The 122,546-nt window shown below is 40.5% G+C and overlaps 7 protein-coding genes and 1 pseudogene across 9 annotated transcripts; 3 read left to right on the top strand and 5 right to left on the bottom strand.

Moving 5' to 3' along the window:
- Nucleotides 1-2,788: 2,788 nt before the first annotated feature.
- LOC137287339 (organic cation transporter protein-like) lies at nt 2,789-26,559 on the bottom strand. 2 transcript variants are annotated; one of them, XM_067819589.1, is made up of 10 exons: nt 26,153-26,559; nt 13,127-13,352; nt 11,967-12,070; nt 9,106-9,260; nt 8,818-8,986; nt 8,326-8,538; nt 7,619-7,845; nt 7,170-7,351; nt 6,332-6,483; nt 2,789-5,631 (listed from the first exon to the last, which is right to left on the bottom strand). In XM_067819589.1, exons 1-10 carry the CDS (start codon nt 26,296-26,298, stop codon nt 5,541-5,543), a joined length of 1,665 nt encoding a protein of 554 aa, XP_067675690.1. In that variant the 5' UTR covers nt 26,299-26,559; the 3' UTR covers nt 2,789-5,540. The 2 variants fall into 2 exon arrangements, with proteins under 2 accessions (XP_067675690.1, XP_067675691.1); XM_067819590.1 differs by lacking the exon at nt 26,153-26,559 and adding an exon at nt 21,083-21,340.
- Nucleotides 26,560-30,709: 4,150 nt separating this feature from the next.
- Nucleotides 30,710-43,375, bottom strand: LOC137286906 (organic cation transporter protein-like). 2 transcript variants are annotated; one of them, XM_067818928.1, is made up of 10 exons: nt 43,155-43,375; nt 40,866-41,091; nt 37,856-37,959; nt 37,507-37,661; nt 36,651-36,819; nt 36,115-36,327; nt 35,516-35,742; nt 33,557-33,738; nt 32,419-32,570; nt 30,710-31,335 (listed from the first exon to the last, which is right to left on the bottom strand). In XM_067818928.1, exons 1-10 carry the CDS (start codon nt 43,301-43,303, stop codon nt 31,254-31,256), a joined length of 1,659 nt encoding a protein of 552 aa, XP_067675029.1. In that variant the 5' UTR covers nt 43,304-43,375; the 3' UTR covers nt 30,710-31,253. The 2 variants fall into 2 exon arrangements, with proteins under 2 accessions (XP_067675029.1, XP_067675030.1); XM_067818929.1 differs by lacking the exon at nt 32,419-32,570 and having other exon boundaries at nt 31,211-31,335.
- Nucleotides 43,376-46,480: 3,105 nt separating this feature from the next.
- LOC137286780 (serine protease inhibitor dipetalogastin-like) lies at nt 46,481-52,085 on the bottom strand. Its single transcript, XM_067818772.1, has 4 exons — nt 52,049-52,085; nt 50,248-50,359; nt 47,037-47,156; nt 46,481-46,517 (listed from the first exon to the last, which is right to left on the bottom strand). Exons 1-4 carry the CDS (start codon nt 52,083-52,085, stop codon nt 46,481-46,483), a joined length of 306 nt encoding a protein of 101 aa, XP_067674873.1.
- Nucleotides 52,086-57,880: 5,795 nt separating this feature from the next.
- Nucleotides 57,881-65,646, top strand: LOC137286779 (organic cation transporter protein-like). The gene is made up of 10 exons (XM_067818771.1): nt 57,881-58,023; nt 60,173-60,392; nt 60,769-60,872; nt 61,038-61,192; nt 62,277-62,445; nt 62,753-62,968; nt 63,337-63,563; nt 63,951-64,132; nt 65,183-65,334; nt 65,541-65,646. Exons 1-10 carry the CDS (start codon nt 57,881-57,883, stop codon nt 65,644-65,646), a joined length of 1,674 nt encoding a protein of 557 aa, XP_067674872.1.
- A 2,535-nt stretch (nt 65,647-68,181) lies between these two features.
- Nucleotides 68,182-80,714, bottom strand: LOC137286777 (organic cation transporter protein-like). The gene is made up of 10 exons (XM_067818770.1): nt 80,572-80,714; nt 79,918-80,137; nt 75,609-75,712; nt 74,447-74,601; nt 73,967-74,135; nt 73,404-73,619; nt 71,283-71,509; nt 69,033-69,214; nt 68,515-68,666; nt 68,182-68,308 (listed from the first exon to the last, which is right to left on the bottom strand). The coding sequence occupies exons 1-10, from the start codon at nt 80,712-80,714 to the stop codon at nt 68,182-68,184; spliced, it is 1,695 nt and encodes a 564-aa protein (XP_067674871.1).
- A 7,472-nt stretch (nt 80,715-88,186) lies between these two features.
- LOC137286776 (organic cation transporter protein-like) lies at nt 88,187-108,937 on the top strand. Its single transcript, XM_067818769.1, has 10 exons — nt 88,187-88,329; nt 99,992-100,214; nt 100,596-100,699; nt 102,835-102,989; nt 104,001-104,169; nt 104,722-104,934; nt 105,286-105,512; nt 105,865-106,046; nt 107,484-107,635; nt 108,838-108,937. The coding sequence occupies exons 1-10, from the start codon at nt 88,187-88,189 to the stop codon at nt 108,935-108,937; spliced, it is 1,668 nt and encodes a 555-aa protein (XP_067674870.1).
- On the bottom strand, nt 96,266-97,091 carry LOC137286619 (uncharacterized; annotated as a pseudogene).
- Nucleotides 108,938-112,118: 3,181 nt separating the features above from the next.
- LOC137286775 (organic cation transporter protein-like) lies at nt 112,119-119,335 on the top strand. Its single transcript, XM_067818768.1, has 10 exons — nt 112,119-112,261; nt 112,492-112,714; nt 113,365-113,468; nt 114,614-114,768; nt 115,740-115,908; nt 116,367-116,585; nt 117,132-117,358; nt 117,531-117,712; nt 117,931-118,082; nt 119,233-119,335. Exons 1-10 carry the CDS (start codon nt 112,119-112,121, stop codon nt 119,333-119,335), a joined length of 1,677 nt encoding a protein of 558 aa, XP_067674869.1.
- The last annotated feature ends 3,211 nt before the right edge of the window (nt 119,336-122,546 follow it).

The raw sequence follows: 122,546 nt of genomic DNA, 5'->3' as shown, positions 1-122,546 counted from the left end.
AGGGATACTGTAGCCTCAAGTGTAGGCAGGCTGATTCCCTTTCTCTACAAGCCACAGATGTAAGCAAATGTAAGTGAACAAAATATCATGTCACAGAGTTTGCGTACTGAACACAGAAAGTGACCGACAAACGCTGATACCGGAGAGCATCAAGTCTGGCGAGACTTCGCGACCAGACTAGTGTGTGTTGAACAAATTGTAGGGGACCCAGGGAGGACCAGAATCTGAGTCGCAAGATCCCGAAGGTGTTGGTGATGTCTTCAGCCCAGAAACAGCAATGCATGATGTCCGACATAGAGATGTTAGCATGCAAAGCCATGGTCGACGCAACAGCCCGAACTAGATCATGAGGGCTGGACCGGGAGCTTTCGCATGAGACCCTCTTCCCCCACCCCAGTCCCCGCCCACCCCCATCCCTCAAATACATGAAGATCGCTATGCCCCTATATACGAGAACAAGAAATATGCTACGATCTGGGGGATCTGACGACTTTGGATGGGGTAGTACCCAGGCGATACGCCATACTTGATACAACACAATCAAGTTAACTGAAATACGGTGAAACGCGATGATGCTCAATGAGATACGATATTGATGTTGCTTATTCGCACCGTTACTCACGTTACGTTGTTATTACCTACATATGACAATTGTTATCACATTTTTGGGGTTTCTACTCACAGTTTCTACGTCTTCCAAAACGTAGAAATCTTTGATAGACCTTTTGAAAGTGACATCAGAATTCTTATTTACATTTGTGAGTCATAGAGCAACGGAGACAGAATGTCCAGAGGGAAAGGAAAGAACAAACAAACAAAAAGAGAAGAAAACACTCGTCATGAGAGATAGAACAGCAAATTCTTACGGTTACAAAATCAGTAAGACAGTTGATTCGCTAATCAGTGATGTCCGGTATATTTCCGAATACGATACAAATGAGGTCAAGGTCAGACAGTTTTAACGACGGAAAACGCCATATCTGAACTAGACGGGCAGAACGAGCGCTCTGTGAGCTCGTCTGCAGGCCACACGAGAGCACTGAGCTGTGACAACAGTAAATCGGCTTTCCACCTCTACGATGTCCCCATCTGACCCCGCCTTCGCTTGCATGTTTATCGTACAGATCCAAGATGATGTTTATGCGCAACCATGTCCCGGTAATTTCTGGATCATCTCGTGAGTGTCTGGTTTGTTTAGAGGCAACTGTAGCATGGAAACCGGGCAACAATTACTGCATTATTAAACATTACTGTTTCATGCATTGTGTCAGTGTCGGATGGTTTTGATTGTCGTTTTCTGGCCACCAAATGGTTTTCAACTATCCTTATTGTATATTTTTCACAGCTTCTTCCCCTTTTCGTCTAATGGAATTTGTTTCAGGGGAAAGTCGAGACCAGTACATTCGCTGAGATGCTATGCAGTAGAAGTACGCAGATACTATGCATTGATCTATTGACAGATTAGGGCTTAGATTGATCTTTAACCTGAGTGAATACACTTATATTTGTTTGATGTGACAAACTGCACACATTGTTAAATGTAACATAATGTACTTAACGCAGATTTGTTTTAACGCTTACCAGGCTCTATATGCGCCAGACAATATTGATTATAGATTATCTGCCGAAACAGGATGAATAACTGAGAACCAGGTTCCGTTGTATATATAAAACAAGGTTGTATTGAACTATCACTGACAAGCATGTGCCATTGTGCATGTAACGCAAGAATGTATGAGTGGATCATTGAGGAACAGGTGGCATTTTTGCGTGTAAGGCAAGATTGTATGGAAATGGTTGTAAGGCAAGATTGTATGGAAATGGTTGTAAGGCAAGGTTGTATGGAAATGGTTGTAAGGAAAGGTTGTATGGAAATGGTTGTAAAGTAAGGTTGTAAGGCAAGGTTGTATGGAAATGGTTGTAAAGTAAGGTTGTAAGGCAAGGTTGTATGGAAATGGTTGTAAGGAAAGGTTGTATGGAAATGGTTGTAAAGTAAGGTTGTAAGGCAGGGTTGTATGGAAATGGTTGTAAAGTAAGGTTGTAAGGCAAGGTTGTATGGAAATGGTTGTAAGGCAAGGTTGTATGGAAATGGTTGTAAAGTAAGGTTGTAAGGCAAGGTTGTATGGAAATGGTTGTAAAGTAAGGTTGTAAGGCAAGGTTGTATGGAAATGGTTGTAAAGTAAGGTTGTAAGGCAAGGTTGTATGGAAATGGTTGTAAGGCAAGGTTGTATGGAAATGGTTGTAAAGTAAGGTTGTAAGGCAAGGTTGTATGGAAATGGTTGTAAAGTAAGGTTGTAAGGCAAGGTTGTATGGAAATGGTTGTAAAGTAAGGTTGTAAGGCAAGGTTGTATGGAAATGGTTGTAAAGTAAGGTTGTATGGAAATGGTTGTAAAGTAAGGTTGTAAGGCAAGGTTGTATGGAAATGGTTGTAAAGTAAGGTTGTAAGGCAAGGTTGTATGGAAATGGTTGTAAAGTAAGGTTGTAAGGCAAGGTTGTATGGAAATGGTTGTAAAGTAAGGTTGTAAGGCAAGGTTGTATGGAAATGGTTGTAAAGTAAGGTTGTAAGGCAAGGTTGTATGGAAATGGTTGTAAAGTAAGGTTGTAAGGCAAGGTTGTATGGAAATGGTTGTAAAGTAAGGTTGTAAGGCAAGGTTGTATGGAAATGGTTGTAAGGTAAGGTTGTAAGGCAAGGTTGTATGGAAATGGTTGTAAAGTAAGGTTGTAAGGCAAGGTTGTATCACGGAAAGTCAGTGAATGGACAATTATGTAATAATAACACTAATAACAATTGTTTCAGGACTCTTTTATTTATTAGCAGCATCATAACTTGAGTGTAACCTATTTCCTACTGAAATATGAAATCGATAACGTGAAGTGAATACGTTTGCTATTTGTTATTGATTTGTTAATGCTATGTTCACACTATCACGATTCGTGCCAGGACTGAAATAGTGGTCTTAGTCGAGGACTAACCGTGGTGGACTTACCAGATCTTCAGGTCAGTCGTGCTAACCGTGTTGATCATAGAAAAGTTTTGGACGGTTCAAAGGGTTTCTTCGATCAACACGATCACTTGTCAGTCCTAATCGTCGCATCAGATCGTACTGAATCGTAGCAAAGTGCAACATATCGAATCTACTCGTGCTTCCAAATCGTGATGATCGGAATCAGTCGTGGAGAAGACAAACGCCACAGTGGTTGTGTTTGCTCAGTATAAGTTCAGGAAACAATGAAGTGCACGGTCAGTCGGGCTGTGTACGTACCCGTCGGGGTCCAATCGTAGCTCATATCGTGATCACCTCGGTCGTGATCGCGAAAGACATCGCAACCACAATTGTACCCTATCGCAACAGAGCACATCGGTGTGTGATGAACGTATCGGAACGTACCTGCACGTACCACATCGTCTCAAATCGGGGACCCCGATCGCCATGATCATGTCAGATCACGACCAAATCGTGGAGTCGATAGGAACAATCGTGTCACAACGTATGTGATCGTACCTGAACGGGACATCAGATCGTGACATAATCGTGGAGTCGATAGGAACAATCGTGTCACAACGTACGTGATCGTACCTGAACGGGACATCAGATCGTGACATAATCGTGGAGTCGATAGGAACAATCGTGTCACAACGTACGTGATCGTACCTGAACGGGACATCAGATCGTGACATAATCGTGGAGTCGATAGGAACAATCGTGTCACAACGTATGTGATCGTACCTGAACGGGACATCAGATCGTGACATAATCGTGGAGTCGATAGGAACAATCGTGTCACAACGTACGTGATCGTACCTGAACGGGACATCAGATCGTGACATAATCGTGGAGTCGATAGGAACAATCGTGTCACAACGTACGTGATCGTACCTGAACGGGACATCAGATCGTGACATAATCGCATCCAAGCGCAATAAACTGTATCAGAACGTATCGACTCGCATCACCTCCTATCCAAACCTGAAATTTCAGAGAAGTTCCACGATAAGCTGCGGATGGTCAGCCATGGTATTCGTAACGAATCGCACGACAGTGTGAACTTAGCATATAAGACGTGACACGCTGGCTTACTGAATGTATGTATTACATTTAAATAAAGGTTGTATCTAATTCTACAAACTATCAATACTATTTATCACCTTTGAATCTATTAACTCAAAATAAGAAACATTTTATTTACCTGTGTCAGTGTTTCAAAGGTCCTAGTGACGCTATCTAAATATCTATTCATGCGAAACAAAGTATGAAGTGTTAGTAAATGTCTGCCACAGTTCAGTGCCAATCATCCATTTCTTCCGACCCATTAAGGATAACATATATAGGATACAACTTCTTTACTTGGTTGTTTACTATCCGCATATCCTTTCCTTACGTAGTACTCGCCCTTCTGTATGGATCTCAACAAGTAATGTCGTTCAAAGTGCAGTGTATGTTCACCTTCCAACCATCAACATGTACAAGTGCCCCATATGTAGTAGCACTGGCGAATAAACCTGTTATAACATAATTCATGCTTTAGTTGTGCACGGCTATATAAATACATTATTTCTCTGTATGTTTGGTTTGACAATGGGCGCAATATGGGTATTTGGCCGACAATGCAGGCAAAGTACACGCTTTGAATACACAGTGCCATACAAGTTGTACAAGCTGCCATCCCAAATACAACATCTGTTATAAAAGCACATGCCAGTTAATTTAGTTTTCTAGTTAGTATGTATGATGTTGTATTTTTAAACTATAAAGCTTATGTATATTGCCTAACTTAACGTCATGGATTTCAATGAGACGTTGTTTGTTTGTAAACAAACACACCAACAGTAAAATCAGACCAGTCCATACTAGTGAAATAGTTACACTGTCTTGTTCTACAAAGCCAGATAAGTATGAGAACATAGATAGCCGTCATTTGTCGGCTTCCCATAAGAACTGTATGCATGTGGATTTATACAATTACTGTAAATATAAATTGTAGGAAGGACATTTAGGAGTGGAAAGCATAAGAAATGCCCGATTTATGGACATCAACTTCTTTATTGTGGATAAAACGACGGTTCGGAGTGTATGCTTGCTCCTTCATCAGGTGAATAGAGGTGTATACACAGGCGCTACAAAGAAGACATGTTTAACAACGTTGAAGACTGAAAATATTATACAAAAAATGAGACCAGTAATGTACTAAAACAACATGGTAATCGACTTGATGGAATACAACACAAATATGAAGAGGCCAGTGATACACTAAACAACATGTGGAGGCCAGTGATGCACCAAAACAACATGAGGAGGCCTGTGATGCACTAAAACAACATGGTACGTAACGATGGGGTAAAGAATACGATGATAGGCAAGCACACTCTCCAAAACGTCGTGTTATACACAAATAACGAAGTTGACATCCATAAATCTGGCTTGTCCTGCTGTAAATATGGATAAATATGTAAATGGAATTAGTTTTTGCATACGAATCAATGATAATATGACAGGTAACACAAAACAAGCAATACGTCGTCTTGTTGTAGTCTTTTCTCTTCAGTTCTTTTCAAATGCTGGATTGTCATACTTCATTTCAGTGGGGGACTGTTCGACGGTGTGATCAAGCTCATAGGACGATTTACCGCTCCTGAAGAATTATGACGTTTATCGTTACACATGTTGTCATATATTGAGGATATTATGTGAGTGCCAATGTCATACTATGTTTACCACACGAGTGCCTAATGTTGGTATTTCCCGAGCGTGAGCAAGGGATATACTAATATTTAAGCACGAGTATGATATTCTGTTTATTACCGAAGTCGTTACATTGAGGAAAACAAAAACCCTTATCAGCTTTGAAACATTAGTTGGCTACCATCCTCGCCGCATGCAGAACGCAACATCACAGAAGAAACGTGACGTAATAGCATTGATCATGACATCACGTCATTATGGAAAACTAATTTATTTGCCCCAGGACATGGTTAAAAAATTATGAACCCCGGTATTTTTGCCTTCGTAGGTAATAAATCTTAATGTTGAATGCAACTCAAGTGTCGAAATGTACCAAATCAACCCACTACTGACAACTTAACCTAATGAGTATATTAAGGCCTTGCTATAGTTTTTTGTTTGTTTTTAAAATCCATTTACCATTAATGATGTTAATTTATAAAACTGAGCTACTTAAAAGACATATAACGGGTAAAACGTAGCTGGAGAATTTGACGATATGCTCGTGCTTTGGGTCACAACATGAAAACCATTCTATTGCAGAACAAATGAACCAGCATAACTCCTAAATCCTAATCATTATTTAATATCTGATAGGCATCACAACTTACTTTCCGAAAACTTTGGCGTCTTCGATAGTTTCCGGCAATTTTCGATTCAGTGTTTCGGGCAGCCACAGTGCGAGTATCCCCGCCGCCACTGTCACAGCACCAAATACCAGAAGCGGTAGCGCGTTACCGAAGTCACCACCAACTATTGTGCCCTACAACACACAAAGATGGAGGACCTTTACAGACAGAGTGTATATTCAGCTCAGTCCGACACCACGAGTAAAAGTGGAGAATTTACTTATGATAACAAAGGTACAATGAGTGACGGTTATAAATGTGCAAGAAGAGAGAATTGAGAGAATTGTGGATGTAACATGCCAATGAAAATGTTGGTGGAGTCTGATCAAGACTTGATCAGTAATGGGTTCTTCCCAATAACAGGACAAATATTCGTTCTACGGCGAGGTCTAGTCCACATACACCCGCAAATGATATTCTGAGCGAGCAATATTCCGAGCTGCATCCTCTTGCAGCACCCAGCCAAGTTCAGTCAATGTTCCGTGTGATATTCATCACGTTGTGATGTCTGATCCAAGATTGTAGATCACGGAAAAGAGAGCTCTCAACACACTGTTGACAGAAAAGTTCAGCAATACATTTGGTTAGGAGCCACTGCTGCATGAAGCCAACACAAGAATGACCATCTACTCTCGTCTATAGAAATATTGCATGTTCAAATAACATTTCATTTGCTTCAGCGTCTTTGGGTCAGTAATCGTTCTCTCTGGCAATCATTTTTCAAAGCAGAACATTTTCTGACCACCGATGACCCGTAACTTTCTCTTTCGACACAATAGGCCTGACTGCTACTATATTCCCATCTTACTCCCAGACTCACCAGATCAGCAATGTACGGGGACAGGATTCCTCCAATACGGGCCGAGAAGGAGCTGCCGCCCATGCCCGAGTTCCTCACAACAGTAGGGAACAGTTCCGCAGCAAATATGTAAATAATGGCGAAAGCAGCTGATGCTCCAAACTTGCCAATCATCGACAGAGTAATTGTCACCCATTCCAGCTCTGTAAACAATATACATGATGTACCCCGCTTTGTTATATTTATTAATAAATATGTCTGTAATCAGTTGGTGAGTTGGGTTCAACGTGCTAAGCATTACTAAGCATTACTCCAGCTTGATTAGAGCGCGTGTTCACTTAACTAAAAATATCATGCGCTATCGGCTTCACAGGCTTCTAATATACCCAAACAACGATAGCCTGCAAAGCGAACTGCTGTGGCTTAGGGCCGGCTACCTGTTTCAGATGCGAAGATTTTCTTGACCTCACCTTGACCTCCATACAAAACTGGGAAAATGGTCGCAATACACGCAATCCCTCCCACCAACATACTGCCACAGTGTAGGAACTTCCGGCCCAGTCGGTCCAACAGATACAGACACATGAAGTAAGATACTGTCTCCACGATGTTGGCGATGGTGAAGTTCAGGTAGATGTCACCGCCGAGGTTTCCGACATTCAGCCCAAGACCGTAGAAAACCATACTGACAACAAGCCTGGTTTAAAAGTAGGAAGTTCAACATGAAAAACTCAACAACTAGCTAATTAGATGACAAACTAATAACTAACAATGGGAACTGTCTGACTCTGCTGACTAAAGCACAGATGCCAGTGACCCGTGGAGGTCCCGAGGTAGAACAGACCTTCAGCAACCCATGCTTGCCATAAAAGGCGACCATGATTGTCGTAACAGGCTACAAACGGGATCGGGTGGTCAGGCTCGCTGACTTGGTTGACAAATGTCATCGGTTCCTAATTGCGCAGATCGATGATTATGTTGTTGATTATGGGATTGTCTGGTCCAGACTCGATTATTTACAGACTGCTGCCACATAGCTGGAATATTGCTGAGTGCGGCGTAAAACTATTCTTCCCCAGGACATTTATCCATCGTTACATTATAATGACATGATTAGTAAATCATGCATTACTGAATATCTAAGCTGGGTCTTCATGGGTATGGCACTTCTACTGACCAATTGAAGAAGATGATGAGCGTCCTGACGAGGAGCACTGGGGAGGTGAACATCTCTGTGACCTTGGCCTTGGGACCGTCATCCAGAGTGTCCTTGTCAAACAGCTTCTGTGGAAGAGTCACGCCGTTCACGTCTGCCGCCTTCCTGAGGATTGCTTCTGCTTCCTGCTCACGACCACGTGACAGCAGCCATCTTGGCGACTCAGGGACTAACCTACGAGCATACATTTGATATTGCATTCTAACAATGGTACTTGCTGCATGATTAGCATCTTTAATCTGTTCTCGCCACTGACCATTTACCCACAGTGGCGAGGTGACGAGGACAAAGATTAAAATCATTTAAAATGCAAAATTATGACACAATCTATTTTAGTCTTTCCGTAAAGAGAACTCGATGTTCGCTCATAAACAGAACATTGTTTAGAAAATGCTAGTGCTTGCACCAGCATAGACTTATTGAGGTGTTGAGCAATAAAGAAGGTGCACCCACCAGTACAAGCCGAGCAGTAACACGGCTGGGACGGAGATGGCGAGTTGGAGATGATGCCAGTCACGGATGAAGTACGCCAGACCTCCCACAAGGAAGAGTCCTATGCACCAAAACAACTCGATGACCATGCCAGCTAAGGTTCGTTTGGAGGGACCAACGAGTTCCATGACTGAAAATTAGGTCGATGGATTTTACAGAGAGATATACCAGATAAACCTACAGCGATGATGAAAATTAATATTATTGAATAAAACCCAAATAACAATCTGACTTACTAAGTTTACTTACCGATGACAAAGGATGATACGAAGAGACCGATATTAGAAGCACCGTTAAGAAATCTGAGAATGACAAAAGCCACATAGTTCGGAGCAAACGCTGTTCCAACTCCTGTGCCGATGTGTAGGAGGACTGATGCCATCAGTGTTGGTTTCCGCCCGATGCTTGCAGGAAAAGTAGGAAGTCAGACAGTCAGTTAGAGTTAGAAAGTTGTCTTGAACATATCTTTACTGTATGAAACAAATGTCAATTAGGTTGTGAAGTTGAGGTGAGAAGAGTGAAACACTTCGCAACGTTCTCTTACGGATGGGCGATGCTGCTTTTAGGACCGGGCAAAAGATGGTTGACATACATATTATCGGATAGCTTTAATGAAACAACATGGTTATTCAATGGTAACGTGTTAGAAATGGCTGCTATCACATTAGGCGGTATCTCACAACGGGTGATGTAAAACTTCACATCTCGTGGAACTAAGAGGTCGCAATTTCACTATGTTTAGGAAAGAGTGAATCTGGTATTGTCATGATCTGTTTCAGTAGTACCAAGGACAACGAGACTTCTGTCTATATAGTTATATGACCCCTATGATCAAGTGGTAGTGACACTGTGTAGCTTAGCGTTATCACGCTGCACAGGAGAGTTCATTCAGAACAGTCTCCTTGCCAAATGACATTTTTTGTGAGTAAATTCTAGGGTAACGGTCATCCCATGGAACTGCTGTTAGCGACGAATTGTGTGTGTTTTGCACCGTTCTCTGTTCTGTCTATAATGTTTGCCGATGGTGGCAAATATACTATGCAAGTGTCTTGTAAGTGTCATGGTATGGTTGTCACCATTCCGAAGGCCTGTTGCTGTGGTGTGCACTGAAGTATACTGTACCTGTGATATTCCATAAGGGACAGTGGTGTACTATATTTTGATGTTTATTGTTACATTTTGTTGTTTGTTGGTTGCACACAAAGTTCTTATTTGGTTTCTTACATTAGTAGACTAAGGGTTAGTCTCTGAATATGTATATATAATTTTGATAGTAACAAACAAATCCATTTTAATTGAAAAGGAGCCCAGAGAGACCAGAGATTCATAACCTGAGGAATTCTAGACTTGCGTCATTTAAGGCTTTAGTTCTACAGAGAAGGCCTGGCATTAGGCAAAATAACGAGGTTCAGGGACTGTGAAACAGTCAACTACATAAGTTGCAATTGGTAACACGCCAAACAGGAAGCAAACCACCGACGTCAGTGCTCAACTTCCTCTATCCACTAGATCACAGAGATAGTCTTTATTCAGATGGGACAAATATCACCTGAAGTAACACAAAATGTGTTAATATGTAATCATTGTCTGTCTTTCTAAACCTGACCCTTTGATACACCTTGTACACATGAGATACACCTTCTACACATGAGATACACCTTCTACACATGAGATACACCTTCTACACATGAGATACACCTTCTACTCATGAGATACACCTTCTACACATGAGATACACCTTCTACACATGAGATACACCTTCTACACATGAGATACACCTTCTACTCATGAGATACACCTTCTACACATGAGATACACTTTCTACACATGAGATACACCTTCTACACATGAGATACACCTTCTACACATGAGATACAACTTCTACACATGAGATACACCTTCTACACATGAGATACACCTTCTACACATGAGATACACCTTCTACACATGAGATACACCTTCTACTCATGAGATACACCTTCTACACATGAGATACACCTTCTACACATGAGATACACCATCTACACATGAGATACACCTTCTACTCATGAGATACACTTTCTACACATGAGATACACCTTCTACTCATGAGATACACCTTCTACACATGAGATACACCTTCTACTCATGAGATACACCTTCTACACATGAGATACACCTTCTACTCATGAGATACACCTTCTACACATGAGATACACCTTCTACACATGAGATACACCTTCTACACATGAGATACACCTTCTACACATGAGATACACCTTCTACACATGAGATACACCTTCTACTCATGAGATACACCTTCTACACATGAGATACACCTTCTACACATGAGGTACACCTTCTACTCATGAGGTACACCTTCTACACATGAGATACACCTTCTACACATGAGATACACCTTCTACACATGAGATACACCTTCTACTCATGAGATACACCTTCTACACATGAGATACACCTTCTACACATGAGATACACCTTCTACTCATGAGATACACCTTCTACACATGAGATACACCTTCTACACCTTCTACTCATGAGATACACCTTCTACTCATGAGATACACCTTCTACACATGAGATACACCTTCTACACATGAGATACACCTTCTACACATGAGATACACCTTCTACACATGAGATACACCTTCTACACATGAGATAGAGATACACCTTCTACACATGAGATACACCTTCTACACATGAGATACACCTTCTACACATGAGATACACATGAGATACACCTTCTACACATGAGATACACCTTCTACACATGAGATACACCTTCTACTCATGAGATACACCTTCTACACATGAGATACACCTTCTACACATGAGATGCACCTTCTACACATGAGATACACCTTCTACACATGAGATACACCTTCTACACATGAGATACACCTTCTACACATGAGATACACCTTCTACACATGAGATACACCTTCTACTCATGAGATACAACTTCTACACATGAGATACACCTTCTACACATGAGATACACCTTCTACACATGAGATACACCTTCTACACATGAGATACACCTTCTACACATGAGATACACCTTCTACACATGAGATACACCTTCGACACATGAAAGGTTTACTTACATGTCTGAGATAATACCCAGAACAAGAGATCCACAGAGAAGTCCCGCCATTAGAATGCTGTTGGCAACAGACCTTAGGCCCTTATCTGTGCAAACCATGTTCAGCTGCAAATAAGAAAAAAGCCATTTCGTTAACCTTGATATTTGTAATTAATCTAACAAACTTATTTTGTCACCAAGAAAGTACAGCCTTTTTAACCCTTAAGTCTCATTTCATATACACACTACCTCCTTGTAGACACTGAATGTAATGGTAAACAAAGTTTTATTGGTTAGTGATTACGTATGATAGAAAGATTTTTATTTTATAACCATCCTCGTCTTCGGCGTCGCCTTCAGTTTCGCCAGGATCTGTTTTGCAGAGCCTGCAGCTTTAAAGTGCCATTTCTTTGTTTATTTGTTTTCCCATTTGCTCATTTCTCCAGTCAAATGAGACATATAGCACAGTCTGAGATACAAAAGATATCTGTGATAAAACATCTTTGATTTTTCTAAGTAAATCTAGAATTAACATAATGAAGCTAGATAGATATCTGCTTGATGTGTTACTGTGATAACTGAATAAAGAAGAAGTAAGCCAGTCTTGATTCTCTCAGGATTCGACTGGATGAAAAAGGCAAGATATCGACGAAAATAGTGTGAATAACTGTCATGCTGCAAAAAATGATTACATCAATCCTGTCACGATCTGATTACACAACAGCATGCACTGATCATGATCACTGATCACTGATCATGATCACTGATCACTGATCATGATGCACTGATCACTGATGCATTGATCAGTGATGAACAGAACATGATGCACTGATCAATGATGTATTGATCATGATGCATTGATCAGGGATGTATTGATCATATATGCACTTATCATTGCTGCACTGATCATGATGCACTGATCATGATGCACTGATCAATGATTAGCTGGCTCTAGTCTCAGCAAAAAGTTTATATTAGCGTGGAAAGTTATTTGGACACATATTTGAGTTGGTCAGGAAAGGGTTACCATTTCTAGAACTTCTGATATCATTATCGATAGTGGATACTGATACATGCACCTGTACTGACGGTGTTGTCGGGATGAACAATGGGCATAAATTGCTGCGATGTCTTACGATGGGCATTTTTCTCTCTTCTGTTTATATGGCTTCTGTAACGTACCTCTGTAATAACGGTGTTCTTGAAGACGGAATTGTCGTACACCCAGGCGCTGCATTCCTGGGTTGTTCTGTTCTGACCTCCTGAAGCATCGTCCTTGTAGATGAGGCAGGAGTCTCTGACACTGACGCCTTTCTCCGTCTTCCAGGGTATGGTGGCGTTAAGGAGGAGCTCGTGGTTAGGTCCTTGGACAGCGTATGTGTCGTTGCTGACACCGGGGACAGCGCATCTACAACGATTGTGTGAAACTAAAAGCTGAATATTAAAGAATGTATCCTAGAAAAGGCTGAACACACTAGCGTTCAACAAACGGGAACCTTAATGACATGAAGCTAAATTATTACTTTAAACAAAATTAATAATGACGTTGATAATTTTGTTGACTGCATCAACTTCGATCATGTTTCAAGAACAATTTGACGACATACTGAACTTCAAACTTTCACTAAAATCTTCAGTAAAATAACATTTTCTGTCCTTTCATTAATTGGTATGGCCCCATGGTCCCACACCCTAATATGGTGATCCACCTTTAACTGTTGGTGATATACAGCCCATTTTTATACTGTAATGTCCTAAATGGAACATAACTTTATGTCACATACCAGTTTTTAATCTCTAACTGTGATGTAGGAGTTTTTACTGTCTTTGGTGACAGATTTTATGAAATAAAACTGTAAATTATTTACTGTTTCAGTCACGATATGGCTGTAATAGTGCCAACGTGACTGTAAATTTTAACTCACTCACTCATTAATTGTCATTCAATGTATGAAACCTACGATGATGATGAAGTTCACATGGCCATGTGTTGACACTGATGACCATGTCTCTCCGTGAATGAGTGAGTTTAGTTTTAAGCCGCACTCAGCACTATTCCAGCTATAGCTCGGCTGTGTCTCATACACGACAATTTATTTGCTCTGTTGGAAAAAATAGTTTATGTTCCAACATATGCCGCAAAATCACTTGCCATTTCTATTTGCATTTTTCTTCCCCTTGTCTTAATAATTGTTGATGCTAGAATGCATTTTCCTAGAATGCCTGTTGTCTTTTCTTTTAAACTCAGACATCCCGAATCCTTGAGGATCGGGATGTCCAGACTATCAATAATATACATGTGTAATTAAAGCTGTTGCATGAAAAGAAAAATATCTCTTATAACAGGCATGGGTGAATAACAGGATCGGCTGAAACATTAATAGTCCAGCAACATCACTGCCGAGGACAATGTGCCGCACACTTTGCATCTATATGGGACACCGAGACCGGGTTTTCGTTTCGACGTGCAAGACAGGAAATAAAACAATAAAAGCAAAACGAATAAAGAGGAGAACTTAACATATTATACTGTGTTACAAACAGAATGCATTAGCTACCAAGACACATTGTATGTGATCACATGAACTCTGAGACGTACCTCGACTGTCTCAGTTTGATGTGATACGGTCAAACGTGTATCGTCTTTAATGTCATGTGTACATTGGTATTCGAGTAGCATATCTACATAAGCTTTATTGACCTTGAATATATTCTCAGAAATGAACAAACACATGGACATCAAACGTAAATAACACTCAAACCTGAGAGTACCACGGCTACGTATAACAGGAGCCTTGTAAACACAACAATACCCAAGGTCCAACAGACGGCTGTCAATATTGTCTCTGCACAAACATATACTGAAACATTGAAGTCGCATGCGCTACTCGGTGTCCTCATTCTTTTTATCAGCATCAATACGAATACAGTTAAACATACATCGTATGTGATGAATGCAGATAACATACATCGCATGTGATACTGTCAGACCCTGTGACCCGCGACAACAAACACTTATCTTTCATCATGCAAATTGCGTGCGTATTTGATGGCGTTATATGGCACCACCTGGTGTCATCGCTTATTTTCAGTGATTCAGATGTTTCACACTGCGAAATTACAGAATCTGTGTGGTTGGGTAATCGAGTCCTAGTCTTTTCTGGCGTTGACGTGTTATACTTACCTACATCTTTATATTACTTACTTACCTAGGACATTTTTACAAAGTTGTACAGTAATCATTTTAAACAATGTAAATATATCTATTCTTGCGTCATACAAATATATGCATTTAAAATAAACCCTTAAAATCAACGGCAACAATATTATTCAATTTTCAGCTTGGGTGTTTTTAAAATTGCAATTCCAAACGGGTTTGCGGGTGCAGAACGCTAACAATGAGTGCAGCTCTGTGCATGTTAGTGAAAGCGAGGCAAACGTGAGCTCTGACTGGGAAAAAGGCCAGTAAGCCTGTTAAGGACTATCCCATAGCAGTACTATCCTGGTAAGCGCACAGTTGTTGCATAAACAAGTGACCACAGAGAAACGAACGTCAGATCTACACGAGGGCCATCCAGTATGCGCCTGTACTATCCATAACGAGGTTTGGGTTCTGCTTAACATTGTAGTGACACGCAATAAGGTTGTAAGGTGGCAGTGAGAGAACCTTTCCACCGCATGTTAGAGAAGGATTTGAGTCGCACTATCTGTAGCTATGCCTGTTACGTACAATACACAAAGGGTAGACCTCTACTCTGGAATATAATGTATTGAAAATAGGCTATAGGCGCCGTGAGCATGAACTAGTTGCTTGGATGTGTGCGCATATCAATATCCTATCAATCCTATTGACAATGATATTACATTCGACTGTCACCCCTACGAAAGCCCTACCCACCCACCCCTCCCCCCAATCCCAACTCCAACCCCCGCCCCAGCTCCTCATTTTAACATCTGTATGTATACAAAGACTCATTTGTTTCCAGGTATATCACGACAGCTTCATTAAACATGAATTCGACACTACTGATATTTGTTTCCAGAATCCTTCATACAATTGTGCGTACTCACCAAGTAATTCAAATTAATTATATCAAGGCGACAAGAAACATTTCTATAACCATAACAAATTCAAGGGCCACTTCATCGACTCACTCTTAGTATCAAACTGCCCCACCTGTGACAACCTGTTACAAACACATGCAAATACAAGTCAATTATTCACAAAAAAACGAAACGCAGAACAGTAAAATAGGGTCAAAATAAGGACTTGATACAGAACTTAAAATTAATTTTGAGTTTGTTTAGAAAGGAAATTTGAAATAGATACATGAAACATGTAGTATAGCTTTTGATTATGCAAACAATGTCGGGAGGGTCACCATTAAGTAAAGATAATGAACTCTTCACAAAGGAATAATGTCATTCTTGACCTTCAGTGCAACCAAGATATATGCACAGTCACGTACAACCCATGCTGAACACATATCATTGACTGGTTCTACAAACATGATTAAATGCGGGTCAGTATATCACTTGTCTCCGCTGTATTAAACCACATGACAATATAACACACATAAACACACACATACATCCACCCATATATACATATAGAAGGTTTATAGTTACAATCTATAGACTTTCCTGTTTGCAAATAGAATTTGAGTCCCGTGAACATCCCGGATATTTTCAAAGAGGCTCTTGTTGGACCCGGGTTCTGTGTTTGCAATACTTTAATTTGCCAGCTGACCCCCAGGGCCTGCTGCCGCTTATAGGCATTAAAATCTACAGGCCCAGAAAGAAATCTGCAGGCCCATTTTGTTAAAGTCAAACCAATAAAAACAAAATAGACCACACTGTGTACAGTTTCACACTGGTGATACAAAATCAATTAGCGCTGAGAGACTTATTTATTGTAAAGACTGGTGCTGACATTCCTATGCGCACAGCGCTGAATTATCATGAACTATACTATCGTCACATGATGGATCATGTATGATTCCCAGACTTGAAAAGGGAAAAGTATAAGGGAAAGATTCCAGTTGTGAAAAAAGATAATATAATGAAGGACACTAGGGTCTGCACATAAAACTAAACGGCAAAAGAAAGAATAGGTGGAGTTTCATGAGTGGTAAACAAGACACAACAAATCAAATTGGCCAAGCGTGTGTATATCGTGAAAGATGGGTCAATGATCAGTATTAAGCCACAAAATGATTGGAATACTGGCAACACATAACATGTGGGCGTTAGTTGAGCAATGGTGGGGTCCAACAACTCATTTTTCAGCATTGTCTTAAGAGACAATCATTGTCCAAGTTTACACAACAAACAGAATAAGTCTCAGTATCGTATATGACTCCCACGTGCATCAATACATGCCGTGACGCGTCATCTCATTGATGACGTCAGGCGTCTGATGACGTGTGTAGGGATTCTCTGCTACTCTTCTCTCAGTACACATTACATCGCATCTGGTGGCGGTTGAGGAAGTCCTGTGTCAATCTTGCTGTGTGGGAACACTATTCCCTGTGGCTGGTTCCACAGGAATGGAAGCACAGCTGGGCTCAGACCTTGCTCTCTGTACTGAACAGCATTCAGGTTCCCTTGCACAATGACCAGGTCAGTGTTCTCTTCCCCACAGATCCCTCCACAGACCATAACACCTCCCTCTCCGAACTGATCGACCTCTCCCATGCATGGTGGTGCTAAACGTTCACCTCTTCGGCGACAACCTCGTTGTCCGCCGTCGTTCTGGAACAACTGGAAACAACTGTACTCGGCGCCATTCTCGCACTTGCTAGATTCGAACCTGTCTCGCCCATTGTAACCTTCGGTGTCGATGTTGTACTGTCAGGAACATTTCTCTGGAGGGGCGGTAGGCTCTGTTTCGTCGGAGTACTGTGCGTTGGCTGATGCGATGTCCCAGCGCTGTTGCAGCCTTCGCCGTCGCCGTCGCCGTCGCCGTGACGAACCTGTTGCGTAAGTGAATTGTTCGAATTCGGCGATCTTCCTGGGGTGTTGTGACACGTGGTCTTCCCGTTCTGGATCTGTCTGCAGTCCTTCCTGTCTGTCGGTAACGTTGCAGCAGCCTGGATACCGTTAAAGGCATGCACCCGTACCTTCGTGCAAGGTGTGCTGCTTCCATCTGGTGCAATCACCCTCTCTCCCTCCTCTCTTGTCAGTCTAGGCACATCGATTGTGTGGTTTTGTCAGCTGTGTTGTCAACCCATGGTTTCACCTTATTTGTATGCCAATTCGGCACGTGGATCTCCCTCTGCAGCCTTTGCACGTGTTTTACCATTTTCTGGTGCAGCGTGGCACCACCAGTCATGATGTGTTTGGGAGATGCGATTTTGCATCCTTGTGCTTGGGGACAACTGTCTGAATGCATACTTTCAACCAGCTATCCACACTTTCACAGTAAATTGACTTTTTCCGACCTATACTTTCTTTTGCCGCACAGTTTATTTGAAACTGCCGGCCCGATAATTAACAATCTGTGCCGGGCCTCCGGGCCGGCGATTATTTCGAACGTTGCCTGGGTTAAGGGATGCTGATACATGTAATGGGACCGGGATAGGTCAACGAGCTACATGAGCCGAGTTCGCTCGTACAATGATAAAGAGGACTTACCCTTCATGCAATGTGTGATTAGCCGGGTGTCTACTTATACTACAGCCTATAACAACTAAATTTACCTGTCTCTGGATTATACCGGGTGTGGAAAGGTCAACACCTAGTACATATACATGTAACCAGCAAGCAGCGGGCCGCTGGGCAGACGTAATTTCATACACTGGCTGTTGGTCACTGGATTGTCTGTTCCAGACTCGGTTATTTAGAGACAACCGTCACACAGCTGGAAAATTGCTGAGTGCAGCCTTAAACAACCATATAACCAATCAAAATGTCGCAAAACCATGCAGTGTTGCGTCCCTTGGACACAACAGGAACCCATGATTGTGTGTTCGAATCTCAATTCACCCCAGATTGCACCAAAGTGTAAATGTCTGAAACTGTCATCACATGGGGGTTTGACTCCTTACACGCGGTGATGTAACTGGACCAGTGAGTGAGTTTAGTTTTAAGCCGCTCTTAGCAATATTCCAGAATATCACGGCGGGGGACACCACAAACGAGCTTCACACATTGTACCTATGTGGGAAATCGAAACCTTGTCTTCGATCTACGTTTTGCCCACTGGGCTATCCCACCACCCCTAACTGGAACAATATTGAGTGAGTAACCTCAACACAGTCTCTTTGCATTCGCGTATTATTATTCATAATATTTCGCGTTGGGCAGGCTGTGAAAAGGCAGCTAGGCTAGTAATCTAGCGAGCTTAAGGTGCCGGGATCGAGGTCACTTGTGACCGGGTGAAAAACCTATGAGTCAGCTTTGTGCGCAGACTCTTTCATTGCTGTTACAACCACAAGACACGCTGACATTAAATGCCTTGTAATATAGGTTAAGACAACAATCTTAAACATCGAAGTCAAGAAAAATCCATTTAAAACCAATTCTCACCACAACTAGACCAGGCAAACAAGTATATGGTATCATGAGCAGAACGCCATGCAATAACGATGATGACATTCTCGTCATCTGGATACGCATGGTGCCCAGGCCCCGATTTCTCGAAACAAACTTAAACCTGAGATTTGACTTAAGTCTGAGATTTTAATCAAATTTGAGAAAACGCATTTCTCAGAATGAACTGAAATCGGCACAGAACTATAGGAACTATAGGAAACAATTTGAGTTTCGTGAATAGATTACATCATTTGTTTGGGTTTTATATGTCAAAAATGCAACTGAGTTAAAAATTCAGCTGTTTCAAATTGTGAAACGCGGTTTGAGATTTGAGTAAAACTTAAGTTTGTTTCGAGAAATCGGGGCCTGGGAAGTTAGCTGAATGCCGTACACTGAGCGACATCGTGAATACAGAAATTGTACCATCAAAAGAAATTTTTTTAGGTCAAGCATTCGCTTTAACGTAGAAACTTGTGGTTTTTCACGCAAAAAAACACGCAAACAATGTTTCACATGTGTGTTTTCACGCATAGATTTTGTTCTACTGAATTTTAAGAAGTACAAAGACATATAAAAACAATAAATTGTGAAATGATTCAGGATTGCGATGAAAATTTCACGCACAAAAGATTTGGACTACATATTCATAATTTCACTTCTGCTCGTACTGGTACAAAACCTACCCCAACACTTTCAAGTAACCAATGTGTGGCTGCACACAATGTTCTTTGTGTCCAAGCTTTTGTTCACTGAGATGATCAAATTACAGGCGTAACGAAACCTTAGTTACATCACTGTTTAAACCTGCAAACGCCACTTAATAGGTGGTGACTGAATACAATTGTGAATGCACAAATAGTAAGCACTGAAGGTCTGAAGCTCATCTTGGAGGTGTTTGCATATACTTTTTCCCCTGGTTTATTTTTTTATTTGCATCAAGCTGTGTACTTTACGATATGAACTAGGTCTACCACTTCATGCATATACGTACGTCCCTGACAGGTCCATAAGCCTTAACATGCACACATTAATGTAACATTCTAAGGCCCCCTTTGCAGTAAGTCTTAACACTACTCCTACACCATTGGTAGTTTCACAATACCATTAAGAATTAAAAGCGCATAAGGCAATACGTGGAAATGAAATTGCTTGAAAGTGACTTGTGTTACTTATCTCACTGTCATGTTCATGTCATACTCGTCAAAACACCACTTGACAAAGGAGAACACTGTATACCCGCCGGCAATACACATGTAGCGAAATAACGGGGACGTTTAAGGCCGGCGACATTGCTATGTACTTGGAGAATATTCCGTCTTGTTCTTACAGCAGAGGTATACGCTTGCCAAATGACCTTCTACAATGCTTCTACATTTTATAACCAAACCACCGAAATAAATTGTACGGTCGTTAAGCTTGTGATATAAATATTATGACATTTAGGTTGTTGTTGAAAAGCGAACTGTCAGATATTACAACCAGAATTGCAATTCAAAATGATGCTACAGGTAAAACCATTTACAAAATCACTCACGCTGGCCATTATACGCACAAAGCAAATGAGCGCATACGTATGTTTCAAATTCGAGTTTGTAACAATACCTGTGATTTGGAATGTTGAGGGTGAATACAGCGACCAGCATTTGCATTGCAGTGAAGACTCCAGGGCAGCAAAGCAGAAAGTACATCCTTTTCTGGTATGTTCCAAAAGCCCCCAGATACTCAAAAACATCGTCAAACTTCATTTTGGATCTTGATTAAAGACAGTTGCGCACATTTAAACAATGAAGCGTTGATGTATCACCAGGAGAGTATGCCGTCTAGAGTTGGCAGTACTCACAGAACAGGTGCTCCTCTGTAGTGAACGTTATCCAGTCTGAACCTTTGACGGGTGTCAGCCAGTTCAGGTCTGTGGACGTTGTTTGGTTGTTTGCGGTGTTGTGGCTTTAATACCAGGAGAGGTATTGTCGGGCGGGGAGGGCGGGGGACAGTTCAAATATAATCATACCCTACAGTGCATACAGCTGGTTGTGTTAGCTGATGATGAACTCGGATTCGCGTGGACATTTTCCTCTCTTTGAATCTATATGTGTGCACACATGATACAAATGACACGATCCTCTGTCTCGTTTTTGCCAGTTCAGGTGGGTAACTCGGCAGAAGGGATTTGGGCTTTTGATTCTTGTTGTAAACGTTACTTAAATTAGCACCATCATAATCAGATCATGAGATTTGAAAGAAACAAAGAGACTGGTGGAAGTTAAAACTAAACAACAATAATATTTGATAAAGTTGCTTTTTAAGGGTGTGTCATACACTGCGTTTGTACTTAAATCTAGTGTTACTAGCATCGTACCTATTGTAGTATTATAAACTTTTATTGTTTTGTGAACATTGTTAGCAGCTCTTGTTGGCTTCAGTATCGCAACATACGTCAAACAATTTGTAAAACGACTAAAATATAAAAAACAATGTCTTACAATACAGCTCTGTCAAGTGAAAGCTATGCACAAATCATACGTAGCTGAGGAAAGGCCGGAAGGCATGCTTTGAGAGTGTGTCATTACAGTTAGACAGATGATGTTGTCCTAACAACAAACAGGAATACTGAGATCTGATTGGGCTGTAATGCTCCTACCACTTTTATCACGTTCAGTGTCCTTCAGAAACCGTTAACGTACAATGACTGACGGTAATGTCTGGATTTATTACCGTCGTAAACACGCAAGTGTGTAAAACAGAGTTTGTTTGTGTCATGCATGTGCCTTTCGTCGTCTGGTGGGGGATGGGCGAGTGTGAGAACCGTAAAGTTGTGGACGCTTACAGGAGTCTCTAGTGACCTGTCAGTAATATACCATCATAACCACGTAGAATACTCTCCTCACTCCGTACTTTTTATACTGAAAAACAAACCAGTTGGGTGCGTGCTAAGTTATATGTGCTGGTCTCATATACCTTGCAATTGACTTCCCCGGTTCTCATATTTATAGCGGGAGTTTGACCCAGGATAAAGAGAATGTCTGCAAATACTGCAGCACAATCACGACGTTCTGGATGTAGAGAACATCAACGCTAGAGAAGAATCAGACTCCATTATGAGTGGTCTACAAAAGGTCCGCAACAATAGAGGTAATAAGTGAAATGTGTTTGTTGTTTAATGTCACACTCAGCTATATTCCCCTTATATGGAGGTTGTCTGTAAAAATCGAATCTGGACCATTACCATAATTAACTTAGTGAACATTGCGATACAGTGACATGTGTCATGTGTCAGCGAGCCTGACCACCCGGTCCCATGCGTTGTTAAAGCCATGACAACTGGAACTGATCTAGTGATGCATTTAGACACATCACTGGATCAGTTCCAGTTGTCATGTTGACGATTGCAGGATTGCACCAAGCGAGTAAAGACGTCAAAGAATAAGGCAGATATAGAGGAATAATTGAACTCGGTCAGCGCCACTTCATGTTACAAAGACCATTGATGGAAGCAGGACATGGAACTGAAAACCATTCCATTGGATCACCTAAACAATAACAGGCACAGAGGGACGTTTTTCCTGATCGTAGCAAAACCTCATCACTTCGAGACTGTCATCACTCTCAGAAATGGCCTGTGGAATGCCTGTGGCGTTACAATGTCACGGGGGGCATTCATTCGTGTCCCACTGACCCCACAAGGCACATTTAGATTGGCAATATCAGTTGGTTAGGCCATACTGCGGGGATGGGGTATTGTGATACGTGTTGGACTTCACAGATCACCGAGAAGAGTGTGGCGAAGACAAGGCTTTCAACATTCTAAAGTAGAATAACATTTCAAGCTTTCAATCATGATTTTTGTCAGTAGAGCTGCACGAACCGATCTCCATGTCCCAGGTCCCACGATGACAAGAATGTTTTAGGGAATAAATGCTCCTCATAAAGAGAGCGAGTACGATGGTGCCTGGTTTCATTCTCATGAATGGTTAATCACGAAAGCATGGTGTCAGGGTCGTTAATGTCTGCTTAGAGAGGAGACGGTTGGACTGAGTACAACTAGCCACAATTCTTCATACTATGGATACCTCCGCGGGAACTCGGCAATGTTCTTACTGAAGAGTGAAATAATATAAACTAGCCACCAGTCCAGAAACGTTGGGTGGTTGGTTGTTATCGCAGTGACAATTACACTCTCTTTACATGTTTGGTGTTGTTTGACTTTTTCAATTTGGGTCAGAGGTTTTCATAAACTTGAAATTACATGCAAAGATTTACATATAGCAACCTGATGTATAACTCTATGTAATGCATCTCCTCGTTTTCACATACGGGGGCTGACAATTGGATAGTTGCCAGATATGTTCCTCTGTCGCGTACAGGCCTGTACACAATAAAATGAAAAACACAACCTGTGACTAAATAGATGACTGAACTGTGTCTTCACAAACATGATTATGTCTTCGTATAATGAAACACCTGATGCATAGCTAAGCAAAACGATACTCCAACAATACCACTGCGCTTGCAACTGGTTGTGCCTTTTCTGTTCGACATAAACTCCACTCTTGATGAATAGATGCTTTGAACACATTACGACAGTGGGAACGAATACAAATTCAGTTTCGCTACTTTGTATGTGAACGAATAGAACACTGAAGTGAACAATAGTTCAGCTGTACTATTTAAAAGCATCTGTCTGGAGAATTTGAAACTATCCCCTCGAAGTCAATACTCTAATCCTATCGAACTTTAGCCGGTTTTACACGGTGATCATACCTCATGAACACATCCCAGCCAGGAATACCCGCATTAGTCTTGAACTAATAAGTCTTGCATTGTATCTGTAGGAAGCAAAAGTGATGGAATATGCCTCAATATATATATACCCATCTAAGGTTTAGACTCATTCAAAGCACTCACTATTTGTCTTATATAAATGATGAGAGTCCGTAACAAAAGGTTACTACACGACAAATAGTGAGTGCTTTCAGGGTCTTGTCTACTAGCTGTGTGAATTCTGGAGTGTCCATGATAACGGTGGCTTTCCCTTTGTCTGCAGCCGTGATGGTGATCCCCTTGTTCTCTCTGAGTTCTTGTATTGCTTTCCTCTCATCAATTAATACAAACCTGTATATCTTGTTACCCATTGTTATCGGTCTACAGTTATGTGTATATATACTACAACCCTTTAGTTTTATCCTCACCTCACCTGAAGAAGAGACTAGAATCTGTCTCGAAACGTTGTGACCTTGTATAATAAAGAAGTTGAACCATAAGGCACTTTAAGTTTTTTTTATTTCATATTGTGAAGTTAATACTTATTTTTTTCGGAATAAATTATACGACAGCTTTGATGGGTGCTGATAGTATTAATGAGAGAAATGCAATATTGATTTTCAGAGAAAAGTGGCCTGATAGTGTACCTTTAAGTGTTAGGAATGTAATCTATTCCATATGTAAAGATTTATTGACATAAGTAATAATACTAATCGACTTTATGCAGTTTTATTTAGAACATATGGCAATCCAGGTGTTAACAGGTGACAGCAGGAATGTGAGTAGTATAAGAATATGAAATTCATGCCTACTTTATCATAAATTAGGTGAATGATGTTTTTGAACAAAAATGTTGCCTTATTACCTAACCGTATGCCTTCACATACATACAGATGGGATTTGTAAGTGCTCATCAGACAAACAAGAGAAATTACTCAGGTATTTTGCATAGGAGCGAGCAGCTGTTGAACGCGATTGCAGTGATAACATCTAACACAACAATAATCAAGGTTCTTAACCAAATCTAAATCCAGGGATAACGCGTTCCTGTCTTTCATTTGTCAGCTACGACTGGTGACAACCGCAACTTATACTACCCGTCAAAAATTTAGAGTCACCTAAAGCACTCACTATATATGTTAAGTGTAAACAACTGCAAACTTCATGCAGTTGAATTGTGCCAGATTCATGCAACAAACTGCTAAAATACATGTGCAAATATCGTGCATACGAACAGCTACATTTTGGTGTAAATTTTTGTTTAGAATTCGCGAATTTCCACTGATTTTAATCATTATTGAACTCATGGCAATAATCTTTTCAAGGTTACAAATTTGTTTAAAAAAATATTAGTTCACGTGTAAACTGAATGGAATAGTTTGCAAAAACAAGTTTAGAACAGTTGACGGAATTAAGTGGTTATATTTACACTATAGTGAAACTAATATGAGTAGTATATATGATGGCACAAGCACTTCCACTTGAGCGAAACACTTTGGGTAAACAGCTGCAAAAGTCCAAAATGTCTGCTTCTTCAAAGCTGTCACAGCGCACCAAACAGATATTCTTTCTGCATTAATTCGTGACTTTAATACTATACCTACACAATATTGCACACATTCAACAAATAATGTTAAAAATATTTAAATGTTCTGCAGATTGTTAGTCTTTTATGTTTTTGGCCCTTTCGTATTACATAGATGAAAGTACTATCTTCGTAGAATTATCCTCTATGTATAAGGAAATATCTTTAATGTAGACAAATGTATGTTCTGCGAAGGAGAAAATATGGAATATTTAAATAATCAAATAAAATAGAACCCTTGCTGATCCGGTAAATTCAAATCGTCTGCGAAATACGTGATTTCGTCGTATTATTGTAAAGAATATGTCATTTCCAGGTGAAAATCTTACCTGTGATTAGGAATGTTGAGTACAAAGACTGGACTGAGCATCTGCATCCCACAAAAGATACCCGGGAGGCAAAGCAAGAAATACTTTGTCTTCTGGTAACGCTCAAAAGCCCCGAGATAGTTTTCAAGAATGTCGTCGAATTTCATCCTGATAAAACTTCGGTCGATCCAAGGACTAAAACCTATTGAGTCGTTCCTGTAAACACGTCTGTGTCAGGTGCGCTCGATTTACAGATAATTATGTTTGTATGTGTGCTATTGCTGCACAAACTCAGGTGTGTCGGTACCGCCACTTAGACTCAAGTTGTCCCCTACCCCCGATGGGTATCTGTGTCATAATCCGATCCCAACTGTTCCAGTTTGGGGAAGATTTATTACAGATGCTCACTGTGCAAACTGCGTTCAGAAACTGCACGCTTCAATAAATTTGAGTCCGGGTGTGTTTTCTGGAGACATGAAAGTCAATTATTACAGTGCTTAGAGTATATCTAATTACATATTCAAGGGAACCTTGGAAATTCTGTAATATATAAATTGCACCTGTGTATTTGGTTGTCTACAAATGGATGCGCGCGCTCATTCTGGTTAACATTATGATCTACATACGAAGTATTCAACCCAGTGCACACCCTCCATTTTATTTATTCAGAGTTGCATAACGAATATATATACAATGACATGAATTGTATTCTACTGGCACAGGTTCAGCAGAAATAAGCACTTTTAGTCAAAATGGTGTTTGAGGTTATAAGGTAGATATTCTTTTCTTGCCTGACATTACGCATTTGCTGTGATCCATGTCAATAGTTTTCACAGATACTGTTTCTTGCATGGGGTGGGGGCGGGAGGCGCACCTCGGTGCAAGGAGCTGTCAGATTGTTTCAGCATTATAACCCCATCCTCGTGCATGGAACCTAACTCATTCATTTCCAACTGTTGCTACAAACAAATAAACAAACACAATACCTTGGATGTGTAACCTTATTAGGTTATGCATATAAAACAACACAGAACCAGCTTGCAATGCTTGTGGAAAAGTTTTATTCTGTGTCATAAAACATGCGTTGGATGCGACACGATAAACTGGTTATCCAACCTTACCATGTGGCTGCATTGTGGGGGATAATATATAGACTCCGGTGAGACAGTTCAAATTTTAATAGAGACAGCATTTCAAATGGAATATTCTAAAATTTGGGAAAAACAAGTCAGACAATGACCAGCCAGGGCACAAAGCGGCGTAAACAGCATAAAGAGCAAGAGGTTAAAGTTTATGTTGACGTTAAGGTGAACGCTAAAGCCTAAGGGAATAGAATGTTTGATGTTCATGTGACAACATTATGATGTATTAAGTAGGGGGAAGGTAATATAAGGGTAAACATATACTGATATCAAGAGAAAGTGTACATATTGACAACAACACGACAAACAGTAGAGACAAACTTTCTGGATTACAACTTCTTTATTTCGTGGATGCTACGTTTCGATACAGATTGTACCGTTGTACTGAATTTGTATCAAACCGTCGCACCCACGAAATAAAGAAGTTGTTATTTATAAAGTTATCCATTCCCAGTTTCTAAAATGTCACTAAAAGAAGTTAACATTACAAACATTATCGAAACCTTTACTAGTCTGTTGATGTAAACATAGTCGACTAACCATTTGTAAGATCACAAAACGTTTCTGCGAAAAGCCGTTAATAGTTATCAAAATATATGTGTTCGCGAAAGGCGCAGTGTTTCCACCAGTAGTAGTCACAAACAATGTCTTTGTTCAGTGGAGAGGTACGTCTGTATTAATAGCGCAGCTCATTCATTTATTCTTAGTAGCATTGTAGCGAGGTATAAATACATCATGCTTGTAAAGCTCTCATAAAACCAGCGAAAGTGCTTACATGTATTGGTGTTCAGTTAAAACGATGAAGTGATACGATGGCCTGTGTCAGCCAAGATACGTTCTGTTCAGTTAAAGGGATGGACTTTTTTCGGCTCCTTGAACACACCGATGCTTGATACACTTTTGTTTAACGCACACACCATCAACATTCCACCTACATGGCGGCGGTCTGGAAACAGTTGAGGCTGGACAATCCAGTGATCGACATCATGAGCACGTAGGTAGCATGTGTCAACCAAGTCAGCGAGCCTGACCACCCTATGCCGTTAGTCACCCTTGACGACAAAGTGTAATCGGGATCTTACAACGATTGTTGGTACACTCCATTACTGTCCACACCATCGATGATACACAAGCGACACACTCGAGCCACCCGGGCCGTGTTCTGGACCTTACATTAAGTATTGTATCGTGTAAGCGTAATCTGTTCTGCGTTCCGAGGGTGTCATGTTAAAAAAGACGTGTCAAAGAACTGAGTATATTGTCTTGGAACTTGCATATCATACGCCCACATTTGCGCCGCACTTTTTCGGTGGAGATTTGGAGGCGTAGAAAGTCTTGCAGTCGTGCAAACTGTCATGGGTGCACTATCAATCTTACTTTTTTGGCATCAAACTAATCAAACACCCGAGAATGTCTGACGACAATTCATTCGTAACAATCGAGATACGCCAACATATTTGCGAAAATACTGATGAGTATATGAAAGTTTCAATTTCTAGCCAACAGTTTGTCAAACTTCATAAACTTCACCAAACTAGGTCAGGAACTGTTAACGCAGATCTCTCTCTTTCACACACATGAATCAACACCTTTTGTTGTGTAAAGCGGCCTGTATATTTACCAGATGCAAAGAGAAGGATATATTCAAGAAGTGCTACCACCTCGTGCAACTACGACCTTTCAATTCGACATACCGGCTAAGTACACCGCGCCGCTCGTGACTGAAAAACACCCCATATGCATTATGTCTACTCAAGAGCAGTCTGACATTCTTACCTTTTGAATTTTCAAGCCACGGTAAAGAATACATCTACCCAATACATTAAGCACTTTGCACTGAGCAGGTCTATCGGAACATAAACAGTTTCACTTTGCACTGAACAGGCCTATCGGAACATAAACAGTTTCACTTTGCACTGATCAGGCCTATCAGAGCATGAACAGTTTCACTTTGCACTGAACAGGTCTATCGGAACATAAACAGTTTCACTTTGCACTGATCAGGCCTATCGGAACATGAACAGTTTCACTTTGCACTGATCAGGCCTATCGGAACATGAACAGTTTCACTTTGCACTGATCAAGCCTATCGGAACATAAACAGTTTCACTTTGCACTGAACAGGTGTATCGGAACATGGACAGTTTCACATTGCACTGAGTAGGCGTAACGGAACATAAACAGTTTCACTTTGCAGTTGCCACTTTCGCTATATAGATGTTTTTATGCTATTATACTCTGGAATATACTGTTGAATTGTAAGAGTATTCTTTGTACTGCAGTTTTATATTATATGTATTTTAAATTATATATATGCTCTTAAAAAGTAGGGGAACTGTAATTTCAACGTACGATTGTCGAAATTGGAAGATATATGGGATTGAATCAATGCTGATACAATAATGATGGATGTTTTGAGAATGCATCTCCACAAGGATTTCATTCAAAGCAAAGCTGTTCGTTCAGTTATCCCCCTTGTTAGGTGACTGGAGTATGACATGAAATTTCAGGTTTACAATTTTCAGCCCGTAGTGTGTGATTTGACCCTGAAAATCCTGACCATGCACAAATGCAAGAACGTTGTGGGAAAAAAATGGTCTACCGTGAATTATCGACCTGCCTGTAAAATGCCCAGTTTCACAATGACACACCATGCACGTGTAGGAGGCTCCAACGTTGTGCACGTGCTTCCTATGCATTGTGTTTGCATGTGGTGATAACGTGAAATGATGCTGCATACACAAGGTGAATGTCATTGTAACGTTCCTCATTGGTTATTGTTTCTACCAGACTTCAAAGTTCAGATTCCCTTACTTTTCTTAAAGAGTATATGTACTGAGAATACCTTCTCGAAATATAATGAAACTGTAGAAGTGACCTGCTTCAATAAACGTGATTTTGGTTCTGCTTGTAAATATGTGTGGTCTCAGTCACACACACAGAGAACAATCGCTACTGTGTTCTATATTCACATGTGTGAGGGAGTGAAAACACAATACTGTCTGTTACCTGTGTGCGTGACTGACCCAATCCTTCTCCTCATAACACACGGAAGCAGCCATAAAATCGCCGAGTACCGACACGAAAATTCTGATCTGACGTCTGACGCCGTGTCCTCATGATCAAAGATATTAACCCGGTCAGCAAGCTGAAAACCCTCTAATATGACATTTAGATCGTGTGGACGATGCAGGGACACCACGACAATCAGTCAGAACGCTCCAATATGATATTTATGTGTGTGTGGACGATACAAGGGTAAACATGGCAGGCACACACAACGCTACAGGATGTATGTCATGTGTGGACGATGCAGGACCAACATGACAGGCAGTCAGAACGCTCCAGTATGACAGTATTACAGAAACCCTAAGAATATCTCCGCAACATGTGAAACATCCACGCGTCATTTATAGAAAACTTTCGACACAAAGTGCGAAAAAATAATTTTATTATTTTTTCTGAAAATGCGTTCATGTTAAAATCATTATCTGTGAACTGTATGTGGAATCTTGAAGTACCTCTACAAAGACATGAAACGATAACGTGATAACAACCTTTATACGTGTTATTCAACTTCAGATACTCCTTGGTGATGCACATTGAAGAGGTAGCCCCGAGGAGTTGACATATAGGTTGTTATCCATAAGGTGTCACGTCCTTTAAAGGGCGGTTGGGTAGTCCACTGGTTAAATGGTGTTCCATGGTTATACCCATTTGACTGACTCATCTCAAATTCCCCTCCTCGGAGCTACATTGTCGGAAACGGCGGATGCAAAGCAATTTCTTGACTGAGTTATATCATAATGTTTCTTCCATGTGTTTCATATTGATTAAGCATGCCCGTTTAGGAAGATAGATAATTTACAATGGTTTGTAACTCTTACGGAAGTGTTGACGCGCGTGCGCACACACACACACACACAAACACACACAAACATACACACACATAACGATGTGAGCTGCCCTTTTTCTTCACTTCAGTCTCGATGAAAGATTGGATTGTCATGTTGCACCATTGTGTCATAGGAATGGTCCAGGTGATAGAATCTTTCCGTGTTCCTGGAAAGTAGAACATCATTGTTATCATCAATTCTCTTCATAATACAACCTGACCCATTAGAAAGATCTTCAGCAAGCCACGCCAGCAGTAAGGGGCAACATTCGGGACCGAGTGGTCAAATTCGCTGACTTGCTTGACACATATTGCATCCCAGTAGAGATGGATGCTAGTGTTTGATTGTCGATTATTTCCAGAATGTCGCCATATGTCTGGAATATTGCTGAGTGCGGCGGTAAGCAACAAATACACAATACTGTGACAAAAGCAGAGTCGACTGCACAAATGTGACTATATCATGAGCATATGTGTGTTTCCTGCAGCTAGACGGTGTTGTTTGTAGGCAAATTGAATCTAGAAGAGACAATCCAGTAATTGTCACCATGCGATACGAAGATGATGATTTTGTTTGTTGTTCCAGCTGTATATAGCGTTACTGGTGTCAATCACTGGATTGTCTGGTCCGGACTAGTTACTTAGCAGCCCTTCTTCATTTGGTTGAGACACAACGTCGAGCGAAAAAAACCCCAACCAACCAAACAAACAAAAAATCCAGTCTGATGAGTTTAAAAGAGGTAATTACCAACATGGTCAAAACTAGAAGTCGAGACTCTTTCGAAAGCGCTTCAGGCCTGAAATATGCTTAAATGTAGAGCAGATCTGTTAATCTTCGAAGGAAGAGGAACAGCTAACCATGGACAAACAAAACTTATTTTGGATGCATTTGTGCAACGAGTGGAATTATACTCAACACGATAACTTTGCCGATATTTATACTTTAGGGCAGATTTCCGAAATTTAAGTTTTGGAAAACGGACACACGGGAAAGACCCAGACGGGAATAACTGACAAAGTCGTAAACCCAAACACACCTTCGTGCAATGAAGCTAAGGAGACAAAGCGTGGGTTATTATGTATTGCCTGGTCCAGACTCGATTGTTTACAGACTGCGTAGTGCAGCTGTAACACTGCTGTACAATACGTACACTTCATACAGTCATACTTGGACCATCGACTCTAGCAGAGATTTCTTTCGAAACCGGAAAGGGGTTTGTCGTTTCTGTTTCAATGAATTATGTACTCACTTGCTAAAAACTTTAGCATCTTCAACAGTTTCGGGCAATTTGCGATCTCGAGTTTCTGGCAGCCAGAGAGCAAGAATCCCCGCCACCAAAGCCAGAACGCCCAACACGATGAGCGGAAGGGCATTGCTGATGTCTCCGTCAACCAACGCACCCTACACATCAAGATCAGCAAAGGTTGTATCCATTATTTTGAGCACTTCAGAACGTTATCGAAAGAAGATTTATCCCTTGTGATAGCATGACAATATACAGTTCACATATTACAGCTCCATTTCACGACCATTTACGGTAGACTTACCTAGGTTAACAGGCGTCACGTGATATAACGAGCATATGTACAAAATGGCGTTCATGTGATAATGTGACCATTTGAGTAAACTCTCTGAGGTTCTATGTAATGTCGTGAGTGGATACAGTGAGTGAGTGAGTTTAGTTTTACGCCGCACTCAGCAATATTCCAGCTATGTGGCGGCGGCCTGTAAATAATCGAGTCTGGACCAGACAATCCTGCATTCAACAGCATTAACATCGATTTACGCAACTGGGACATCATCAGTCAGCGAGCCTGACCCTCCGATGCCGTAGGTCGCCTCTTACGACAAGCATTGGTTACTGAAGATCAAATCTTCGTAAATACACAATGAACTCCAAATGATATTATGAACATACACAAGCAATTTATATAGGCTCTATGTGATATCATGAGCATATACAGAAAGCGTACTCAGATCCTCTATGATGTCATGAGAAGATACGAGTTATGTAAGCTTCGTCTCAGATGATGAGCAGAATAAAGTGCATCACATTAAATGTGACATGATCATATTTATAACACACGTATTAAGAAATTATATACTGAGGCATCATAGAATATATATCATACATGTCATTCAACTAACACTCCGTGCTACATGAGGATAAACGACATGCTTACTAAGCCTCCAAGGGATATTATGGACATCTACAGAGGAATTACTATGGCTCGATACGGAAAGCTTACCGAGATACCTCGCAATATCATTGGCACATACAGTTCAAAGGCTTCACATGGTATCATGAGCATACACAGATCCAAATGGGAACGAATATGTGCAGATATTTTCATAATGGAAAAAAATGTAAAACCTGTTATCCTCACCAATTCTGCAATATAAGGGGCGATGATCAGACCGATACGCCCTGAAAGGGAGCTCACGCCAATTCCGGAGTTGCGCACAACAGTTGGAAACAGTTCAGCAGCAAAAACATACACTATGGCGAAAGCTCCTGAAATTGCAAATCTTCCAACCATGGAAAGAGTCACTGTGATCCATTCATGCTCTGAAAAGGGACAAAAAGACGAGAGTGTACTCATAGCTCGGGACCCTCGAGACAGCTATACTAGGGGCTATACCATTTTGGTGTGATACTGTCTGGGAACCCATGGGCATTTTATGATTGTACATGGATTTAGAAAATGATTATTTCATTCTACGTGTTATGACTTTTTCGTGCAAACACTCCAGTTTCGTGCAAGCGAACATGGTCAGGTATATTTCAATGATTCATTAACAGCCTGAATATATTGTTTTCGACTCAGTTACTGAGCCATCAGAAGAGGCCCACACTGAATCATTAGTTTCACACAAAGTAGTAGTACAATATCCAGACTATAGTCTGTTTGGGTCACACCGATACCAATGAGTCACAACACCTTAGACTCATTTACTGAGTCTCCAGAAAGGGCCAACTCTCACTGAATAATTAGTTTCACTCAAAGTAACAGGATAATAGTATTATAGGACGGGTCTTCGCGAACCTCGTCCAGATTGTTGCTGGATCCGAGATATAACAAAGATTTACTGAAGGGAATACCCATGATCTCTCTGAAATAACTCCCTTTAGAAATAACAAATGTACAACACATCCTATCTGAACTTTAATACATACAGTACACTGGTCATGCAATTTATTAATGAGAAGCTCCATCAGTAAGCGCGGCTGGTACTCCTACATTGTTAAGCTGACACGTTCACATTGCTATGGCTGGTCAGTCGCATGGTTACACACTAGCCATAATTAGACCTACTTCAAAATATTTTTTTTCAGTGAAAGATTTTCCTCTTGTTTAAAATGTCCATATTATAATATGTTCTCAGCGATTCAGCATGACGATCGTAAACATGAAATATGTTCCTTGTCTGAACATCTTATCTATGGCGTCTATCTGTTTACGAAAACCTTGACTAACTTTCATTGTGTACAACCGGTGCGCAAATTGCATACCATACAAGATGAATTTGATCCATCTAGACCGGCCCGGCGCATATAATGTTGACACATTGCTGTGATGTATTTTCAATACACACACTCTAAACTCATCAAAACAGGTCTCAGGCTCTGTCGAGCACAGGTTATTTGAAATTCGGCTGCATTCAGCGCCATTGGCAATGGAGGGTGACATGACTACCTCGTCCTTGCTTGTACCCTTTTGAATTAGACTATTTGTTGCACTTTCCTTTTGTCTTTCCGTTTCATGAAAGGTAGTCTGCACCCACCCTTCAATGACCTTTCCTGGCATGCGACGTCCTGCCTACAATGACTTGTGCATTCTTGTGTATAAGTTATCATGGATCCAGCGCGAATCCGGATGGGTTCGCGAGGACCAGTCCAATACTACTGATAATATCTAGACTATAGTCTGTTTGGGTTAAAAGAGGTACCAGTGAATCATAGTCAAACATTATAATGAAACATCAGACCAACTCTGGAGAAAAAAAGTTCCATAACATTTGCCTCCAAAATTAACTGAACAAACTAGCAACATTCCGTAAAGTTTTACAACGGTAAAGTAACAGTAGTAGTCTTTGAAGAACAGACTCGCAAGCAGGAACATCCCTCTCAGACATTCCTCTCAGGTTGTGCCAAATCCCAGAACAACTGTGACAACATCCATGCTATTTACGCATGCTATTTGCACGCGCAAATGTACGTCTTATATATGTTCTTTGCTTTGCTTGCTTGCAGCCTTTGCCTACGTGATGTGTCTATATGTCAGCATCTTTAAAATGATCAGACATGATAAGCATTACAGGGCGGGAAAGGATTTGCAACTAACCTTGACCTCCGTAAGTCACAGGGAAAATGACACATATGCAGGCGATCCCTCCCATAAACATACTTCCACAATGGAGAAGTTTCCTGCCCACTCTGTCAAGCAGGAGCAGAACGAACACGTAGGACGCAGTTTCCATGACGTTGCCGATGGTGAAGTTGAGGAAGATGTCACCAACAAGGGTGCCAATGTTATGTACCAAGCCATAGAAGACAACTGCGACCACAAACCTGTTTAATTACATCAATACTCGATATATTTGCCCTTTAAATAGCTATGGTCAGTAGGGCTGTGCGTCACAATGTATTTCTTTACCTAACAGCCTATATACTGTGAAAAGTTTTCCTGCAATATTTTTGCCACAAAGTACAAACATATGCCAAAGGGAATTCGTCTTGAGTGACAGTTTTATAAATTCATATTCAGTTCTGGCTGAATATGTATTAGTCTGAAAACGATCTGCCTACAATATTTCAGTATGCATTCTGGATGTGTTCGCTAATCTTTACCCTAGTGTACTGGAAACTTTACTGTCTTTAAAGATCATCGGCTCGGCATTAAAAACCACCCGCCCTTGCATTTCTCAATCCTGTTAAACTGACCAGTTGAAGAAGATGATGAGACTCCTGAAAAGGAGCACTCGGGAGGTGAACATCTCTGTGACCTTGGCCTTAGGACCGTCATCCAAAGTGTCCTTGTCAAACAGCTTCTGTGGAAGAGTCACTCCGTTCACGTCTGCCGCTATCCTCAGGATTTTTTCTGCCTCCCTCTCACGCCCAACTGACAACAGCCATCTTGGGGACTCGGGAACAGCCCTAAATGGTTTCATAGCTTTATCAATGTAAATATCTAAAAGTAAAGAATGAGTGAGAGACAGAATGGTACGGCCGTAGGCGGGTTTCTGTAAATAAAGATGTGTCAGCTGAGAGAGATTTAGACTCAGATGAGAAAGAATACCAGCAAATATTTCATTATAAAGAAACAAGTCAACGGAATAACTTTGTCATGCATGTTTGGTTAAGTGCATGACACGGCAGGTAAAGCCAACGAAATATACTCACAGGTATCGAGACGATATGAGGGATATGAGAGGGATGATATTGGTGAGTTGCAGGTGAAAAGAAGATGATATACGCACCAGTACAAACCCAAGAGAACTGCTACAGGGACGGTTATGGTGAGCTGCAGGTGATGCCAGTCACGGATGAAGTAAGCAAGACATCCAACCAAAAAGATGCCAAAGCACCAGAAGAACTGGATGATTACACCAGCGTAGGTTCGTTTAGAGGGACCAACGATTTCCATAACTGAAACGATAATATGCCGAGTTTGGGGCTTTGAACCGACATCTTCCATTCAATTTGTTGGTGAAGTCTTTGGTCCAAACAAAAATGTCTTGCCGTAATACTTTGTTCCAATGTACACTTATCATTGCTTGTTAATCATACATCAAACTGACAAAGAAAAATTCATGCATGTTTTGTCTGACACTCCTCACTAGTACTGCGGCTATGAGGGAAAAAAGACAATCAAGTGATCTATGAACCGGAAAATCCAGTTAGATAATTTAGAATGACGACTCCTGTGAAGAAGTACATAGTGTCTTAAGTAAAGGAACATTATTGGGGAAAGGATTTGTATAACAACACACTGAGGGTGAGTTGCAAGTCTACGACCAAACGATTCTTTTGTTCTTCACTCAGCATATTTGAAAACCCTAAAGCTTCTGCTAGACCTCATGGACGTTCAGTTCAGTAGCAGAAACCTGGACCCACTTGTATTAAATGTAGACCGTCAGTGCAAATAATAACCAGCTATGGCTATATTTAGACACAATTTCAGCTTGGTGTAAAGGGTAAATAGCTGTGTAGATGACATGAAAGCATCGCTGTAAACCCGGGGACCGGCAATCACACTGATGGTCTGGAAAAGGGTAGGCATCACCTGTCCAATTGTTACCACCCCTGCAGAAAAGTATTGTCCAATAAACTTACCATAAACAAAGGGGGATATGAAGAGTGTGATACTGGCGGCACCGTTGAAGAACCTGATTATGACAAACACCAGGTAGTTTGGGGCCAAAGCAATCCCTATTCCTGTGCCAAGGTGGAGCACCACAGCAACTAACACTGACGTCTTTCGGCCATACCTAGAATAAGTCACAACAAACGGTTCATGTGTGGACGGGGATTACAATTGAATTCATGTCTTCTAAGTTCATTGTGTTCTCTGTTCAGAAAAGATGTTCGTCTTATAGTTACAAATAGTCACTATAGTCAAATAAAACCCTCAACAGAATATTAAGAAAGGACGCAATGTGACCTCACACTGGACAATACGTACAGATCTGAAATAATACCGAAGACCAATGAACCAAAGAGAAGTCCTGCAAACTGTATGCTCTCCGCCAGAGATAGGAGTCCTCTGGTGCCACAAACCATGTTGAACTGGAAATAAACTACTTACAGTTATTATTGTACAGCATCTATCAGTACAGCACATGCACCGCTCTATTTGGTGAACAATACTAAGACCTCTGCTGGGGCATCGGATCGTGTTACGAACGAGGGAGTAATTCTAAAATCGAAACTAACATTTACAGATATGATTGTGTGATATTTTCAAATGCACAGTGATACGAGAGTGTTTTCGGTAATTTGTATTATCATCGATTACGTGATAGCTATCATTGGGTCACAATCTCTAGAATTTTGAGTTTGAGTTGTGGGTCACATTTCGTGTCACGGCAATAGTATATTTTGCGGCAGGGCCTTTTGAGATAGCGATCCAGAGTTACCTGCCCTTGGCAATCTATTGTTTACTTCCTGTTTGAGAAGTGAATGGCGACAGCCGTATTTTTCTCGAATGTTCTCAACTGTGTGTCGTATATATAGTGGTTGGTTGTCTCTTTGTGCGACACGAAAATCATACACGGACTTACACTCGGAATTACTGGAGTGGTGTGCCTCTGCCTAGCAACGCCTCTTTATCAACAACATCATCTACATCACCATAGTTTGACACAGTCTGCCTGACTACTGACTTTCTGTAATACAACGATTCTGGCGACTTATTTTTTATATTTCTGACCCATTGCCTTAGACTAGTGACTCATTGTACTAGAAATCTGTATTGTGATTCATTGTGACTTGCTCATTGTTTGCTCAGTATATCATTGAATATTTTAGTCCTGTCTGTGTTATATTTTGCTGGTTCAGAGGGGATTTCTTATACCTTTATCACGGCAATTTATTAACCGAAACAACAGTCAGCTCTCTCAAATCAGTAGAAGATAAATGTAGCTATGACCTTTATCCCGGTTGTATTTGTATTTTGAATATGGCGCTGAACCAGCTACCGAGTACCTTAGATATTTGGTGGCATACCCAACTGAAATACCACCCACGTTGAGAACACTCAAAGAATGAAGGCCATGTATCACCAACTGATTCAACCACAGCAAATAGCGGCCATTAAGAGGATACTTAGACAAATGCAAGCTGCTAATTCTCAGACGAGTGCGTACAAATACATGTCATTCAACAATATTTGCATGAAGTACATAGTGACATAGTGATTATGAAAGGCACTCTGAGAACATATAAACTACCGGGCAAAAGAAAGTTATCACTTTAAAGTTAGTTGTATAAAAGACACAAAGATGGAAACAGATTTGATCCCACGTAGGAAATATTCCCAACAACAACACAGCTTCCCGAACGCAGCTTTCCAAATCATGCATTTTGCAAAACGTGAAAAACGTGTCTTCGGGACATTGGTCGAAATGCACGTGCATGATTGTCGCATAAATACGGACGTTGGACAGAACAAGCATACAGTTAGCAAAAATCCATCAACAATGTGCCAAGACTTACACAGGCGCAACGAGATAGAGCAATTGGTATGGGGAATATGGGGGCTTCTCAACGTCACCTGGCAAGAACCTTCAACTGCAGCCAGGCCACCATTAGCGAGTTGCTAAACCGCTACCGACAGACAGGACAGACTCAAGACCGACCAAGATCGGGAAGACCGAGAGTGACAGCACCAGCCGAAGACCGCTACATCCGACAGATTCACCTCCGGAACAGATTCGTGACGGCGACGTAAACGGCGGCGACGGCACTAGGGCATGCCAACAGCAGGCGAACTGTCCTTCGATGACTTCGTGTAGCCGGGATATGAACCTACCGACCCTTCCGTGGAATGGCCGTGAACGCAGACTGCGATGGGCACGAACTGTGCGTCGGTGGCAGCGACGCGACTGGGAAAGGGTGCTCTTTACAGATGAAAGTCGGTTCTGTCTCGACGAAGGGGCGAGCGACTGGCACCGAACTGGGTCAGAGAAGTTCAACCATTTGGAGGTGGCGGTGTCATGGTATTGGGTGGCATTTGTGGCCAGGTGACAACACCATTGGTTATCATCCGTGGAAATTTGACTGGTCAGCGATACATGGATGAAGTGTTGAGACCTGTTGTGGTGCCCTTTATTCAACAGCAACCAAGACGATTACTTTTGCAGCATGACAACGCAAGGCCTCACACCGCCAGGATTGTTCGAGAGTACCCCAACAATGTTAACGTTAACGTGTTTCCTGACTTCTGTGCCATAAAATGACTCTTTATGACCTTTTTGAAAGAAGTGTGATTTGTGTATTTTTTAATTTGGACCCCTTGACTCTTTTTTCGTGTATTGAGGGAGATTGCAAAATGACATGATATGAATTTTCATTCGGATTATCAAACAATGATTTCTGTCAATACATCAGTTATCAGAAATATACGCTACTGTTTTTACTGTTGAGCCAATTAAAGCTGGTGATAACTTTCTTTTGCCCGGTAGTTTACATGAACAAAATGAGTTTTTCCCAAACCCTGATTGATAACTGTTGAAAGTTATATTCAAATTGACTTCTAGTGTGAGAAATGTGAGCTTGCAGTATTTGTGGGTTCAACACAAACCCTATCTGAAATGTAAGAGTGACTAATTGGGAATGTATCTTCTTCACTTAAAGCATTTATTAGACTACACCCTCTTTTCAACAGCTGTGCATCAATAACTGTCATTTGTGAACATAGGTGATATATGTACCTATAAACCTTGCATTACCGGGGTTTATAGTTATATTAACGTATATACAAGCGTCTCTGAGCAACGGCAGGGATATTGTAAATCTTGTCATTTCTGGAGGAAATAAAGGAATTAATCCATTTATTATACATCTGTCGGGGCGATCGGGAAGTCCCGTGGTACAAGTGTACAACGATGGCAAGGTGTGAAACCCGTGTCTGGTGTCTCCTGCCGTGAAACAGAAGGAATATAGCAGTATGATACCACACAGACTCAGCCTACCTCCGTTACTACGGTGTTCTTGAAGACGGAGTTGTCGTACACCCAGGCGCTGCATTCCTGGGTCGTTCTGTTCTGACCTCCTGAAGCATCGTCCTTGTAGATGAGACAGGAGTCTCTGACACTGACGCCTTTCTCCGTCTTCCAGGGTATGGTGGCGTTAAGGAGGAGCTCGTGGTCAGGTCCTTGGACAGCGTATGTGTCGTTGCTGACACCGGGGAGAGCGCATCTACAGAATGCAAAAAAAGAATGCACAGATATAATGTTTAATGCGCGCCTCTATGTGTGTCTGTGTGTGTGAGAGAGTGAGAGAGAGAGAGAGAGAGAGAGAGAGTGAGTAAGAGAGAGAGGGAGGGTGAGAAGGGAGTGGGGCAGCGTTATCTGCAATCCAACGGAAATTCAAGTAAATTTCAACTTTTCCTACTCATTCTTTAAACGTAATATTTTTTTGCTATAATTCATAATTTATGTTGATTTCGCCAACGACTGAAGGTTTGATATAAATCTAATTAGGGTCAATGAGGGGGGCAAAAGTACTCTTAGTCCTTAGCATTGTGATATTCCTTCAGTTGTTGGTGATCAATAGCCCATTTCTACATTGTATTGTTCCAAAATAGTTTTTAACTTTTAAAGATATATCCCAGCTACTTTCTACATTGTATTGTTCAGAAAGAGTTTTCAACTTATAAAGATATATCCCAGCTACTTTCTACATTGTATTGTTCAAAAATAGTTTTTAACTTTTAAAGATATATCCCAGCTACTTTCTACATTGTATTGTTCAAAAATAGTTTTTAACTTTTAAAGATATATCCCAGCTACTTTCTACATTGTATTGTTCAAAAATAGTTTTCTACTTTTAAAGATATATCCCAGCTACTTTCTACATTGTATTGTTCAGAAATAGTTTTCAACTTTTAAAGATATATCCCAGCTACTTTCTACATTGTATTGTTCAAAAATAGTTTTCTACTTTTAAAGATATATCCCAGCTACTTTTTATATTGTATTGTTCAAAAATAGTTTTCAACTTTTAAAGATATATCCCAGTTACTTTCTACATTGTATTGTTCAAAAATAGTTTTCTACTTTTAAAGATATATCCCAGCTACTTTCTACATTGTATTGTTCAAAAATAGTTTTCTACTTTTAAAGATATATCCCAGCTACTTTCTACATTGTATTGTTCAAAAATAGTTTTCTACTTTTAAAGATATATCCCAGTTACTTTCTACATTGTATTGTTCAAAAATAGTTTTCTACTTTTAAAGGCATATCCCAGTTACTGTTAACTCATTTTACCATAATCTAAACTTCGTTCACATGGTTTTAAACATTACATGTACCATGGATTTGGGACAAGTTTTAGTCACGATATGACTGAAATATTGCCGATGTGGCTTTAAATCTTAACTCACTAACATGACTGTGCTGAAAAATAACCTTATAAAAGCTAAGTTAGGCATGAAAGCTTAGACATAGGTCACTTGACGCACAATATCTTTTGATATAATCTCAACTTTCTGCGTGGCATTGACATAAATAGGTCATCCCTAGCATGCCCGTCAATGGAGTCAGCACGGCGTGCCCAACACCTTGAAAAGATACAAGATGCGGTTGTTGTTCCAGACAATACCCTCTATAATCTAGATCCACCTCCAGTCTATGATATAATACTGCTAATTTTAAACATGATGGCAGGTAGAGAATAGCCCAGCGCTGTCCTCGCTTGTGAATTCAACAGATTTGTATAGTCACTGAAACTGCAGCTATCCCTCCCTCTATCTCCACAGCAGCCAGCAAAAGCCTAGATCACAGGAGTATATACTACTATGTTCTGTGTATTGTACATCTAAAGAGTGGAGTTAACCTGTTGTACAGATCCTCATGGTTCACGCACGCACGCACGCGTACATTCTACATTCACAAGCATGGCAACACCCTTAATTTCGATAGGCAAATATGAACTACATAGTCCTACATAGTCTAAGGTAGATACAACTTTTTGTGTGCTCAGTGGGCACTTTAACCGACACGTTAGAACTTGCTGTGAAGTAAGTGATTCAATATTCCTTGAGTTTGAGAGATATAAAACAGTACCAAAAACAGCGAAAAACAAGGGAGCTGAAAGACACCAGCACCATGTTTGATTCAACCGCCCAAATACAACAGCCTAGCGCATATGGAAGACGTACGTATGTACGTGCCTGCATGCCTGCTCACCTGGGTGGTGCTGATAATTGACTTCTAAAGTGTGGTTACAAGTCGTTTTCTTTGCCAGCATGATCTCACCTGTGTCGAGGAATGTCGAGGGTAAAGACAGGGCTCATCAACTGCAATGCGCAGAATAGAGCAGGCGTACACATTAACAGGTAGAGGCGTTTCTGATGAAGACCAAACGCGCCCAGGTAATCCTCAAGAATTTCATCAAACTTCATCATGAAAGACTGCTGTATCACTCTGATCTAGCTCTTACGTTCCTACTGTATGAACGATGAAGATGTGCATTGTTGAATAGGTCACCATGCTCTGAAAAGCACTGCGACGAAGCTACGTTTGCGTACATGGGTCAGAGAACATTGGGACAACAGAAAGTGCTTTATCACTACACGAAAGAACAATATTTCGCAAACCTAACCCACGGTAAGAAGTAAACACGTCAGTCGAAGCCCACATCCTATTAACATGTAAATGTGTTGAATGCAAAACGCCCCAAGATGATCCTCAAGAATTTCGTCAAATTTCATCGTGATGGACTGTTGTATCACTGAGTTCTGGCTACCACATACACGCACGGTATGAACTACCCTCGTTGAAGATTGAGGTGCGCCTTGGCCACCATGCTCAACAAAACAATGAGACGAAGGGGCAAGAGCAAGCCCGGAATCGGTGTGTATACCATCAAGAAAACTTGATATCCATAATATTGTGTCTTGAATGCGAACTTCTACATGTCTCTCAAGAACCTGCTAAACTGAAATAAGCACACCTCATTCAACTCTGAGTTCACTGTACGCACATATACATGAGGAAATGAAATAACCTAAAACTGTAACGGCATTGCGAATACGGACCGATTAGTAATACTGATTGCCAACACATATAATTTAACAGATATTCTGTTACTGACTGATCGATTTAAGCATGTTTCTGCACTGAATCAAACACCTATTCGAAACATCTTACTCTGTCGATTTGAAGAAACCCAGTAAACTGGAAAGTAATTTTAAATAACTGTCAGAAACCAATGTAAACGCTTAACAGCTGCAAAATCTTCCCTAGATTGTTCTCATATTTGTATAAAGAACTGACAACCGGTTGAAGGGAGGTATTTCAGCTGGTTACCCAATGGAAAGGTGCCTGCTTGCGTAACAATGTTCTCTATTGAAAAACCTCTTCAAAAGGGTGCGCTTCATCTGGACAGATGGAGTTTCACACTGTGGCATGACGTATTCATGATTGATAGCTAAGAAAGGGGTTATAGATATGGTGCTGGTGTTAGTGCTAGTGCTGGTGCTGGTGCTGATGCTGATGATGTGCTAGTGTTAGTGCTAGTGCTGGTGCTGGTGCTGGTGCTGGTGCTGGTGCTGGTGCTGGTGTTGGTGCTGGTGTTGGTGCTAGTGTTAGTGCTAGTGCTGGTGCTGATGCTGGTGCTGGTGCTGGTGCTGGTGCTGGTGCTGGTGCTGATGCTGGTGCTGGTGTTGGTGCTAGTGTTAGTGCTAGTGCTGGTGCTGGTGCTGGTGCTGGTGCTGATGCTGGTGCTGATGATGTGCTAGTGTTAGTGCTAGTGCTGGTGCTGGTGTTGGTGCTAGTGTTAGTGCAGGTGCTGGTGCTGGTGCTGGTGCTGGTGCTGGTGCTGGTGCTGGTGCTGGTGCTGGTGCTAGTGTTAGTGCAGGTGCTGGTGCTGGTGCTGGTGCTGGTGCTGGTGCTGGTGCTGGTGCTGGTGCTGGTGCTGGTGTCGGTGCTGGTGTCGGTCCTGGACTGCTGCTTGCATTAGGAACATCGACTTCATGATGTTTCATGGTAGAATTACATCGTCAAACATGCGTATTGACTATATTTCTGAACCTGTGTAACAGGGCACTGATAGGTACAAGTGAAATAGCGCATGAACCATTGCGTGCATCTGAAAAATATTGTAATAATAATGCACAAACCACTAACATACAGCATTCAGTTAACGCTTTGCGGCTGAGAACACTAACACTAAGAACATAAATAAAAATGTAATGGACTAAGAACATACATTGGAATACAGATGAGAATTGACCCAAACACATAATGTTGAAGAAATGGAACGGTAGAACAACATAACTTTTGTAATTTTAGAACATAGACTATTGATTCGGACTAACACTTTTCACATTCTAAACCATTAAGTAGTCTCAAATTCTATCTTACGGATGTGTTTATATTGCTGACAAATGACAAATCGTTAATACCTTGTCACATCCTTTCACTGAATGAAACATGAGGTGTAGAAATATATGACAAATACAAAGTAAATGTCGCACTTGTCAACACATGCAACACATGGTAGAGGCGCAGAGATAACGCCAGCTTTAGAGAGCACAGGGGGATAAAGTCAAAGGTAGCCAGAAAACAATTCCAGGAACATTAATCACCTGGTGGTTGTAGGAAGAAATCTTTTTTGAAATGGTTTTAATGGGTGTCTTCCCAGAAATGTATAGACGGTGTCTTGGTTTGAATTTGAAAGCAATAAATCATAGTTACGTAAAAGAACCCTAGTCGACTCAAGAATTTCGATAAAGGATTTCCAGCTGTCGCCGTGAGGTAAAGACGGAATTGTAACCTCAATACAATAAACAAGGATGCTGGAACGGAATATATTTAACTAAAACCAGTTAAAAATCATTCGCTTTTTCAGTCTCTTGGGAATGTAGGGCGTAAATCATCTTGAAACCCTTATACAGAGCTTTACTAGGAAGCAAGATATATGGAATTCTAAACGTATAATTTCCTCTGAGAGGTTGCAAACGTTTTACGTTTATTTAGAGTGGACGAATAAAAATATTCCGACTGCAGTATAGAGTAGATGAGTATAATTTAGAAGCCACTGTCTTTCTCAGACAATATTATGATTTGTCATACATCGTAAAGGGGTGTTTCACAAACCGTGGTTGTTATTACGCACTACTGACACATAGCGTGAAATTCGTAAATGCGGATTCCTGCCGTCCATTGAGATTGTCGGTCTGTGCTTCCAAAGTATGTGGCATCATATCAATTTTCTTGAGTCAAGCTTCATATTGCTTATACGTGTGTGTGCTGAAGGCTTTCAAGCCAAAGGTCGGGTTGTCGGTGTGACAACTGTGTGGAGTGTTATTGGTTTGTGAAAGCACTGTGAAGATATTGAGTCATAATTTCTAGTTTTCAAGCGTTTAGCATAAAGTAAACTGTGCAGGTTTCCGTTCCAACGGATATATAGAAAGCGTTTTTGTCTGAGATTTTTGAGTTATTGATTGACTGGACTAACAGTACGTTATTGATTGTTATTTTCTTTCTAATTTGATTTTGCGATATATTTGTGATACTTTGAAAATAACCAGTCTTTGAAAACGAAACCAAAGAATATTAGCATCTTTTCTCAGTCACGTTCAATCACAGGGACCAACTGAGTCCAAGGTGACGCCTCTGTAAAAGGAAAAAATGCCACTGCAACACAAATGTGCCTACGTAAACATTCGACAATTGCTTAACATATGCAAGATATTGGAAGATTTAGTAATCACGTGGTCATAATCGATCTTAGAATGAGGCGTCATTGGAGGTAAAAGTTAAATGACTCACTGGAATGATCGTGTTTGTTAAATATTCATTATTTCAACAACACTCATTCTGAATATACACACTCTTCACACACCTGCTGGCATGCATTGTCACGTCATGCCATCACTGTCACGGACAGTAACTGAGTGAGTTTAGTTTTACGCCGTAGTCAGCAATATTCCAGCTATATGGCCTGGATCTGTAAATAATCGAGTCTGGACCAGACAATCCAGTGAACAAAATTATATCTTATAAAAGATACTGAAAAGAAGCAGACGTTATTTGAAAACAGCTAAAGACATTACCCAGTAATGAATAAATATAATACTAAATGAAAGGACTGTAGTTTATCTAATCTGAAAACCACATCCCAATTGTACACACCCTTGACACTCCAGCAGGCAAAGGTTGTCATAAGTCACGCCATCACTGCCACAGACAGGTGCACGGATATCTGTACAGGCACAAACCTTGTCGCATTCTCCTTCGGAATCCTTCGTTGCACTATTGAAGCAGAACATTAGAGAGTAATGATGGGAAGGAAATTCAACGAGGACTGCAAGTCAGACATCGTTTTCTCTATATGGACATGCAAGCGTCATAAACTCCACACCTGAGTACAACTTAGCTTAAACATGGATCATCGATATAATAATACGACACTTCTTTTATTATAGTGATAAACAAGTTGTTTTGTTCTTTGGTTACACTAAAGCATAAAAAAGACCTCTGGACAACTTTCATTTGCATGGTGAAGATAAACAGGAAAAGATTACTTGATGATACCTCAAGACGTTATCTGGCGATTAGCACATGAATGTACATAACTCATTGAAATGATCGCATTTCTCAATCCTTGTAAATGTTTTGGGGATTATGAAGCACACAGTATACAACACCCTTGATATTTGAGCAGGCACTGGTAGCAAAGATTATGTGATTATAGCATGAGGCGGTTGTTGTAACACACTTTGGCGGCATTATCACAGACAGGTGAAAAGGAATTTTGGACAGGCACAAATCTTTGAACACGCACCATCGGACACCTTCGTCGCCCTTTTAAGGCACAACAATAATGTTTAATTGCAGAAGGCTGCAAGAAGTACACACCCTTGACACTTTAGGTGGCATTCATTTACATAAGTTACGCCATCGCTGCCACAGACAGGTGCGAAGACAGACGGACTGATGCAAATCTTGGGGCATTCTCCCTCGGACACCTTCGTCGCACTGTTGAAACACAAGCGGAAAGTTTATTTGTGGGAGTCTACAAGGACTTCTAACGGCTTGAGGTAGGACATCATTTTCTGTTTGTGCACTTTGGAGCGAATTTATCATATCCATGACAGTGCATACCAAACTGATGAATGAACGATATTTTTAACAGCTGACAAACCCCTTTTAACAAAACACCATGAACCTAATAAAAATAGTCCTTGGTATAGATATGGTAAAGGTATGAAAGCAATGATTGTTTGCAGCTGAAGACAGTAGCCAGTCTCCTTAAAACCCAAGCAAACAACAACAAATAACCCCAAAACAAAAACAACAAAAACAAAGAAAAAAACTGACAAAAAGTAAAACAAAACTAAAAGCCAAAAAGCAAAACAAAACAAAGACAAAGAAAACAAACAAACAAACAAAAAAAACTCCAAAAAAACAAAAAACAAAAAGAACAAAAAAACACCATCCATCCCAGATGTACCCACCCTTGACAATTCGGCTGGCATTCTTTATCGTAGGTTGCGCCATCATTGCCACAGACAGGTGCAAGTATTTCTGGACAGGCACACACCTTGGGGCATTCTCCTTCGGATTCCTTCATCGCACTATTGAAGCACGGCATTAGAGAGTAATGGTAGGAAATTTAACCTGGATTATTTACTACTACAAGTATGACATCGTTTACTCTATACAAACCTGTAAGCGTATCAATATTCTCTAAAACTGAATATATATCTGTAAGATGAATCAACGATTTAGTATTATAACAGTTCCTTCATTATAGCGATTAACACAATATTTGGGCTCTTTGGTCACCATAAAGCATAAATGCATCTCCGGACAGTATTGATTATCATGGATACGGTAACGGTAAAAAGGGAAATATTCTGATGACAACTTAAAATTGTATCTGGTAGTCAATATTTGAATATACACATAACTAATTGAAATGGCTGTTGTAAAGTGTCAGTAATATTGCTGAACACACATACCAAATGTTAGACACTCCAGCTGGCGGAAGTTGTAACAAGTCACAGGGTTAGGTACTACAGCAAGGATTATGACATCATAGCATAATGCATTGGTTGTAACACGGCATGCCATCACTACCACAGTCAGGTGTAAGGACGTTTGGACGGACACAGACCTTTGGACTAGTTCCATCGCACTTTTAAAGCACAACAGTAAGGTAGACAGGTGTGCATGGTTTATTAGGTGCTAAGAGTCTCATATCGGTCTCTGTATGTGCCCTTTTGAGCGTATTAATAATCGAAGTATATGCCTAAACGATGTCAGCGTCCAATGATTACTTAATTATAGCCTAAGACATTATCCAGTAATCTGTATAGGATATCCCATACACCCCAAATATACACACCCTTGACACTCTAGTTGGCACTGATTGCTATATGTCACACCATCACTGCCGCAGACAGGTGAAAAGTGTTTTGGACAGGTGCAAGCCTCGGGACATTCTCCGTCGGAAACCTTCCTCTCACTGTTGAAACACAACAATAAGGTTTGATTGCCAGAAAATCTACCATATCTAAATAATTGCTGCCTGAAATCAGACGCCGTTTTCCCCTTATGTACATGTAAGGGAATTAATAATCTCAAAACTGAGTTCATACCTAATACATGTATCAACGATTTCCTATTGTAGCAGTTCATTCATGACACTGATCAACCCCATGTTTTTGTCCTTAGCATAAAGCATGAAAAACATACCTCTGAACAATATCCACTGGCAAAGGTAAACACGAAAAGACTTTAAATTTATCTGGTGATGAATATATGGATATACATATATCCCATTAAAATGGTCGTATTTTTCCAGTCCTTATAAAGTGTTTCTAATCTGAAGAGCACATATTCCTTATGTACACACCCTTGACACTCCATGAGGCAAAGGTTGCCATACGTCATGCCATCACTGCCTCAGACAGGTGAAAGGAGTCTCGGACATGCGCAGTCCTGGGAACAATTTCCGTCGGACGCCTTCACCGCAGTATTAAAGCACAACAGCAAGGTGTAATTGTCTACAAGAATTAGTGATTGTGAGAAGACGTTTTCTCTATGTGCGCCCTTAGCGGTAATTATCATGTCCAAAACTGTCTGCATACCTTAATAATGAATCAACGATTTAGTGTTGTAAAACCCCTTGCATTACACGTTCAAAACCCTTCTTTTGTCTTTGCTTGACAGCAAACACAACATCTGATAACAATATTCATTGGTATGGATATTGTGAAGGTAAAAAATATCCAATAATTGGATATTTTAGCGGTATGGACCCAGACTCCCCTCCATGCTTGAGGCTCGGTGATGATATGAGGTAAATTTATTATAACCAGACATGCTGTATGCGTACCCGGCACAGTGGAGGAAACATTCATTGGTGTAGGTGTTGCCGTCGTCCCCGCAGACAGGGTTGTTGGTATCATCACAACAACAGTCCTGACCTCGACAGATGCTGGTTAGAACTAAATAAAACAGAGATTGAAACAAGATTGCTACTATGTATCGATCAGCATTGAGGCTACGTACAAATTTCGCCCGTGTTGACTTTTTGTTAAAATCGCACTTAAAACAGGCAAAATATTTTGATCAACAAAACTTTCAACATGAAATGGCGACGATAAATCACGTACAATATTGTTACTCTCTCAGGTGTACGAGCAGAGCCTGCCTTATGAACGTTTAGTGACGTCACTCTTATTGTCTCGCCAGATTCAGTTCTTTGGTCGAGTAAACCTCTACCCGGGCATTTTCAAGAGACTTGCACGCATCCCGGGGAATTTTATGGGGAACAGCAATTGATTTATTTGTTTTGAAGATTGATACAACTTTGTCTGCTATTACTGAATACGGTCGTAAAATATCACATTATTGAAAATGAATCCAAAATATGGTGCCGTTTGTTTCGAACCTGCAACCTGCTTGGCGGTTTAATTCGAAAAATCGCTGTGAGATTGTTTGTCACTATACACCACGTGTTAATCACAAGGCGGTTAGAGGGTGCAGAGCACGTGCATTACGTGTACAAGGCATGGTATCGACTGTCCCAGTATACGACTGTCGTATGGTCGTGTCCCAGTTGATTTCAACAATAACTACCAAATATTAATATCTAAAGTATATGTTGGGTCGGTACATACGTTGGATCAAAACCTCATCCGAGGTTTTGTTTAAAGGCACTTATCCTCGGGAAATCTGATCGGGTCTATTGGCCCTTCCCAATTACCTACCTACCTACCTACCTACCTACCTACCTACCTACCTACCTACCTACCTACCTACCTACCTACCTACCTACCTACCTACCTACCTACCTACCTACCTGAAAATGGTATATCTTTGCTTTCTATATTCTTATATCATTGATCCACGATTACTATGTCCATGCTTGACCTAAAGCTATTCTACATGACTTCACCTTTTATGTGTATTGACACGGTTCAGAAGAAGGATAAAATTGAAAAGTAAGATAAAATTTTAAGTTATATTTTTGAAAATCTGCTATTCATATTTCATATTTGGTCAGAACATCTATGCTAGAAAATAATACAACACCTGGTTCTATGTAGACATATCCATAGTCGCACTGGTACAGTGAATTCTTAACCCAAAGTGCCCAGCAGATTATATACATTATGTTTCTGCTAACCTGTATTGACTGATAGCGATTGTTTGAGACGGTGAGGTAGGATAATGGAAAAGGTTTTGTCTCTTCTATGCTAATATTTGGCAACAAACCTACCATGATGCATGCATGCACAATGCGTCAAGAATATTCAGTGCAGGGTGGATGACGTTTACCATAAAAAGAATGAAATAGAACATTACATGGCAAACTAGGAAAGTTAAAACCTTTGATTGTAACATGCATGCTACTTGATCGCTTGTTGCGATACCAACAGGAAAGTTAAAAACCTTTGATTGTAACATACAAAGTACTTTGTTCGCTTGTTGCGATAAAACGTTTTGAGTTTGATACCAAGATCCAGACCTTGACAAATGTATATCTAAGTATTTATATGAAGACACAAGTTTTTGAACATCATTACCAGAATACTTATTGATGCATGTAGCATTAAGAAAAAACATATCAACCAGTGGCATGGCCCAGTGGCACAATGCCTCATTTATAAATGCTGTGAAATACGACATACCTGCCAGTATTGTGAGGTACTTCATCCAGTGACCCATATCGTCAGTTAACACTGTGTTCAAAGATCCTGCAACACACCGCCATTTATACAAAGGTGTTATCTGACACGTAACGAAATCGTGGATAGTGCGCCACTGACATAAATGTAAACACAACAGGAAATAGATGCTATGACCGGATTTGAGTTGGTTACCTGGTAGATCCAAACTTATTTCATATGAAGTTGCACCCATGAAACGTGCTAATTATATATTGCCATAAGCACACTCACCCTTTTTATATATGCTATGAGCGGATTCGCAGACATTGAACTGAAAACTTAATTCTTCAGGAAATGCTTTGACCACACAGGATTTCCAATATCCAGTTAAATTAATTTATTACAGAAATGTAGGCCATCGGCCTATATCTACATAGGTTACAATGTGCATGCCACCACATGGTGCGTACAGTACAGATTATGAATGTTAACATTTGAGATGCATTGCCCGATAAATGAAGCTAGCCAAATTATATATCACAGTACACTGTGATGATGACATGAGGAGTTTGACTTTAGCTTTACTTGCATTAGTACAACAGGTTTATGGTTAAATGGCGGAGCTGTCTGAGCTTGGAACACAAGAGGACAAACTGGCATTTATCCTTCATCGCATTGTTAATACATTATTTCATTTCTTTCTATGTTGCAATACCTATATTTTGAAGAAAGAATACGACATAGATTTTTCCGCCATTTTGAAGTGAACAATGCCAATTCTGCTCACGATTACATTTAAGCCGACTCACAAATACACATAAAAACGATGTATGAGAATTAACAAACTAAAGTTCCCAAACAAAACCAAACCCCAAAACTTTACAATTGATGTCGACACTTCGAAGTCAATTAAGTCCATTACGATCTACAGCCTTCAACATCATGCTTTAAGATTTGGGGGATGACGAGAATCAGACATAATATACAGACAGCTTTATTATTAGGTGTAGTGATATTAACGCAAAAGAACTGTTTGCAAGCCTGTGTGCGCACAGAGTGAACGTAATCATTCTGACAGAATCTCCAGACCTTGGCACCATCGAACAAAATAGGAGCTATTTTCATATCAAATATTTCAAGGTTACCGTATAATTCATGAGATGTTATTCAGTAAGTTAGTCCACTGATTAACTGCTAAAGACGTCTGAAATAGCGATTATCGCAAAAAGGTTTAGAAATTATCAACAAATCTTTCATATCAGATGTTTCATTATTGCAGCCACGTTTGGGACAGCTGTACTCAGGAACAGTCCAATTTACCAGTTGTACTCAGGAACAGTCTATTTTACCAGTTAAGTTGAATTTGGATGCGTTGCAATCAATAAGTGGTGCAGTACGATGAACACGCCACAACATGATCTATAAGAAAGCAACCAAAAATCGTTGCGGGAATGTGGACGCGGTACGGATCTCTTAAATGACAGCATCCATTAAAAGGAAGAATAATCTGTCTTCCCTCAATATCGTTGTAACCTCTTACCTACAACACTTAATACCAATGATTATAACCTCAGGCGAAATTTATGAGCGCGATCAGCATCGACGACGTATGTCAAATCATTTCTGCCTGATGCAGTAACACCATGGAATTCCCTACGTTCTGAAATATTGAAACTTTATCAAAACCTCGATGTTACAACTAACGAAATTTATTAACTTTCACCTAAACTATGGACCAAAATAACAAATTATCCATTCTCGTCTCCGACTCTGTTGCAGTGATTTGAAAGCTCATTGGTTTGATAGACTTTTTAAGTCTTATCGGCTGAATAGATGGACTGTATAGAGTTAACCCTTTTAGGAGAAACACCTCTAGATTTCCAAACTGACCATAACTGCAAACGACCGTCACAACACTATCGAATGCCTTAGTAAACAGACAATGACGTGTAAATAACTTTACTAAGATACCTGTTGATAAAGGATAAAGAATTTTATACTTGCCTTTCAATCGTACTCTGTGCAGAAATTTCCGAATCTTTTCGAAATTTACTGGGACTGGAAATATGAATATTGCAATAGGTGAAGGATCATTTGTAAATGTTTTATCGGTCCTAATTATCAGTACTAAAATATGATTACACAGAAGTTTCCATTATGCACAATACTTGGTTCACATTACTTTAAATAAATGTGTAATGGGAGGCCCATATTACCAAGGTGTGACTCAGATTTAACTTACGTTTGACCAAAGTTAGATTCATCCTATATGTGCTACCTTTCTAAATGCTAGATCAAACGTATATGAATTATTACCATATTGACAAAACTGTTACATTATGATAAGGGTTTGGTAACATAACTGCGTTGTATTAACATCATCCTTGTCAGTTTCATAATGAGGTGTATTTACCGAACCTTGGCGATCTGAATACATAGTGTTTATTCCTAATGCAGGATATTAATCATCCCAAAACACACGAGTATGTTAACCTATTTATCATACAATGTCATTCTTACTTTAAAATTTTAAAAAATGTGAGTTCATTTGCCACAGATCATGAAACTAAACTTCCTGAGATGTGCCCGAATATCTATGATGTCACAAATATGTGTGTAGTAATACGTGACGTCATAAGCTCAGTGACGCAGTTTTCTACTGATCACTCATTTGACTGCGTTACGTCATATAGTTCCCAGTCAGCTTTTATGTTAAAGAGCGTATTGTTGTCAACAAATATTAACTTAGTTTGAAAGTAAGAAAAAAAAACACGTGTGGAATTAGGGAAAATTTCAGTTACACTTTTGAACAACAAATATAATGTTCGCGAGGCATTTTGTAAGCACACTTGTCAAACAGTTCATTCGACATTTTCCTGGCTGCTGTCCGAGTCAATGATTGCAAGACGCCTGCGTTTCGCTGTTGGTGAATTCGTAGTCCCATTTATCATTACGAGACAACAATTTTCTCTCACCGAGGCACTCACACTACCTTAACCACGGCCGTCACGATCGCCGATAGATGGGCGTGACGCCATGTTTGTTTACAGCGTGAAAGTAGTGACGCCATGTTTGTTTACAGTGTGAAAATTTGCATATGACCTCTCTAATTTGCATCGGTATCCGTATATGACCCCACCGAAAATATCCGTTTGCTTTATCCTGCGAGAACACTACCCATTGTATGATGAATCCACTTTCCCGAAGACATTTCAAGTCTCCCGTTGGCTGAGTATTGTTTGTCTCAACCGCACAGGTTATGAATGAGCAAAGGATTACAGAGACCATACTCATATCCGTTTATGATATGTCTAAAGCTGGTGAACGTCTAGGTACACCCCAAACACATGTTGATGCAGGTTATACTTGGAACAATTTCTTAAACTATCCAACTATGATACATGTGTGTAACTATGTGGACACCTGCGTGATGTCAAAACCTGACGATAGAGTGAATTACTAGCATTTAAGACATTACATACCAACCAGTGATATGACAATGGAATAATGCCTTACATATGCATGCAGTTTTAGGAAATATGACATACCCGCCAGCACTATAATATATACACTTTATCCAGTCACCCATGTCGTCAGTTAAATGTATGTGTCAAGGTCCAAGGGCACACCTCAAACAACACAGGGGACCTGATGATAACAATTGCCTCATGACCAGCATGATTTACTTGAACCGATATTGACAGATATATATTGCCACTTGATTGTGTTGTTTGGGGGTTTAACACCTCATGGCAACACCTTTATGAATTAATAAGAATCAAACAAGTGTTGACTGAACGTTGGTCGAGGAACAGTTGTCTGTCTATCATTTCTTTTTGTGCTATGAAATTTCACATATTGACACATTTCTTTGCATCATTTCGTGGGATTGTGTGGTAATGGTCTGGACACAGTTTTAGGCAAGTGACTTTCATCTGAAACGCAATGAAACGCTGAGAGACATGTACTCTAAACACCAAAAAAACCGTTACCCTCCCTCCTTAATGACAGAGGTGCCTGTCTTCCGCTATCCTCGTGATACGAGGGCGCCCGTGGCCACTTCTTAGTCTGTCTGCGGAGAAACAAGTCTCTCTGTAACGCGCAGTAAGTCTTATAACAGTGATACGGTGGAAACCGTGGGCGTTGGCAACAGCATTGTCTGTCGACCCCATCTGCTGTTAATCGTGGTATATTTTTCCTATGTGTGTATCATGTCATACATACACGTGAAATGAATGCAAATACTGCTTAAATATTAGTACGTTTTGGCGATTGATATTTCAATGTGTAAACGAAAGAAATGGACAAATGTTCTTTTTATGTTATAATATGTTAACAAAGATACTTTAGATGTTCCTGAACACCTTCCCAGGACACACAGGTAAGGACTGAAAGCTAAACGAGGAAGCCAGTCATTGAGATACAGCCCCGGAACTTGTATCCGACTGGAAGAGTTTGGGGTTCAGGATACTGAGTACGAGATATAGCAGCAGCGTTTGCACTGCATTTTGACTTTCCTCAACTGTGTATAACTTCAAAATCATAGCCTCGTAGCACACGTGACCATCTGCCCAGACGTACGGAATCTTCTTTGGATAATTCTAATACCTAGCATTTGTTGTTGGGGAATTAGCTTTGGACCGAAACACCTTCATATAACTAGGAGAAACATCGATTAGTGGCCAGTCATTATAGAATAAAACATTAGCAATATTTGAAGTTTGTACATTTAATGCATATGAAAATCATGTGAATAAAATAATTAGATATACCTTACTGACACTATACCTCACAATAAACAATTGCAAAGATAACACTGAAGTGAGGACACTTCATAATGCATCGGAAAATATACACATGATGTACCTCAGCAGAGAGTGAGTGAGTGAGTGAGCTTAGTTTTAATTAATGATTAGTACATAACGTTTATCGAGTAAACTTGGCAATCAAGACGAGCGCATATCGACACTGGTGGATTATAAGAATGAGGATTTTATGGATATCAACTTCTTTATATGAGAATACAACGTTTCGGAGTTAATGCTTACTCCTTCATAACCTGACACATTTCACTTCTAAATGCCATTCAAAGACTTGGTGGATTATAGATTTGGGACGGACCATGCATGTTGTCTTAAAGCTTAACGCACAATGCTAATTATCTCACAACCTGGAAAATGAAGACCAACACTGAGACAGCATCTACGGGGTTTTGGGCATTCTTTACTTTTACAAGTTTAATGCAAATGTTGAGGAAGCTATGAATGAAGTTTAGCATGCGTCCATATTTTCGTTGGGTACCATCAATAGTGGCAGGTTGATTACTCTGTCACTGGAAGCTTTCATCCCCATGTATCAGCAATGTTATCAGAATAACTACAGTAAATAAAATATATGTAGAGCAAGAGCGCCAACTATACAATATGAAGTAAGAATATTGTGCACAATTTGTTAGCAGCAAAACAATGACGAAGTTGAGGCAAAAACGACAGACAGAAGGGTACCTGGGCTGCGCAGAAAACGTGCACGAAAATAAGTTCACGCGAACTGCGTGACTATGCAAAACATTAATTATTCATCTTTTACAGTGTGAATATTGACTTAGTGTGCCTTTGTGTATAAAGCCGCGTATCAATGTCCGTGTTTGTTTAGTAGCTGAGTTTAATGCTCCTTCAGCCATTTATGTTTGAACTGGTCAGCCTCAAGCGTATTCGGTTATGTTGGTCCCTTATACGAATACGATACTTGTCTTTAGGCAAACCATCCTCAACTGGACCAATCCTATCACGTGGTTTAACGCTCTTTTACTTAATAAATGGGCGGACCGCAGTAAGTTGCTCTGAGGTGTGAAGGATGAAGTTTGACACAATACTCGAACACTTGGGGGAGTTTGGTGCCTACCAAAAACGCCTGTACTTGCTTGTGTGTTTATCTGCAATCTCCATCGCCTTTCAGACGCTTCTACCTGTGTTTTACTTAGCCCTCCCGGATTTCAGGTAAGTTGTTACACTGCACAATGCAATACGATCTATTGTAAACAGTGAAACATTATTGGGTAATGGGCAATGACTATATATATATTTTTTTTACAAAGGTTGTAATAGGAATTTCAGATGCATGTTTCATTGTTTCCAACCATGCACACATTTCCTTTTCATTATACTGAAGAACTTGTGAACATCCGGGTTAGAATTATCTTCAGTACACATCAGAGGCGACTAACGGGATAGGGTAGTCAGGTTGATTTGGTTGACACATGTCATTGGTTCCCGATTGCGCAGACCGATGCTTATGCTGTTGATTACTGATCTGGTCACTCGATTATTAACAGACCGCCTCCATATTTCTGGAATATTGCTGAGAGGCGGGTAAAACTAATTTCACTCACTCACACTCTTAAAAATAATGGTGTTTAGAACTTGACAACAATCTCTTTATTGGTCTCTGTAAGTCCGTCCCCCAAAGTGGCTTCATCAATATGATGACCCTGATATGGAGGTTCAGTGGAACGGGCACTTTCAGGTTTACAATGTTTCCCAATTGCGTATGCCGACATTAAGTAATATAGATCATGTAAAACAAATACAAATATTTTGTTGACGCTACAGTGTTAAAGAAACTCGTCTTTCAGTTTGACTGTGTTGCCTTACTCAAGAGAACAACAGTGGATCAGAGCTCTATATTCACTCTCTCTCACCTTTCGCTATCCCTGACCCCATAACACGGCCATGAAAGTGTGATTATGTTCCTGTATGTATGCCAGGTAAACATCAGCGGTGACTTCGTATTTACCAGTACCACTTCACCTCCGTCTCCAGTATCTACCGTGTTTGACCTACCTCTTTGCAGCTCGTATCATTGTTTTAACCTGACACATACTATCCATTAAAGGAAAAAATGTCACATTGTAGCTATGTCCGCACTGGTAAACTTTGTCGATGGAGAGTAAACCATGATGCACTGTATGTGCAGTCTGTTTTGTTTCAAAGAAAATTGTTCCCTTTCACGGTCTCTGAAATAGCAAATATATCTTGACATTTCATTTCCATTACTGAGGGCAATATTTTCTTAGAAGAAAAAGGAAAAGCTGTTTTCACGTACCAGACATGGGATTAGAGGTTTACGATATATGTCAACAAAGGGCCAGCAGATTAAGTTACAATCTGTACAGGGAAGGGGTAATCCCAGATCCATCCTGAGCATGTGATAACCCAAGCGAATTTCCTGATCATTACTTGTTAGAGCGATCATCACATAGAAAAATCATGTCTAAAGCTAAGTAGTGTGTGATTGTAATGATATGATTGCATCATCCGTTCTTGAAAACAACATTACAGAATAATTATAAAAATGAAATAAAATACGAAATGCCTTCCTTCTGTATACCATTCGTTTCCTCATATTTCCCTGTAACTGTCAATCATTCCCTATGTCTGTTTCCAATAATCAACGTTATTTGCTGAAATTTGTCATTGCAAATATCCTGAGAGAGGGGTTCTTGAAGTTGTAAAAACTTGTCCCAGATCAATTTCACTTTATGAATAAAATATATATGTTTAAACTAAACTAACCAGTCTTTTCAACTGGCACGTAGACGGGCACTTGTAAAGACGTCTCCGTTAATGTTTCTTGTAACGACCTGTAAAGTCAAAGGGTGTGTGTGCACACATATGACTTTCGTTGAAGGCACCTTTGTAACCTGTCGTGAACCATACGCAAGCCCATTCAACATTCAATACTTACAGAGCGTGAGGGATCAGAGACCTTGCTCACCACGGTGTCGACGTAGACGTCGTATGTTACGTTACACGTGAACGGGCTACAATCATGACAGACTGCCTAAGAGATGACTCTAAGTAGCTACTTTGTAATCATAGATTCGGATATCTTATCAATACTTACAATGCTGGCTGAAAATGAATTTATTGTGTAAATAAATGTGAATAGTCAATGCTAACCTACCTGAAAAAAAAACTCTCTGATGGGTTTCTGAATCTCCACACTACCAACTTCGTGGAGAGGGAGGATACACGTTGATTTACCTGTTTTCCAGCACCTGTTGTCATCATTGTATATGAGAGATTCACTTCCGTAACCTACTCAACCATGTTGCTTTATCCATAAGGAAATTAGTGACCTTTCCAGATGTGCAGTTCCGGGCCTTGCTAATGATTCTTACACGAGTCAAGGTTCGGCTCATGAAGTCATCATCAACGGCACTATACCCTGGGAACGGGATGACGACGATGCATTGACGTTGTCAGAGTGCAACGTGTACACAAACGTGACCGCGGGCAACCAGACACAAGAGTGTACATCCTGGGTGTATGACAAAACCACCTTCACCTCCACAGCTCTTGCGCAGGTGAGTGTTTATTTCTAATAATACATAGTGACACACGTACTCTAAGATTTTATCTCTCAGTCATTTCAAATTGCTATAAAGACATCAAATAAAAAGGGTTTGTGATTGTTTTCACTTCTTGAACTTTGAGGTGGAAGACAGCATAGTGTGTTGTATAATGAGGTGGCGTCACCAATTTTCGACCTTTGTCTATGTTTAGAATATATGTCTACAATTTTCGACCTTAATACGTAGACTCTACAAAGACCAAATCCTGACAATGACTCTTTCAGGGTGAGTTATTACAGTGTACAATTACACATTCAACACACATTCTACATTTTACAAACACAGACGCATGATTTCAAATGCAGATGCTTTTCATTATTTCAAACAGTTCAACATAGTGTGTAGTGACAAGGGATGGCGGGCAACGTCCAACTCTATCAATTTCGCAGGAAGTCTGTGTGGAGCCTTCTTCCTGGGATTCCTGTCAGATTTGTGAGCATTTCTTAGCACCGCAGTCAGATCATTAAACCATGTCTAAATACTGTTTGCTTTATCTTTTTATCTGAGAATTTGTTCGTAATTTACTATTTTCGTTAAATTTAAAATTTTAAAATGGTTCCGATACGGAAATAATGTTTCAAATGTATTAACATTCAGGATCGGACGCAAGAAGACATTCTTCCTGAGTGCGTTTTTCCACAGTGCTTCTGGCATCGGTTTAGCCTTCGCTCCAAACATCGAAGGCTTCATTGCACTTCGGTTCATCAACGGAGTTGCCAATGCCGGCGTCTTTATGTCGGCCTTCGTTATTGGTGAGATCATCGTTTAGATACTTTAGAGTGTCAGGTTACACAATGTAACTTTCTAAATGACTTCAGTAGTACACGTTTCGGTTTTTGTAAAACACCCTTAATTGCTGTTATATACTGACGGAAAAAAATAAGGGATCACATGAAGGCGAAAGGGATTCTTTATTTTCTTCCAGACAGTACGTTTGAGGAAACCTGCATATAAGATACACATGCAGCATATAAGATCTTATTGAAAAGGCAGCACTAAATGTTAAAAATATTAATCAGTTTAATTACTAGATGGATGTACATTTTATAAAACACAAAATCACCCAATCACAGCTTTAAGATAATTCGCTCGTTCCCGAGGTTTTTGTAAACTACAAATTTGGATATTAACCTGTATCACCGGACCTATGATATATTATTTGTATTTTAAGAGAAGAAATATGACCCAGAGTGCCTTAGAATTATAAACATGTGAATACATTTCAGAGTGACAGTTAGAAAAAGAAAAAAATAGTCCCAACAAGGCTGTATCACAAGAGGGATGACTTCCACTTTTCATAAGTCAACTTCTGATTCAAACAAAAATCTTCAGCTGCAGCCTTTGTTGTTTACATTTTACATGGTTTGAGGTACAATTGAGTATGATACAAAGAGCTTCATGTTGGAAAGTTGTTTGATGATGGTTACAACATCCTAGACCACTGTAGATTTTCAGATGATGAACGTTTTATAAAATATGTTTTAGTTGAACAACAATATCTGAAATAATGTCACATGTAATTCCCTTTTCTAACTCGTACCATGTTGTTTCATGTAAACAATTAACTTGCCTTTGCATGTATTTGCGACGGGTGGCACTGGTTTTCACTTGTCGCAAACACCATATCTACTTACAGCACCGATGTCTTAAGACTTAAGGAAGGATTTTATCTTTTGTTGGAGGGAAACATTCCTGGCGTATTAACTCTAAATTTCGAATGTAACTGTATTAGGGTATTTTGTTTTTTATCGTTATATTTACGCAAACGTATTAGTTTCCAATATTAGTAACGACCTTTAATGCTTAAATCATTTTGGATATTTTGTCCACTTGAAGGTGTTGAGCTTGTCGGGCCTTCAAAAAGAGTACTTGCCGGAATTGTCATCGAACTCTTTTGGTGCCTCGGTCTCTTCATCCTGGGAGCCGTGGCTTATGGCATTCGAAACTGGCAGCATCTGCAACTGGTTCTCTCTGTGCCGTCTGTACTCCTGCTATTGCTATGGTGGTAGGTGCATTGTTATCTCATTATATGATAATGATAAGACGTCCGCGCCTAAGTTATATCACAACAAAGCGAATGTACTTAGTTTAAGGTTCTCGACTTCCTGATTATAAGGAACACAACTTTTCCGGATATATCTTCCTTCTTCATCCGGTGAATAATTTTGTCTTTTTGTTTGAATTTCCCCAAATCCAGCAACTGCCGATTGGCTGGACCATTCTTTCTAATTGTATGGAACCGTACTCATAAGGTTTGGACGGTTCGTGGATTGTGTCATCATGCTTCATATGACACAATCCTTTTGTCCTAGGTTCATCCCGGAATCTCCAAGATGGCTGCTGTCACGTGGGAGGGATGCTGAAGCGGAAGAGATTATACGGAAGGCGGCGGAAGTGAATGGCGTCGACCTTCCTCCCAAAATATTCGACAAATCCATGGTGGATCTGAACCAGCCTCAAGCAAGGGTGTGGGAGATGTTCACTACGCCAGTTCTCCTCATCAGGAGTCTCGTCATCTTCTTAAACTGGTAAATGGACTGACATGGACTCATCCTTCTCCAGTTCATGGGCACGGATCTTTGAAATGTTCAACTAGAACAAAAAACGTACACGTCTTTTTGAAGACGTCATTTGCCATGCCGATTCAGCAACCCATACTTGTCGTAAGAGGCGACTAACGGGATCGGGTGGTCAGACTCACTGACTTGGTTGACACGTGTCCTCGTATTTCAACTGATGCCAATCACTGGTTTGTCTTGTCCAGACCCGATAATATTTACAGATCATCGTCATATAGCTGGAATATTGCTGAGCGCAGCGTTGACCAGCAATCAGACAAAGAGATGTTGCTCAAGGCGACACCAACCTTATCTTATTTGCGAAAATGGTGTTGTAGGTTTGTGATCAGCATGGTGTACTACGGTCTTGGACTAAACGTCCAAAATCTCAGCGGGGACATCTACCTCAACTTCACTATAGCTAACATCGTGGAGACACTGGCCTACATAATGTGTATCTTTCTCCTCGACCGCGCCGGAAGGAAGAAACTGCATTGTGGGAGTATGATGCTAGGTGGCATAGCGTGTCTGGCAACAATGTTTCCGGTCATGTATGGCGACAGCTGTGAGATTTTATTTATGCTTCGAATCTTTTGAACATGGAAGTAGTGTTTAGAGCAATGTTGATATGTTTCTAATTAGTGCAGTGTATAGTTTTCAGTACATTTGTAAGTAGGAAAGTCATCATATATTTCATTATAGGCCATGGGTCGAACACTTAGACATGTGAGATCAAGTACAACTGAAATCATGACTATTTGATAGTGTTTCACAAATTAATTATGCTGATGGTTATCGCATATTTGGAATGGGATTCTTGTGTTATTGTTTCTTTGATACATATGGATGTTTATGGCACGTCATTCCTTGGACGCATATACGCTTGAGGAAAACAGTCATGAGGTCAATACAAATACCTGATACATGTGATCCAAGTAGTTGTTTGTTTCAGCCCACACCTGGATTACCACAACGCTTTCAATGATTGGGAAACTTGGTGCTTCGGCAGCTTTTGCTATCATATACGTATTTTCTGCTGAACTTTTTCCTACTATTGTCCGAAACTCAGGAATGGGCGCCAGCTCCACATTTGCACGAGTTGGGGGAGTTATCTCCCCTTTTGTCGCTGATCTGGTAGGTATTTGTTTTGTCACGTTTGTTGCAATGTCGAAAGTACAGTGTATCCTCATTATGTCGTGAAGAACCAATCAGCTTTTTTTATCGGACTGGACCTTTGGTAGAATAGCAAACCATAAGAGGCAACTGTGCTTGTCGACTAACGGGATCGGGTGGTCAGGCTGGTTGACTTGGTTGCCACATGTCATCGGTTACCAATTGCGGAGATCGTTGCCCATGCTGTTGATCACTGGACCGCCGTCATTTAGGTGGAATATTGCTGAGTGCGGCGAAAACTAAACTCACTCACCCTCTCTTTATCGGAATGCTGTATCAAATGTCTACGTGTACGCGAATGTGATTTCTTTGAAATCTGGTGAGCACTAGCGTTCCACCAAACTGTACTCTTAAAAAAGTAGGAGAACCTGAACTTTCAATTTGAATAGGAAGTGTAAACGTTAACAAACGTTTCAAGTACAGACATGTTGTGAACGCACCACCAGTTCCCTTTACTTCAACCCCAAACACAACACCTACACAACGCAGTAGCCCCATACACGTGCATGGGGACCGTCTTGATTATGGCGGTTTTCGAGAAGGTCGAGAAATCACTTAGAATATTAATTTTGACATTCATCTTGCCTCACACATTTGTTAGTGTTTGTTTCTAGTCGTTCGTTTTCAAATGAAAATTGTACACATGCATATAACATGGCATACACCAATCATCTGTCAAAAGCGACTACATTCCAAATAACTATGGTTGTAAGGATGTGCAAGTGGTGATCCATTCAATATTATCATATCAACATTGATTGACTCCGATACACCTCCTATATAATTTTAATTGTAAATAAAAATGTGCTTTTTAAGAGTATATATATCTGTGCATTAGGTCACTGTTGGCAATGCTGATATACGTCGATGTTGAAATTCACGAAATACATGCCATTTTGGATTTTTTTTGCGTTGATTTCAAATCAGTCGGGGTACTCGGGGTATCCGGTGTTTGGTCGAAGATGTATAATTTGGTCATTGTAGACAAAGTTATTGTTTACATTCAAACAGGGATTACTTGTAGGAGGGAACCTTAAGACAGCCCTTCCACTTGTTGTGTTTGGAGCCGTGACTGTCGGGGCAGGACTGCTCTCACTGATACTTCCCGAAACCCTGAACAGAAAACTCCCCGAAAACATCGAAGACGCCAAAATGTTTGGAAGGTATGTCTTTTGCTACATAAAGAGTTTCTTGAGGACAGTATTGAAAGAGCATATCTATTCAGCTTGGACACCACTGACATATGTTGGAAAAGACTTTAGACACACAACAATTACCTAAGAAAAACACTGATGCATGTTTTCCTAACATGAATGCTTATCTAATACGCGAATCATTAAATATATGAATGCACACATCGTCTTTTTAGAACCAGCAACAGCAGCCAAAAGTGTCTGGATACGCTCGGTGGTATCGCATCAGATGATATACAAATTAGTGGCAAGTTCACGAAGATATGCGACGAGAGGTTTTAATTCAAGGAGACAGAGAAAGATGACAACAGGGCTTGACAGCAGGGCTTGACAAGAGAGCGAGTTCACCCCTCACCTTGAAGCAATGCCATGATTGAAGACTGGTTAAAATGTATCATGCAGGATATAGTAATGAACCAACATTGATTGGTATATATCTTCGAGACATATACCTTCCAGACTCCATTGTGATTTGCGCTTTTCTTTTATAAGACTTCCCTTAACTATACTGCTCTATTATAACATAGATATTTGACCCTCCCACCAAAGCTTGACAGCCATTTTCCTGTATACATTTATATACTTTATATGTTGTGACATTCTGTGACAACCCATTCAAAATTGAGGTTTATTACTCGCCCGTTGAAGATACTGCAGTGTAATATTTTCACTTCAATATTACACTAGTATAATACCGCTTGACGCATGACGTCAAAATGGTTCAAAGTTGTGACGTCACAATGCTAATGTTGATGTCGCGATTTTACTAGACCTTGCTTGACTTGAAAGCTGGGTGTCCTCACACTATAGGCAATTTCGCCGCAGTTTCTGTCAATTTATATTGGCGAGTAATAAACAGAATACTAAACTCGCTTCCGTGAAATACCATTTTCAAGAAACTCGTTAAAGATTTAGTATCAAACGAGCGAAATGGTTTAATAAAAATGGTATTACACGGAAGGTCGTTTAGTACCCTCTATGTAATTATTCGTGCTTTCATGTTGCATTTGACATATTTGCTATAAATAAATAAAGTCATTGTGGTCTTATTTTCTTACATCTGTGACCTTAACATCCGTCGTCAAAACGTAACGGAAAAGATACACACCAACACCCACCAATGCTTGAGAATACTTGCGCAAAGGGATAGCAGTGCTCTTCCAGTCGTATTTACGCACACACGAGCATAATCTAACAACAGGCTTTTCGCTAAACAAGCTCTGTAGAAAAGAAGAACAAGGTCTTACCAAAATTACCGATTACGTCGAAGAGTTTTGTTTTCTTTATCGGACTGGACCCGGTGCATGCCATTACCTAACAGTTGCATGACAGTTACATATTTGTTGTAGATGGCCATATCGGCTTTCAGCAATTCATTCAAATACACAAGAGCATAAATTCAACACCACCCGAATTAATAATTGTAGTACGAACGGCCGAGGACACCCAAGTCTACTGGAATGCACATGTATGTAATTATATAAGATGTGCTTCACACAATATCTGCGGCCCGATGTGACATGACGCAGCCTTTTTCTGCCTCAGCATCGATGTGAACATCCACAGCACTGTTATTGGGAAACTGTTAAATGGACCCGTGAAGATCCGGGGAAGAACAGGTCTTCAGCAAACCCATGCTTGCCACAAAATGCAACTACGCTTGTCATAAGAGGCGACTAACGGGATCGAGTAGTCAGTTTCGCTGACTTGGTTGACACGTGTCATCGGTTTCTAATTGCGCAGATGCTTATGCTGTTGATTACTGGATTGTTTGGTCCAGACTCGATTATTTACAGACCGCCGCGATATAGCTGGAATATTGCTGCGTGCGGTGTAAAACTAAACTCACTCACTCACTCACAGCCATCAGCGAGCATTCCACCGTCCTCATCACAGGCATCAGCTACTAGTCCATCATCATTTTCACAGAGAGCACACAAGTTCTTTGAGGAGAGGAAAATCACTTCAGTGAATCCGATGCTGTGACGTGATGGTCAGTATGGGAAGGAGACTGACAGACGTTCTCCGTTTGAAGTCAACAAAAGTATGACAGCGTTAAGTGTATTTCCTTACACATTCAGTGTTATACAACACTATGTCGGTATTAAAATAAAATTTGCACAGTATACGTTTTTTTCGTCAAACGAGAGGTTGACCATGTGACCACAAAGCAGCCATTAATGTGGCTTTTACCTCTCAGTGCCAAACGTATGAAGGGCTATGCCATGTAAAGTGAAAGACCTAAAAGCACATTGAAAATTCTCGACAAACATTCAGTACATCATTATGCATTTTGAAAATACAATGCATGAACTATGACAATCATATACTCCGATATATTGTTAAGTTGGTTTGTTCTTTGACTCGAAGCAGTATTCCATCTCGGAATAAGCGAGTCTGGGCCAGACAATCTGCTCGAGAGCATGAGCATCGACTTCGCAACTGAATATTATTAAGCATCATGACATAACCACTACATGGGTTCGTACACGTATTCTGTTACTAAAGCTAAGCACCGTGACATGATAACAATGATAAATGTGGTACACATACCGTGTATGTTCTGTATTCAGCTTACGTAGAATGACAACACAAAATATACTTGATGAAGAACAATGTCAAGCATCTTGGTGATTAACCAACAACACATTGCAATACCATCATCCAAACTGATTTGAACATGCGAGAGTGTTTCACTTCCATCGAAACCTTTTCATAAATGAAAGACGAGTAACCTGTCGATTTAGTTTGGTGGGTACATTGAGTTGGACAGACCGATTTCCATACAAACTGGTACATGACCATGCATCTCAGGAATCATTTAGACCTTGATGGTGCGATGTTTATGACGTCACTAGCTTGTAAATTAAAGCAGGTTTCAGGGTCTCCCTGTTTGAACTTGTCTTGAGTTTCATTTGGATGTGGTCCATGTTTGGTGTTGGCTCTGAAATTCATACAAGTACATGTTCAGCACATTAACAAATACTAGACATTGCATCTGGCATAGATCTCAAAACACTAACGTAACTTGGTTTGATTTGAACAGAAAGACAGAACCGGCATTGATACCATTTTTATCTAGTGAGCTGATAAAACTGAGATATTTATCAACAGGTCCCTTGTTAAATTGTAGTATACATTCATTCATACTTTCCAAATGTTTTGGCATCTTCAATATTTTCGGGGAGTCGTTGGCGCCTTGTTTCCGGAAGCAGAAGTGAAAGAAGTCCCGCACAAAGGCTAAAAGCTCCGAACACAATGAGCGGAAGTACTGTCTTCAGGCTGCCTCCGAGAAGGATGCCCTGCGAGGAAGCAATGACAAGTGGCACAACATGTTTTAAACAGTGAAACGTTTGGCAAAATTCCAGTGTTTTTAATTTTTGTCAATACAAGCAAGAATTCAGGTCGATGTGTATGAAGAAACAGATTTTTAACAAGGGTCTTGTGCACAACTGTAGCATATGTAATATCAATCAGGGCAATCAACCCCTTCCATAAATAATAAGACATTCTACCCACGAATCATAAATACTGTATATATCTTAAGCATGTGTTCAATAAATCATTTTTTGAATACATTTGAGATAAAAACTTGAGCATTTTACTCGCATGGTTGTAGATTCTCAAAGGCGTTTTTACAGATGAGTGGATCACCACGTCATACATACCGCATCTGCAATATAAGGGGAGATAATTCCTCCAACAGATGAAAATATAGCGTTGACACCCAACGCAGAGTTTCGCACAACAGTAGGAAACAGTTCTGCAGAAAATACGTATATGACGCCGAAGGCTGCAGAAGCACCGAGTTTCCCAATCATCGATAGTGTCGTGGTAATCCAGGCGTGGGCTGTCAAAACATTAGTCAGCATATCCATTTTTGTTGGTAGTATCAACTGCGATGTATGTGCAAGTTCACTAACTAACTATAGTTTTCATGTCATTCAAGATTTATAAAATTTATATTATTACCGCATGGATATACCGTATACATGGTGCCAATATTCTGTTTTACTTATTTATCACGAAAGAACAATAATTACTAAGTACAATGTGACCTTAATTAGCCTCTGATTCATGGTTGTACAGACAAAACACCTTATCTCGAGCGCACGTGCACAGTACGGAACACGTGAGCATTAAACGAACCTTCTCCGACAGTAAAAGTGATATTAATAAAATATGTTACAGTCATAAAGAGTGAGTAAAGTAAAAATTGAATCGGGCCTTCAGCAGACATCAAAAACAGAAACACATACATGCCAAAGTTAAGCGAAAAAATGATTCGAAAAAAATGTTTACACACTCAAACATCTTGGGAGAAATTTAAAGCATAACACTGAACTTTGATGCCAACAAGAAAAGTACAAACAAGAGGTAAAACTGAATTACGAGTGCACCACCATATATACTACTTGAATAAGGTAACTGCATTATTTGATGTTGTGTCATTTATTAAATGCAAAAGATAATAACATGATTCGTATATGTATCCACCACTGGAGTTAATGCAAGTTTGACAACAACGACGCACTGACGACTTAACTGATTGCAAGACGCTTGGGGAATGTTGTTCCATATCTGAATTAACGTTTCTCCCAATTCAGCTAACTTAAATGGCTGATTCTGGGCCTGACCTAAACGGCTCTCCAGTTCATTTCAGATGATACGGAACAGGTCCGTAGAAACTGGCTGGCCAGGGGGAGTAACGGAATGTTCTGCTGTCTCAAGAAATCAGTCACAACAGGGTGGGTATTATTTTGCTCAAGCGTGAAGTTATGTCCCAGGCCTTGTTTGAATGGCCGCGCATGAGGCTCAATGATCTCGTCCTTGTATTGCAGACGAGTCAGATTACCACTGACAATAACAGAGTTGTGTCCGACAATGAGGTGTGATTATTCCCATACCAAAACGCTTGCGCTACCATACTGTCGACGTGGACCAAAGCACCCGTCATCACACCGTTATGTACACCCGTGCTTGGTTTCCATGGCTTATGAGCTGTTCAAAGGAAATCTCAACTCGTCAGTGATAAAAAAAACCCCTAAAAAAACCCCTCAGTCTTGCCTCCCGTGTAGTAAATCCTGTCTGTGCAAGGCAGGATGTGCCTGGAGCAACACTGAACGTATCGCAGTCGGGGTCGAATGTGTTCCCTTTGTCGGGTCCTTACAGTTCTGGAACTGATTAGGTGTAAGCCATGGCCAGGATTAATCCGAGCAGTCAAAGGGGCAGCCTCGAATCCATTTCTTGCATGAGTCGAATGTGGTTGCTCTTGTTCCAGTTATGTTGGAGACGTCTCCAACGAGATGGAATCGTGTTTCGATGGACGCCAAAGTGTCTGGAATCTTCATTTTTGGCCATTCCAGCATACTTACGGATCGGAGACCCTGATTTTCTGTAATCCGTGGCACGACGTACTCCCATTAATGTTGAAATTAACGTGTTTCTCCAACATTTACATGATAGAGAATTATCAACCGTTCTTCAATTTTCAACATCTGGTGCGTGAACTTCAGGTGCTCAAAAGACATTAAAAAAGTGAGTAAGTTTATTGTGCACAAAGTGCTTTGCTACACATTTATCGGTGGATATTTTTTCACTTTTCAAATAAATGAAGAAATGATATTTCCGTTAGTATATTGCTAGAAAATGAGGTTTCTAGTTGGAAAGTAGTGCTCTCCTTCGATTGGAGACTACAGTGATATTGACAGGTCTCATTTAACGACTGTCCTAGTCGCTCGCTTAAAGATGAAACGCCATATGACGTGAAGAGCGTCTGTGACGTGACTGAAAGGTAAGTGACTGTAAGTGACATGAGTGAAAGCTCGTTGCCCCACTCCACAAATATCTCGTGATATTATCTTAATTTTATTCAATAACTCACAGAATCGGGACAATAAAGCAACTGAAATGCTTACAGCTATTGCCATACACAACAGGGAATATGGTCGCCAGGCACGCTATTCCACCCAGTATCATACTCCCACAATGCAGTTTCTTCCTTCCGGTACGGTCGAGCAAGATGATGCAGAGGGCGTAGGCTACTGTTTCCATGATGTTAGCGATGGTGAAGTTGAGGTAGATGTCCCCGCTCAGGTTTTGTACGTTCAGTCCAAGACCGAAGTACACCATGCTGACTACAAGCCTATAATAGTTAAGAGCAACTGAAAACACATCCTGTTACTGCAGACCAGTAAATGCATTGCGATGAGTGATTACCTATTACATGATAAGATATACTTCGTTACAGACAACTAATTAAAAACCAGCAGTATTCCAGTTGTGTACTGTCAATGTACTTTGGACCCGAAAATTGGGGCATGAGCATCGATCTGCGCAACTGGGAACCGATGACAAGTCAGCGAGCCTAATCACAAGTTCCCGTAGGTCGCCTCTTACGAAAAGTATGGGTTGCTGAAGATCAGTTCCAACCCGGGTCTTGACAATATCTCACCAGCATAAGGCCATGATTGTGATTGTCTCGGTGTGACAAAGAACGTCTTTAAAATAATCGTGTTCGGTTTTTGTTCCAGTTGAAAAATCCTCTAGTCGCCTCTTACGACGAGCATGGTCGCCTTTTGTGACAACATACATTGAAATAATCAGTGAATCTGCTAGTAGTCTGAAGATTAGCATGTACTGAAGAGTGACATTGTGATGCAGAATAGAGACGTAAAGATATGATGCTATTGGCTTCTTTTAATTAATGTGCATCGTCATAGTAAAAGAATCAAAATGTGCGCGGATATAATTAGGAGATAAACATACTGTGTTGGGAAATCAGCGGTATATAACGAAATTATAATAGCTCTAAATTTGATTTAAAACCGAACGCGCAGCGTGAGGTTTTAAATACAAAATTTAGAGCTATTATAATTTTGTTATATACCGCTGATTTCCCATCCTCGATATCTCCAGGGTATACGTTCCGAAAAGTCTCCACTATACCCTGGATGCATCTACGGCTCAACACGATAAATTTATTACCTCCCTTGGCTGACTTTATATCCAATCAGGTGACTACGCTGGGAATTTGAGCGAACCAATCACAACTCACTTTCGCTTTTTAAATTCTCTAACCGATTAAACTTGGCAAACAAACCATGCGTAGGTTCTCTGAAAGTATTAGATGGATTTCTTGCATATGTTTTAAAAAAGGTTTCGGACCTATAAAGTTGCATGTATGATTTCCCCAAATTGTGAGTCGCACGGCGAGCAAACCTTCGCAGTTGCAACTTTGTTACCTTTGTTGACACTGGCAAATTCGGTTACAACGGCGACCACTCTGATTGGCTACTGTGAGAAAGCGGAGTCAGCAAAGGGAGGTAATAAAATTATCGGGCCGACCCGTAGATGCGTCCAGGGTATAGGGGAGACTTTTCGGAACGTAGACCCTGGAGATATCAAGGATGCTGATTTCCCAACACAATACGTTTATCTCCATTCTACCATAACCGTGGTATTCAGATTTTAAACAAATACTTAACGTGTTGGAAAATCAAAGGTATATAACGTGATTATATACCTCTGGATGACTTTGATTAACCAATCACAATCCAGTATTTACTGAAGTCATGGTAGAATATGTGTTGTGCATTGGTGAGAATTCAGGTGTTATGATGTTAACACCGTTCCTGTATAGGTTTGTTTGAGAGAACTGCGTAGTGAATGACGAAACATGTTGTAACGTGTGTGCTTTTTGGTCAAGACTAACCCAGCATCACCAATGTTTCTGTGACAATGGAATATATTCCCTCATGGGAAATGCCCAATAACCTAACAATATCTTCTCAACTCAACAAATATTGAGCCAATTGCTTCACTGCAAGTTCTAACATGGTGTTTAAGGAGCTCATTAAGCATACAATAGGTGCATTTACCGTCAAATATAAATGATCGCACCACGTATACATTTATATGTGACTATCAAATTTTAGGGTGCTGCCATACTTCTTGTTTGTACTACATATGTAGCAGGTAATAATGTGTTCTACTGACACTAAGAAAGGATTACGTGTCTCTTTGCACATCCCACCCACCAGTTAAAGAAGATAATGAGACATCTGATGAGGAGACGTGGCGTGGTGAACATTTCCCATACTTTGCCTTGATGCTGGTTCTTCTCGGTGCTTGATTTGTTAAATACTGTGGAGGGAAGATCGACGCCATTTACTTCAGCCGCCTTCCGGATGATCCTTTCTGCTTCAGCATCTCTCCCACGTGACAGTAGCCATCTTGGGGACTCGGGAATAAACCTGCAAGAAAGGGGTGACCAAATGACCTGATGACTAACTGCAGTGGTCTCCTCTGCACTTTCCAGTCTTGACTGGTACAAAAACATGTTCCCATGTTTTTGCATGTAAACACTTGACTTGACTTGAGTGTCTTTGGCATGTGTGACAACGGGCAGATTTCGAAAATCCAGGGCTGGCAGTTATTCATTAACAAAAGCTTATATTATAGTCGTGCGTTCACAGTCATTGCTTGATTTTGTCGTAGTTTAGTCACTTTGACTTGTGACTTTCAGTCCATGTGCACATGAGTCAGTATGTTGTGTGTAATTGTCCAAACATATTTTATCACAAGTTTATATCGCACTAACCACCACATTATTAGCATCAGTGCTGAAGGGGCAGAGACAGCCAGCTGCAGATATTTCCAGTCTCGCAGAAAATAGGCAGCGGTGCCGAGGATGAACAGACCGAGACACCAAAACAAGTCAATGACCATTCCTGCAATCACTCGCTTTGATGGTCCTACAAACTCCATCCCTGCAAGCAAGAAGGAATAATCCTTAGACTTGTAGATCTCTCCATACATGACACCTTTTATGGATAACAACTTCTCTCTACACGAATTCTTGCTTACTTCATCGTCTGAATACTTGGAGCACAGAGCGAATATATTGAGATAGAACATGTTTACACAACGCAAGGCGGGAGAGTGTACAAAGGTAACAATATAATGACTAAGCCAAGGGTGGATCTTACGAACACATTTCCTGACGACATACAACACCTGTCGTGAACAGATATGGGTGTTACAGTAGAAACAATGAATGGTGATAATAACATGGACTGACCTATGACATAAGCTACCGTGTAAAGACCTGACTCAGCCATGCCCAGGGTGAACCTTAAGGCGTTGAAGGTTATGAAACTGGGGGCAAAGGCCATTCCGACAGCACAAGCAGACTGGAGTAAAACACCCAAAAAGAAGGTTATTTTCCGACCAACCCTGAAAGTAGGAACGTTCGTTGTATCTTCTGTGAAATAAACGAGGTTAAGAGGACACGGAATATTGCGTGTGAGTTTATTGAATATCCATGGGTAATTTTATATGTATGAGTTGAGTCGGGTATGACTGTATTGAGTACATGACTGCGAGTTTCTGTGAGAGGAAAGCCCGAAGTATGCGTCAGACTTCAATCTGGTCGTAAGTCACTAGCATGGACAAATCTAATGAAAGCGAGACGGGATTCGTACCTATGATCACACATCGCCATTTGTGGTAATTTAACGTAGATGAGATAAACTACAACGACTTCTATACATTATGAGCGTAGAGAGTCGTCGACCCGTGTGAATATCTGCTATGATGTAACAATAATGCCTCTTCGACAGAGTCACTGTTCAAAGGTACCTACCCTGAAAATGGTGAAAATGTGATGCAGTTTCGGCGACCGAATGAGATGTCATTTTTAACAACCAGGAATGATTTAGCCTTGATTTAAGTCCAGTTGTCATCAGCTGCAGTGCAGGGTCCCTTTTAATGTAAGCTGAACCCATATTTTCCCCAACAAATGCAGTTTCTATGAAAATTGACTTTTGACCATACCAAAATAGTTTTTCAAGATGCATAAATGCAATATTATTGTCCAGAATTTAAATCATGATCTGAGCCCTCAAAAACTGCTATTTTCATAAATATCGGTCAGTGCAAGTCCGAGTTATTAAACTGACCCATCCAGTTATTAGTCCAAATATTACCATCACTGACATTATATGTTGCAGTTTATTGGAAGTCTGGTCCAACATTGACATAATTAATGGATAACAACGGATTTCTACTTCGTGAGTGTGACGTATTGATGCAGATTCTTGTACAAAGTGGACAACAGTACAAGTAACTGTATCGGAGTCAACTCAAAGAAGGCGCTCCAGGCCGCTCGCTATTGTCAGTGCCCACAGTATGCATACACAGAACACATACAACTGAAATATGGATCAAAGAGATCAACTTACAAATCCGATGACAATCCGAAGACGAAAGACCCGGTCAGCCCACCGGCAAAGGCTATAGAGTTAGATGTAGCTCGCCAGCCCTTGTTGCCACACACTATGCTGAACTGCATGGAAACAACTTAATGATAACAACAGGTTCTTTTCTGAGACAAAGGCATAGCAAAGAGTAGAAGTAGTTTTTTCTAAAGTATAGAGGAGGCGTAAAACTATAGTGACTGTTGTACCCTTATGTTACGATGTCCTTTGCCGTCCAGTGCGGCTTTTGTATTATGGTGGTAGTGGATTCGAACCCCAGACTTCCCTTGTACATATACGTCAACATGTACTATTTGTAAACGTGGACTACCTGTTTTTTGAACTTCATAAACGCACTGTCCAAACAGGTAGTATTTCCTGTTAATTCCAGTAAATATTACATACGGACCTATCCTCCCATTTTAGACGTGCTATTTGTCAGTCAGATTAAAACAATAAACTATCTGGTTGAATGCTCATATAATCCCATGTTAGCTCTCGGTGAATGGATCATGAAACAAATAACATAAAATCAGAAATGTGTGAAATCAGGAAAGACTCCTTCAGTCTTTTGCAGTCGTTTTCTTCTCAGATCCCCATCACCGCTCACTCATCTCTTCTACACGGATGGCATCGGGCTCCTTGACAAAGGGGATACCAGTTTGAAAGAGCTGGTTCCTCTTGTCGAGTCCTGCTCTAATGATGTTGGCATGACATTTAGTGATGTTGTACTCGACAAATGCAATACTCTTCATTTGAAATGTGGCAAGGTAACTAATGAGGGGGTAGGGGGTGCTTATTGAGCATCTGGTGGAAGATCAGGCTTCAACTTCAAAAACAAAGCTTCTTTAATCCAACAAATGTCATAAATACAACAATCATTTATGGGTAATTTCATGTATAAATTCATTTCAAATGGGCGAAATTCGAAGGTCCAAGATTGTTGAAACACATAAGGGGTCTGTATCGTGTATGTCCACCTTGAGCTCTGACACATTCCTGAAGTCGCCTTGGCATGGACTGGCACAGATGTCGCACTACACGCTGTGGGATAGCTTGCCAATGATTCTGGAGTGCCTGGGTCAACTCTGCTAGAATTCGAGGTTGCACAGCTTGGGTTCCAACCCGTCGTCCAAGTTCATCCCAAAGGTGCTCTATTGGGTTCATGTCAGGCGACATAGCGGGCCAATCCATAAGACGGAGATTTTGATTGTTCAGAAAATCCCGCGTTAACCTGGCAGTATGAGGTCGGGCGTTGTCATGTTGAAAAACGAGCTGTCTACGGACACCATGTTGAGCCAGCAGTGGAAGCAACAGTGGGCGGAGGATGTTATCAACATAACGTTGAGCATTGAGGTTGCCTTGGACCTCCACTAACTGTGACCTGAAGTTGTCATTGATGCGGCCCCAAACCATGACGCTATCACCCCAGAAACGATCCCTTTCCTGCACACAGTTACGTCGGCGTCGGTAGAGACGCTGACATCCATCAGCAACACTAAGGTTGAATCGGGATTCATCAGAGAAGATGACAATCGCTGTCTGGCAAGTCGATGACGGTGCAACACGATCTGGCCAATGTACGGTCGACGACAGTGTATTCCTTGTGCAGCCAGACGTCTTCGGACTGTTTGGGGACTGATCTGACGCTGCCGTGTCCCAGTTGTTCCCCTTGCAGTGGCAGCGGCTGTGTGGAACCTGTTGCGCAAGTGCTGTAACCGGATGGGACGATCCTGAGTATCGGTTGTCACAGGTGGCGCACCAGGTCGGGGTCGGTCTGCAACTCTTCCAGCGGCGTTGTAACGTTGTCTCAGACGAGCAGTAGTGGATGGATGGACATAAAAGTGTCTGACGACGACTGCCTGTGTAGCACCCTGATCCAGCACGCTAAGGGCTCTGTTCATGTTCTCATGTGTAAGGCGTTTTTCCAGACTGAGAAATGTTCAAATTTGCAGCAGTATTTAGCGGGCCATAGTGCATGAATTGCACGTGCAGAAAGCGGGCCATGAGTTTGCTCAATTTCCTGCAATAAGACAATTGTTGCGTTTGCACCACTTAAGTTCATTTCCGAGAACTGATGTTGGGTTCAAAACCCAAACTCCAGAAAAATAGACCCAGCATAAGGGGTACCTATGTGCCCTTAGTAAAAGAAATCCACGGAAATCTTAACTAGAAATATTTCCCAAATTAGGCATTACGTTTTTAATGGCTTTGAGTATATCTTGGCATGCAAGTTCGAGATAAGATCCAGAATGCTCAAACTGAAGATAAACTTCGGGCCGTGTATAAACCTCGCTTAAAGAAAATGTGGGGCTCAGAGCTAAAATGCTCTGAACAAAGTCAAAGCCACCACTACGTTTGCTGTGCCAGTCCTTTCCTATTCCTTTGGAGTAACTGATTGGACAAAACAAAATATCGAAACTCTTGACCTCCTGACCAGAAGGATCCTGTGTGATAAAAGAACCAACCATTTTCGTTCCTGTCTCAATCATTTATATATGCCAATCAATTCCGGAGGTCAGGTTTTGATTAATGTGGAGGCTCTTCATGACTGAGTTTTATTGTGCACTTTTGCACGACGAAAGCAAAGAATTCCACAGCTATTTTAAGCGTGACAAGGTTGTCAGTCAGAATCTGAAATTGGAAGTTGATTTTGTTGATGGCGATGTACTCTTGTACGGTACAGCGATGGAAGTACCGTCCTTCACCAAGTCTGCTCCGAGTCGGTCCTTTGTGGAGAAACTTTCTGAGAAGCTGTTGCATTGTGTGTACATGGAGTACAGTGTGCAGAACAGAATGGCAATCCAGCCGACTCCTTCACCTGGATGAAGTCGGTTATTATCAAATGTGAAACTGAAGGTTTCCTTTTCTCAACTTTATTATCAGTCACTTCCCACTCGTAATCGCCAAAATGTGATTCTTAAAGAATATTTTAACATGAAATGTGGACTGTGTAATAAATTTACATAGACCTTCCAACGCTTTAACAGAGGATGCCCTTCCTTGGCACAAACAGCATATCTTAAACGGCATGATGGCATGGCTCGCTGCTTTTACTACCGTCTCCGCCATGCCTGAGGCTTTGACTCCGAGGTCCTGTACATGTCCAGGGCGTTATGGAAAATGATGATTTCATACTTCTGGGGAATAGGTCCATATACAACCTTAGAAGAATTGGGGAGTCTACATATTCTCCAAAAGGTTCTTGGTGGGTTCGACTGGACAGTGTTTCCTGGGAGAAGTCCCATTCGCAGTCTGGGCTGCGTGTAGAGGGGGCAAGGGTCCTTAGCTGATGACGAGCGTTACCAGCCTGACTGTGCTAGGATCACCCGAACCCTCTCTACCGCCTTTCTATCTTAATCTGTAAAACATAATGATCGCATCCAGCACAAGTAATCAAATCAGTATGAAATCAGCCAGAACTGCTAATAATCATATATATGCTATATTATAAGTTGAGTTCAATATTTTCAAACCAGTTTCAATAAGTGTCCAAAAGCATCAAGGAATTGAACAGATGTCTTCTGGTCTTTAGTCAGCTTTTCAACAGGAGCAATCTTCCCTCAGACTCTATGTACACCTTCTACCTGGTCTGGGGGAGCGGCATCAAGGTCAGTTCGCGTTGGCGCCTTGATACTTCCCTATGCCTTGGTTCAGGTTCACGAATCGGTACAGATTTGGGTGCTGATGTGGGAGACTTCACACGAGCTTGAAATCCCTCCAAACTATTATTTGTCTTTTGTCCAACTGTGTGGTGATGATTCCATAGAGGTAGACGAAAACGGGCATCGTCATTGAAGTCTTGGGACCTTGCTATTTCAGATGTTGCCTCCATAGTCTTCAACCTGGCTTCTAGTGCATCACGAAATGGAAGCAGAAGAAGTCCAGCCGTTCTTCGAATCCAATTCTGCCCATGGGGATCTTCCTTGTAATTGACAGTTAAGCCTAATACCTCTGTGTAGTGGAAGAAACAGCCCTTGATGTCTGCTGTGGAGAACTCATTCTCAAATTAGTCCAGGCAGTTACATTGGTCACACTTGACTGGTCTGTCTGATAATAGGACCGTTTGACAAATGGAACGTATGACAAATGGGAGTATACAGCTGTGGATTGTGAGACTTGATATATGACAGCAAATATACTGTGTTCTGTTGTAAGATCAGTGGCACTTTTAGTCTTAATTCTATATTATTAATGTTAATTGAATTATGAAATGTGTTTTGTTAAACGTAAAGGCTTCTTTATTCTCGAGTGGAAATACAGGCAGCACATGATGGTAGTAGCTAAACCTTACTTCTGACAGGGCCGTGGAGGTGAAGGTGGTTTTGTCATACACCCAGGATGTACACTCTTGTGTCTCGTTGCCTGCTGTCAGATTTGTGTACATGCTGCACTGCGACAACATCGCTACCCCGTCGTCATCAGCTTCCCAAGGGATACTGACGTTCACTGTCATGCCATGACCTTGACCTTGGATATGGTAGGTGTCATTGGCTAACTCTGGAACTGCACACCTGAAACCCCAAATACAAGCTCCAAAGTGTATGAAAATATTGAGTTAAATCAAATACCAAACGTCGATTTGGCACACCAGAACCAGGTGATCATGGGTTCGAATCCATGTTCAGCCTGATTCTGGGTTTATCAGCTCCATATCCGTGATAGCAAATGTCACCTGAGTGGTACCCGTCTAATCACTGGATTGTCCGATTTCAAGCTAGACTGGTTTACAAGCAACATCATACAGCTGTAATACTGCTGAAACAAACATCTGCTCATGATAGAGTGGCAATTGTACAATCGACTCAGCTTTGGGCAGTGTTTTTTTTATAAATGTGGAAAGCGTTTTGTCGCTTCTATCTACTTGATGAATTGCTCATTGATTCCATGTAGATTCAGATGCATTACACATGAGATTTGAGTTTACAAACTGTTCTTTACAACTTACCTAAAATTCGGAAGAGCCATCGTAAATACAGGTAACAAGGACTGGAAGGCGCACGTGATCGCGGGAATGCACACCATCAGGTACATGCGTCTCTGGTAGGGGCCAAACTCTCCCAAATGTTCTAATATTGCATCAAACTTCATCGTCACTTTAATCCCAGCAACTGCTTCGGGCAAAGGGATGGGCGAACTGACAGCTAGTTGTTCTGTAAGGAATACGTTACAATCAGCATTGTAACTCCATATCTGGTGACATACACAATACTTTGTGGTCTGACCTTAACGCATACTTCTGTCTACACGAACCGGTCATAGATAGTCTTCACACACACACGCACGCACGCACGCACGCACGCACACACTCAGACAAAGAGAGCGCGCTTATTGGCTATGCATTTGCCTTTACAAAAGCATAGTAGGAACGCGTTTGATACAAAGGTGTCTTGACAACTCTGGAAGTTGAACTCTATTTGTGCCTCTGAAGACATGCTTACAGTGTACCTTGTCCCGAGCTACCTACCTCTCCATATGGCTACAGTGGTCCAATGTGACTGTGTCAGTGATACGAATGTCATAAATTATACTAATAGCTGGGCGCTCTGTCGGGAACTGTTTACAATGTGGTCTGGTTAGGCAATACAAAACACATTTAATGTTTAGTGAAATTGCTTGTGGTCGATGTTTGCCCATTTCACCTAGTGTCATGGCTATGATATTTCACGATTTTACGCCCTGTGTTACGTTTCGGCTGGGGCTGATAATTATGACAGTTTGAATAGACTTAGTAATAACTGTGTTGGTATGAACGTTACAACGTTAAAACACTTCCAAAATAATATATGGCTGAATAAAGAAAGTATCCCTTCTGTATCTCCTAAACAAAGACATCTCTAAACAATATACAAATGCTTGTGATGTAGTCGGAATTGTACAATGGACTGTGTTCTTTCCCACATTTCTTATGGATGTGGAAAAGCTTTTGTCGCTTTTATTTACCTGTATACCCAACCGTCGAAACGACCGTAAGGCGTTTAAAGATAAGACTAGACGGCTCGACCTTCGTGTGCTGTGAGGTGGGTATTCATCAGCTGTCGCACGGTCTCTTGTCATGCTGACACCATAAAGAGTATCCACACACGCACGCACCCACGCACACATACATCCATACCTGTATACTAAAAAGTAAGTGCAATAAGTTTGAACGCGATAAATATGAAATGCAAGTCCAAAAGATAAACTAACAATTGAACTGTGTACGGTATATGATCAAACCCATGACATTCAAACAGACACCAGGTGTTGGTGAAAAGGGTAAATATGTCCTATCTTCCTGGCAACATCGGCCTTTCACAGTATTTGCATGAAAAAGTAGCATTTATTGCCCGATACTACATAGCAATGCCTGTGCCAGTCCTGTTTGTGTGTTGTCTAACGCTGTAAACGGAAAATAAGTGTGTACCTGGGATTCATACGTTTCTGACACATGATGAACAATTTCACGGGTACTTCAGCTACAACTGGGAGCTCAGGAACATGCATATCTCATAGATCATCGTCTTTGTCACGGGATATAAAAACTGATATATTGCATATCAAATGAACATAAAGCTTTGCTTTTGTTTGTTTTTCGTTTTTTCCCGTCAGCACTAAGTCCTCATCAGAATGTCTTGTAACGTATCTCTGTCATCGCGTTCGTTTGCGTAGTCACGCGCAATCACGCATTATCTCGCGGTGTCATGCGGTGTCAGTATCACTGTGATCCTTTTGTGACAAGGCAGAATCTGTGCAGTGTGTATATTTGTCAAACATAATAATGATATCGCAGGATAGGAAAAAAGTACTAAAATCAACAACGCTATAACAGTGACTTGACAAACATTCATCAGAAAAATACAGATCGCACATGGGTCGTTACATGATATTATTATTCATCTGTTGTACATCTTTATGTTTTCGGCATTTCCTCATGAAGTGTAATGCCGAAACTGAAATACAGTGGGATGTTTCTTGTCGAATTGTTCTGAGCAGTAGTTCAGACGAAACAATGTACTAGTATTTTGTTTATTGTAACGTGATACGAGGGGAGAAAGTTATGCCCCAAGGCATTCCATCTCAGGAATATCCGCTCCATCAGACGCCTGATAACAAAGGATGCTCAGCACAGCTGTCTTGGTACAGTCCCTCATATTTTTAGGCTAGGCCTCTATCAAAAGAATATATTTCAAGACTTCAACGCCTACAGAACACCTGAGTACGCTTACACCCAAGGTCTCCCACATACAGGCGGTTCTAAAGACCTTACACTGATTGCCTATTCAAGCCAGGATAGAATTCAAGGTATTAAAACTCACACATAGATGTCTATATGGTAGAGCACCACCTTGCCTCTTTGAGCTGATTAAGCAATACAATCCTACCACAACACTTAGATACGTTTCTCTGTTTTGTCCCTAAGTGGCGACTTGGCTCGACACGACCTTCCATTCAAGCTGCCATCCTCTGAAATTCTTCTCCCGAAGAGCTGAAAAGATCGCCACGTCTTGGTGTTGTCAAGTCAGACCTAGAGACCATTCTCTTTAAAGGTCACATGCAACCAAAAAATCAAACATAATTAAAACACAATTATCGCTTATTCATGACATCTAATATACATTGCTGCCTGTTAAAAAACAAACAAACAAAATTATAAACGCACAGTCGCGATTCAAAACTGCAATATTTTGTACTTGAAACGAAGCCCTCGGGAGACCGAACCCAGTCATAGCGTGTGGCTGTGCACTCAAGGGTAACGGCGACTTCCGATTAGCAGGTTCATTTGCTGATACGCTGAGGGCTCATTGTGTGTACAGAAAGATGATCTGTTTGATGGGCCTTTTATAAGTATGACAGTCACAAGAAGGTAAGATTGTTTACGGATAAAAACTTCTTCTATTGTACTTGATGCATCGTTTCAGTATGGATTCATATACTGTTGTCAGAAAAAATCATATGTACACTAGAATAAGTTGTTATCCCTAGAGAATGTATATAGAGATGTTGGGTTTTGTAAATACACGTTCCCTGAATTTGAGTTCGATCAAATCAAAAAATCATCTCAGCAGAGATGGTGAACTACTGCGTGACTGGAAAGTGCCATTCGTCCAAGTACAAAGAAGGACTTGGATGAGTTTGCACCAGTTTCCGTCAAATCTAGTCATCCGAAAAAATGGATGTGGTTTGTTTGCAACCCACAGACATAAAAACTTGTTATGTGTACATGTATCACACCTGCCTAATTTCATAATGTGGCAGAGACTGGACTCGGGTGCACGAGGCATAAATCAATTTATTTTGTTCATGGCGTATAGCCTGATAGGTGTTAAGTTCAAATTGCACGTGGTCAATGATTGAAGCTGTCTATTGTATATTGTCTTTAGCAGACAGGCAGGCTGACATACAGGTGTCAATAAACCAGACATTGAGCTTTCTCTGTGACAGAGGCTGCTTACTACAATCAACAAGCTTGTTTATGTAACGAGTAGATTATTTACCTGTTTGTGTACACAACCAAGATTAGACTACTGCTCACGACCTCATACTCCGAGCATGCATACTGGTTCAAGCTCCGCGAACCTATTCACTGCGCATGCGTTATGGGCGCAGCGCAGCACAGCCGTTGAAACCAGTTTTCCCCCCAGCGCTGGGGGGAATTTAGTGAATCGTTTTAACTCCGATTTCGCGGGCTTTTTTTTCATCGCGTTTTTTCAACTTTATAGACTGAATTGGCACTTTTCATGATTTGTTTCGGTAAGTGCATACGTAAAGGTATCAGAATCTGCAAAGTTGTGTTTTACGTTGCATGTGACCTTCAAGAAATACTATGACTAGTGAGCTAGTTAAATCTGTAGCGCTATAAACATACCTTCTTGCTTAGAGATTAGCGCGTTACTAATGGACTCATTATTCTGACGCCAGGGACGGGACTATTCAGAATAAGCGGAGCCAGGCATACAACCTTTGACGGTTACCGAATAACTGAGTATATATATTATTAGTCAAGTTTATGTCCCTTCTATGTCCCTTTTACTGGCCAGTCAGATTCGCATATCACTTATGCACAGAGTTAAAAAAAGACTGGCCTTCCCTCGCCAAATACCAAATAAAAATACTTCCTCGTGATTGGAAAATGTGTGTCTTCGCTCAGATGGCAGTTAATTGCTTTGCCAGTCTTTGCATTAAGTGTATTCAAACCAGATTTTGTGGGATCATACTTAGATTCGTTAGTCCAGCCAAAACATAACTCAGAAATTCTAGCCCAGTTCAGCAAGAATGCCGTCTAATGAAGTGTACGAACACCCTTCACGTGGTGTTACGCGATGTCCTATATTAGAGACGCTTTGTTTGCAGACATGACCGCCTTGATTTTATTTGACAAATTGCATTGTCGGAGAAGATCGTACAAAAGTATTGAAAGGACTGTACCGTATCAAATACCTTCTGTCAACAATCTTGTTGAACGATGTACAAACACTACTCCAATTTGAGGTCAGTAAGGACTGGGTCTCTGTTGGAAGTAATGCAGAACTAGGTAAAGTCAATAAGCACATATGTATACAACCTCCTGTTTGACCTGGGGATGATTTGACAAGGGCTGCAGCCATGGTCTGTGTCCACACGCACGCACGCACAAACATACACAAACACACACACACACGTACTTATCTACCTACCTATATACATATAGCAAGTTGCAAGTGTTGACCTGCCGCTGGAGGTAAGGGGACCAGTCATAGAAAAATCATTTAAATATCTAGCAGCTTTATATCGTGATCACTATTAATAAAGTGTTTATAAGCATCTCACAGCTGCACCTTCGTGAGTATCAGGCTCATAATAACTTGACTACTGTAATGCGCTTCTTGTGGGTCTCCCAGATATCTTATACACGGGCTTCGGGAGGTAGGTACAGCAGTCAGAGTGGTGTCTCGGTCAAAGAGACCGGGCCACATCACTCCCGTTCTTCACTCACTAGGTTGGCTTCCCGTCCAGTACCGCATAAAATATAAAACTCCACTCCTTGTTTTCATGCTACAGAACTGTAGGATGATCGTAGTAAGTTCCAGAAAGTCCCGAGACAGTATAATTCATAAAATGCTTCGTCAAACACGGCCAAATGCAATTTGCTTGTCTCGAAAGGCGAAGCTGACAGGTTATTACATGCAATACTTTCTACAAGTGAGAAAAACGGCTGACTGAGCACCGAAATCGTTTCAAATGCCTAGATCGAACGGTTGCATGAATATTACATTGTCATTTGTCAACTTTTAAATTCTGTTCAGGTGCATCCTTACATATCCTTTAGTGAAATAAATCGACGTTCGCGTATTCTCCTTTAGTTCGAAGGATCATTTTACTTAAAAATAACCCTCATGCCAAGGCTGATTTTGACACAAAAAGCTTACATAATACACTCTTATTTCACTATTTAACTGAATAATAAGACAAAATGGTTTATCCAGGATCAGCCTGCATACTGTTACAGTATATGCTCATTAGCAATTCCTGGGCTAATGCTAACACTTCATACTTTGGACAACAGCTACTGTATCACTGAATGTCATCAGGTAGTACAAGGGTGAAGTTTAAACAGTTATTAAAGCTACTTGTCATGCTAGATACACATAGATGTTTGAAAAGTATACCAAAACGTATTGGAAACTTTCTGGAATTTTTTTAAAATGTTGCTTACTGGACGTGTAACTCCTACATTCTTTGCTGTAATCCTAAATCCTTCAAGTACATACATTTAGAACCGATGCAGACCCACCAAAGAAAGCTTTCCCACTGTGCAGAAAAAGCAGAAAAGTCCACATTAATCGTGGAATTAGCAGCATAAACATAATACCTCCCTACCAAAAAAACCCAAACCCCCCCCCAAAAAAAAACCCAAACAAAAAACAACAACAACAACAACAAAAAACAACCAATGAAAACATAGTAACGTTTTCAAGTTAGCCAACTTTGATTTCTACTACGCATGCGCATTACGATCATTACGGTTGTCAGTTTTCCGCGCAACCGCAGAAAATGTATTGCTTATGTCGAAATAATTACTTCTGTCATTTCATGGGCATGGAAAGTAAACTAAACAAGCATGCACACAAGTATCATGATGATAAATGCCAAATAACACAACAGAAATACTTTACAAAAAGAATAAAACGATAAAACGTTAGTTCAAAATGCAAATGGCAACATGCGGTCGAAACTTCGTCTTCCATGTGCGCATGCGCAAAATCAAAGTTGCAGAGGTTTCGTTTTTTGTGCCAGTTATAGTAATTTAAAGTTGCCGTTTTCACTGTTTCAGTAGCGAGGCATTTTGTTTATGCTGCTATTTAAACGATAAATGTGGGCTTTTCTGTGTTTTTCTGCACAGCGGGAAAGTTTTCCTTGATAGGTCTTAGGTGTTTTTTCTCGTTATCCTTGTGTTTCTTCTAAATGATTATTCATATGCTGTTAAAATAGAAACAGCAGAAATCAGAAATCGGTTGCCAAAATGTTGTATTTTCAAACATGCATAGCTTGTCCACAAATAGACTTTAGTACAATGTCATGCATGTTTGCATCAGTTTAGAAGAAAGAAATGTCTATTCAACCAAATGGATAATTTTAGATAAAGGAGACGTTGAGCGCCATATTGACGACGTCGGTACTCGTAAGTCTGTCCAATCTCTCTCTACTTGTTCCGTACAGTTTGACCGGATATCCTCTGGAGTCGAGGAAGTCTGGCTGCTGTGCTTTCAGCCAGTATGATGAAGCAACTGATCAAGCAACTAATCCAGCAACTGATCTTGGGTTTACAGTGGTGACTTGAGGTCTTCCTGGATGGGGACGGTCATTTGTTGCGCCAGTTTGGTTCTGACGAGCTGACATCCGTGATATCATGCTCAGACTAACATCCAGAGGCCTGGCAACAGATCATTTGTCATCTCCAAAGTGCATTCTTTCAATAGCGATGTTTGGTGTCACAGTGTCATGATGTGGCATAATGTTTTGACCTTGAAACTCCTTCAAAACGAATGTCGATTTCCGAAAGTAATCTGGATCTTTGTAGCTTGACGTGCATGTCCTTTGAAGCACAACTTCAACTGTAAGGTGATTTCTGTTCCGTTGTGATGATGCCTTTTAATCCTTGTAGAAAATGTCATCAAAATCAACATTTTCAGGTAAAGTCAATTTTTACTTGTGCATTTGTGTAAAATCATGTTATCAACACTTTCGTTACATATACTGACGACTGCTTTTACAGAATAGGCAATTAATAGATTTTTTTTTAAAAAATACAAAATGACCATGCGTTTCTTTTTTTGATAGTATATTAAGAAAACACGTGAGTGGGCATGATGCTTCTAAATTTGCGCTATACATAAATGTACATGTGCACACTTGGACATCAATTAATCAAATGGAGATATTTTTTGCTAACGTTTGCTCCTACTCTAACGGAACCTGTTTCCACAACTTGAATATTAAGCAACGACAAGCTGAGGGAAAGAGGCCGTGTTACTTACTGCCTGCTTGTATACACAGATGTGTCTGGTGACAGTTGGGAGAACTACTCTATCCCTCAAGGCAACATGAAGTTTGACGAGGTTCTAGCACATCTTGGGGACTTTGGGTGGTATCAAAAAAGACTGTACTTTTTAATATGTTTACCAGCAATAATGAGCGGTTTGCAAGCCCTTTCTGTAGTGTTTCAACTGGATATTCCTGACCACAGGTATGTATTGTTTACATGTCTGATATATTTCACAAAACCCAGCCCCAGCTTAGTTGCTTAGAACAACACAAATCATTTAATGAAGACATTGCTGACTGACTCTGATCATGCTATAATTACACTTTATCGAACTAACCATCAACAGCATTGCGTCCCGATTCTGGAATAAATATAAAATCCTTTATATGTAAACGTCCCTGAACCTGCAGATGCATACAACAGATGATGTCTGAAACACCTAATATCATCACTATTCCTTAGTCATTCATAAAAGCATGAATTTTATTTATTGATAGCTACAAAACAAAGTGATGATCAGATTCTACTCAGAACAAAACGAATCACATGTCACCTGCCAAGTGCGGACAGATGAAGCTATTCGTCACTCTGATACACTATGGCGTGGCATCATTTCATTTCCACATTTCATTTCTCCGCTTATGTGACCGTGGAGTGTGTTTGTATTGACTGGTTCCCTAGTTGATATCCAAATCCAACCATTCAGATACATGCGGTCAGACGTCCTAACTTTCACTAACGTTTTGCTGTGGTGAGTGAGTATGGCTTCACGCTGCCACTAGCAGCGGCATGGACATCACTGTATGTATGTGCAGAATCGTTGTGCACGTTTTTATCACGAGGCTGAACATGGACTATAGAATAGTTGGTTACAGGGACAGTTGTAGGACAGCGTAAAAGCATGCATTTCACAAGTAGTCTAAGCAGTTAAAATTTGTATCAGATGTCTGCCTCAACGTTATGTCAATATTTGAAATGCCTACTCTCGGGTATGGCCAGTGTTGATCATCTGTCCAAACAGATTTCAAGGCAAAATAGGTGTCAACATAATATGAGGAATCATTGACGACACCTGGTGTTCGCAAAAGAAACGCATGTCATCTTTACTCAGTCTTCATATAAAAGTTGCTTGTTGTCTGACAAAGCACTGCAGTGTTTACAATCTAAAGCGTCTGTAAACAATCGTGTATTCAGAGATGTAAAAACATGCCTGTTTAACCTTGACACTGACATGTCTACGCAAACTGTATTGCATAACTGTTCGGTTTGTGCGTCATACAGACAGTGAGTATTCAATCCCAAGATGTGACTGCGTCATATGTACAAAAAATAAGGGATCGCATGGAAGCGATTTGTTTGCAGGTTTCTTCACAAGATATTCAATGCTCAGCTTGTGGAGAAGCCTTGGACAAAATAGAGGAACACTTGTCCTTTCATGTTATCCCTTATTGTTCCATCAGTATAATAACGTTGTGGATTCCACATGACCTGCATAGGCGAGAGTATATACAGATTATAACACAAAATTGAAGACTTTTTCTCTCTACAATAACAATTCAATTTACGTAATGGTGCTGGAATGTGATGGTACATCATGGTACTGACTTTACGTGGGTGCTGCGTCACGATACTGACTGTACGTTGGTGGTACGTCACGATGCTGACTTAAGTGAGTTGTACGTCATGATGCTGACTGCACGGCGGTGGTACCTAATGATGTTGACTGTACGTGATGGTACATCACGATGCTGACTCTACGTAGGTGATACGTCACGATACTGACTGTACGTTGGTGGTACGTCACGATGCTGACTTAAGTGAGTTGTACGTCATGATGCTGACTGCACGTCGGTGGTACCTAATGATGTTGACTGTACGTGATGGTACATCACGATGCTGACTCTACGTAGGTGATACGTCACGATACTGACTGTACGTTGGTGGTACGTCACGATGCTGACTTAAGTGAGTTGTACGTCATGATGCTGACTGCACGTCGGTGGTACCTAATGATGTTGACTGTACGTGATGGTACATTACGATGCTGACTCTACGTAGGTGATACGTCACGATACTGACTGTACGTTGGTGGTACGTCACGATGCTGACTTAAGTGAGTTGTACGTCATGATGCTGACTGCACGGCGGTGGTACCTAATGATGTTGACTGTGCGTGATGGTACATCACGATGCTGACTCTACGTAGGTGATACGTCACGATACTGACTGTACGTTGGTGGTACGTCACGATGCTGACTTAAGTGAGTTGTACGTCATGATGCTGACTGCACGTCGGTGGTACCTAATGATGTTGACTGTACGTGATGGTACATCACGATGCTGACTCTACGTAGGTGGTACGTCACGATGCTGACTCTACGTAGGTGTGCAACACGATGCTGACTATATGTATGTGTTGCGTCATGGTGCTGACTGTACGTAGGTGATACGTCACAATACTGAATGTACGTTGGCGTACGTACGTGATACGCCACGATACTGACTGTGCGTAGGTGGTACCTAATGATGTTGACTCTACGTGGTACGTCATGGTGCTGACTATACGTAGGTGGTACGTCATGGTGCTGACTGTACGTAGGTGGTACGTCATGGTGCTGACTGTACGTAGGTGGTACGTCATGGTGCTGACTACATAGGTGGTACGTCATGGTGCTAACTACATAGGTGGTACGTCATGGTGCTGACTGTACGTAGGTGGTACGTCATGGTGCTGACTATACGTAGGTGGTACGTCATGGTGCTGACTGTACGTAGGTGGTACGTCATGGTGCTGACTGTACGTAGGTGGTACGTCATGGTGCTGACTACATAGGTGGTACGTCATGGTGCTAACTACATAGGTGGTACGTCATGGTGCTGACTGTACGTAGGTGGTACGTCATGGTGCTGACTATACGTAGGTGGTACGTCATGGTGCTGACTATACGTAGGTGGTACGTCATGGTGCTGACTGTACGTAGGTGGTACGTCATGGTGCTGACTGTACGTAGGTGGTACGTCATGGTGCTGACTATACGTAGGTGATACGTCATGGTGCTGACTGTACGTAGGTGGTACGTCATGGTGCTGACTATACGTAGGTGGTACGTCATGGTGCTGACTATACGTAGGTGGTACGTCATGGTGCTGACTATACGTAGGTGGTACGTGTTGGAGTTGAAATTACGTCGTTGTCCATTATGATCGTCAGGAAGAGCCAAATCTGATAATGAGTTTAAAAAAAAGACACACATCTTAAAAAGTTGAAGTAGCAGTGAGGGTCCTGATGAGAGCAACTGTAAGCTGATGCCATCTTATACGCAAAGGTGTATTTACTAAAGCTACTGTCGAGAATAGTGTCAACCCAATACACCGGTCGTGTTTGCTTTGGCGATTGGTGTGGATGTACCAGTTTTCCCAAACAACTCTCAAACTGGAGTAAAACATTCTTGTTCCAGCTATCCCCAGCGGGTTTGCCGATATCTATTTATTTGGCTCAGCTGGCAAGTTCTTCTTGTTTGCTAGCTTGTTAAAGACAACACTCAAGAGTTTCCATATATATGACTCAGCATAGTCTGGACCAGACAATCCAGTGTCGGACACCATCAGTCTATGCACTCAAAATACCGTGATATACATCGGCGGACCTAAACAATCAATCTCTTGCGACAAGCATGGCTTGTTGAAGAGCAGTTCTAACACTCATGGTTGCGAGTGAGTTTGGGTTTCTGTTCCGAGCTGTTTTTTCTCAGCATTATTTGTGACTAGTTACTGGAAGTGACACTACTGGTTCCTCGTGCTGGCATTTGTCCACCATTGTTTACTTAGCAAACCTATTATCAACATAATAACAAACATAGATACATATTCTTACATCACAGATATTAAGATTGATGAGTTTCCTGATTCAGGTATAAATGAAAGAAGTGAAGGTAATGCTAAAGACCCTGGTCTTTCCTTCGGGTAGCACATCCTGCTCGCAGAAGCAGAATGAAACAAGAAAGTTGCCATATACTCTTTAACATAACACATCGTTAATGAGAGAAGATTATGGAGATAGAGGATAGTGATGTTGTCGAGTTTGTTGTTTAAACCACATTCAGTAATAATCAGAATGGCGGAGGTCTATAAATAAGCTAGCCTGGGCAACACAATCGAGTGACAAGCAGAGTACAAGAAACACGCGCAGGGCACAATGACACGCCGGAACCAATTCAGCGAACCTGACACCAGATTACGTTGCAATATGTTTATTGTTCAGGTAAAAGTTTGCTCAAGTCGTGCGAGCTCAGCAGTTAGCTGTAACCTGTTGCGTCCCTTTGACGCTATAAGCACTTGTGATTTGATTACCGGTTAACCTTGATTAATTTTCTAGGTTTTCTGCCAAAGTGACTGGTAGACCTACTTACCTTAGAGTTCTTCTCCACGTCAAGCCAAGTCAAAGTCAAAGTAAAAGTCAAAGGAGTTTATTTGTAACGAGGCCAAGGGCCCATATACAAGATATACCATATATATACTTGACAAGAGTATACAGGTGAAGACTAGAGTGTTTGCAAATACATATTTCTTTTTATATATGCACGGTAAATATAATACTGTATACGTTTGATTATATTCTCTTGAGATATACATAAGAGACATACAAATTTATGGATAGAAGGAAATTTCCAAAAGTGTTCCGGAAAAAAGTTAGTCTGATTTCATTGTACAAGTGGCATATAAGTGTGAAATGATACTCGTCCTCTACATTGGTGTTACAAATGGGACATAGACGTAAACCCCGTTCGATTGACTGCCACCTACCTTCGTTATAACTTAACGGCAAGACACTGCATCAGAATTTGATGTATCTGGATTTGAAGTATAGCGCACTTTTTTCTGATATGATATACAGGTATCTTTCTGGTTCAAATATGAATTTATATTCTCAGAATAACAGCTCTAGATATGTGATGTACAAAGTGGATGTCAAGCTTTGAGAAAATTCATTTATCAGAGCATTTTTAAACAACTGTACAAATGAAAATTCATCACCAACAGTTTGGTTAATCCAGATATGCCCAAGGCCATGAGAAAACAGATCATATTTTACGAACGATACCCAACTCTTTTTTCCAATGTCATCAAAATATCGTAACATATTATACGCTTCTTTGGGCAGTCTACAATCGCTCATTCTGAGCAATTTTAGCCAACAGCGTATGTAAGCATTTATATATATTGGGTAGCGACCAAATTCGTCATATACAATAGCATTCAATTTGAGAGTTTGTTGTCCTACCCTTAAAATCGTTTGCAGGTTAGGAGGTGTACCGTTTCAAATAACTGGTATTGCTTTACTCCCCAAACCTCACAGACATATAATAATATCGGCATTACCTCAGAATCAAAGATTTTAATATATGTCTTCGGGTCAATCACTCCAATCTTGTTTAGTTTGACAATGATTTCTATCAATGCTCTCTTCCCCCGGCTGGCTAGGTCTCAGATGCAGTCAGTCATATTTAAGTTACTTCAAAACCAAACACCTAAATATTTGTAACTATTTACAGTGGCAATTTGGCTTCCTTTATAGAACCATTTATCCTTATTCGAAAGAATGCCCCCTTTTCTGAACACAGTAATTTGTGTTTTCTCAAGATTAACAGTTAATCCCCAATTGTGTGAAAAAGTTTTAAGAATATTTAATTGCTTTTGAAGGCCGATGACACCAGTTCATATAAATCAGGGAATAATTGCACGTGGTGTCTGCCACATTCGTTCACAGCGTTTGGCAGTTCACCAATGAATAATGAAAATAATAAAGGACTTAGGATGCATCCTTGGCGCACTCCATTCGGGCAATTAAATAAGTGACTGCAGAATGGCATTTGACGCAAGCTTGTACAAACCTGTAGATTGCTTTGAGTGCTGACAGCTTTAATGTATCAGCTTTTTTGCGTTCATACGAGAGCTTTGTGCGCCTACAGACACCCTTATATAAATTCCTCTGTTTGCAATAATTACTCGGTTTTCCTCAGATTTATTTCTTTGGAATCGACGCAAGGCTTTGCGAGTGTAGTACGTGTATCTTTTACAATACCTATAAAAAACCATTAAAGGTACGCTGTGGGTTATGTTTTTACATACAGACCGCTGCACCAAATACTGTCTTTACAAATTAATCAAGAGCATGGTCAACAACTGTAAGGACTAATCTTGTTGCTTCAACAAAAGAGTCAGCAGCCTGTTTTATATTGTCGGTGTACACATCTGACTTAGTATGGTTCCATACAATTCTGTCGGAGCAGTGTATGTCTGTGTTATAATCATTTTTGCTATTATTTACTAGCTGGTGCCTTTGCTCATTGACTTTGAGTTTTGCCGTTAATGGCATGTGATCTGAATCTACTCGGGACTCTACTTGGAACGATTCAATCAGTTCAAACGCCTCAGCAATGCAATAATCAATTACCGATGAGCCCTGGCTAGATATATATGTAAACTCACCGGCTTTATCTCTTTGCACACGACCATTCAGAATATACAACTTGTACGTATAACACAGTTCTATTAGCCTTCTACCAGATCTATTGTTAGAGTTATCACAAGATTGTCTCTTGTCAAGAGGTACTACCTCTTCGTCAGGGAACACATCTCCCAGAAAGTTCGGTTGTGGTTCGGGTGGTTCATTGCCTGTCCCAACCCTGGAGTTATAACCTAATAACCTAATCAAGTATAAAATGAAATTTGTATCCTCAGATTTAGAGGCTGATGCTCCAAGAAAGAATCTCTCAAAAATGTGTGAGTAGCCTGCGACTTCGTAGTATCGTGGTACTTAGCATATCCGTAATCGTCAACAGAATTTGGAACTTATATGGCCTACTTCATCATGAAATCCGATTACCATGACATTTAATCAGTACATTTGTGGAGAAAATATCATTTTAACTTTGATAGTGTTTCAGCGAGAGCCATTTGACGAACGAGGCCTCTTAACATTTACCAAAGGAGATGACTATCGCGGTAAACACTAAAACTCGGATTGCAAAGTGAAATAGGGAAAGAAAATGAAATTTCTTTACTCACCTCAGTGTGAAAACGGTTGAGATATTTTTTGGCTATCCAAGTTGCACAAAACTGTGTCCATAATGAAACATTATCAGGCTTCCAAAAATAGAATGCACAAATGTTCAATCATATTAGTTTCACAGTCATTTAGAGAATTTATTCACAATGTGGACAGAGAAATTCACTGTGGCGCCTCACACAAGTGATGTCAGTGCAAAATGACAAATGGGTCCAGTGCTGACGCTTGTCACACAGGGTCCACTTCACTGTGACAAGATAGGGGAGGGACCTCATGGCTGGGGGACTGTTCTTACCACAAACACAACAATTTTCATAGTCATCATCAGATGCATGGGAAGATTTGCTGGGGTCCGAATCATCTGCATGGTATGCCGATGGACCAGGCTGTGGACTGGAAGTAGAAGTGTTTGGTACTGCTATTAAAGGTTTGTTTTTCTTTACTGGACGAACAAATTCTTTCTTTTGAGTGTTGTTTTTTGTTGATTTCATGATGTATACATTTTTTCTGTTTGAGCAGGTTTCCTCCAAGATATGGTGGTACAAATCTCTTCTTTTTCGGTTTGGCGGTCACTGAAGTGATTTTCCTCTCCTCAAAGAACTTGTGTGCTCTCTGTTAAAATGATGATGGACTAGTAGCTGATGCCTGTGATGAGGACGGTGGAATGCTCGCTGATGGCTGTGAGTGAGTGAGTGAGCGAGTTTAGTTTTACGCCGCACTCAGCAATATTACAGCTATATGGCGACGGTCTGTAAATAATCGAGTCTGGACCAGACAATCCAGTGATCAACAACATGAGCATCGATCTGCGCAATTGGGAACCGATGACATGCGTCAACCAAGTCAGCGAGCCTGACCACCCGATCTTGTTAGTCGCCTCTTACGACAAGCACAGTCGCTTTTTATGGCAAGCATGGGTTGCTGAAGGCCTATTCTACCCCGGGACCTTCACGGGTCGATGGCTGTGAAGATGATGGTAGAATGCTAGCTGATGCCTGTGAAGATGATGGTGGAATGCTCGCTGATTTCCGTGAAGATGATGGTGGAATGCTAGCTGATGCCTGCACTTCATTTATTTTCCGTATTCTGATTCTGATTCTGATCTTGTACAGCAGTATAGATATTAGCCGGTGAGACCAACATCTCAGGATATGCATGATTGCAGAGAGGAAAGATGCCAGATTTTCTGAAGGCTGAAGTTAGGTTTTCTGGAGAGAGGGCTTTCAAGTATGGTTTAGCTGTGAGCTTGGTAACTACATACTTTGTGATTTTCATCCCTGGATTCTGCTGAAGAAAGGGCTGACATTCTCCGTTGTACATACATTTAAAGGGTCCAAATACAGCACATCCAATGGTTGTGTGATGTGGCTTGTGTGAGGTGGCAGGACGAATAAAATTATGTTGTGCATTTTCGCCCATTCCACAAGCGTCAAAGAAATATGTGATCTTTGGCCGTCAAAGAAAAGAAGAGTCTTGGGTGCTGACGGATCTGCCGAAATACCAGCATACTTAATGAAGTGTTTGGTCAGATAGTCCTGAAATGTAATGTAATGTAATTTCCTACAGCTTTACCTCCTCCAATGATGGTTACTGTAGAGGACCTTGGTGACGTTACAGCCTGTGGTTGACATGTGGCATCATATACAATCTTGGGTGGTGCGTGTTCAGTTGTCACACCCGTTTCATCCAAGTTAAAGACACGTTCAGGCTTGTCATGTAAACCATGAAGCGTCATGAGGTAGGCCAGTTCTCTGAAGTATGCAGAGAGAACTTCTTTAGATGCATATTGAGCTCGCAACATTGACAGTTTTTGAGGTTTCGCCAATTTCAAGTCAGGCCAGGGTCTCAGGAAACCATAAAACCAGTTGTCACACAAAGGTTTGTCAGTTGATGTTTTTTACCTTGAGAGACTGCGAGGTCTGCAGCAAGATATTGCACATTAAGTTTGGTGTACCCATAGCCTATAGAAGACGTGTATTTAAACATGTTCAACTAACTGGTTCTCCTCTCCGTGTGAGAGAAGGGTATCTCCACCCGGCTGTGCACCAACTGCAACATTACTCCTTGTCCTGTCCCGGAGAGTTGACTCCGGAACACCATACTGGCGCGCAGCACTATGAACTGACATCCCAGTCTGGGTGGCAGCAAATGCTTGTTGCAAACTAACAGGATCATACTGTCATCTTGCCTTAGCAGGAAAATTAAGTTTTCTCTTAGCTTTGCGAAAATCCTGAAAAAAATATCATTTTTTAAATTAAAATCATTATTTAAAAATTGATTTCTGTTTTAAATTTTTTGAATAAAAAAGAGAACAGAATATTTCAGAAAATTTAGTATCTTAAAATTATTTCATTTTCATTGTAATGTTCTTTAATATTTCATATATTGTTTCATTTTATACATAATTTCAACGCAAAATATGATGTCAAATATTGAGAGAATATGAATAAATAATTATGTGTACAAGAGTACGATAAAATTCTTTCTTAAGGTCTATTCTGTTTGAGTGTGCAAATTCGTTTTTATCAATCAGGGATCATTTTACATTTTCTTTCCTTATTTGTATTACAACTTTTAGTTGCATAGCTCCTAACGTCACTTCCGTTACCTCATATAGCATAAGATGCAGGCGACCTAGTTCAGATCAAGTGGGAAGGGTCATAAACGACACGTAAATATTATTGCAAGTATTTCGTGGATGGGGCTGAAACAAATTCCAAAAGATTCCAGACTTTAATGTTAACATTTCTCTTGAATAATACTTACATCGTGCTTGTTTTCCAAAATGTAAACAAGCGACTGACGTCTGACTGCCCAGTTACATGCAAATGACCGCTAGGAGGCGTGTCTCGAGCGGAAGACCGGAAATACCGTTTGCCGCGATACCATGAATGCCGCGTTACAACGAGGTCTGAGTAAGCTGTTGGGGCAGGCGGGCTTGGCCACACCCTTAATCCTCGGGAGTCCCAGTAGATGGAGTCTGTGCTTCAGCCTCTCGACTGCCGCCATGTGTGGATTCAGACACTTGTCTTGTAGCCCGTGACCTTGGCCGTGCAGCCGTTTTTTGTTCTGCGGACCGGGACACTGGTTCTGGTGCTTCCTTTTCGTTCATCGGTCTTGTGATCAGTTTCCATTTTCGTAGATAGGCAATCAAACCATGACTTCGCTTGTCAGCGATAATTGATCTCTGATTTTGTGTAAGGTCATTTGATATACCCATATTGTTGCTTTTTTATAATATTGACGTCTGCTAAGGACATGAATCTTATCCTCAGTGCTAGCAAATTTCGCGATAACAGGTCTAGGTTTTTCAGCAGTCGATGAGCTCTTCTGACCTATACGGTTGACTCTCACTATATCCCTTTCGAGCCATGCCTTGTCTGGAACACTGTTGTTGAGAAGAGTTAAACGGTATTTCTGCAATCTTCGTGGGTGCTACTTGCTCTTTAACACCATGGAATAGCACGTTGGCCCTACGGCTGAACATTTCGAGCCTTTGTATTGTTTTTGATTGGTCGGCTAAGCAATCTTCAAGCTTATCGACATGTTCTCGCAGGACGTCATATCGCTACACATTATCTCCTGACCATGTTTTATAGTGGCCATATCCTTACAGATATTATCAACAGTGCTCTCTAGTGAAGAGCACTTCCTGTGCACATCTGCCAGCTGATCCGTAACACCTTCTATTTCTCTCATCAATGATTGAACAAAAGTCTCTGACCTCAGAAAGTATTGAGGATTTAAGATTGTTCAGGTCTTTCATAGTGATAGGGCCAGGATTTAATTCAGTGTCATTGGAATGAATGATCTTCATTTGCATGATCGTAGTATATGAGCGAAAACCCTGTCCCATGAGGTCAGTAGCCGGGCACTCAGCTCGTCTCGCTTCAGTGAGCACACTGTGACGGGTGTCGTAATTGAAGATTGTTGTAAATTGTAATTGTTCTCATGCGGCAAAAGATCTTCCAAGTGCATAACAGCACTTGTAATTGCGTCTTTGTTGCGTATAAGGAGTGAGGATACAGATATAGTGTGAAGAGCACCGAACACACGATAATGCGATAGGGCATATCATCACGCAATGTTGTGAATAGTGAGTACATGTACATGCTAACATGGCTGATTTGACGTGTCCCGGGTGGGTGAGAAGAACACCCAATTGTAGCTCTGTATAGTATTAAGTCAACCATATTTTGTACTCACATTAATCACAGTATCTTCCGCACGTTATCCTTTCATTTGTGGGCATAAACGATTTGTAGATTTATAATAACAGACAGACTGATCAGAGCTGTTGTGTCTGCTGTGTACACTTCAGGGAGCTGAGGTCTAGCTGACTCTATGATGTAACTAATTAAAGTAACACATTGTTAACAAAGAGGTTCTCTCAATCCGTTATCTGTTATATTGTGTTTACATTCATAATTATATACTGAGTAATATATTCATATCAAATATTGAGTATTGTATTCATATCATATATTGAGTAATGAGTGCAAAGTCTTGGTGTATTCATATAAATATACATCTATTTGAGAAGGACATGCAGTGTCATGGAGAGATTCTACAATAGACTATTTCACCCCAATAGAATAGTGTCAAAAGTAGACGATCACTACTACTAATCCATTCTTTTATCTTCAGATAAACTTAGATCTACAAAGTATCAAAATTACAAACAACTGTAAATTTGTAAAACCATAACTGAACATTCAACATCTCACAAAGAAGGAATATAGATTCTTCACCAGCTTAAGATGACACTAATTAAGTTCAAAATACTTAAACCAGGTGCTCCCTTGGAGTTAACGACACCTATCAGGTGCAGGATGCGCATCACTCTTCCCTCATCAACATGTCCATCCCCTGGGAGACAGACAGAGACAAGCAAGTGCTCTCCTCCTGCAAAATGTACCAGTATCCTCAAAATGGCAGCCAACCAAACAACCTGACAACCCCGTGCAGTGCATGGGTGTTTGATAAGTCCACGTATGAATCAACGATGATCGAGGAGGTAAGCAAAACGATTACGTGTAGTTTTATTGTTCGCTTGGACTTTTGTAGGTCTGTTACTGAGTTTTCTTGTGAGATGCTTCCACCGGGTCTGAATGACGCATACACATGATTATCAGCTGAAACTGTGGAGTGGCAATTTTTATGACATTAAATAACTTGCTTCATCAGAACATCCCCAAATTGTTGAAAGTAAGATTGCAGAGTCCTGTTTTTTCCATTATATGTTTTATATATAGATATTTAGAATCTCTGATGTATATTCACAATTCTGGTATTTAAACATCTCCTGAATGAAAATGCTTTATATCTACTGAAACTGTTGTCACTTGTAACCCTGTGTGATACCTATCATGTGTATGTTTTTGTCTTGTTTCATTAGTTCAACATAGTCTGTGATGACAGTATTTGGAGGTCTCATGCAAACATGGCTACGTTCGCGGGGCAGATGGGTGGAACTCTCATTATGGGACTTTTATCAGACATGTGAGTGGTGACATTAATTAGACCATTACATGTACATATACAGAACGGGTGTGTGAAAACGTGTATACGTGTGCTTACCCCATGTGCAACACAGCCACATGTAACAAGAATATAACAGGTTGAAAAAACAACCACATGTATTATAAAAATACACATTTGTAACACCAAATATGTATCATTTGCCGCCAGTAGACGTCCATGGTGCGTTTGTCTAGGTTACTGTAAATTAGTTTTATAGTTTCGTAATCTACATCTGACATCATTGGGAATCTCAGATAGAAACAATCAGAAGTAGCAAACTAACACGTGGATTGGCAGCCTTGTGGATTAACAACATATAGTGTTTTACAAACTTATTTTTCTGCACTGTGAAATATCAATCGAAGCAACGCCGTATTTGCATTTTATTAAAAAAGAGTATTTGGCGCTATTTATGTTGTTTGTTTATTGTTTTAGTGTTGAACATACCTACCGTGTAACGCCGGTCTGTATAAAATCGAGCTTGGACTAGAAAGACATGTGACTGACATCATGAACACCGATCTAGGCAACCAGGATACTATTACACTGGGTCAAATAGCGATATCTAATATCTGAAACTACCTAAATAGTCCAGGAGGAGGCAAATACAAAAATGAAATCGTAGCCTCCCCAGCATTGATTTGGTTTGACACTTTTTAGTATGGTGTCCTGGGCTCATGAAAAGGCCTGTAATATTCTCAGATTGTGGCACTGGGTTTTTTACAGGCCGTATAATGTGGTTGGGGTCGGCGAGCATTTTCGTGACATTTTGTTTGCTGCCTGACAACATCTCAGAGTAAATAATTATTAAATCATTATTGCATTATTTAAGGACGTAGAAATTATTTGACTTCTATTTGGTTTTGAAAGAAATCAAAATCGCCGAAATTTCGGTTTGCCATGCTTTGCCTTCTCAGCACTTAAAATTACATAAAATGAAAACCGACTGTTTACGTCCAAAGCTGAATTTTTTAAAATGTTTTTGACACTTGTCGCCCCTAGTGTGATGGCTTGGGCACAATGCAAGTCCTTCTGTATGGTCATGTTGTGGTAATGACAAATGAGTGGCGGTGAATTATCTATTGAGAGTAACATCATTTTTGCAACTAAAACAAGTTATTTTTGTTTTTCTCTTTAATTCTATAGCGACGGCATGATATTACGAATTTTTACATATTCCCCAGAATTCAAAATGGCCGTCACTGTAGTTTTACTACTACAGTACGAATTATTGGAGGACTAAATTTGTATTGATATGAAATCAAATAATTCATTTCAAATGTTTAATACAGTATAGGAATAGAGCTCAATATCAATGATATGGTCAATAAAAGCTTCACACTCCTGAAATATTTGATGAAAAACATTAATATATTATTTCCAGTGCCCTTTTGAGATTGTCATCCTGGGCCCTTATTCTCGAAACGTTCGCAGCCCTAAGAATTCTTAACCTTGATCGTAGCCAATGTGTTAAGAATGGACTGAAGAAGTTTGAAGGTTCTTCGAGAATAGCTAGCCAGGACTACAAGGTCGTAAATACCAGCGTTGTTAGAAAATGTCGTAAGCGCACACTGATTGCCACGGAAGTTGCTTTTAATGGTATTTCAGCAACGTAGCTTGCTCATTGCAAACTTACGCATTGGACAGCAAACAAAACGTGATACACTAAACAGCAACGCATCTGGTGAGCATTGTTTTTGGTAATGCTGCTTTCAATAATATCAAAGCTATACAACGGATTGGGAAAACTGTCACTGGACTACACACATGCAGTTGTGAGTTCTTGTACGGGGAGTGTGAGAAAGTGTTTTACTGATGTTTGCAACAGTATTCAAGTCATGCAACATAGCGTCTGCTTCGTGTGAGAGGAAATATCGAGATGAATAAATGTCACAGGTTTATCTATTTTGAGAAACCATCAAACACAAGTGCGATGCTGATAACGAACTTCAAACCATGATCTGGTGAAACGTGATTTGGTTTCTGGTGTGCTCAGGTGAGGTAACGGTGCAGAGTGAATTGCGACTGGGCCACACGTGCCCGCATAAATGTACTAATAAGCAGTCATTATAATTAAATGGATGCGACACGACGATGATCGGTATATCTGTCAGATTTGGGCGCCGACCTGTCTTCATGTTCAACGCATTGTGTGTGGCCATCCTGAGTATCAGCACGGCATACTCTCCCAGCGTCTACGTCTACATGGTACTGCGAGCGTTGTCCAACATGACCAGGGTAGCTTGTTTCACGAGTTCCTTCGTTCTGGGTAAATATGCGCTTATATCACATTAATGAATGAGTGAGTATAGTTTTAAGGCGCACTCAGTAATATTCCAGATATATGGCGGCGGTCTGTAAGTAATCGAGTCTAGATCAGACAATCCAGTGAACAACATAATCATCGATCTGCGCAATTGGGTGAGTGACTGAATTTAGTTTTACGCCGCACTCAGCAATATTCCAGCTATATTGCGGCGGTCTGTAATTAATCGAGTCTGGACCTGACAGTCCAATGATCAACAACATGAGCATCAATCTGCACAAATGGGAGCCGATGACATGTGCCAACCAAGTCAGCGAAACTGACCACCCGATCCTGTTAGTCGCCTCTTACGACATGCATAGTCGCCGTTTATGGCAAGCATGGGTTGCTGGACCAATTCAGCGAGTCTGACTACCCGATCCCGTTAGTCGCCTCTTACTACAAGCACGGGTTACTGAAGATCAATTCTAACCCGTATCTTCGTGTGTTATATCACGTTACCAGTTCAATGTATTTAGAAACGGGTTTATGTGAGAAAGTGATAACTTATGTTCAATATGTATCTATTAAAAGCCGTCCACGCAACTCAGGAAGTTTACTTTTTCATATGTGTCATGGGAAATGAAAGCACCGACACTCATGTTCATCAATAGTGAACACCCAATAACAGTCGGTCTCTGTTAACAATACAAAGAGTCAAAATTGCTATAACGATTATGTAAAGGAATCACTGAAAACAACGACACCAGGGGTTCACGAAAAGGGTACGTGTGTACCCTCCCATCGTCAACAGGACAGGAATTTGCTTTAAATTGGAAGCATGGGTTTTGTTAAATAAACCAGTCTTCATTGATTCTTAATGCTGAGACTGCTTTTTCGTCTGGTGTTCACGTTCAATATTAAAGAAAACGGCCTGCCCTCAATATTACAAGACAACAAATTACTGTTCAAAATAGGATGTGTTAGGTTTAATAATCGAAGCTGACACATATGTTTTTATTTTCATTTCCTTAGTAATGGAGCTGACTGGACCTTCCAGAAGAGTGTTTGTAGGAATCATCGTGGAGGTATTCTGGTGCATTGGTCTGTTTGCCTTGAGTCTGGTTGCCTACTTTGTCCGTAACTGGCAACATCTCCAGCTCATCGTTGCCTGCCCCACTGCTCTCTACTTTTTGTTTTATTGGTACGTTCTCTTTTTTCGAAGTACTCTAATCATAGACAAGATATCATAAAATATGTATGTTTCAACAAGCATTACAACAACGCTTCTAGGCAGTATTTGACACCCTGTCAAAATGCACGAGCCATTCTCTGCAAGCTAAAGGAACACGGGTGTCGGTCCGGTGTTTGTCTTGCGTTCATTTTCCGCGTCCCTTACAAATTTCAGTGGTGTACACAGCATGCACTCAGTTGTAATCATCGTGGGTTCAGACGAGTTCATACGAGTTCCGTACTACTTAGTACTCACTCGTGGCCATGTCTGGCGCCCACTGATACCCATTTGCATGGCGTGAGGGTTTTGTCTTTCACAGCGCACAAATCATCACCCATGAGTCCAAACGCATTCTGGGACGTGAAATGGTGACATGTGCGTCAACGACATGGTGTGAAGACCGCGCTGACCTAAGCAGGTGCTTGAGAGGGATCGACGATTGGAAACACATCTTGCTCATTTCACATCTTGTCTCTACGAAAGTGTGCATAATTTCTAAATATATAGAATTCTCTGGAACAGGATACTCCCTGAGTCTCCAAGATGGCTGATATCACGTGGCCGCATAGAAGAAGCTCAAGCTGTTATCAAGAAAGTTGCGGAAGTGAATCGTGTTGAACTTCCGGATGGGATGTTGGAGAAGTTAACACTGGACGATGAAAAGTCTGTGAGGGTGACACAGATGTTCACCACGCCGTATCTGCTGTTCATTACACTCGTCATCTTCTACAACTGGTAAACATCTCAGGCTTAATAAAAAAAGTAATTTGAAAGTGAAGAAAATATTATTGACTTATGATTGTATTCCAGTTATACACTGAATATGACAAGCTAGGGAAAATGATATCTTTGTAGATCTTACGTAAAAACTAACGACATAATTTTATCACCAATACATAAAAATGTATAACCCTATTTGCTGTATATGTATTCTAATAAATTATATTGGTCTTCAGTGTAATACACTTTTGTAACGCATGATGTAATTCATATAAATAATAATTTGAGTATGTAGATGAAGCTTTGTTTGTGAAATCGAAATTCATGTTTTTAGTTTGAATCTGCTTTGTAATGTGTCATTTTCAGGTTTGTTGTCAGCATGGTTTACTACGGTCTGGGCCTGAACGTCCAGAACCTGAGCGGTGACATCTACCTCAACTTCACCATCGCCAACATCGTGGAGCTCCTGTCGTACATCATGTGTGTGACTCTGCTAGACAGACTCGGCAGGAAGTTCCTTCAGTGTGGCTGCATGCTGAGTGGCGGAATTGCATGTGTGGCTACACTGTTCCCCGTCATCTTTGGAGATTCATGTGAGTTCTACGGGTGCTAGCTTGTTGCCCTGTCGGGCCTCCTGCTTCTATTATAATAGTATACGTGTGCTTGCTTGTTGTTTAAAATCTAACTCACCGATTATCCTGCTATATGACGATAGTCTGTAAAACATCGACTCTGGACCAGTCGAAAGAGGCGACTGACGTGCTCGGGTGGTCACACTTGCTCATTTGCTCGAAGCATGCCATCACAACCTTCGGAAACTGAGTCAGTGTCCCGAACCACGAGAGGGTCTTAGCGGTATGGCTTTCGTAAGTCTATGGAGCTACAACAGGCCGTAACGTTCCGGATCGGGACTGTTTAAACTGCATTAACTTCTTTCCGTTGCAGCACTTGACTGGGTAACAGTTGCGTTATCCATGATCGGTAAGTTCGGAGCTTCTGGAGCATTCGCTGTTGTGTACGTATACACGACGGAGCTGTTTCCTACCATGGTGCGAAACTCAGGACTGGGAGTTAGTTCCTTCTGTGCCAGGATTGGAGCGATGGTATCTCCTTACATTGCAGACTTGGTAAGATACGAGCCTACGTTTTTTAAAACCTAAATACCTTGATCGAATACCACTTATGACTGATAATGATTTCATGAATAACTGAAAAGGGTTGGGCTCAGCACAGATCTCAGGGACATATCCTTGGGCTTTATGGTGAGTGCAATTGAAAGCAATATACAGAAGCTTAAAACAAATGTGGAATTCAATTGGAAGACTGGAAGAGAGAGGGGGGAGCGAGAGAGAGGGAGAGAGAGAGAGGGAGAGAGAGAAAGAGAGAGAGAGGGGGGGGGAGGGGGGCAGTTAACGCGGAAGCCAAGTTCACTAGATGGCTTCAATGTCACTGCTCGGTACTGGATATATGGATAATGCCGTTCTTGTGGAATTCTATTCTTCCCCACTCATCCTGCGATACGATGGCCAGTTCTGGAAGTGTTCGAGACATGTTGTGACGTTGGGGCAAACGTCGATCCAGTTTGTGAAGGAGCGTTGTCTTGCTGGAACAACTTCCTCCGTCGGTCCTTAATTAGAAGATTGTGACGTGGAAGGACTTTGTTGATATAACTAACTTGCTGTTCCCCTGATCCAGTAAATCTGCTCTTTGTGTGCTGGACGTCCCTTCTACAACGAATCTGTGGACCTATGAAATGCAATAAAGGGTAAACGTTAATTTATTCTACGCTAAACACGCTGTCGTCCATCTCGCCTGTAAAGAACTCGTAATTCAGACTTCGAACCAGACTTCTGAGGTTCCAGTTCCCCTGACCACAGCAAGAGACTGCGCCGATAAAAGTCTCTCAAAACAAGGGCGATAACTAGTCTCCTTGGTCAGAATCCCCACTTCACGCAATCGAACCCTGACAATTTGTTCGGAAATTCCTGTCAGACGAGGGATGAGTTGTGCAGTCAACTCGGTTGTGGCAAGACGATATTCAGCCAGACTATAGTGATTGCGTGGTAACTCTTGGACGGACGCTTCTCCGTACTGGTCTGCAGGAAATGATCCCCAAAACAAGGCATGGTGCTCCGATAAACGTTGAAATGAAACACCCCAGCTTCAAGACGGTCTCGATTAGATGTTTCGAAACAGTCGTGGCATGATGATTTCCTCTTTTGCAGTCAAAGCCGAATGACAACAGTAAACACAAAGTGTGCCTTATTAGAGCACGGATTTCCCCTTACATGCACGTGCATTTTGCCGTGTAAGTTTTCTTGGTGGCGTTTTGGCCAGTATTTCTTCAAATGCTTCTAAAGCAAGGGGGAAAGTTAAAATTGCCACGTTTTGTTTTTGGAAGCTTTGTACAGTCACGCCAAGATGACGTTTTGGAAAGAAATTATAGTATCGTATTTACCGCAGCTACATGAGTCCATTATTCTCAAATATACCTTCCTTATTTTTAAGAGTATATCTATAAAACGTTCTGGTGATATCTGAAGTTCCTGTCGTTTAATCTATAGGGCGTTACAATAGGAGGTGACCTGAAGGTGGCACTGCCTCTCATCGTATTCGGAGGTCTGTCCATTGCCGCAGGTGTGCTGGCTCTGTTCCTACCAGAGACACTGAAAAGAAGACTGCCGGAGACAATAGAGGATGCAAAGAACATGCGGAAGTATGTACCATTAACATATGTCAATGAAACCGAAAAATGTCTCACTGATGTGCGGATTAGAAGTCTAATTAACTGAAAACATATTTTATCGATTGAAAACATCACTCTACTGCGTAAGACAGTATACTTGCGTACATCGCAAGGCAGTTTACATATTCTGTAAATGAAATATGAGGCATACTAGATGAAAAATACAACTTTGCTTCTTATGAAATCCAATCCAAAATATTTATTGTGATATCAAATGCATAACGTATTCAAGAAAACAGCTGATCAAGATTGTGTTTTCCAGTTTGCTGGGCTTTTTCACCGTAAGACTAGGAAGATATAATTCCGACGCCGGCGTTACTCTGCGTCGTCTGTTCTAAATGTAATCGATCTTTTGTTTTCGAATACATAGAGGTTTGTCCACAAAAATCAAATATCTCACTTCTAACTTCGTCGGAGGCTGAACTCAGTGTTCATGTTTTGAAGGTCTCTACACGTACAATACAATGTACTCTGATACTTTGTACTTGTTTACTTTTATCATTGTAAACATTTTAACCAGTGGTAAAGCATAATCACAAATGTGTGACTAGATTATCAGGACACACATTTGAATATAATTTTGTTAAAACGTTTTGCCTTCGGGTCAGTTTTTTTAGCGAGCAAAAGTTTCCTTCCCGTTAAGCTCATTTCCTCTTAATGCAAACTTACAACCGCTGTAAGCAAAAGTGAGTATAAGTACAGTCATTTCAACAATTTAAGCATGTCGAAAATGCATGAATGTGTTCCGATTGTTGCTTAAGGTTCTCAGTTGATGATTTTGTTGATCAGCTTAAACATGTGATACAATATACGCGTTATATGTTATATATGTTAGGTGTTGAAGTAGATTTTGTCTTAATTAAGATGCACATGCTAAATCGGTAACTAATGTTTCTCTTATAGGAATATGAGATGTGAAAATATTTATTGTAACTGCACATGTGTGATAATATTCCAATTATATTCTACAATGAAACTGAAATACCACTTTACACATAAAATGCCATGATATGATATTATACGAAGAAAAACATTAGCGAAACATTAGTTGAATAATTTGTCATGATGCCTCCTGTTATATATATTATATAGTTTCAAAGAATGATAATAATGACTAGTAGGCGTTAAAGCGAGCGTATCACCAGTTAACTGACAAGCTGATTTCTTCACAGAGCAACGAAGACAAACTACACGCTTAGCAAGAGTCCCGAGAAATCTAGCTCCACTGATGTGACGCTGGAAAACTTCAAATCAACTGCAAACAGTTTGTAGACTCTCCGACACAGATATGTAAAGCATGTGTACTTACAGCTCTATTTTAATTATGATTTGTTATATAATTCAAAATCTGGGACACACTCCCTGACAAATATTCAAGCGTTTATTTTGACAGTGGATGTCACAGACATATTAGAGGATTATATATACAGTGTGTTCAAAGGAGAGACTATATTTATTCTGTGTATGCTCTGAAGTATGTTTCAAGCTGGGATGTCATCGACAAACATAGCGGTGAATGTAGGGAGTGCTCTGGATGTCAGGTACTCAGAGGATTGGATTACCTCAGCAGTCTCGAGTTGTGAACGTTACTGAGCATGGCAAGAGTTCTCCGCATAGGCTATTCACGCACGGATGTCATTCTGGTGGGATGACGTGCTGAACTGTATCTCTAATTATGATGAGCATGCATTGTTTCCATATCCGCATTGTCATTCCTACATGACAAGCCGGGATGGTTTGGGGACATTCCTGCATATGGCAATCCAGTGGCTTGGGTTTGGGGACATTCCTGCATATGGCAATCCAGTGACCTCGTGATTGTATGGCGCGTTCTCATACAGGGCTTACTTTTGCACAATGAACACCATGCCAGCTAACAAAACCTCTTATACGAACTTGAATACAACGAAATATGTATGTGATTACCACTGTAGACACATCTTAGAGCCGCACGCAAGCACTAGAGATTCATGGTTCTACCTCCTCCAAGTTCAAAGTTAATCAATTTGCGATTTTAGTACCTCACAGAAAATATTATTTTGAATATTTCAACCAGAGAAGAACGTGACATGTATTAGCAAGAATGTTCACATGTAATGACATGTATAAGTTGTACGCGGAACCATTATCTAAATAATCGGTATGGTTATATGTTGTCATGACAAAACAAAGAGTTTGCGATACATGGTTATACTGGTGTCCAATTAACTGACAAAGTCAAGCATATTATGTCGATAGTAATATATTATCTGGCAGCCTGATGATACTTTTGCACCGTTGGAATGAACAAATACGTAAAGTGAGCGTGTAAGAAAGGCATATTGCAGAGGAACCCTTGATAGCGAGTTAGTTTGGCTTGACGGTTTTCACGATACAGTCGAACCCCGTTTACCCGGACGTTTTGGTTTCACTCGAAAATCATGGGCTGAAAGTGGGAGAGAAACCCAAAGCAATTAACGTTTCAATGTTTACCATGATGGTGAAACCCAAGGACGGTTATGTGCTGACAAACGTAGAAACAGCACCTTGGACAATCTGGGCACTTATTCTCGAATGGTCGTAGCCCTAAGAATTCTTTGATCGCAGCCAGTGTGTCAAGCATGGGCTTAAGAAGTTCGTAGGGCTACGAAAGAATAGCTAGCCTGGACACGGACTTAAACCATATGAACAGTAAAGAAGAATGCTTAAATGACAATAAGAGCCTTTGTCTCAGTCACAGCAAGGAACGCAGCATATGCGTGTGGCCACTGAAACTAGCGTCCTGTTGATCAGGTAAACGCTGATTTACATCTATATCTTGACCACTTCAGCTGTTGACTCTACGACTTACAGAAAATAGGTCATGTCATAGGCAAACTCCACGTACGGGTACGAGTACATTTACGAGCAAAAACTTACAATGAAGTACAGGACATTTCTAGTTCCACTAACTCATCCTTCAATGTCTTTTACACAACTTGCTGTTACAATTTTACCCTATATTGTTCGAGACCAAATATTCTTTTTATACACCTCATTCTGTATAGGCCACACGAAACGTAAGAAACTTTGTGGATGACAGCTTCTACATTACATTATCATTAGACGTTTGGTCTTGCTTGAGACATAAGACTCTAAACCGAAACGTTGGAATTAACGGAAATGTTCTCTTGTACCTTTTTGAATAGAAAAAGGTAACACATTCCACAGTAAGACAGACGTTGCTGTCTTTGTTAACATCATGAAATGTAATGCCTTTAAGCCCTGGAGATTTCTGTTACATGGGATGTTGCAAAGAAAGCAAATGTAATATTTGCATCGACTGTCTGGGTAGACACCAAGGTGATAAAGCATCATCCTGTAAACTGTGTAGCAATCGACTGTGGTTGCTCTCGTCCGCCAGTAGAGTCCATGCTGTGCGGTTTTAATGCAACAAGTGCTATTCATCCCGGTATGGGGAATCAGCATTAAAACGTTGCATAAAGGAGATACATGTGGACTTAAACCACAAGTCTGGATAAAGGGATTTAAGCAGTAAACGGTGAAGTCGCGCCAAATACTTCACAATAATAATTATCACTGTTATGTGTGTCTTTAATGATGTTGTACATTTATTTTAAGAAAGGATCATGAAACAACACACTATGTAGAAATCAAGCAGTCAGGTTATTCGAATTGTCTTTTTAAACAAGGACAAGGAGAGAAAAACAAATTAGAGGAGACAAGTTCGAAACCTTAAACTCACAAGTCACAGTTGAAACTGGAAATGATACCATATTTCCGAAATGTAACGACGGTAACATCAACGATAATGGTCCAGTGGTCCACAGTTCACAAAAAACAGCGCACTTGGTATGAAAATGAGCTGCAACACAAGTGTGGGTTTACACGTTTCACAGTCCATCTTGTGCACCGATTTAGTCTTTCGGAAAGATCGTCAAGATGGTATACTTTTCGCCACGATGCTGGCGCAAGGAATTAGCACAAGGATTGTCATGAATTATCGCCGAACCATTCAGAGTTTACATTGTCAACCGAAAAGGAGGTGCACTCAATGCAACCTATAAACACACCTGGTGAAAAAAAAGTTTAATTCATTCAGATTGCCATGTGTATTTATGCACGACTGTTCTCGGGACAGTTTTGCGACATCTAAACCTTTAAGTCCTAGCTAATGTATTACAAAGCTTATCTGAAAAGTCCATAATGCAGTATATAGAACTTATAATGGCACACCATAATGATATTCTGCGATGTTTTAAGACTGGAAATAATTATTTGTCGCTTGGTGTAATAGTAATTTTCTCAATATTTACATATTGTTCATATGGTCACGCATTTCTGTCTGGTGGGTACGTTCATGAAAGTAGGTTACGTCAATAAATAAGCCAATAAAAACCCCGTTCAACGGACCCGTAGACAACATGACCTTTGGCTACGTGCAAGTAGAGAGTGGAATTACTCTGAATGTAAAATGAAGTTTGACGAGGTTCTGGCGCATCTTGGGGATTTTGGATGGTATCAAAAGAGACTGTACCTATTGATATGTATTCCTTCGTTTTTTGGTTCCATGCAGTCGCTTGCTGTATTATTTTTGTTGGATACACCTGGCCACAGGTAAGTATTTATATTTTACTTATCATTTCACTCTATGAACTGGAGTGAAGTTATGCTGTATAAATTAAGTGGTTACATGTATACCCGTTTTTCAGTGAGACTACCTTGGGGTTAACGACATTTATCAGGGGCAGGATGAACCACTGGGCATTCAACATCTTACAAAGAAGGAATACATATTCTTCACCAGCTTAAGATGACACTAATTACGTTCATAATACTTAAACCAGGTGCTCCCTTGGAGTTAACGACACCTATCAGGTGCAGGATGCGCATCACTCTTCCTTCATCAACATGTCCATCCCCTGGGAGACAGACAGAGACAAGCAGGTGCTCTCCTCCTGTAAAATTTACCAGTACCCTCAAAATGGTAGTCAACCAAACAACCTGACAACTCCGTGCAGCGCATGGGTGTTTGACCGAGCCACGTATGAATCAACATTGACAGAAAAAGTAAATTTGTTTTGTGGTAAATATCAGTTTGTAAATGTATTTGTAAATGTAAAGTGTTTTTCGATGAAAGGAATGTGAAGGTTAAAATCTCAAGATAACAGAAGAAAATGACATGTTTTTATTAATTGTAATTATCGAAAGTGATATATAATCACGAAACAACACTTAACCCAAAATGTCATGAATATATATTTTTATATTGTATGGAATGTTGTGTTCAGCCTTCACTATAAAAATATATTCAAATATGCATGATCCCTAGCTTTCGTTGTGAAGGATGTATGGGAGTTTCGTTCTAAATAACTGTGCAATTGTTCACTTATGCTATATGTGAGCAATCGTAATTGAGAACGTTAGAAGGAGACATACAATATCAACTTCAAGAACTAGTCTTCCATTGTATCTAAACCCCGTATTTTTACAGATGGATAACTTTCCACAATTCATTGAGCGTCAGAGTTGCCAAATGGCTAAAACGCTCTCTCACCTGGGTTCTGTTCCCACTGGGTGAAACCAGGTACTCACTGGAGGGATTGTGCAACTGCGAATCTTTGGTTCTACGAAACAATTCTTGCTTTACAATGACGTTTAAATCCCCTTTGACTTTTGCATAATACTTTTAGCCTATGACTTTCTATTTCTTGCCTCAGTTCGGTATAGTCTGCGACGACCTTGTTTTGAGATCGCACTCGAACATGGCAGGGTTTGCTGGGCAGCTGGCTGGAACTCTTGTCATGGGACTATTGTCAGACTTGTGAGTGCCAACAACAACGTGTTGTACTTCATTTAGAAAATTGTTCATCAAACAATCATTGTGTTAATTCTACCTTTGTTGAACTTTTCAAAGTCATTATTCCAATGGGACCACACATACGTTCTGTCAACAGAAACGTATGGTATACATACAGTTCATAAGTTACCTGACCAGTAAATTATTTCGATAAAGTTTCTGGTTGACTTAGTTTACCTATTTCACTTAAACCATTTCGTGTGTGTGTGTGTGTGTGTGTGTGTGTGTGTGTGTGTGTGTGTGTGTGTGTGTGTGTGTTATCATGATATTAAAATGTTAATAAACATGCATCTCAATCTAAATTTCCTGTAACTGAATTGATATAAAGAATAAGTGTTCTCGTAACACTGTTAACACACCTTAAATAGACAGTGGAATGGCATGTGGTATATTGGAACGCCTCGATGTATGTGTGTACATATCGTGCTTGTAATCTCACACAACATTGAAAACCTTAATCAAATACATGCTTCAGAAGCAGAAATTCTGTTCACACAAAAACGAGTATACTGGCAGATAAACTCTCTGAGACAACTTGATCCATTAGTGACAAAACGAGTGGGGGCAACCGCACGTCTTATGACAAAAATGGTTCTCGAGCCAATTCCGTGCGTTGAATTGTGAGGTGTTTTTTAGGTAAATACTTAGGTTGCCATTGCTCACTTTTTTCGCGAACACCTGGCATCACTTGAAAGGTATAATTCATAAGAAAACCCGTGAAGGTCCGGGTAAAATAGGCCTTCACCTACCCATGCTTGCCACAATATGCGACTATGCTTGACGTAAGAGGCGACTAATGGGATCGGTGGTCAGGCTCGCTGACTTGGTTGACACATGTCATCAGTTAGACAATTGCGCAGATCGATCCTCATGTTGCTGATCACTGGATTGTCTGGTCCAGACTCGATTGTGTACAGACCACCGCCATAGAGAATATTGCTGCGTGCGACGTAAAACTAAGCTGACTTCCTATCCATACAATTTTGTACATTGCAGTGTACTCTACGAGTTTCGTATGAGTGGAGAAATGGTTTCGTTGCACTTTGTATGAAGATTTTACGCGCGCTTTGTACACATTCTTCATATATAAACTCTTGTTTATTTGTTAGTTTTGGGCGACGTCCTCTGTACCTGCTGAATTCACTAGGTGTTGCGATTATCAGCATCAGTATGGCCTTTGTCCCCAACGTGTATGTGTACATCGCGTTCAGGGTACTGGGGAGTATGTGTGGAATAGCTGCCTTCACAAGTTCCTTTGTTTTAAGTAAGTATTCTTTATTTATACTTCCTTCAAATGTTTACACTCATTAGCCTTAATATAGCCACTTACGACAGGCAACTAATTTTTTGCAAATATTCGATATTGTTTAAACGTACTGTTTACACAGGAACTGAGGTATTGTAAAACAAATTCGTATCATAGGGTCAATAAATGATAGAAATCAGTGAACATTGGCGAATTCTTTACAAAACTTTACACCCAAACGCATCTGTTCACATGAAGGATATTTTGCCTTTCATCAAATTGATGCATGACCTTCGTGCAAATCACCTGCATAAGAATCTCAAGTTAGTGGAGAAATCACATTTCGATGTGGGAAAATCGTTTGTTTGTCACGAAGATTCTGGTTCAATTACCCACATGTGTACAGTGTATGAAGCCCATTTTATATTCTCTTGCCTTGGGATTTGGGGGATTATTGCTAAATGTGTTAGTGGGTGACTTTTGTTTTTAAAAATATTCAAGCAACGTCACGGCGAGGGACACCAGAAATAGGCTTGCGTCAATCGGGAGAATCGAACCACGGTCTTCGTGACAAGCAAACGTTTTAGCCACTCTGCTACACCACCACCCTAGCAGGAGGACCAGAGCCACGATCAGTGAAACACACACACACACACACACACACACACACACACACACACACACACACACACACACACACTCACACACTCACACACTCACACACACACACACACACACACACTTCTATTTAGATCAGGTACAGATCACTGAGCACTCTTAAGCTAACGTTTTAACTGCTTCAGATTATCCCTGTGTCTGTGTGTGTGTGCGCGTGTGTGCGTGCGTGTATGTATGTGATACGAAAATAAATTCCCCATGTAAGAAGTTATTATAAGAAGATTATAGAACCATTTCCACTTGTACTGATGTCAACAGCTGTCATAACATTTCATACTGTGATGCAACCTGATGTTGGTTTTCTGTTTCAGCTATGGAAATGACGGGACCATCCAGGAGAGTGTTTGTGGGAATTATCGTGGAGGTCTTCTGGTGCATGGGTCTATTTACCTTGGGTCTTCTTGCCTACTTTATCCGAAGCTGGCAAACCCTCCAGCTTTGTATATCTGTTCCAACAGCTCTCTACATTCTGTATTATTGGTATGTTGTCCACTGACCTTAAAACTAATGGTACATTATACACTGTCTTAAAACTAATGCCAGGTTGTCCACTGACCTTACAACTAGTGGTATGTTGTCCAACTGTCGTACAACAAATGGTATGTTGTCCAATGACCTTAGAACTAATTGTATGTTGTCCCCTGATCTTAAAACTAATTCTATGCCGTCAAATATGTTAGATGTCTTGTAGTGTTTCTATCATCTAGTCACAGATAATCTATAGACACTTTTGCTGGAATGGGCGGTGTATGAATAGACATAATCCCAATTACTTGAGTCCAGTAAATCCAATAGCGTCGGTAAACTTCCTTTTGCGCGGCAGCTTACATATCTTGTTTGCGAAGCAAATACAAATCAATAGCATCGATAAACTCTCTTTTTCGCTACAGTTTACATATGTTCTATGTGAGGCAAATATCACATGACACATTTCACAGGGTAATTCCTGAATCTCCTCGATGGCTCATATCACGTGGTCGCATACCGGAAGCTCAAGTAGTCATACGGAAGATGGCGTCTGTGAATGGTGTCGAACTTCCAGAAGTGATGTTGGAGAAGATAACAGTAGACGACGACAACGTGAAAGCCGTGAGGGTGACGCAGATGTTCACGACGCCGTGGTTGTTATTCGTCACGGTCATCATCTTCTTCAACTGGTGAGATGTCTTAACTGAAAAGCGGTTTAGAAGTTGTATAGATGAAAGAAAACCAAGGTCTATGGATAGTCAACTTCTGAGATGTCACTTTATGGAATACACTTGTTTATAGGAAACTGTAGAGTTAGGCTATTATGGTTTTATTTTTAGATGGCCAATACGCTGTAACAGAAATAAACAATGTATTGAACGATCCTGGAAAAGAGTAATCTCATGTCCAACACATTATCTCTGACCCATGATGATCCGGATTACAAATGGTCTTCAGCAACGTGTGCTGTCCGTAACAGACGACTAACCAGATCGGGTGGGGAGACTCGTAGACATGGTTGACACGCATCTGGTCCAGACGCAAATATCTGAGCCGCCGTCATACAACTGATCATGAGGACTGTGTTAAACAACAAACAAAATGCACTGTTCCGAAACATGGCCCATGTCCCCGTTCATGAATGCAGTAAGAATGCATTATCATATGTCCCTAAACGTCATGTTGCAGATATACGGATAGTCATTCTTCACTACATGGATGCCCATTTTACATAGGTTTGTGGCTAGTATGGTTTACTACGGTCTGGGCTTGAACGTTCAGAACCTGAGCGGCGACATCTACCTCAACTTCACTATCGCCAACATCGTGGAGTTCGTCTCGTATATGATGTGTGTGACTCTGTTGGATCGACTGGGCAGGAAGTTCCTTCAGTGCGGTTGTATGCTCCTTGGTGGGATAGCCTGTGTCTGCACAATGTTCCCAGTCCTCTATGGAACCTCGTGTGAGTTGAATATACGTCAGTAAATCAGTGTTAATGTTTGGTTTGTTTTGCTTTGTCTTTTTTTCTATAATCCGTTTATTTGTGTGTTTTTTCTTTGTGTTTTTTTTTTGTTTTTTTTTTACGTTTTCTTTTTTCTTTTTTTGAAATGATGCTACTGAATTTACGTTTTCAGCTATAGACTGGGTGACAGTTGCACTGTCTATGGTGGGAAAGTTCGGAGCTGCTGGCGCGTTCGCCATTGTGTATATCTACACAGCTGAGTTGTTCCCTACTGTTGTCCGAAACTCGGGAGTAGGAGTCAGCTCTTTCTTTGCAAGGATTGGTGGGATGGTCTCTCCTTACATTGCAGATCTGGTAAAGTTCAGTTTCTGTGAATATATTAACTCATGATGGAAAAACACTTTGGTATGACCTAAATTATAAGCTTGTCATCAACCAGTTACCCTGATATTATTATTATGGAATAACGTGCGCAGTTAGTGTCACTAATTCTACAGTGTTTTGTGTTTTTAAGACGGTGCATCCATATTTTACTTTACTTGTAAATTCAGTCTTTACATTATTTACTTCAGGGTGTATTACTGGGCGGTGACCTGAAGGTGGCGCTGCCTCTCATCGTGTTCGGAGGTCTGTCTATTGCTGCGGGTCTGTTGACGCTGTTCCTACCAGAGACATTGAAAAGAAGGCTTCCTGAAACTATAGAGGACGCCAAGAACATGCGAAAGTGAGCTGAAATTAAGAATAAGATATATGATTACTTTGTGGGGCAAACAGAAAGTGACTGACATCAGTAGCAATTGTTTTATCTACTTTTGTATTTCAATTATGCTGTAAATTCAGTTATATGTCGTCAGTCATCAAAAATACAGTTTTATTGAAATTCTGTTTCATCTAATATGAAAACAACGTTGAGTCTACCGTCTGTCAGGACTAATACTACAGATGGGTGTGATGAAAATGACAAGACTCTTCCCGCACGTAAATAAATCTCAACCCAAATCTCAACCCAAGTCTCAACCCAAATCTCAACCCAAATCTCAACCCAAGTCTCAACCCAAATCTCATCAAATGGCGCATAGATATCGTGTAACGAATTACAGAAGAGGAATGCACTCATGAATATTAATGACTCCAAGACCATGCGTCACCAGCCAAGCACGTGTGTCCTTTGCTATCGTTTTACCATGTAGTAACTATTTCATGAATCATGTCACAATAAGTGACACTACGGTTGTATTTATCAGTTGTATTTATTTCGTCAGATAACTGTGATTTCACAACCTTCCAAACGTTGTTTAGTTTCGAATATACACCCACATTCACATGAGCGATGAATGTAAACTTAGTAATCTCCCCTTCAACCACAGACGTTTGCCATTTCGCTCACACCGTTTTATCTTATTATCTATATTGGTTGGTGGCAAACTCAAACGGTAGACTTGGTAAATACAATAGTTTTCTGATCTATTAGAATTTCAAATATTTCCAAATTTCAGATTAGAAACCGGCATCTACGCCATAATACAGTTTATCGTTCTGTATTGTTGTCCTGAATATATTATATCGGGCATTCAAATTCAAACTGTGTATAGCTACACTGAAGATTCCTTTCGCTGTTCAGATCTGCGTACCATAAAACCGTGATCATCGTTTCAAATCACGGTTTCTTCTCAATGTGTTTGTGGGTATGACAGTTCTACACTCGTGGGTTTAACAGAAATGGTGAAAGTAAACGATCGGAAGTAGATACGCTGTTTGGAGCGTATCACACACAAATTCTTCCATGCAGTATTAAATCTCTGATTGTGTCCCATGTGATCTCCTTTACATACATAAGATGCTGTCCCTTCAGCTTACATTTGTTATATTCTCAGGGCCAAGAAGGCGAACTACGGACTAGATGCAATGGATCCCACAATGAGAAAGACCGATGTCAAGCTGGAAACGTTTACATCTTTTACAGAGAAGAAAGTATAGCTGTATTATGAAACGTACATGTACACATATCGGATACCAATACTGAATTCGTCCTAAATACTTTTCCAATTGATTTTTCATAATCATTATTGTTTTTTTGTCATACATTTTACATTACAGGCTTTTCAGAAACTAAACCAAATACATTTACTAAGAAATAGTGGCAGAAACAATAAATGACATGGAGATCCAAATTCATAAACAGAAATTGTGGTGAATGAGTGTGTTAAAATTTAAAGTCACATTGACAATATTTCAGCCATAAGAGAGACATTGTATGCATCAAATAAACAGTCCGTGACGTGTCGACCAAAACTTATAGCAGGTACTGATATTACACTTCATTAGAGAGAACATTTAGTTATCATATAGTAATGACTTCATTCATTCTGGAAAGCTAGAAACTGTGACACTTTCTTTTTAAATCTGCTTCCAAAAATAAGGTTTTTGAAGATAATGATGATGATATTGAGAGGATCGTTGTTTTATCAGGAAAACCAAGCAATACATGTCTTTTTGTTATTTTGATAATGTTGATATGTGCTGTGCGTTTAAGCCATAGGTCAGGTTTTTGCGAGATGTGTATAATGCTGTTGCAAGACCAGAAAATGCGATCACGTGACTCAACTTCGCGTTGACAAAATCTGCACTTTGAACTGTTTACAGCATTGTATTTGTCGGCATGATGTGATGTAGTTTTCTATATTATAACCACTGTAGTTTAGGGTCATTGGTACATCTAAAAGGTACCTTATTATAATTTTTCCAGTCACGCGATAACCCTTCATTAGTTTAAATAGTTTGCTCCCATTTTTGGCAATGTAAATCTTTTGTAGTAAGGTCTGACAATAGTATTTTGTAAATGCGTTGTGTCCCATCAATATCATTAAGGAGGTGTTTAATATTTGCTGGTAGAGTTGGGTATGGTATCTTGGACAAATTTTCAAAATGTATATTAAGTGATTTCAATATAATATCTATTGTGGATCAGTGGGAGGCAATCCTCCTTCAAATATTGACAATTATAATGGAAAATATTGCCTGCACTAAGCTTTGGAAGATTATACATGAAGAGATGACACAAATTCGAGTTACGTCTGAAAACTCTTCTCACCATAGATAATTTTTGTGCCTGCATTAATGTTTTTAACACGTCACAATTTAATTCTGGACTAACAAAAGCCCAGAAACTCTCCGCACTGTGGCCACTCTCCCCCCAAGGATGTAGCCGAAATAAACATGCAGCTGTTATGTATATATATTAAATTCGCTCGCCCATGGTCGAGAATGTTTCATTTCGTCCAGAATAAATGGTTTGGAGATTGTAAATGAATGAAAAAATGTTAATAAGTATCATGACACAAATTTCAGCTCGTTGTGACTTGACTCCGCTAACTGAGAGCGATTTTAAACAATATCCCCATGGGTGAAAAACATATTGGCCCACGGACGGGAATATTTACTTTCACTGAAAATACATATTTTCACATGTTTTGCAGTTTTTAAATAAATTAAAGTATATGTATTAGTGTCGTGAAACGAAAGTCAGCTTATTTTGACTTAATTCTGCTAATTTAGAACGATTTAAAAAATATCTCACCCATGGGTGAAAAACATTTGGCCCATGGGTGAGAATATTTACTTTCACTCAAAATGCATCTTTTCCCATTTTCTGGAGGTTATAAATGGATGAAAGTATGCTCATAAGTATCATGACACAAATTTCAACGCATTTTGACTTAATTCCGGTATTTTAGAGCGATTTAACAAAACCTCACCCATGGGCGAGAATATTTCCTTTTACTCCTTATATATCTTTTCACATGTTTGGGGGGATGTTAATGAACGCAAGTCCATTTATGAGTATTATGACAGAAATTTCAACTCATTTTGACTTAATTCCACTAACTCGGCGGCGGTTTGTAGATAATCGAGTTTGGACCAGACAATCCAGTGATAAACAGCAGGAGCATCGATCTGCACAGGTGGGAACCGATCACATGTGTCAACCTGTTCTACTTCATATCTTCACTGTGCAGATCGATGCTCCTGTTGTTTATCACTGGATTGTCTGGTCCAAACACGTTCATTTATTTACAACCTCCAAAACAACAACAACAACAAAAAAAACTACGAATTTTGAGTAGAAGTGCAGATTCTCGTACTTGTTACAAATTAGCGGAATTAAGTCAAAATGAGTTGAATTTTGTGTCATTATATATCTTCATTCATTTAAAACCTCAAAAACACAGGAAAAGATGTATTTTGAAGTAAAAGTAATTATTCTGGGATATTTGTTTTTTTTTTAATCGCGCTGAATTCGCAAACTTAAGTCAAAATCAGTTGAATTTTCTGTCATGATACTCATAAAGGCAGTAGAAGGAAAGTTAAGTAAAAGGAAATATTCTCGCCCATGGGCCAAATCTTTTTCGCCCATGGGCGAGATTTTTAACAATCGCTCTAAATTAGCAGAATTAATTCAAAACGAGTTGGATTTCGTGTCATGACACTCATAAATATACTTGCATTCATTTACAACCTGCAAAACATGAAAAAAAATGTATTTTGAGTGAAAGTAAATATTCCCGCCCATGGGCGAAAAGATCTAGGCGAGACTTTTTAAAATCGCTCTCAGTTAGCGGAATTAAGTCAAAATGAGTTGATACTCATGATACTCACAAATGTACAATTGAAAAGACATATCTGGCGTAAAAGGAAATAGTCTCACCCATGGGCCAAAATGTTTTTCGCCCATGGGTGAGATTTTGTTAAATCGCTCTAAATTAGCAGAATTAAGTCCAAATAAGCTGAATTTTGTTTCACGACTATAATACATATACTTTAATTTATTTAAAAACTGCAAAACATGTAAAAACATGTATTTTCAGTGAAAGTAAATATTCTCGTCCATGGGCCAATATGTTTTTCACCCATGAGGGGAGATTGTTTAAAATCGCTCTCAGTTAGCGGAGTCAAGTCACAACGTGCTGAAAATTGTGTCATGATACTTATTAACATTTTTTCATTCATTTACAATCTCCAAACCATTTATTCTGGACGAAATGAAACATTCTCGACCATGGGCATGCCCATGGCCGAGCGACTTTAAATTTTGGGTTTTCCAAATTTCTTTTTTTCATTTTTTCATCCTTAGCACAAATGCATAACAGCTGCATGTTTATTTCGGCTACATCCCTTGCGAGAGAGTGGC

This window comes from Haliotis asinina, chromosome 6 (assembly GCF_037392515.1).
Source record: "Haliotis asinina isolate JCU_RB_2024 chromosome 6, JCU_Hal_asi_v2, whole genome shotgun sequence".
Taxonomy (NCBI): Eukaryota; Metazoa; Mollusca; class Gastropoda; order Lepetellida; family Haliotidae; genus Haliotis; species Haliotis asinina.
Note: the sequence above shows the minus strand (reverse complement) of the source record. Positions and strands in the feature narration are given on the sequence as shown.

What these genes read in the sequence shown, in the direction of transcription:
- LOC137286779 (XM_067818771.1), top strand. Translation starts at nt 57,881, where the DNA reads ATGAAGTTTGACACAATACTCGAACACTTGGGGGAGTTTGGTGCCTAC. An exon ending in TTAGCCCTCCCGGATTTCAG is followed by an intron (nt 58,024 to 60,172) that starts GTAAGTTGTTAC and finishes TGACCTTTCCAG; the next exon opens with ATGTGCAGTTCCGGGCCTTG. An exon ending in CCCCTTTTGTCGCTGATCTG is followed by an intron (nt 64,133 to 65,182) that starts GTAGGTATTTGT and finishes ACATTCAAACAG; the next exon opens with GGATTACTTGTAGGAGGGAA.
- LOC137287339 (XM_067819589.1), bottom strand. Translation starts at nt 26,298, where the DNA reads ATGAAATTCGACGACATTCTTGAAAACTATCTCGGGGCTTTTGAGCGT. An exon ending in CTGGGTATTATCTCAGACAT is followed by an intron (nt 9,261 to 11,966) that starts GTAAGTAAACCT and finishes TTTTCCTGCAAG; the next exon opens with CATCGGGCGGAAACCAACAC. An exon ending in CGTATCATCCTTTGTCATCG is followed by an intron (nt 8,987 to 9,105) that starts GTAAGTAAACTT and finishes CCTAATTTTCAG; the next exon opens with TCATGGAACTCGTTGGTCCC.
- LOC137286777 (XM_067818770.1), bottom strand. Translation starts at nt 80,714, where the DNA reads ATGAAGTTTGATGCAATATTAGAACATTTGGGAGAGTTTGGCCCCTAC. An exon ending in ATGGCTCTTCCGAATTTTAG is followed by an intron (nt 80,138 to 80,571) that starts GTAAGTTGTAAA and finishes TTGGGGTTTCAG; the next exon opens with GTGTGCAGTTCCAGAGTTAG. An exon ending in CTCATTATCTTCTTTAACTG is followed by an intron (nt 71,510 to 73,403) that starts GTGGGTGGGATG and finishes TAACTATTATAG; the next exon opens with GCTTGTAGTCAGCATGGTGT.
- LOC137286780 (XM_067818772.1), bottom strand. Translation starts at nt 52,085, where the DNA reads ATGGGTCACTGGATGAAGTACCTCACAATACTGGCAG. An exon ending in GTACCTCACAATACTGGCAG is followed by an intron (nt 50,360 to 52,048) that starts GTATGTCGTATT and finishes TGTTTTATTTAG; the next exon opens with TTCTAACCAGCATCTGTCGA. An exon ending in TGCCTGCTGGAGTGTCAAGG is followed by an intron (nt 46,518 to 47,036) that starts GTGTGTACAATT and finishes TTCCTTTTACAG; the next exon opens with AGGCGTCACCTTGGACTCAG.
- LOC137286776 (XM_067818769.1), top strand. Translation starts at nt 88,187, where the DNA reads ATGAAGTTTGACGAGGTTCTAGCACATCTTGGGGACTTTGGGTGGTAT. An exon ending in AATCAACGATGATCGAGGAG is followed by an intron (nt 100,215 to 100,595) that starts GTAAGCAAAACG and finishes TTGTTTCATTAG; the next exon opens with TTCAACATAGTCTGTGATGA. An exon ending in CGTCATCTTTGGAGATTCAT is followed by an intron (nt 105,513 to 105,864) that starts GTGAGTTCTACG and finishes TTTCCGTTGCAG; the next exon opens with CACTTGACTGGGTAACAGTT.
- LOC137286906 (XM_067818928.1), bottom strand. Translation starts at nt 43,303, where the DNA reads ATGATGAAGTTTGATGAAATTCTTGAGGATTACCTGGGCGCGTTTGGT. An exon ending in CTCGACATTCCTCGACACAG is followed by an intron (nt 41,092 to 43,154) that starts GTGAGATCATGC and finishes TGCATTCTGTAG; the next exon opens with ATGCGCTCTCCCCGGTGTCA. An exon ending in CCCCTTATATTGCAGAATTG is followed by an intron (nt 32,571 to 33,556) that starts GTGAGGATAACA and finishes CTTGATGTGTAG; the next exon opens with GGTGCGTTGGTTGACGGAGA.
- LOC137286775 (XM_067818768.1), top strand. Translation starts at nt 112,119, where the DNA reads ATGAAGTTTGACGAGGTTCTGGCGCATCTTGGGGATTTTGGATGGTAT. An exon ending in CTCTACATTCTGTATTATTG is followed by an intron (nt 115,909 to 116,366) that starts GTATGTTGTCCA and finishes CACATTTCACAG; the next exon opens with GGTAATTCCTGAATCTCCTC. An exon ending in AGTCCTCTATGGAACCTCGT is followed by an intron (nt 117,359 to 117,530) that starts GTGAGTTGAATA and finishes TTACGTTTTCAG; the next exon opens with CTATAGACTGGGTGACAGTT.